The sequence below is a fragment of the Hibiscus syriacus genome, unplaced genomic scaffold (assembly GCF_006381635.1).
Source record: "Hibiscus syriacus cultivar Baekdansim isolate YM2019G1 unplaced genomic scaffold, ASM638163v2 tig00111105_pilon, whole genome shotgun sequence".
In the NCBI taxonomy this organism is placed as follows: domain Eukaryota; kingdom Viridiplantae; phylum Streptophyta; class Magnoliopsida; order Malvales; family Malvaceae; genus Hibiscus; species Hibiscus syriacus.
In genome coordinates, this window is record NW_024062987.1 from 4,711,622 (window position 1) to 4,819,390 (window position 107,769).

General features: G+C 35.0%; 9 protein-coding genes across 14 annotated transcripts; 5 read left to right on the forward strand and 4 right to left on the reverse strand.

The window, feature by feature from the left end:
* Positions 1 to 16,102: 16,102 nt before the first annotated feature.
* On the forward strand, positions 16,103 to 24,884 carry LOC120154128 (dynamin-related protein 1E-like). Its single transcript, XM_039165946.1, has 15 exons — positions 16,103 to 16,294; positions 21,214 to 21,277; positions 21,360 to 21,467; positions 21,707 to 21,808; positions 21,896 to 21,946; positions 22,021 to 22,082; positions 22,286 to 22,376; positions 22,486 to 22,550; positions 22,681 to 22,875; positions 22,960 to 23,079; positions 23,154 to 23,224; positions 23,542 to 23,767; positions 23,890 to 23,940; positions 24,028 to 24,414; positions 24,522 to 24,884. The coding sequence occupies exons 1-15, from the start codon at positions 16,154 to 16,156 to the stop codon at positions 24,648 to 24,650; spliced, it is 1,863 nt and encodes a 620-aa protein (XP_039021877.1). The 5' UTR covers positions 16,103 to 16,153; the 3' UTR covers positions 24,651 to 24,884.
* Positions 16,325 to 18,098, forward strand: LOC120154131. The gene is made up of 2 exons (XM_039165950.1): positions 16,325 to 17,814; positions 17,984 to 18,098. The coding sequence occupies exons 1-2, from the start codon at positions 16,653 to 16,655 to the stop codon at positions 18,016 to 18,018; spliced, it is 1,197 nt and encodes a 398-aa protein (XP_039021881.1). The 5' UTR covers positions 16,325 to 16,652; the 3' UTR covers positions 18,019 to 18,098.
* A 1,757-nt stretch (positions 24,885 to 26,641) lies between the features above and the next one.
* LOC120154132 (UMP-CMP kinase 3-like) lies at positions 26,642 to 29,425 on the forward strand. 2 transcript variants are annotated; one of them, XM_039165951.1, is made up of 10 exons: positions 26,642 to 26,745; positions 27,112 to 27,175; positions 27,277 to 27,328; positions 27,450 to 27,567; positions 28,133 to 28,289; positions 28,414 to 28,494; positions 28,631 to 28,738; positions 28,824 to 28,895; positions 29,108 to 29,168; positions 29,264 to 29,425. In XM_039165951.1, exons 2-9 carry the CDS (start codon positions 27,149 to 27,151, stop codon positions 29,117 to 29,119), a joined length of 627 nt encoding a protein of 208 aa, XP_039021882.1. In that variant the 5' UTR covers positions 26,642 to 26,745; positions 27,112 to 27,148; the 3' UTR covers positions 29,120 to 29,168; positions 29,264 to 29,425. The 2 variants fall into 2 exon arrangements, with proteins under 2 accessions (XP_039021882.1, XP_039021883.1); XM_039165952.1 differs by lacking the exon at positions 26,642 to 26,745 and adding an exon at positions 26,797 to 26,875 and having other exon boundaries at positions 27,111 to 27,175.
* Positions 29,426 to 33,244: 3,819 nt separating this feature from the next.
* LOC120154130 (WD-40 repeat-containing protein MSI1) lies at positions 33,245 to 36,757 on the reverse strand. Its single transcript, XM_039165949.1, has 4 exons — positions 35,756 to 36,757; positions 35,199 to 35,323; positions 33,880 to 33,975; positions 33,245 to 33,659 (listed from the first exon to the last, which is right to left on the reverse strand). Exons 1-4 carry the CDS (start codon positions 36,578 to 36,580, stop codon positions 33,431 to 33,433), a joined length of 1,275 nt encoding a protein of 424 aa, XP_039021880.1. The 5' UTR covers positions 36,581 to 36,757; the 3' UTR covers positions 33,245 to 33,430.
* Positions 36,758 to 37,415: 658 nt separating this feature from the next.
* On the reverse strand, positions 37,416 to 41,531 carry LOC120154129 (protein NRT1/ PTR FAMILY 7.2-like). The gene is made up of 4 exons (XM_039165948.1): positions 41,425 to 41,531; positions 40,981 to 41,107; positions 39,171 to 39,388; positions 37,416 to 39,085 (listed from the first exon to the last, which is right to left on the reverse strand). Exons 1-4 carry the CDS (start codon positions 41,452 to 41,454, stop codon positions 37,622 to 37,624), a joined length of 1,839 nt encoding a protein of 612 aa, XP_039021879.1. The 5' UTR covers positions 41,455 to 41,531; the 3' UTR covers positions 37,416 to 37,621.
* Positions 41,532 to 57,103: 15,572 nt separating this feature from the next.
* On the reverse strand, positions 57,104 to 58,878 carry LOC120153902. 2 transcript variants are annotated; one of them, XM_039165765.1, is made up of 2 exons: positions 57,575 to 58,878; positions 57,104 to 57,260 (listed from the first exon to the last, which is right to left on the reverse strand). In XM_039165765.1, exons 1-2 carry the CDS (start codon positions 58,590 to 58,592, stop codon positions 57,226 to 57,228), a joined length of 1,053 nt encoding a protein of 350 aa, XP_039021696.1. In that variant the 5' UTR covers positions 58,593 to 58,878; the 3' UTR covers positions 57,104 to 57,225. The 2 variants fall into 2 exon arrangements, with proteins under 2 accessions (XP_039021696.1, XP_039021695.1); XM_039165764.1 differs by having other exon boundaries at positions 57,431 to 58,878.
* A 25,243-nt stretch (positions 58,879 to 84,121) lies between these two features.
* LOC120154041 (ent-kaurenoic acid oxidase 1-like) lies at positions 84,122 to 87,688 on the forward strand. Of its 2 annotated transcripts, none has more exons than XM_039165897.1 (8): positions 84,122 to 84,373; positions 85,432 to 85,909; positions 86,007 to 86,270; positions 86,778 to 86,867; positions 86,948 to 87,026; positions 87,106 to 87,212; positions 87,301 to 87,422; positions 87,514 to 87,688. In XM_039165897.1, the coding sequence occupies exons 1-8, from the start codon at positions 84,147 to 84,149 to the stop codon at positions 87,617 to 87,619; spliced, it is 1,473 nt and encodes a 490-aa protein (XP_039021828.1). In that variant the 5' UTR covers positions 84,122 to 84,146; the 3' UTR covers positions 87,620 to 87,688. The 2 variants fall into 2 exon arrangements, with proteins under 2 accessions (XP_039021828.1, XP_039021829.1); XM_039165898.1 differs by having other exon boundaries at positions 87,498 to 87,620.
* Positions 87,689 to 89,222: 1,534 nt separating this feature from the next.
* On the forward strand, positions 89,223 to 90,449 carry LOC120153750 (E3 ubiquitin-protein ligase PUB23-like). Its single transcript, XM_039165644.1, has one exon. The coding sequence runs from the start codon at positions 89,223 to 89,225 to the stop codon at positions 90,447 to 90,449; it is 1,227 nt and encodes a 408-aa protein (XP_039021575.1).
* A 2,138-nt stretch (positions 90,450 to 92,587) lies between these two features.
* LOC120154042 (3-hydroxyisobutyryl-CoA hydrolase 1-like) lies at positions 92,588 to 97,062 on the reverse strand. Of its 3 annotated transcripts, none has more exons than XM_039165900.1 (14): positions 96,998 to 97,062; positions 96,744 to 96,824; positions 96,145 to 96,213; positions 95,411 to 95,474; positions 95,082 to 95,161; positions 94,718 to 94,801; positions 94,442 to 94,526; positions 94,098 to 94,183; positions 93,698 to 93,819; positions 93,534 to 93,594; positions 93,294 to 93,392; positions 93,080 to 93,181; positions 92,950 to 92,991; positions 92,588 to 92,842 (listed from the first exon to the last, which is right to left on the reverse strand). In XM_039165900.1, the coding sequence occupies exons 1-14, from the start codon at positions 97,028 to 97,030 to the stop codon at positions 92,699 to 92,701; spliced, it is 1,152 nt and encodes a 383-aa protein (XP_039021831.1). In that variant the 5' UTR covers positions 97,031 to 97,062; the 3' UTR covers positions 92,588 to 92,698. The 3 variants fall into 3 exon arrangements, with proteins under 3 accessions (XP_039021831.1, XP_039021830.1, XP_039021832.1); XM_039165899.1 differs by having other exon boundaries at positions 93,534 to 93,597; XM_039165901.1 differs by lacking the exon at positions 94,718 to 94,801 and having other exon boundaries at positions 93,534 to 93,597.
* Between the last annotated feature and the right edge of the window lie 10,707 nt (positions 97,063 to 107,769).

A 107,769-nucleotide genomic window follows, 5' to 3' on the forward strand; every position in this document is an offset into this window, starting at 1 on the left:
ATTTGGGAGTCGCCATCGGCCTTTTAGGTCAGGTAGGTCGAATACCTAAAAATCATCCTTTAAAAGAGTTTTTAAGAAAACATCGATTAAAAGATAAACTGATCTGCGTTTTAACCAAAAATTCGTTCTTTTTAATAATAAAAAGGGATTCGTGGTCGGTTACGTTTAGGGAATGATTAGCACCCCTACAACGCCCAAAATTTGTACTTTTTAATTATAAATTGTCTCTATTATTAGAAATTTAAAAATTCAAAGTATATTTAATTTATAATCATGTTATTTCAAAATTATAATTATGAAAAAAAAAATATTAATTTATATATATTTATAAATAAAATATTTATTTATTTAGAAATATCAGAAAATGACTTATAGGTGCCTTAAGACAGCTATTTTCTTCGATATTAAAAAATAAATAAATAATTAAAACAATTAATATATAATTTATAAAATAGGATATTTATTTATTTAAAAATATCAGAAAATAGACATCCAGTTATTTTAAGACTGTCATTTCTTAATATTAAAAAATAAATAAATATTAAAACAAGATTAAAATAAGTTAAAAGTAATTAAATAAGATTTTAATAAATAAAATAGATATTATAAATATATATATATATTTATGGCTAAATAATAATAATAATAATAATAATAGTAATAATAATTAAAAGTAAACATATAAAATTAACATATAATGAACAAAATTAAAACTATATATTTAAAATAAATAAAACTTGTAAAAATAAATAAAAATAAAAATTAGTGACTAAATTATAACCTAATAGAATTAAATACCTAATTCATAATTAATTATTTAAAAATATAGTGGCTAAACATACTATATTACCTATTTATTAATGTAGTGACTAAAATAAATATATATTGAATTCAAATATTAAATTAAAACAAATTAAAACTTGATGTTTGTGATTAAAATAATAATTACTAAACTATAAGGGACTAAATTCAGTATTCATCCTAAATATATAATTATACTGGACATGACTGAAATAAAATAAAATAAACTTCGAAGACTAAATTATAATAGGCAAAAATTTCTTTCAGTGACTAAATTGCAAGGTATACAAACTTGGAGCACTGCGGACGGGGTTTACCCTTTATGAAATTACAAAAACACCCTTCTCCAAAACGCCATCGTTTGGGAGAGGGTATTTAAATACCCTAAACGGCTGGCCCTTCGAGCCAGCATCCTCATTTCTTCTTTCTCTCTTCTCTCGCCTCTCTCTAAAACTGAGAGAGAGACCACCGGCCGGCAGCCGTGCTCCGACGTCGACAACAACTGCCGGTGGCTGGAAAATTTCAAAATTCCCAAAATAAAGATCAGAACGTCCTAAAGACGAATCCAGTGTCTTTTTTCTCTAAAAAGCCTTGTAGTTACCTAGATATACAGAAATACTCTCGGTATTTCAATTTCTTTTGCGGCGTGTGGAGGTTCTGACGACGGAGTGGCTTCCTCGGTAGTAAGTTTTCTCACTCTATTCTCTCTTTACTTTTTGATTTGTTGCTATGGGTTTTGTTTGGCTTGCTGTTGTTTCTGTTATCTCCGGTTCTTCCTCTCTGTTTTTTTTTTATTTTGCAGGTGTGGTGGCTTTTATAGCCACCACCGAGGCTTTCGTCAGACCGATCCCTTAGGAAGCTTTCGGTGAGTCACCATAACTATGGTGGTGACTCACCCTAGGCAACAACGTGGACGATCAGAGTCGTGGCAGCAGAGCTTCTAGAGGCATCGGCGGCGAGGTGGCGTGGCACTGGAGTGTCGGCAGCTGGACGTTGGACCACCTGGCAAAGGCGACGACTGGCCTTCTGGAATCTTGGAGGCGGCTGGGGTGTTCAGGAACGACGACGGCTGGAACCTTGTGATACAAACCCTAATCAATTTAGGGTTTCTGTTTGTAACTGGGCCTGGATCAAGTTGGGTCTTTTGGTTCTGGGCCAGTATGGGTTGTAATTGGGCCTTCGGTCTGGTTTGTAATTTGGGCCTGTAATATAATAAAATTAATAATAATAAAAATAATAATATTATAATATAATAATAATATTAAAACAAAATAATAATAAATAAAACAAATGAAATAAAAAACTAGTGTCTTCAACTAGAGAGGCAGTTCCGGAGGAAAACTCACCCACAGAAGAGGCAGTTCCGGAGGAAAACTCACCCACAGAAGAGGCTGAACAAGATAATACAAAGAATGAAGAGAAGGAAACCGAAAATGAAAAGTTTGGCCTATGGATGATATTCCAAAGGAGATACAGAAAAACCATGAAAATAACAAAAATCAAAGCAACCAGAAGATAAACAATCATGAGGGAAATATATTTAAGGCTCTGGTAGAAGAAGAGGAATGAAACACTACAAATGAACAAGATACATCCGAAAAAAACCCCAAAACAGTCAAATGATTTGAGTAAAATTGAGGAAAATGAATCACGAAAAGAGGACAATTCAAATTACAATGATCATAACAAAATGGGAGCCAGAGGAAGTATACAGAGAGAATCATCTTCAAATTACCCAAATTCTATCCCACGACCCACACAGAAGAAGGCTCAAACCAAGAAAGAAAGAATAGGAACCTGTACCCGACCCGGATATGAGTCCGAGGTGTCACATTGACTTTTCAAACTTTGACTCATGACAAAAACTTGAGAAAATTTAAAACTTTCATTAAAGTCACAACGGTTTATTTAACTCAATCAATTAGTACATGCCAACTATATTCAATATACAGAATCCATCTAATTCAAGACATCTTTTCTGATCTGATCTTCTGTAAGAAGTAACTGACATGTCTTGCTCCTCTTCACTTTTCTTCTAGTTTTCCGGAACCTACGTGTGAAATACTCACACGCTAAGTCGATGACTTAGTGAGGTATAAAAACATATAATTCATACTAATGCATTCATAATCTATACTTATTATATCATACACAATCATACATTCTGTCATGCAACCACTATCCACTTGTACACACACACCATTCACATATTCTTATCATATATCATTATAAGTAATTCAATTTAACAATTGATGTAGTACCTATTATATTAGTTTTGTCATATAACACACATATCATTTCTCAAGGAAGGACACATCACATCATACAATTCTTATAACAGGTTTCATAGCACAAAACATATAAATCATATGTAAGGTATTTATTATTATCTCTTTATTAGTCTTATTTTCGTTCTTTATCTTTTTGTCATATGTTCTTGCATCTATTCCTCTTAACCAAGCTATATACACATCATCATATCACATATATCACTTCACACCATAAAGATTACAAACCAATCACATACTATCATGCAAGGTTCCTTTATATTATTTCCTTTATTAGCCCATGTACACATGTGAGAACCATAGATATGTGAGTCTATAGAGGTTGTGCACTAATGCTGTCACCACAGCTCATATAAATTGCACCGAAGTGCCACGTAGAATTGCACTGTAGTGCCGCATAGAAATACACCGAAGTTCCATATAAGGTTATCCCTAAGGACCACATATCATTTCTTAAGAATCATATACATATGCCAAGGATCAAGTATGTGTCTCAAAAGACCTCACACATGTTCCAAGGAATACATATATGTCCCTAAGGACCACGTAAACCTTCGACTCTTGGCATGCCAACTATACCCCTAGCTCTCAAGACACATAACATGGACATCTTCTTTTATACTTATCATTTCATATAACACATAGTTCACTTTCACATATCACGTAGCTTATATAACTTTTCGTGTCATTTTACATTTCTTGACACCTTGCTTACATTCTATTATTATGACTTCTCATAATTACATATACACATAATCTTATAGTTCATTCACATAGCTCATCATAAATTTTCATAAGATCACACCCATTCACGTAGTTCATTTCCATATAATTCACCTGTACCTATTTTGTTTCTCATATAATCGCATAGTCTTATAATATTTCATACTACCTCATACATCACATCACCTAGATACATACTCAAATATTCATATTTATATAGTATTTAAATTATTCATATTCACATCATTCATGGTCATATAGCTTCCATCACAAAGTCACTTATTTTATCTCTTATTCTCATGTATTCATATTTATCATATAACACATAACCTATGTCATATTTATAAACATGTATTTTATATTCTATATGCATATCATCACTTTATATCTAAATCTCCTAAGTGATATATTATTCTCAGTTCCTTTTATAATTCAGTCTTATCTAGTTTTCCTCCATTCTCCATAAATCTTATAACTCTAATGCATAATTCCCCATAATTGATCATATTATTACTTACTTGTCTCATTTATGTTTATATTATTTATATAACCTTTACACATATTTACCTAATTCAGTTTCACATACTTATCACATATGTAAGTCTTCTAATAAATTATCATCAAAAACTCTTATAACATCTTCCTATAGCTTCATAGATCTTTACCATATAATTGATCTTACATATCCCTATAACCAGTTCTATCAATATCTCCTAATATACATATATCTATTAATCTCATATTGTTCTATAGGTCAATGTTATTTAACTTATCTCACATTTTATTTAATCCCTTAAGTTGATTCCACCAATTCCCTTATATCTGAATCAGGTAATTTATATCTTGTTCCATATTTTATGTCACTTTCTCTTGTTCACATAAGTCGTGGTTACTTTACATAATTTGTGATCCTATAACTTATATCCCATGTTCATATAGCTCATATAACAATTTTCCTATAATACATAAATCATTGTCATATAACACATATCATATAAATTCATACCACATAACATATAATACGAACAAAACATATTCACACAATATCAAACATAATCATACCTCTACTCCTACAATCATATTGGAAACAGACTTGTCGCAAGTCCAATTTCCATATACAATACATATATTATAATAATACGCACTCACCTAGCCTCACTAGTCAATACCGATCTCTTATATTTTCCTTGATCGATCTTACTTGCCAAATATTCCGGAATTGCTTTACGCTTAGAATATACATAAATGTACATTTTAAGGCAATTATTAGATACCTACACCTTGTAATTGGATATTAACAACTTAAACAAACCTATTAAACCAATATTCACAACTTTCCTTTAGAGGGGGAATCGGTTTTCCTACTGTGGGGGAATCGGTTCCCCTATGACATTCTGGAATTTCTGGTTTGGTTGAGGGGGTACTGATTCCCCTTGAATGGGTACCGATTCCCATTGAATGGGTACCGATTCCCCTAGACCAGAAATCATGTTTTGAGCTCGAAAATCACTTCATTTTCAGCTCCACACTTCCTATTTCAATTCCTTTAATATTCTTAACTCATATATACATACTTAAACTAATTTATACCCATTTATTTCATCTTAAACCTCAAAATTCTATTCTCCATATAGAAATCAATAATCACACCAAATTTTCCATGTTACTCAAACTTAATTCTAACACTTCTAGCTTCTCATTCTCATAGATGACAAGTCAAATTCATCCTCTAAATTCATTTAAACCTTCTTATTCAAAATTTCACTTAAAAACTCCAATCTTTGATCCATATTATCTTTTTCATCTTATAGTTTTAAGATAACTTAAGCTTTTCTTAAGCTTAAGTATCATCTTATGATTAAAACCCAAGCTTAATTTCAACTAAAAACCAACTAATAAGAAATCTCACCTTTGCTCTTGGCTTCCACACGTGAAGAAGAAAGGAGAAGAAAAGAACTCTGGAAACTGGAACCTTGCTCCCTTCATTTCCACGTGTTATATCCTATATGAAGGAGGAAGAAAAAAAATCTTTCTTGTGAAATTACTATTATACCCTTCAACTAATCCAATAAGGAATTATTCATATCTAAATCATTGAACTTTCATCTATCATACTTTTATCCTAAAATTCTAAAATTTTACCATTTAATCACTAACCCGGTATTGAGGATATTACAAATCTCCCCTCCTTTTAAGAAAATTCGACCCCAAATTTTCATTGCACACTTATTGATAAGAACATTTCTCCTAATGTTCTTATGTTGTCTCATTTACTTACTATATCATTCCTTTGGTTCTTCAACTAACTTTTCGTATATTCATTCATTTACTGTCGCTTATCATATAACCAGTAGCATCAATTTTTATCGCTCAAAATTCATAACTCAATCAAATTCTTGAGCAATCTTTAATTGTCTTGCAGTAATAACCAACTTTTATTCCAACATCATTTAACTACTTCTTAAACTTCCTTAATACATATAAATCATTCTTTATTCCTCTGATTAAATCTGCTTGACCAAGAACCATAACCTTTATCACATCTGCTTCTTTAAACTTTATCCTTTCATTTCCTTATTCCATTATTCCTTTATCCAATAACAATCAAAATCTTCTTATACAAATCATATATTTTCTTTCATGCTCACATACTCTTTCCTCTCACTTATGCTCATCTCAGATTACTGATCTTTATCATTCCTTTAAACATAATAAGCTTTTACTCTTTCACCACATCACCCTTACATAATCAAATCCATAACCATTTACAAATTTACGCCATACTCTGTTAGCTTATCTTGTCATCATCTTTAATCTTTTAACTACATTCTTCATCACTTAACTTTGTCAGTAACAGTTATTCCAATCATATGCATTCTTTCCGGTCGAAACTAACTCGGTATTTATTTGTTTAACTTATTCAACTCACATTCTTACTCATTCACAACACAATTTTTCCTGGGTTCAAACTCAGACATTACCCTTTCCTTTCTAAACTTAATTTCATATTCATTCTTAACTCCTTATTTAATCTTCCAGTATCAAACTCTACTATTCAAACGTATATGTCTTTCCTCATATTTGATCATTTGATATGGAATACAACTAATTCCAACCAAGATTGTATTTGAAACCCAAACCACCAGTTCTTTTAATCCTTCTGAACTCTCTCCTTAGAACTTTAACACTATAACACTCCTTCCATTGGAGCACAATCCATTCACAACCACTTGCATATCTCATTTCCTTTACTTTAGCCTAATAGTAATTCCTTCAGTTTATCAAATTGCACTCTTATCCATACACGTTGCAATTCCCTTTGTTTCAAATTCATAACCTCTATCTCCATATATTTTATACACTTGTTACTGATGCACTTATTCTTGAGCTCTTCTGTAAATACTCATCACATCATTTGATCTTTTAACTTTCTTATGATGACACTTGTTCACCATATTCTATCGTATCCATGAAATAATAAGAATACTTCATATCACATTTCCGATTCGAACATGTGAAAACTTTCTATCATTATTCTAATATGATTTCAACTTTCTGAAATCAATCTTTGATCTTATGAGGCACTTCCTGAGGTGTCCGCTCTTCCTCATGCCTGGCCAGGGCATGTGAATTGTTACTACTATCAGGTTCACCCCTCAATATCTTTAAAATTCTCCTAATTAGATTTCTACTATATTAAACTAATCTTATTCTATTAGCAAGACAACATACTCCTTACAATGTCAGATCAGAAAATTTTTCACTCTGTGTTGGCATGTACACATTTTATGACACTTTGGACTTCAGTTTACACCGAAAATCGGCTAAACCTTAGCTCTGATACCATTAAATGTAAAACTCCCAACCCGTACCCGACCCGGATACGAGTCCGAGGTGTCACATTGACTTTTCAAACTTTGACTCATGACAAAAACTCGAGAAAATTTAAAACTTTCATTAAAGTCACAACGGTTTATTTAACTCAATCAATTAGTACATGCCAACTATATTCAATATACAGAATCCATCTAATTCAAGACATCTTTTCTGATCTGATCTTCGGTAAGAAGTAACTGACATGTCTTGCTCCTCTTCACTTTTCTTCTAGTTTTCCAGAACCTACGTGTGAAATACTCACACGCTAAGTCGATGACTTAATGAGGCATAAAAACATATAATTCCTACTAATGCATTCATAATCTATACTTATTATATCATACACAATCATACATTCTGTCATGCAACCACTATCCACTTGTACACACACACCATTCACATATTCGTATCATATATCATTATAAGTAATTCAATTTAACAATTGATGTAGTACCTATTATATTAGTTTTGTCATATAACACGCATATCATTTCTCAAGGAATGACACATCACATCATATATTCTTATAACAGGTTTCATAGCACAAAACATGTAAATCATATGTAAGGTATTTATTATTATCTCTTTATTAGTCTTATTTTCGTTCTTTATCTTTTTGTCATATGTTCTTGCATCTATTCCTCTTAACCAAGCTATATACACATCATCATATCACATATATCACTTCACACCATAAAGATTACAAACCAATCACATACTATCATGCAAGGTTCTTTTATATTATTTCCTTTATTAGCCCATGTACACATGTGAAAACCATATATATGTGAGTCTATAGAGGTTGTGCACTAATGCTGTCACCACAACTCATATAAATTGCACCGAAGTGCCACGTAGAATTGCACCGTAGTGCCGCGTAGAAATGCACCGAAGTACCATATAAGGTTATCCCTAAGGACCACATATCATTCCTTAAGAATCATATACATATGGCAAGGATCAAGTATGTGTCTCAAAAGACCTTACACATGTTCCAAGGAATACATATATGTCCCTAAGGACCGCGTAGACCCTCGACTCTTGGCATGCCAACTATACCCCTAGCTCTCAAGACACATAACATGGGCATCTTCTTTTATACTTATCATTTCACATAACACATAGTTTACTTTCACATATCACGTAGCTTATATAACTTTTCGTGTCATTTTACATTTCTTGACACCTTGCTTACATTCTATTATTATGACTTCTCATAATTACATATACACATAATCTTATAGTTCATTCACATAGCTCATCATAAATTTTCATAAGATCAAACTCATTCACGTAGTTCATTTCCATATAATTCACCTATACGTATTTTGTTTCTCATATAATCGCATAGTCTTATAATATTTCATACTACCTCATACATCACATCACCTAGATATATACTCAAATACTCATAGTTATATAGTATTTAAATTATTCTTATTCACATCATTCATGGTCATATAGCTTCCATCACAAAGTCACTTATTTTATCTCTTATTCTCATGTATTCATATTTATCATATAACACATAACCTATGTCATATTTATAAACATGCATTTTATATTCTATGTGTATATCATCACTTTATATCTAAATCTCCTAAGTGATATATTATTCTCAGTTCCTTTTATAGTTCAGTCTTATCTAGTTTTCCTCCATTCTCCATAAATCTTATAACTCTAATGCACAATTTCCCATAATTGATCATATCATTACTTACTTGTCTCATTTATGTTTCTATTATTTATATAACCTTTACACATATTTACCTAATTCAGTTTCACATACTTATCAAATATGTAAGTCTTCTAATAAATTATTATCAAAAACTCTTATAACATCTTCCTATAGCTTCATAGATCTTTACCATAGAATTGATCTTACATATCCCTATAACCAGTTCTATCAATATCTCCTAATATACATATATCTATTAATCTCATATTGTTCTATAGGTCAATGTTATTTAACTTATCTCACATTTTATTTAATCCCTTAAGTTGATTCCACCAATTCCCTTATATCTAAATCAGGTAATTTATATCTTGTTCCATATTTTATGTCACTTTCTCTTGTTCACATAAGTCGTGGTTACTTTACATAATTTGTGATCCTATAACTTATATCCCATGTTCATATAGCTCATATAACAATTTTCCTATAATACATAAATCATTGTCATATAACACATATCATATAAATTCATACCACATAACATATAATACGAACAAAACATATTCAAACAATATCAAACATAATCATACTTCTACTCCTACAATCATATTGGAAACAGACTTGTCGCAAGTCCAATTTTCATATACAATACATATATTATAATAATACGCACTTATCTGGCCTCACTAGTCAATATCGATCTCTTATCTTTTCCTTGATCGATCTTACTTGCCAAATATTCCGGAATTGCTTTACGCTTAGAATCTACATAAATGTACATTTTAAGGCAATTATTAGATACCTACACCTTGTAATTGGATATTAGCAACTTAAACGAACCTATTAAACCAATATTCACAACTTTCCTTTAGAGGGGGAATCAGTTCCCTACTGTGGGGGAATCGGTTCCCCTATGACATTATGGAATTTCTGGTTCGGTTGAGGGGGTACCGATTCCCCTTGAATGAGTACTGATTCCCCTTGAATGGGTACCGATTCCCCTAGCCCAGAAATCATGTTTTGAGCTCGAAAATCACTTCATTTTCAGCTCCACACTTCCTATTTCAATTCCTTTAATATTCTTAACTCATATATACATACTTAAACTAATTTATACTCATTTATTTCATCTTAAACCTCAAAATTCTATTCTCCATATAGAAATCAATAATCACACCAAATTTTCCATGTTACTCAAACTTAATTCTAACACTTCTAGCTTCTCATTCTCATAGATGACAAGTCAAATTCATCATCTAAATTCATTTAAACCTTCTTATTCAAAATTTCACTTAAAAACTCCAATCTTTGATCCATATTATCTTTTTCATCTTATAGTTTTAAGATAACTTAAGCTTTCCTTAAGCTTAAGTATCATCTTATGATTAAAACTCAAGCTTAATTTCAACTAAAACCCAACTAATAAGAAATCTCACCTTTGCTCTTGGCTTCCACACGTGAAGAAGAAAGGAGAAGAAGAGAACTCTGGAAACTGGAACCTTGCTCCCTTCATTTCCACGTGTTATATCCTATATGAAGGAGGAAGAAAAATATATTTCTTGTGAAATTACTATTATACCCTTCATCTAATCCAATAAGGAATTATTCATATCTAAATCATTGAACTTTCAACTATCATACTTTTATCCCCAAATTCTGAAATTTTACCATTTAATCACTAACCCGATATTGAAGATGTTACATAGGAAATACCATTATTAGTAAAGGAAAACTTACAACCCCTAACTCCATCAAAGTGGGTTCGTCAAAGTATTTTGATAAAAATGAAGTTGCAGAGATTGATGGAGTGGACATTCAAGGCCAAGAATCAGAATTTTAAACAATCGAAGAATCGGAATAGATCTGCCATAGTTTAGAGAAGTTTACTCAAAATATAGAAGAAACGAATAGAACAGCTCCTGTTTCACTAGGAGTTTTACATATAGACAGTTCGTTACAATGAAGATTATTTTGTGTAATTGTAGAGGAATTGGAAACAAAATTTTCATGAGGAATTGCTTAGATTTGACTAAAAACGAAAACACCTCAGTTTTATGCCTTCTTGAAACTAAAGCCGAGTCTAGTAATGGTCAGAAATTACAGGAAAAAAAATTGAAGTTTGACGAATTATTTGAAAATCCTGCTGATGGGTTTCGAGGTGGCCTAATTATCCTTTGGCATTCGAAAGATTTAGATATAGAAATCAAGTACAATACTGATCAAGTTATCCATTGTATTTTCAATGAGAGAGGAAAACATTGGTGTATGAGCTTTGCTTATGTTCAACTACACCAGAGAAAAAAAGAGGAATTTTGGGAAGACTTTTTCAACTATTAAAATCTCTAAACCAACCTTAGATTATAATGGGAGATTTCAACGATATTGTCTCTTTGGAAGAACGTGAGGAAAACGATTATGACCGTTTAGAACACATCATCAAATTTAGAGAAAGATAGGATAATTGCAACTTAAATGACGCTAGTTGGACTGGAAAGAAATATATGTGGGTTAGAAGTCATCATGGGACTATTACCCTTCAGGAACGTCTATATATAATTCTTCATAACACCACGACCATTGATATTTTCCCCTTTATCAGAGCTATGACGTTAATAAGAAGATATTCATCGATGCTTTAGGTCTGAAAATAAACCTTCAAAAATTGAGAATCTTTATTTCCCCAAATATTCCAGAAGAGACGACAAAATATCTTGCCTCTTTGGAAGAAATTCCTCGAACGATAGATTTAGGAACTTACTTGGGAGTCCTGATTATACATAAGAAGATTAACTCCAACACTTATAACCATCTGATAGAACGAGTAATGAAGAAATTAGATGGTTGGAAAGGAAAAAATTTATCTTTAGCTGGAAGAAGAATGATGATCCAAGCCATTACTACTGCAATACCCGTACATACAATGCAATCAATATGGCTATAAATGAGACGAGACAGATCGCGAGCTATTCGAGATCGACTCGATTAAAGCTCGATAAATACTCGGATCGAATAGACTTGACTCGAGCTCGAGCTCGACTCGAGTTCTTAACGAGCTGAAACGAGCTACTCGATATTCGACTCGAAAAGTTCGTTAAGAGCTCGAAAATATAATATATTAAGATTTTATTTTAAAAAAAAATAAATTAATAATAATATTAATATTTATGTATTGATTTTTTTTTAAAAATACAGTAAGATTTCATGTATTTAAGGTTTATGTTCGAGTTTGAGTTTGAGGTTTTAATTGAGTTAAGTTTAAGAATTTTTTTTTATTTCGAGCCTTTTCGAGCTACTCACGAGCTTCAGTTCAGGATTTCGAGTTCGAGTCGAGTTTGAAAATTTTAAGCTCGCGAGTTTTCGAGTCGAACTCCATTTCAGAGTTTTTGAGTCGAGTCGAGCTCAACAATACTCGAGCTCGACTCGACTCGTTTACACCCCTAGCAATCAACACTTCTTCCGATCTCGACTTGGAGTAAATTGGATAAATTGAACAAGAACTTTTTATGGAGTGGGGAGACAAAGTAAAGACAACCACCTAGTAAATTGGAAGATTGTCTGCACAGCAGAAACATACGGCGAACTGGGTTTAAGAACAACGAGACACATAAATTTAGCACTGTTAGATATGACTTATAAATATATCGAGAAAGTCTCGTAGTGGAGGTTACGATTATGTGAGTTGCGGATGCGGGGCGTAGGCCCTGCGATACGGTACAAGATTATTTTTGTAAATATGTATCATAGTTTATTTATTATAAATAGAGATGTAACCTAAACCTATGAGATATTGACATTGAATAAAACTTCTAGCGCCGCCTAGGCACCGAGGACGTAAGCACATTGTTGAACCTCATTAAATTTTTTATGTTCTTTCGTTTTCTTTACCGATTCTTCAACACTTGGTATTAGATGTCAGGAGCAAAATTCGAAGTTGCAAAATTCGATGGTCAGTGTAACTTCGAATTAAGGCAAACAAGGGTGAAAGATCTGTTGGCATAATAAGGGATCCTGAAAGTTTTGTGTTCTACAAAGCTGGCGTCGATAGAGGAGGAAGATTGGAAAGAATTACAACAGTGAATGGCATGAACCATACGATTATATTTGGCAGACGAGGTCATGTATCACGTCATGCATTTATCGTCTTCAGATGAAATTTGGAAGAAGTTGAAAAGTCAGTTTATGTTCAAATCCTTAACGACTAAACTATATCTAAATGAAAAATAAATTAAGGGGAAAAGTGAAATTTTGGCATGATTGGTGGATAGATAAAAACCCCTCAAAGACCTCTACCCAGAGATTGATACGATTCATAGAATGGGAAATGTGGCGAACTACATAAGTGTTGTACAAGAATGAAATTTCCAGGAGCTGAATCAATTACTTCCTCAAAATGTGTTAGACAAGATGAGTGGGGAAATCAAGTTAGATGGCAATACTAGTAATATCTCGGACGAACCAATATGGGGTCACTCAAAAGATGGGTCTTTCTCAGTAAAGTCGGCCTTCAAAGATGTTTTAAATTGTACCAGAGAAGATGTCACAAGTAGAAGCTACAAGTGGATTTGGAAGTTGAAAACAACAGAGAATCTGAACTTTCATTTGGCTTTGTGTTTTAAATAGACTGAATACAAATGAAATTCGCAACAAGAAAAAAATAACAATGAAAGTAGCTTGTCATGTCTGTCAAGGTGGGCTTGAATCAATAAAACATATTTTGAAGCACTGTAGAACGACAAAGAAAAAAATGACTGTTCCGGGTAAGGGGGAGGTAAGATAGTAGGCTATCCCCAACACCAAGTTGAGAGCAGCTTCCGTAAGAGACCTCCGAATTATGAAATGCCCTCCGTGAGACACGATCCCACGACCTCAAGGTTAAGAACCTTGTACTCTACCAACTGAGCTAAGCCAGGTAGAGGCGAATGATTTTGAAGTATGGTTACAAAAGAACAGTATATCCGAGAGAAAAACTTTTGAAGGTTTATCGTGGGGCACAATTTTCTCAGCCATGATTTGGGGAACATGGAAAGAAAGACATAAAACGATCTTCAAGGGTGAAGACAGGAACCCAAACCATATATTTCAATATGGCCACAATTTTTCAAAATAAATCAACAGAGCAAGTGAGAGTAAATTTAATTGATTTGAAATCAGGTTTTTATGAAATGTAAATATTTTAATTTATATTTTTACAATTTAAGGTATTTAAAATTTAATAGTATTTAATTTGATTTAAATGTTAATACTTAAATAATTTAAGGAAAAAATCGAATGTGAATATGTATTTTTATAGAAGCAATTAATTTTCTTCACAATAGGAAATATCCTAAATTATAATAAAGATTTACAATTCTTAAATTAAACATATAATTAGAAAATTTTCCTATAACCATTTAAACAAAACTACCAACTTAAGATCACAAAAGAACCATACAAAGAAAGATTAAATCTAATCAAGAAACTCGAACAAAGATAGATATAAACAAATTTGATCGCATTAGCACGCGAACCATAAAAGTGGATTAAAATATTTAGATGTCAACGACAAACCGCAAATCAATCTCGAACAACGTGAAAAACTATCTTAAATGCAAATTAGATATCTAAATCCAATCTGAGGGCCCAAAGCAGGAAGATTAACAATATATCAAATAAGCGTCGTCTTGATTAATCATAGCAATGTGAAATTAATTCTTAGAAAAACGGTAAATTAAAATACTATCAAAGAACAAAAAAAATATGCCAAAATACAAAAGAAAATATGTCATAAAGACATATTAAAACGTGCAACACATAAAAACGTGCAATACATATAAATTTATTAAAAAAATAAAGATATGATATAGTAAAGAAAAATACAACAAAAATTACTAATGGTCAGCAACTAAATTTTAGCAACTGATCAACAAACGAGCGTAGAAAAAATTAGGAATTTTTTCTAAAAGAGGTTTTTGACTTTAAACCAAGTTGTCGTTTACGAATTTTAATATATAAAACTAATTATTCTATTTATTATTGTTCCAACCGAGCAAACAACAGAACAAAGACAAAAGAGAACAAAAAGGTCGAGTTTCTACGTACCATACGGATGTTTTTTACTTGAATTTGAAACACATTTGAATATTAAGATAGAAAAAACACCAAAATGGTAATTTCAGTAAACGGTCCTTCCAGGCCTTTCGTTGGGCCATCTTTCTGAAATTTCAAACGCGTAAAACGGATAGTACCGTAGCACTTCCTTTATACTTAAGAAAATGAGAACAACAAATACAAAACGGTGCGGAGCGTGCACTATATTATCTTGGGTAAATACCTAGACAAATCCTTTGACTATATTATATCTTCTTAGTTACATCTTATGATTATTAAAAATGATAAAATAATCATTTAAATTAATAAAAAATTAAAAATCAATCATAATCCATTAAAAAAAGAATTAAAATGAATTAAGAAATAATAATTTTTTACATTAACAAATTTATTATTTTTCATTAACTCGTCTGATTATTTTATAATTTTTTCAGGATTTAAACAAAAGTACACTATATAGTAAGGGACTATCGGGGAATTTTCACCCTAATATCTTTAGCACACTCATGACGATTGTCCGAACGTAACGACGATTATTCTACTTTTAATATTTTAATTTTTAAAAATTTCTGAAGTTTCCATTTTTTTTCTCCACCTCTATCTGCTAGTTCATCGCAACCTGCGAAACCCATCAGCTAATTTATTTTCCTCGTTCAATTTCAACTTCAACCTGTCATTTTTTTTCTAGGGTTTGCCATCGAAGATGACCACTATGGAGAGCTTGATCGGCTTGGTTAACAGGATTCAGCGAGCATGTACGGCTCTCGGTGATTATGGTGGCGGCGATAATACTTTCTCTTCCCTTTGGGAGGCTCTTCCTTCTGTCGCCGTCGTTGGTGGACAGGTTTCTCTTTTAAATTTCTTCTATCTTTCTGTGAACAACAAACGTGACCCATCTTCTAATTGTAGAAAGTATTAACTGTTGCAATACAGTTATGTAATCTGTTAGTTTGTTGAGTTTGTTAGATTTCTGTTACTGAGTTAGTTATAGGAAGCTATTGTGTATATAAGGACCAATTTGCTGTAATTGAAAATAAGAGGAATAAAATGATATACTGCCCAAATGTTCATTGTTAACATGGTATCAGTTTAGCCCAGGTTATTTGTTTTTGGGCCGTTTTCCTCTACTCTTTGCCCGTGGCTTTCTTCTTTTTTTCTCTCGTCTAAATTAGGTCTGGTTTTGGGCGATTTCTTTCGAAGAAATGGACACTCCTGACGCTGCTGCTACCACCGCCGTGCTCGACTTCAATCATCCTCTATTTTTGCATCCGTCTGATACGCCGGGCGGTGTTCTGGTCTCGCATCGTCTGGTTGGCATCGACAATTATACCGTCTGGAGCAGATCTATGAGAATCGCGTTGCTGGCCAAAAATAAGTTAGGTCTCGTTGATGGCACCTGCTGCAAAGAAGATTATGATGAGATCCTGCACTCTCAATGGGAACGTTGTAATGCGGTTGTTTTGTCCTGGATTCTTAACACTGTAAGCAGCGATCTCTCGGCTGGAATTGTATTCGCTTCAAGCGCTGTTCAAGTTTGGAGTGATTTGAAGGAGCGCTTCGATAAGGTAGATGGATCTCGAATATTTTTTTTACATCGTGAAATTGCTACCCTAAATCAAGGTGACTCAACAGTTTCGACCTATTTTACGAGATTGAAATTGTTGTGGGACGAATACCATGCTCTAGTTCCTCTTTCAGCCTGTAATTGCGAGGTATCTCAGCAGAATTCCAAACACATCGCACAACAGAGGTTATTGCAATTTCTTATGGGCCTAAATGATACTTACTCAGCCATTCGTAGCCAAGTTCTGCTTATGCAACCTCTACCGAATGTAAATCAAGCATATTCCATGATTGTACAAGAAGAAGCACAACGAGCTCAGTTATCTGGTGTTTCGGGTGCCACTGCCATGTACTCCAATGCATCTGGAAATTCAGATCGTAGGCGATTCAATGGTGTTTGTGATTACTGTAAAATCAAAGGTCATAAGCGAGACAACTGCTATCGTTTGATTGGTTTTCCTCCAGACTTCAAATTTACCAAGAAGAAGAATTCTCAGGCAGCTTTTGCTACTAATCCCTCCCTGGTTGACTCCAATCATGATTCACATGATTCCAGCATAGTTAATACTTCTCCAGTTTTCACAGCAGCTCAATATCATCAGATTCTAGAGCTCTTGAACAAAACTCCCTCGGTGGATGCAGCAGTCAACCTAGCAGGTATTGCTTCCTTGTGCTCACCTGACTCTTCTAATTCGTTTCGTTGGATACTTGATACAGGGGCCACTGACCATATGGTGTCTGAAATCCATTGTTTGCAATCTCTAACTTCATGTCAGCCTAGTTCTGTCCATCTGCCCACTGGTAAAACTGTTCCAATCACCCATACTGGTAGCTTTCATTTTAACTCAGTTGATATTATTCCAAACGTGTTGTATGTTCCTAATTTTCATCATAACTTACTGTCAGTGTCAAAACTCACTAAAGATCTCAACTGCAGTATCAGTTTTACCCTCATTTTTGTATTTTGCAGGATCTCTTCACTGGGAAGATGAGGGGGATTGGTAGGGAAGCTCGTGGTCTCTATTTGTTCGACTCTAAAGACCTTGTTTCTGGTTTGTCCTTTACAAATATTACTTCTGTTTTGTCATCATCCAAATGTAAAGTTGATTCTGGTTGTATGTCTGTTTCCTGTGACAATAATACAATGCTTTGGCATGCACGTTTAGGGCATGCTACTTCTGTTAAAATGCATAAAACTCCATTTTTGTGTTCTGTCCCATTAAATGAAAATTCTGTTAAGCAATGTTCTGTTTGTCCTCTTGCAAAACAGTCTAGGTTACCCTTTCCAATTAGTTCTTCTAGGTCACTTACACCTTTTGATTTAATTCATATTGACTTATGGGGTCCATATAGAATATCAACACACAGTGGTCATAGGTCTTTTTTGACTATTGTAGATGATCATACTAGGTTCACTTGGGTTTACCTGTTGAGACTTAAGAGTGATGCAATTATCTTCCTTAAACAATTTTTTAATCTTGTTCGAAATCATCATTCTACTTTAGTTAAGTATGTTCGTAGTGATAATGGTGGTGAATTTTTTAGTGATAACTGTTCTGAGCTTTTTTCATCCCTTGGTATCATTCACCAAAGCTCTTGTGTTCATACACCCCAACAAAATGGTGTTGCTGAACGAAAACATAAACATCTTTTAGAGGTAGCACGTGCTCTTAGATTCCATTCTCATGTTCCTATCAAATTTTGGGGTGAGTGTGTCTTAACAGCTTGTTATATCATTAACAGACTTCCTACTGCTGTTCTAAACTGGAAAAGCCCATTTGAAGTTTTCTATAAAAAATCACCTAATCTTTCTCATATGAGAGTTTTTGGTTGCCTTTGTTATGCAACTAAAGTCAATTGTAAGGACAAATTTTCTCCAAAAGCCTTACCTTCTGTTTTTATGGGTTATTCCTCAACTCAAAAGGGATATCTACTTTTTGATCTTCATACAAAGTCTTTTTTTGTTAATCGTGATGTAGTCTTTCATGAGACTATTTTTCCTTTCTCAATTCCATTAAATAAGCCTTCTCCATTTTTTCCTACTCAGTCCTTCATTGATGATTCTGATTTTCTTACTCTCGAAATTTCTGCACCTTCTCATCCTGTTGATTCTGTTTCACCTAATTTGTCTTCTCCTTCTTCCTCTTCTTCTTCTTCTGCATCACCTCAAGTCTCAACTAGTTTGCCTACTCCATCTTCAATTCCATGTTCTGGTCAACTTTCTTTACCACAAACTCAGGGTCTGGCTCAGAGAAGGTCCACTAGGATTATCAAACCCCCTAATTGGCTACATGACTATGTTCAATCCTACCAATCTTCATCTCTTCCAAGTAAGTATCCTATCTCCAATTTCATTTCTTATTCTCACTTACCTTCTAAAACTCAAAGTTTCTTATCTTCCACTTCTCATATAAGTGAACCAAAAACCTATATTGAAGCCATCACCAACCCTATGTGGATTAAAGCCATGAAGGAAGAGATTGAAGCTTTGGAGTCAAACAACACTTGGTCAATAGTTACTCTGCCATCAGGGAAAGTTCCAATAGGCTGTAAATGGGTATACCGAATCAAGTACAAGGCTAATGGAGATATTGAACGGTTCAAAGCTCGCCTTGTTGCTAAAGGATTCAATCAAAGAGAAGGGGTTGACTTTGTGGATACCTTCTCTCCAGTTGCTAAACTAGTCACTGTTCGAACTGTCCTTGCCATTGCCTCCATTTTTTCTTGGCCTCTTTATCAAATGGATGTGTACAATGCATTCTTACAAGGTGACTTAGTTGAGGAAGTCTATATGGCACTTCCTGATGGTTTTTGCAGCCAGGGGGAGTCTAAGGTTTGTAGGCTGCATAAATCACTTTATGGACTAAAACAAGCCTCTAGGCAATGGAATTTGAAGCTAACAGAAGCCTTACTTGTAGCTGGTTATATACAGAGCAAGTATGATTATTCAATGTTTACAAAGCAACAAGGGAGTGATATAGTTGTTTTGTTGATATATGTTGATGATCTTTTAATCACTGGGAGTAGTGAGAGATTGATAGCAGAATTGAAACACATTTTGAATGAGAATTTCAAAATGAAAGATCTTGGGGAGTTGAAGTACTTTCTAGGATTAGAGGTTCTAAGATCAAGGGAAGGGATTGTGCTGAATCAAAGAAAGTATGCTTTAGAGTTGATTGAAGAGATTGGAGTAGGGGGAGCTAAACCAGCTTTGACTCCTCTTGAGCAAAATAAAAAGTTTACTTCAGCAGAGTATGATGAAGCAGTTTGTAGCAATGAAGAACTGTTGCAGGATAAGTCTGTTTTTCAGAGACTTATAGGTAGATTAATATATCTGACTCACACAAGGCCAGATATTGTCTATGCTGTACATTTCCTCAGTCAATTTATGCATAAACCAAAAAGGTCGCATCTTGAAGCTGCTCTAAGAGTGGTAAAATACATCAAGAAAAATCCTGGACAAGGGATTTTGCTAAGTGCGAAGAGTGAGTGCAGGTTAATTGCTTACTGTGACTCTGACTGGGCTGCCTGTCCTATGACTAGAAGGTCTGTAACAGGTTTCTGTATTAAGCTTGGAATGTCTCTAATCTCTTGGAAGTCTAAGAAGCAGAACACGGTTGCGCGTTCTTCTGCAGAAGCAGAATATAGAAGCATGGCAGGAACCGCGGCAGAAATTATATGGTTGAAGGGTTTGTTAGCAGAGTTAGGCTTGAAAAACTTAGCACCAGCACAATTAATGTGTGATAATAAAGCAGCTTTGCAAATAGCAGCTAATCCAGTTTTTCATGAGAGAACCAAACACATTGAGATAGACTGTCATTTTGTCAGAGAGAAGATTCAAGAAGGCTTGATACAAACTAAACATGTCAAGACAGGGGAGCAACAAGCAGATTTGATGACAAAAGCCTTGGGTGTGCATCAACATGAATATCTAGTTTCCAAGTTGGGGTTTAAAGACATCTTTGCAACCACCAACTTGAGGGGGAGTGTAGAAAGTATTAACTGTTGCAATACAGTTATGTAATCTGTTAGTTTGTTGAGTTTGTTAGATTTCTGTTACTGAGTTAGTTATAGGAAGCTATTGTGTATATAAGGACCAATTTGCTGTAATTGAAAATAAGAGGAATAAAATGATATACTGCCCAAATGTTCATTGTTAACACTAATATGAGTTAGGCTTCGTTTTTGGATTGAGAACAGAGTTCAGGGAAGTCTTCGGTGCTCGAGAGCATAGTTGGCCGTGACTTCCTTCCCAGAGGATCGGGTTTGTTAGTTTCCCCTCTTCTTCTTCTTTAGAAATTTTAGTCTCTTTAGTCGGACTAATAGCTATGTGTAATTCTGTGCAGGAATCGTGACTAGACGTCCTTTGGTGTTGCAACTTCATAAGACGGACGAAGGGTCGCAGGAATATGCTGAGTTTCTTCACCTGCCCAAGAGAAGATTCACTGATTTTGGTAATTATTTTTTCTTTTTTACTTTGCCTTTGGATTCGTCAGATTACGAATTAGCTGGACTTGGCATGCTTTTAGCTTTCCTTCGTTTCAATTATGGAGAATCTAGTAAATAAGAAAACCTTCTTGGAAGTTTTTTTTATTTATTCGTACACGCTAGTTGCAAATTCTGGTTGTATGGATTATTCCTCTTCTGTTAATTTGAAATTGAAGCTTATTTTGCTCATCCTTTCTTGGTGCAGGGGCGGTCCGCCATGAAATTCAGGAGGAAACTGATAGAATTACTGGGAAGACTAAACAAATATCTCCTGTTCCCATCCATCTCAGTATCTACTCTCCAAATGGTTTGTCGTCAAAATCAAGATTATGTTTCCCTTTTAGAAGTAAGGGTCAGAGTCATTTAGCTAACACCATTTATTATCTTTACACAGTTGTCAACTTAACCCTGATTGATTTACCGGGCTTAACAAAAGTTGCCGTTGGTAAGTGTTATTTTTTTTAATATTCATTGTTTTTCTCGTGTTCAATTGTTGAATGGGACCATTGTTCTTTTTAGAGGGACAACCGGAAAGTATAGTTGAAGACATCGAAACCATGGTTCGGTCTTATGTTGATAAGGTAAGCATCTCATCCTTTAAATGTGCTTTTCATTAAGCGAGAATAGTATTTTACCCCTTCCCCCTGCAAACTCTCTCTCTTCGCTGGGATATAAGTGTCTGCTTGAATGAATTCAATCTTTGTACGCTTAAACAATCTTTTCTCATCTGAAGCTTCTTATTTCTGTGCTGTTGCATTCTGAATCATCATTATACTTTTTGTAGCCTAATTGTATCATACTAGCTATATCTCCAGCTAATCAAGATATAGCAACTTCTGATGCTATCAAACTGTCCAGGGAGGTAGACCCCTCTGGTATGTATTAATTATCATTTTACTATAGCATTAGTATAGATGCAAATCTTTGCGAAGTATATTTTACTCTTTCCTTTCCATTGAAAGAATTGTGTCTTTCTCATACCAGGTGAACGGACGTTTGGTGTGATAACTAAGCTTGACCTTATGGACAAAGGGACTAATGCTTTGGATGTGAGTTTGCTTTCTTTCTCTTTCATATGAAATTTTATATTTACTGTATCTGACCATGTCTATTCTTTGTTTATTCTATTGTTTCTGACTTGGTCTACTAACATGTTTTATTTCCTTTTCCATTCTTAAGGTTCTTGAAGGAAGATCTTACCGGCTACAGCATCCTTGGGTTGGAATTGTGAACCGTTCACAGGCTGATATAAACAAAAATGTGGACATGATTGTGGCAAGACGCAAGGAGCGTGAATATTTTGCCACTAGTCCAGACTATGGACACTTAGCAAGTAAAATGGGTTCAGAGTACCTTGCAAAACTTCTGTCACAGGTTTGATATTGAGTACATTTTACTAAGTATTGGCTTTTTGCAATCTTAAAGGGAATATTTCTAACAATGTTGCCTTGTTTTCAGCACTTGGAATCTGTAATTAGGGCTCGGATACCCAGCATCACTTCTTTGATAAACAAAAGTATTGATGAACTTGAATCAGAGATGGATCATCTTGGCAGGCCTATTGCTCTAGATGCTGGAGTGAGTTGCATGCCTTTTCTACTTCTATGTAAGTTACTTCATGTGCTGTGTATAATTGTGATGTTTTATCTTAGGCTCAACTATACTCCGTATTGGAAGTTTGTCGTGCGTTTGAACGGATATTCAAGGAGCACCTAGATGGAGGGTAAAGTTTCTTCTACTTCTGTTGTTTTCCCCCTTTCTTTGTCGTGGTTATTAGTCTGAGCATAGAAATCAAATCATTCATCCTTGAGTTAGATTCATGCTCTTAAGATATGGACTAATTCTTTGCTTTAGAAACCCAAATATCCTTTTGTAAAGGTTGGAAACATAATCTAATTCAATTTTCTTCTCATGATTCAACTATGGGTAACCTTAATGTAATTGAACAAAATTGGATCATGTGATTTTAGTGAATTGAGTTCCGTGCTTCCAATTTTAGGGTTATTTGTCATTTCCATTTTCACCACTTTGATATATTAGGCGACCTGGAGGTGATCGAATTTATGGAGTCTTTGACAACCAGCTACCTGCTGCTTTGAGGAAGCTTCCCTTTGATCGCCATCTTTCTCTGCAAAATGTAAAGAGAGTAGTGTCCGAGGCAGATGGTTATCAACCGCACTTGATAGCACCTGAGCAAGGTTACCGCAGGCTTATTGAAGGGGCTTTAAATTACTTCAGGGGACCAGCTGAAGCTTCTGTGGATGCTGTAAGTATCATCCTTTATTCTTTAATAATTATTCTAGATTTATTCTGAATTCTTCAAGTAGTTAAAAGCATTTTTCTGATTTTGTGATATTACTTTTAGCTTATGTACTTTACACTATGTAGGTTCACTTCGTCTTGAAGGAACTTGTGAGGAAATCTATGGAAGAAACACAGGTTAAAATTTGAGAAAATTTATCTTATGCAATTTAAGTTTATCTAGCGTCCCATAGATGAAAGCCTATTGATGTTTTCTATTAACAGGAATTGAAACGCTTTCCCACACTGCGAGCTGATATAGCAGCAGCTGCTAACGAGGCCTTGGAGAGGTTTCGAGATGAAGGTAAGAAGACAGTTGTTCGGTTGGTAGATATGGAATCATCTTATTTAACAGTAGAGTTCTTCCGGAAGCTTCCCCAAGAAGTAGAAAATAAAGGAGGAAATCCTGGAGGGAACCCTCAAGCTACTGCAGCTGTGGACCGGTATGGTGAGGGCCATTTTCGGAGGATAGGGTCAAATGTTTCCTCATATATCGGTATGGTGTCAGATACACTTAAGAACGTAATCCCGAAGGCCGTGGTTTACTGTCAAGTTAGGGAGGCAAAACAGTCACTGCTAAGCCGGTTTTACACGCAGCTAGGGAAGAAAGAGGTAATGTGTGACGACTCACGAGCACTCTTATGTGTAGTGAATAATCTTTCCCTTAAACAAGGGTGAGGGACATGGTTAATGAGTTTTTGCATGTGCTTGTGTTTCAGGGGAAGCAGCTGTCACAAATGTTAGATGAGGATCCAACTTTGATGGAGAGGAGACAACAGTGTGCTAAAAGGCTTGAACTATACAAGGCTGCAAGGGACGAGATCGATTCTGTATCATGGACTCGATGATATTAACTCCGATATGATTCTTCTTCGACTCGTTTCCGTATTCAACTAATGTGAGACTAGTAAGTAATGCAGAATTCGATTATGTTAAGTATTTGACAGCTTGAGATTCTTTGTTAGATCCATTCTTAGTGATGTAGTGTTGTGCCATATGTGTAATTTCCATGACCACATGGGATTGTTGTGTTATTGTGCTGTGTGACTTTATGTTTATATTATTATTGTATTACGGCTTACCTCCTCTAAATGGGTAAATTTCAACATTTGTCCTTCTAAAATTTGAAAATTTAAAGTTAAGAGACTGATATAATTTTATTTCGACTCCCTAAAGTTTTAATTTAATATCTTTAATAATTATAAAAGTTATATAATGATAAACTACAGTAACAAATTTTGATCTTTTAAAAATTTATTTTAATTCAATCTTGACCTCTATTTTCTTAACTTCGTCCTTGCTATGAATTGCTTCTATGGAGACTAGACTAAACACACACGAACAGAGGTATGTTCATGTTCGTTCATTTAATAAATAAACGAACATAAATAAATTTCTCACTGCACAGTCTATGAACGATTCGTTGATCGTTCAATTCATTTACAGGCTTAATGGAGACGGGGCACAACTGCTTGGAACTCTCTCCGTTGCTTTGCTTTATGTTTCATATATGGTTGAAAATGAAAATAAAGGTAATTCCATTTAATTTTTGTTTTTTTTTTTTGCTTTGGTGTAAAGGACGGGAAATTATGCCTTTTTTATTTTTATTAAAAGACCGGAACATGGTTATTGAGTTATCAAGTAAATTAGAATGGAAAAAGGTTGGACATTCGTAATTAATATTCCCATTTAATAAAGCTTATTCAAGCTTTAGAAAATAAATCAACAAAAATAAATTATACAAAAGAAACTAACATTTTGAAAACACCATATGTATGTATTTCTCTCTTTCAGCGGATAATCAACGCAAGTCGGCATGGACGCCTTCCGTTTTTAGGTAAAATTGGACGACCAATAATCTAAATGGATTAATTATTTGATCTAATAGATCAACTTAAACATTAATTTGTAATATACGGCATTTGTTACGGTATAAGACAAACTCGACACGTCCACGAGACTGAAGAAATTCGTTACGGAAGTTTCAAATCTAAATCTATTAAAAAGTAGTATCAGAATAAATTCATATATATATAGGCATGACATGATTATCTTACAACCTAATAAAAATCATAGATTGCACATTAGTATTTAGATTAACCTATTAAATCTTTTAGATTATTTACTTAATTTTAATCCATTTTTATTTTATATTCCCTTGATGCGAACATAATTTTTCTTTTGTGGTAAGAGAAAGAAATTTATTAATTTACATTATTTTGTAAGAGAAAAAAAATGAAAAAAGGTGTAAATTTTATAGTTCTATTTTTAGAATCAGATGTTTTATATATTTTTGTGTTCAATATATTTTTCTCTCGCCACAAAATTAAAATAATTTTATTTTTAATAATTCAAAAAACTGATTAAGTGTAAACATTGAATAAAAAATTCATGTTATGTACATTGTTTTTAAGTTTTACTATTTTTTGTCCCTCATGTTCCTAAAGTTTCTTCTTTACTAATTCAGATCGACTTAAGTCATATATTAGGCGAAAATTTTCTACATACATAAAGATTCGAATTTGAGTTTTACTTAAATAATATCAAATTACTTACCACTTAAACTGAGATTTACTTAAACAATATCAAATTATTTATCACTTTAACTGAATTAGGTGTACAATTTTATCTCTTTCGGAGTTTTTTTTTAATATAACATTTTTAATTATTTGATTAAAGGTGTCAGCAATAAATATGGCATTGATTGATTAAATGGGGTCAGCATAACGTGTAATATTGACTTGTACCCGAATTTCCTAGATCTAGAATTCAAGATCCACACAGGGAAGCAGGCAGGCTCATTCAAAAGTATTTAAAAGCCTTTTGAATGGTCGTCCCAAGGCCAAAACCAAAGGCAAACCTCCATATTTAATTGCCTCCACACCTCCATTCCCTCCTTCCCTTCCTTCTCATTTTTTTAAAAAAAAATTAATAACAATTCAGGTAAATTTCTTACTTTCCCTGCATTTTAATCTTCTCTTATGACTGGATCTGATTGGATCCGGTCTGATCTGTTTCTTCTTCTCTTTGTTTTCCGTCTTCAATGCCAATCCGACGCCATTTTGATCTGTGTATAATCCAGTTCTTTACAACGTTTTTCATTTCGTCTTCTTCATTCTGTACGTGGAATTCGGAATTCGAATCTGATTCCAATGTGCAACTGTGCATGTTTTGTGTTCCTCCGCATGGCATCAACTTGCTATACAGAAGATCCCTTTTTCGATGCCCTCGTGTTTTTCTTTATTCAGATCTCTTGTCTTGCCTTTCTTAATTTCGTATACCTTTTGTTTTCGTTTTTGATTTATGCAGGTTAAACGCTCTCCAGACCTAAGCTAGCTTTTGAATCATGGGAACAGTTGATATTGCGGACATGGTAATGGGGGGCGTTAAAATTTTATTATGTTGTTCGAACATCCTTTATCATGCATTTGCAGTTTTTTATCCAAATCAGCTTATTTTTGCATGTATATTCAGGATATCACTGCTAGATTGGCCGAAAAGAAGCCTAAAGTTGTTTTTGTTTTGGGTAAGAGACTTCTTCCCATGTATTTTGTCTTTTGGTAGTTTGACATTTACATTTTCATCTTGTTTGCAAATGCTTACTACTATTGGTGGGTTTTTTTTCCCATGTCATGTTTATTGATCAGGTGGCCCTGGCAGTGGAAAAGGTACCCAATGTGCAAATATAGTGGAACACTTCCATTACACTCATCTCAGTGCTGGAGATCTCCTCCGAGCAGAAATTAAGTCTGGTTCTGAAAATGGGTATGATATATGTGTCTGAACACTGAAAAGATTAGACATGCATTGTTTCTAGCTAATTCTATAGATTTTATTCATATTTTGTCTTTACACATGATTGAAATCTGGAATCAGCATCCATTTAGAAATAGAATACAAAACTTTTAGATATATTGACTCAAGAAGAAAAAAATCTTGTTTCTAATGATTGAATATCTATGTTATTGCTTGGTGTAGGCTGTTCCTGTAGAGATCTGTTCAAATTCTAAATGGGATATTTTCATTGAACATAATTGCTATTTTTACACTAAGCTCTTGAAATTAGACAAATAAATATTTTCAGATCTTTTTGAGTTTCTAATATTGGCCTTTCTCTTTCAATTACTGAATCTGATCTGCCTTTGTTGCATATTTATGTTTAAGGGTAGAAGTAGAGCTGATTCTCATGTGCTAATCTAGTTGTCTGTATTCTCTCTCAGTTGTTTGCATTTGAACCTTTTTGCATGCTGAGTATTAGTTATTCATTTGAACCATTTTCCATGCCACATTTTTCTGATCGATCTAAGGAATGTTCTCTTCTGATCTACAGAACCATGATTCAGAACATGATCAAAGAGGGAAAGATTGTTCCTTCTGAGGTCACAATTAAGCTTCTCCAAAAAGCAATGCTGGAAAGTGTTAATGACAAGTTCCTTATTGATGGTTTTCCTCGTAATGAGGAAAACCGTGCAGCATTTGAAGCTGTTGTAAGTCTATCACTCGGTTCTGATAATTTTTTTCTTTCGTTTTACGTGTCTGTGACCCTGTTTACCTTGTCTTCTCCGTATTCAGTTATGTATTTATCATGGCTAAAATTTGGTGGTTCTGCAGACAAAAATCAAGCCTGAATTTGTACTGGTTTTCAATTGCCCTGAAGAAGAGATGGAGAGGCGTCTTCTGAGTAGGAACCAGGTTATTCAATCTCTCTCTCTCTATAGGTTTATCCATATGATTTACGTTAGATTTCTTTGTTTCCTTTTCCTCTTGTGCCATTTTCTGTTGTTTACACTATTTGTTTACACTATTTGTCCATATCTCCATAATGAAGGGAAGAGAAGATGATAACATTGAAACAGTAAGAAAGCGATTCAAGGTGTTTCTCGAGTCCAGCCTTCCTGTCATTGAGTACTATAAGGCCAAGGGGAAAGTCCGAGAGGTAATAATCTTTCAGAAGCATTTGGTTATTTAGTGGATGATCGGCGTAGTTGCATCAACTTTAGAATTGTTGCTTTGACGTTTAGATTGATGCTGCAAAGCCCGTTGGGGAGGTGTTTGAGGCAGTTAAAGTCATCTTCACCCCAGAAGCTGAAAAGGTAAAAGAGACATGGTTTACCCTTTCTATGATCGAAAGCTAAAGTAAGAAAGCGGATAAGAATTTGAATCACCCTAACTACATTTATCTTGAGCCATTAACTAGATTTTGCATGATACACTCTTAAAGCACCAAAGTATCATTTGATCATCGGTTTAACATATATCTTCCCTCTCACGTTCCAATCACGATCGGTACACGTTGCATATGCAGGTTGCTGCCTAGGCAGACTTTGCAACTCTACCAGTGATAAATTAGCATATTCATTTGAGGTGACGTTTTTATCTGCAAATCATGCAGTTCTACAATTATAATCTTTTATCAAGCGATTTTTTTCGCAACTAACATAATTTTGTTCGGTGCAGGTTATATATATGTCACAGTCTGCCGCACATTACTGTATTCTTATAATTTGGAATGTTTTTGTATCAGATAGTATTTGGTTTTATAACTACTGAGAAGAGATGATGAAGTTCATTTATATTCTTCTTGTGTTTGTGAACAATAAATCTGAAAGTCTGTAGTTGTTTACATGATAATCTTATTCTTCGTGTAACCAAGTTGCCTTGCCTAATTTGTGGTATATAATTATTAGTCAGAGCTGCCAAACACCAGAAATTTTTACATGGTATTGTGATAGATTAAACCAACAGGTGACGCTTCAAGTAAAATTAAATTGCCTATTTAGTCTTGTTTTAAGTCCACATGGTGATCCGTACATTCATTTCCCTCAAGAAAAGTATAACGAACTTCTTTAACCCAATCCTCCTTAATAATCATCTCAGAGTCTCTTATCAAAATGTTCGTTGGCTGATCCTCTACTACGGCTTCGTTCAAGATATTGACCACTCATTTGACATCAAATTCTATGATCAAATATGAAATGTCTAATTCTTTTGTTAAGAGCTATCTTTGTGTCCCGATAACTTTGCTATGGGCTATTTGTTTCGATCCTCGTCCTCATAAGCTATTTGCCTAAATATATGTATGAGAATGCATGCAATCAGGGGTGGATGCATATTTTTCATAAGGGTCCATCATTTTTAGATTAGAATTCAATATAGTAAGGGAAGAAGAAAAAATAAAATAAAAATTTGCATACCCACGTCTATAAATTTCTGGATCCGCCAGTTGCACATTCATCATCACTATTATTTTTTAAATTGAATTTTTTATTGATTAAAAGAGTCGAATATAAGCGATATATCAAATAGAACACGGGAAGCGCAATTAGGAGTACGGTAGCTCGAATCCTTTTAATGTTGAGCATATGCTGTTTTCTAAGTAGTTGATATCTTTTGAACACTCTGTTCGGATACGGTAGCTCGAATCCTTTTACATTTGATGACTTCAGTTCAGCTCAATACATAAAGCTTTAGTTTTCCTTTCTTTTCCAATTAGATCTTTGGGATTGTCTCCAACATTAAACTTATGCTTTCATCTAAACTCGATCCCTGATACATACGAGTTATGTTATCCGGACTATTTAATGTGCTTGGAGTACAGTGTCTTTTGATGAGTGATTTATTTTGTTAGTATTTGTTGGTTAATTACTCGTTGTTGTCTCTTTGATATTGTTGATTTGGGTTGTTTTGATTCGTTTTCTATGGTACTTTAATATTCATAAAACAATGTTTTAAGAGTAAATTCCGCAGTTTTTTTTTTCTAGAATCGATGATGGATTAATAGGGATAACGCGATCCGAAGTGACAGTTTCTAAAAAATCTAATCGGTAACAATTTCTAAAGGCGATCCAGTCAGAATCATCTAGAAGGATGAATGAAAATTTCTTAGGATATTAGTTTGAATTTAAATTTAGGATATATCATTTGTTTATCTTTAGGATTTTATTATTTGAATATTTTTAAATTTTATCCTTAGTTATTTTCATTTTAGTTTTTTTAGGGATTTAGAAAGCTATAAATATCTATTAGGGTAAAGCTTGAAACATACATTGGATTAGCTTTATTCTTTGCTTTCTCATTTTATAAAGTTTTTCTTTTCTCTTTCATTTTAATTTTTAAGTTTTTATATTTTTTTCTATCATGCTCAGCTAATTTTCCAATAAGCCAAAGGTTTAAACAATGACTCAATTATGACGTGAGAATTGAAGAGCACCTAATATCTTTGAATATAATTCTCAATTTTTTCCAAACTTAGATTGACAATCGGTATTTCCATTAAAAATCAAAACACTTTCATTTCAAAAAGTTGACGTTGGTCTGCATGTTATTATGATGATTTAAAGTTGGGAGGAAGAATCGGCTTGTAGCAAGTTTGACTTCCTGAAAACACACTTAGTGACGGTATGCTAAGTAAAATTGAGATAGAATTTGATTCTCATTAAGACAACATAATCCGAGTTAGGCTTTTCCCAAACTTAAACTCTATTGGCGCTGTCAACAATAGTCGTGGTTAGTCCAAATAAAGATTGAATTCCAAATATTGATTTTGGAAAAATCCTCTATGATGATCAATTGAAATTGAGGCAAAACGAGACCTGAGGCTGTTGACTAAAATTGAATTTATTTTACATTTTACTTTCGTTAATTTTGTAGATTTACTTTTTCACAGTTATTTTATTTTTATTTTTTTGGGTAATTCAATTTTACTATCCAAGTAAGCAAAATTTGCTACAAAAAAAATATCGTTCACATAAACCTTATGTACAACCTACTTACAAAACAAAAGATTGGTTACTCTATACTCCAAGAATTACATAAAAAGTGTTAATACTATTAGACATATTAATATTTTTCCGTCTCATTTTGATTCCTACATATTCTTTGATGCAAAAGAAGAGGTCTTCGGCAGTTCTTGTACACCTGCGGAAAATTCTTCGGTTACGCTCCTCCCATAAAACATAGATTTTAGTACACCAAGCAAGCTTTAGAATAGTTGAAATAAGAGACTTGCCTTTCCAAGTATTACTTGCCCAAACGATCATGTCATCCCAGGAAGAAATAGATTTCTTTAATCCATTATGGAGTAAAATTGATTCCCATAGAGTAGCAGCCATGGAGCATTCAAAAAACAGGTGAGAATGAGTTTCCATCTTTGCATTGCAAAGAACACAGTCCCCTAAAGTGATAATCCCCATACTTTGAAGTCGATCCCGTGTTGGGAGACGATCAAGGAGAGCCATCCATGCTATTATACTATGTTTCGGAATATGATGCGGGAACCAAATCAAGGATTGCCATATGACTTTTTCCCCATTCATTCTAATTTCCTGCCAGATTTGTTTTATAGTCAGTGTGCAATTCATGATGAATGGAAAAGCTTCAGACCGTAGCTTTAAGATTCTGTTGAACCCTAGCTGAAATTGGGGCCTCCTTCGATGAGCCAAAAAATTCTCCTTTAAAATTAGAATAAAAAACCTTCCTACATCATAATCTCCAAAGTCCCTACTGATCGACTCTTTCTTCTCTATACTATGTTTCTAGCTTATTTATTCGAGAAAAAAATGCTATTTATCTGACAGCACATGGCGCTCGTCATCTTCACTTGTGTTAAACACGTATATGGGGATTAGTACGATGTACGAATCCTCTAATACCTAATTTGACATATATATGTATTCAACATACATTATGAGATCTCAATGTCAAATAATTGAGAGTTATGTTAGAACAAACATTGTCTTGTACTTACCTCATATTAATAAAATAAAAAAACATACATTATGAGTAAGGATAACATAGCATCATGTGCTTATGTTGACTATGAATTATTAAATTTTTAACTTGAAAGTGAGTTTCCCTCGTAGGAATGAAATTACTGAAAATGAGCAGGCTGGTATTCTATGTTTTATTCCCTGACCTGATTGGCTACAGTGTTGCTGATACGATCATGATGGAATCTACCTAACGATCTAACATAACCTTAACCTAAACCAAGCTACTTTAATTCAATTCCTCCAGGGTTGAAAGGATAGGGATTGAAAGCATCCCTCATTGTGATAAGGAATATTTTGTTGCCCGCCTGTTGTAAAAGCAGAGCAGGCATGGTGGAGTCGGACACTTCACTCTTCTCCTGCAGTATGCCAATCCCCGAGCAATGAACATAACTACAAATTCATACAATATGTACGTGTGTGGTGATATAGCAAATGGTTAAAGATAGTTTATTGTCAAGGCTCCATTAGCCAGATGTTGGGAACAGGAAAGGGCGGTTTTATGCTTTGGAATTATGTAGTGGCACCCTTCTCTCTCACGCTGTCACTTGTTAATTAAACAAGCTTTCATCTCTCTTCTTGAGGGCACTTCAATCTTCCAAGTCCTTTTGTTTTTTTATAACCGCATATCCAGGTGGGGAGATTAGCGAAATACTGATGCTATTAAATAGTAAAATACAAGACATGTATTAAATATCAGTAACACATGAGATCAAACATCAATTCAGTCGGAGTTAAGAAAGAGTTGAGAACAGAACTGTAAAACATATGAAAACAAGCTAAATTTACTCCTAAAGTTGTCAACCTCCCAGGCTATCCCGGTTGGTTCTCCGACCCACTAACAGGGGAGAAAAATACATTTATGAACCTTTGGCAGATTCATCTCCCGGTACATCATCCTCATCGTGGTAAATATTCTCTGCCATCTGCCATATTTGAAGGATGTTATCTTCCGCTACACTAGCAATAACCCAATCTTCACATGGGTTCCATGAAAAATCCGATATTTTACTGGTGTGACCACCATGAATGAAGAGCAACTCAGGTGGACCATCTTCGGCATCCTCTGGTGTCTGTTCTTCATCAATCCTGAATAAGATTCAAATAACATATTATCAATGTGAACGAGGTTTTAGAATGTAGATGCATCAAAAGAAGATTAGCTACGTGATCCAATCGATCTTTTTGAGCAAAAGTTGACATCAATGTATTGTCATACAAATCCTTTCCTTTTTATCACTTTTCTTAAAACTTAGAAAAGATCAACAGACTTGGAAAACCAAACATCACTTGGCAAAGAGTTACTCACCTGCTAAGATCCCAAACCATGAGCCTTCTACCAAGACAGCAGGATGCTAAGATTGTTTCATTTTTAGGATTCCACCCAACTTGGAAAACTTCTTCTCTGTTTCAAATCGTTACAAACTTTAACTTCATGACTAGTTATTTAAAACATCTTCAAGAGTTCCACAATAATAATCCCATTAAAGACGGTTGATCCATATATTCACCACTCAGACTAGCTTTATAGCTATATGTAATGTAGCCGACATTCATGAATACTAGCTTCAACATTTGGACATCTAGTTTTAAACATAATAATAATTTCATTACGTATCCAAAAAGAATAAATAGGAATATTTCATGAATCCACAAAAGTAATTAGGGGTGTTCACTGTTATGTTAAAATCGAACCGACCGAACCGAAATTTCGGTCTGTTAAAAGTTAATGGTTTTTTTAAAATTTCGGTTTTGGTTAATTCAGTTCAAAATCAATTAATTAACCGAAATTATTAAATATTTAATATATTATATATATTATTTAGCTTTAGGGGTGTTTGAACTCTGTTTTTACCGAATTAACCGAGCTTAGTTCAATTCGGTTAAATTTTTTAGAAAAAATTTGGTTCGGTTAACCATTAACACGGAAAAAAATTCGGTTACTGGAATTTGGGTAATTCGGTTCAGTTGGTTAACCGAATTACCTGTTTAAACACTCCTAAGAGTGCGTTTGGTTTACGGAATGTAAGATTACCACTGGTAATAAAAGATTACCAGGGAATAAAATTACTGAGAATATTGTATTTTGTGTTTGGTTGGTTTAACAGGAATGTAAGATTATCGTATTTGGTTAAAGGAATAAAAAATTATTGGAACGTATATTTGACCAAATTGTCTTTATATTATATATTTGTTGTTTTAACAAGTTAAATTCTACTATAATATTACTATAATTAATTTATATATTTTCTTTAAAAAAATTAAATTCATAAAATTTATATAATTTAATAAGTTTAATGAAATGACAAAATTTTATTTTAACCCCTGAACTTAATATAAAATTTTAATTATAGATTTTTTTTTGTAAATCTAAAATAGTTTAAGGATAAATTTAAGGGCATTTTAATCCAAAACGCCGGTAATCCAACAATACCTAAGGGAAAGGGATAATCACATTCCCAATAATATACCCAAAAAATCCAATGTTGGTAATAAAAGATTATCGAGAATGGGATTACCGGCCAATCAAACGGGGAATGAGAATTCCATTCTCCCTATAATACAACATTCCTTTAACCAAACGGGGCCTAAAAGTAATCAAAGTATGCCTCAAGAAGAATTTCTTACTTGTGGCTATCAAAGGTGTGGAGTGCAGTACTGATCTTGCGAAGATCAAATAACTTAACCGTTTTATCAGTAGAACCAGTTGCCACAACCCACTCATTGAAGGGATTGAAAGCTAAGCAATTAACCTGATGACATGAAAATAACAACATCAAACAAAAGAGTGTGCCAAACTTGCAATTTAGTATTGAAATTGTCAACTTACAAGCATTTCCAATCAGAGCAGACATAAACTAAAGTTCGACTCTATTCATCAGAGTATTATGCCTAAAGATTCAGCACAAAAATTGAAGGCACGGAAAAATGATAGTAAACTAAGAGATATAAATGAAACAAGAAAATACTATTTTAGTCCAATCCATATGTTGTTTTGGTCACTTTCCATCTCTTCATTGAGTGAGTTTCCTAAATCCCAAGTAATATTCAGCCTAACTAAGATAGAAATAAATGAAATCAGCGAATTCTCCCACTCGTTTATCAGAAGAGCTTGATATTTTTTGTCATAAATACACAAATTAAGGCATAGGATAAAACAAATGAGAAAATCGATTGATAAGCACCTCACTCTGATGAGCAACTACGGACTGGATGGGTTTGGTGACTGATGGGGTTCGCAGGTCCCAGATAAGCAGGTATTGGTCATCCCCAACGGAACCAAACAAATACTCGTGCCTGAGATGCCAAGCAACATCTTCGACAACACCCTCGTGAACCTTGAAGATCTGAATAGCATCGAGAGCCTTGTTCTTGGGAGTGGCATTGATATCCCATAGACAAATCTGAGCATCATCCGAGCCACTAAGCAAATGGCCTTGCTTGAACTTACTCCAAGACAGCCCATACCCCTCCGTGCTGTGACCCCTAAGCCTCAAATCGGGACTGCAAGCACCATCCAAAGGCGGCTTCGAAGGATGCTTACTGTAATCAAATACAAAAACCTCAGCGCTGACCGTCTTAGTGGCTATAATGAAAGGATTCTGCGGCATATAACGAGCCCTATTGACCTCCCCCTCGTGATTAATCTGCTGAATAATCTGGACCTTGCCGCTGGCGCATCCAAAACCGCCTAGGTCAGACCGGTCGTGGTCGTATTGGCGAGCATCGTTCTCCGAATCCTGGAGGGGAAGCTGGACCTGAGCCAGCATGAGGTAATTGGGCTCGTTCTCGGAGGTGTGAGTTCCCAGGATCATCTTCTGAACGGAATAATCCTTGCCGGGAGGCTCGTCGCGGTCGGGGAGCCATTCGACGGTGAGAGAGGGCCACTCGAGGGCGTGGGTAATGACGAGATCGTAGAGGAAAGGAGTGTTCTTTTTCCAAATTTTGTACTCTTCGTTGATCAGCCTCTCCTCGATCTCGCCACGCATCTCCTCTTCGTCTTTCCCCATCTCTCAATTTTTGGAATTGCTGTTTGCTGGTTTTAGATTTAGGGGTTTTAATTTTTATTTCCCCCCTTCTTTTTATCTTCCTTTTCCCAGTTCCCGCAAAGGGTTAGTCTGGGGACCCAAATCTTACTACAAAGGTCTCCAATGGAGCGAATGGATTTCACTTATCCAGACCCTAAACCGGCAGGCAGTGGAACTGCTTTATATAGGGATGGCAATAGGCGGGTCGATTTTCCTTGCGTCAACCCAATTCGTTCTCTCTTTCAACCCAGTTTTATTTAAAATTTAAATATTTGAATTTGTTTTCAACTCGAATTTAATTTATCTTGAATGTTAAATAATATTCTTTACTATAATAATTAATTAATATAATATTAAAAATACATATATAAAAGTAAAAAATGCTAATTAGAAAACTACGTAAAAAGTTATCAATAGGGCTTTTGGCAAGAACTGACAGAGTAGAAGATAACAGCTTTCGGCAATATCTATTAGGGCCGTCTTTGAGAAGCCCACAAATGTGTGGGGAGCTTTTTCGGTTTAATTTTTTTTCCAATAGACCCCTAAGGGTCCAATGGAAAAACTCAATTCCAGTGTTTCTTCCAATATTACCCTCAAGGCCACGGTATCAGGGGCAAAATATCCTTCCTTCATAAAGTCTTATTAGTTCGTATTTGTCAAATTTTTTATTTACAGTGATATATATAATATATGAATAATGGATGTTCATATCTTGCTTAACCCATGATTTTGATTTATAAATTGCGGGAAGGCTGTGTTTATTGATCAATATAAATTTTATTTAAATACTCCTTAAAATTACAATATGAATACAGTAAATAAAATGTACGGGCAGGTGGGTGCCGAAGATAATGAAATTGATCAAAGCAATGAAGTTTACTTAATTTGTAAGATTAACACTCAAATGCTTAGCTCGACATGGACAAAAGAGAAATGCCATCCCAATCAGATGGCATCTATATCTCCTCCTAGTTTCATCGCAGAACCCACTTGAGCTTATTTATTTACTCACTGTATAAAATCTTATACTCTAAGCTCTGCTTCGGATGCCTGCAAGTTCTTGTTGTTACTATCATCTTCCCCACTACTCCGTCCATCGAACTTCATGTACCTATACCACTTGGCACACATGATGTAGATCACGAGGTCGGCGGTCGTCAAAGCGGCTAACAGGAAAAAGAAGAGGTCCAGATGACCTTTGTTGAGGTTTCCTGGGATCCATCCAGGCATGTTGTCTCTTGTGGATATTTTCATCACCATCGTCACAAGCAAACTACTCACGTAATTTCCCAGTGATATCGATGTCATACACAGTGCACTGCCGAAGCTCTTCAAACCATCCGGTGCCTGCGCGTTGAAGAACTCTAATTGGCCGACGTACATGAACACCTCCGAGGCTCCTATAAGCATGTACTGAGGGATTTGCCAGAATATGCTCAAAGAGCTCGCGTGGTCGCAGTTCGGGCAATCTTTGTTTACGTATTTTAATCGGAAAACCTCCACGACTCCAGCTGCTACCATTGCTAGTACAGCTATAACGAGCCCGATCCCCATTCTTTGAAGCTCGGTGAGTCCCTTCGGGTCCGTCTTTATTTTCGCGACAATGGGGTCTAGAATTCGCCTGTAAATGAATATGAATGTCGCCACGCTGAGTATGTCGAAGCTCGAAATGCTGGCTGCCGGGATGTCGAAGTTTGAAATCTTGGTATTCATGGCGTCTCCTTGTTCGACAAAGAGCGACGCCATTTGAGTGAAGACCACAGAGTAAAGGATGGTGCACAGCCAAATCGGGAGTAGTCTAAGTATGCACTTTACTTCCTCAACTTGTGTTATTGTGCAGAGACGCCATGGATTGCGACCCTCGACGTTTTTCTCTTTGTTTGCATAATCCTTGGGTGTCATGATTGCTGCTCTATCCAAAAACCTGAAACCTTCTGTGTGGAGTATCCTTCTGTCACCATTAATGGCGGATTCATTCTTGTCCATTTCAAACAAATGATCTTCCCCGAGAGTAATCTGAGCCTTCCATTTCCTCGTCGCAGCAACCACAACTTGGCAAAACCTTGAGAGAGGGTTTCCCTTGGGCTTGAAATGCCTATACCTGGGTGTCCCGATCAGAAACAAGACCAATGCCAAAAACGCAGAACCGGCAGACGCCCAGAATCCGAGTGTCCACATGCCTTGATCCTCGAAATAGCCCAGTACGGTGTTGGAAAAGAGTGAGCCGAGGTTCAAAGCCAAATAGAAGAAACTAAAGAAGGCGATCTTCGAGTGACCTTCTTTAGGGTCTTCCTCGTCGAACTGATCGGCTCCAAAGGTGGCGATGGTAGGCTGGTAACCACCATTCCCGAGAGCCACGAGGTATATAGCAAGGTAGAAGAAAATTATGTGGAAAGTGGAGTGAGATCCACATGGAGTTTCTTCATCACCGCACCCACTGGGCTTCAGTAGGAATGCAGAGGATGAAACCGATAACAACACCAAACCCTGTATCATAATCAACAAACTTGCATTGATATCGATTGAAAACAAAGTTTCCATGAGAAAGAAGATGATCTTGTTTGTAACTTACAACAACGAAGATGGCTTGGAAAATGGCACAAGTTTTGTACCTTCCCCAGTAAGAGTCACTGAGGAAGGCTCCGAGCAAAGAGAAAATGTAGACGGTTCCGGTCCATTTGCTGACGTTGTTTGCAGCATCTGCGTTGTCTTGGCCTAGCACCCTGGTTAAGAATAACACCAGGTTGACCCCGACTCCAAAGAATGCCAGTGTTGCCAGCCCTTGATTAACTGATTAAACATCGTATAGTTTGAATTAATTGAAAGAATCATATATGTTTTTTAAAAAAAGAATCTTGGATAAACTTGCACAAAGTAACCCAAGTTGCAAATTGGAGGGGGGAAAAAGGTCAACATTAATTAACTTTTGCTCAGAAAAAGTGGTAACACCACACAAGAAACAAGTGCAACTTTCTTGTTCAATTTTACTTTGTTCACTACACAAAACGAAAACATTCTGCATTCTAACATAAGAAACCTGAGTTCGAGTTTAGCTTAATTAATTTATACAATAATTTACCTTTTTAAGAAAAAAAATATTGGACAATAATTTCGCTTAATTATTATTCTTTGGTGAAAATATACAGAAGTCCCCATATTTCATAAAAAAATTAATATTTAATTATTATAATTTAAAACTCGGTTTTGAATTTCTTAGTTAAAAATCATAGTTCAATTATTAATATCATTTGTATCTTCTAAATGTTTTTCAACTTAAAAATGTAAACGGTTGAACCATAATTTGTAAATCGAAAAATATAAGAATTTATTATAGCTTTTTAAGTATATGACCAAATCTCGAACTATATCAAAGTATACGGACCAGTAGTACATTTTAACCTTATTATTATCATCTATGCGACTATTTTACGTGTAAGTACAAAATATGTACAATTTGTGAACGCTAATTAATGTCTAATGAATCTAGTTTGATAAATGAAAACAATGTAATTAAGGTTCCGTTTCTTTCACTTAAAATAATTTTTGGAAAATGTTTTCCGTAAAATATATTACATTTTCTGAAAGAAAAAAAAGTTTTACGATGGTTGGAAGAGGTTATATAAATCGATTTCCACTGGTTAACTTTTTTAAAATTATTTATTATAAATATTAAATATAATAAAAATATTATTTTTCATAAAATTATTATTATTTTTTAAAATATTATAAAATTTATTTATTATTAATAAAATATTATTTTTATAATTTTATTAATAAAATTTTAATATTAGTATATTTTATTGAAATACAAATTTTATAAATTATATTGATTAATTATTAAAATAAAAGTATTATATTATATTTAAAAAGTATTAATTAATATATTTTAAATATATTTATTAAAATATTATTAGATTATTTTATTAAGATTAAATACATAAATAATATTATTCATTATTAATAATTTAATGATATATTATTAAAATGTAATATAATATTTATTAAAAATATAATATTATATTATTATAAATATTAATAAATGTATTTTAAATATTTTAATAATTAATATTTTGATAAAATGATATTAAATTTATAAAATAAAATTATTTTGGATATTTATTCTTTGAGTTGAAAAGTTTAGAAAATGACTTGTGTAAAATCAGACTGTAAGTCATTTTTCATAAAACACAAAGGAAATTTTATTGATCAAAAAAATATTTTACGTTGACCAATCAGTTTTCCGTCAACCAAACACTAAAAAATAAGGAAAAATATTTTCCCGAAAATATTTTAAGTTAAGCAAACATACCTTAAGTGATTTAATTAGAATTATGGAATTTCAAAAGGAAAAAAAATATAATTGAGTACGGAGATATATATACCAAGTAGTAGGATTCCGGCAACCCAACTTCCAGTTTTGCTTCCAATAGCAGGTTTACCATGTCGGTCCACAGCTCCGTCTAAGGTGTAAACCTCTTCCTTCTTTGTGTTCCCTTTTTCATCACTCACCTGATCATATCATACACAGGTTCAGCTTAATTAACTCTATTTCAAATTTTAAGAATATTATTATAAAAATAAAACCACTGTTGGGGAAAATAACACAAAATCTCGTGAAAATATTACATTTAACAGTTAACAGCTTCACCAGTGTTCTCAGAGCATTACTGTACAAGTAGTAGACTATCCATTTCATGCTATGACATTATCAGAAGAAGCTGGAGCTCTCACGTGAAATGGGTTAATGTTAATAAAAGCTCGTCTGGTTCTACATTAACGTGAACTTTCTTTTCAAAAAATAATAATAGAAATATAAAATCACCAACCTCTTTGCAAATACTATTTAGACAAGCCATTGATAAGTTTGCAAGCTCACAAGATGAAAATGGTGAAGAAGAAGAGAATAAGGGGGAAGTGTGTGTGTGTGATTGTGTGTGTTTTTTTATTTTTTGCAGGGAGCAGAAGGGAGAAAGTGTTTGAAGCAGTGGGTGTTGCAGGCTTGGATCGCAGGGTATATATAGAGGATATCTGCATTTAATGGACGGCTCAAATTTCATGGGGTGAACAACATGGATGGCCCACGTGTATATGGGGAAAATGGCAAAAGAGTTGAGCCATGAAAAAGGAAAGCTGAAAGCGTAAGAAGCAACGAGGGCTTGATAAGTTGAAAGAAGATCTTATATCCAATGAGGAAAAAATGAGTACGATCCCATTTAAAAATATTTACATTTGATTTAATTCTTTTTTAAGAAAAACTTTAACTTAATTTGAATTTGAATAATTATATATGTAAAATATAGTAGTGGGTATTATCAATAAACAAAGTAAAAGAGCCTCGGCAAAATTGTAAAAGTCAAAAAGAGGCGTCATAGTGTTGGATACAGAGGATGAGGTTCGATGAGGTTCAGCATCCAACAAAGACCAGAAAGGCGTCAGCCATTCACGAATATAGTGCCGAAGGGACTTAGCTGTCATGACGTTGACGTGTTAGAAACATGGAGTTTCGCACTTCCCATGAATCATATACTGTCTGTAGGGACACTGTGATGGCTTACGATGGTGTTTGCGGACTCATCAGTCAATGAACCACCAAACAAATCATTAGTTGGGTTCAACTTCTTTTCCTCTCAGACAATTGGCAGCAGCCCTTCGTTCAAGTTCGCGGCCAGATTATCTGGGAAATTATTGAGCAAAGGCAAAGCCACATTAGTTGGGAATTTGGACCAATATTAACATTCTAAACCTATATAAAATTATATTGGCTTAATATCAAAATATGTGTCCAAATTATCTATTTTTCCAAATAGGTGTCTAAACTATTTTTTAACTTATCCGGTGCCTAATATTATAAACATTACCCATTTAGATGTTCGGACCGTCAACGGTGTTAATTTCTCCGTTAAGTAACACGTGTCACAACTTGATAATTTTAAAAAATTTATTTAAAAATTATATATATATATATATATATAAGAAAACATAAAACTTTGAAAACTTTCATTTCAACCCCTAAACTTACATCGACCACCACCTTTTGCTGTCGATGAAGCTCCACCTGACCTCCTCTCTCCCCAGCGACCGAAACCCCCCATGAAATGGTTCGATCGATGGTTGATCTATGACGAATCAATGTTTTATATCACGCGAACCCTAAGATGAAAATCTCGATTCCACATGATTCTGACAACTAATTGACGGAAACTACGACAACGTATGAGTAGGAGAATAGTAGGGACTATGTCGGTGGTGGTGGTCGTGGCGAGAAAGGGCGGCGACGACAGATTAAGGTTAGGATTTAGAATTTTGAGGGTGTTTTATAATATAAGAAAAGTTAGTTTTTTTAGGTAAATATCATAATATTTTTAATATTTTCTAAAAAATCAAAATCAAAAATCACCATATTGTGATAGACTTCACTTAAAGGGAAAATTAACGTCGTAGACAGCCTCGACACCTAAATAGGTAACATTTGTAATAATATTCATCCTCAATTTTTGCAAGAAAACTGGAAACTCCTCAAAACACAGCTGAGCTACTGTTCAAGGCAGATTCACACTAAAGATGTTAATAATAATCAACAATTGTTTCTGGTGCAGGCTGAACTGGCGGAGGCATTGTTGTTATTTAATAGTTTCTGCCTAATAGAGGAGATGACGCATGTAACTAACCTATATACCAGTATCTCCGATTTATATTATTACACAATCTTTCTTTGATCAAGACGTAATATGTCAATTTCGTATCAACTTAATTTAAATAATAATTAGTTTCATTATAAAACCATTTGTATGTTATTTTTATATAATATTTAACTAAAATAATTTAAAATCGTTATTTAAGAATCAAATACAAAATCCAAATATTTTATTATTTCACATGTGATTATTTATTGAATTAATTATTATAAATATATATTTTCAGTTAAGATGTTTCGTTCCCCTAGGCCTAGCTAATTGCTGATGTTAATTTTAAAATAAAGGAAAGGAATTATAAAAACCTACCTAATTAATGATTTTAGTTTCGAATTACATAATGTTGAAATTCCAAAGTCCAAATTGACTGCACAATTTCACCGAAAGTGCAAATAATTAAATGCACCAAAAATGGGTTGTTTTTTGTTTATTTTTTGACAATGGTAAAAGCTCAATTTTAGTTATTTTACTTTAGGATATTTATAAATTAGTCCTTAAAGCTTCAACTATAAATACCCTAGCTCATTTAGCTTCAAAATCATCCCAAAGCATTCTAACTTTCTTCCAATACTAGAGAGAATTTAGAGAGTTTCTTGAGAGTTGTTTTCTCCTTTTTATCAAGAGAGAATTATCATTGTTTTCTCCTTGGTAGAAAGAGAGAGGTTGTAATTCCTATTTTTCTCGTAGTGAAATTCTTCTACTGTTGCCCGTGGTTTTTACCCTATTTTATTTAGGGGTTTTCATTTAAATTTTATATCTTCTTTATCTTCATTTTTATTTTCTCAAATTATCAGTTGCATTTTTGATCTATCCGATAGTCGTCTTCCGCAACAATTGGTATCAGAGCTAGATTAGAGTGTGTAATATCTGCTTATTGTCTTTGTGGTTGCCACCAAAAGGTGGATCCTCCAACATAAGAAAGTAAGAAGTTATTACCCATTCTTTGAAGGTTCCAGAGAATTATTCACGATAGTGAAATAGTGAGAGCTATCCGTAAACGAAGCAATGGCAATGAAATTTGATATTGAAAAGTTCAATGGGAGAAATTTCTCATTGTGGAAATTGAAGATGAAGGCCATCCTGAGGAAAGACGGTTGTCTAGCAACTATCAGCGAAAGGCCAGTAGATTTCACAGACGACAACAAATGGATCGAAATGGACGGAAATGCTATAGAAAACTTTCATCTAGCATTAGCAGATGAAGTATTGTCAAGTATCGAGGAGAAGAAGACAGCTAAGGAGTTATGGGATCATCTCACCAAACTGTACGAGGCCACATCGTTGCACAATAAAATTTTCCTTAAGAGAAAATTGTACACTCTCCGTATGCCAGAATCTACTTCAGTGACGGAGCACTTAAATACACTGAACACTTTATTTTCTCAGCTTACATCCTTAAGCTGTAAAATAGGAGAACAAGAACGTGCTGAACTTCTACTTCAAAGTCTATCGGATTCATATGATCAACTCATCATCAACTTGACAAATAGTAATGTCACCAGTCTAGTCTTCGATAACGTTGCAGCTGCTATTCTACAAGAAGAAAATCGGCGCAAGAACAAGGAAGACAGACAAGTAAATCTGCAACAAGCAGAAGCGTTGACAACGATGACAACGATGAGAGGGAGATCAACAGAACGTGGCCAAAGCATCAGTCACAAACATGGTAGATCAAAGTTGAGAAGCAAGAAGAATTTAAAGTGTTACAACTGTGGAAAGAAGGGTCACTTGAAGAAGGATTGTTGGAGTCTAAATAAAAACTCCAATCCACAAGGCAATACCGCAAACACTTCAGATGATGGAGATGCTCTATGTTGTGAAGCGTCAACCACCGTGGAAGGAAGAAAACGATTTTCAGATATATGGCTCATTGATTTGGGAGCAACATATCACATGACCTCAAGAAGAGAATGGTTCAATCATTATGAACCTGTCTCAGGAGGATCTGTGTATAGTTGCAATGATCATGCCTTAGAGATCGTTGGCGTGGGAACCATCAAATTGAAGATGTATGATGGAACAATTAAAGTTGTTCGAGATGTGCGACACGTGAAAGGTCTGAAGAAAAATTTATTATCCTACGGATTGTTGGATAATAATGCTAGCAAGATTGAAACACGAAAAGGAATCATGAAGGTATTCCGTGGAGCGCTTGTGGTGCTGAAAGATGAAAAGATAGCTGCAAACTTGTACATACTGAAGGGAGAGACATTGCTAGCAGCAGAAGCCTTTGTTGCCTCATGTAGTTCAGATTCTGCAATGCTATGGCATAAGAAACTTGGACACATGTCAGAACAGGGAATGAAAGTCATTGTGGAGCAAAAGCTACTTCCAAGCTTAACAAAGGTATCACTTACTTTGTGTGAGCATTTCATAACAAGTAAGCAGCACCGGTTGAAATTCAACACCTCAAATTCTAGAGGCAAAAGTGTTCTAGAATTGGTTCACTCTGACGTATGGCAAGCACCAGTAACGTCCCTAGGTGGAGCAAAATACTTTGTCTCATTTATTGATGACTACTCCAGGAGATGTTGGGTGCACCCTATTAAGAAGAAGTCAGATGTGTTTTCAACTTTCAAAAACTTCAAAGCGCGGGTGGAACTTGATTCTGGAAATAAGATCAAGTGTTTCAGAACAGATAATGGAGGAGAATACACAAGCGAAGAATTTGATGACTTTTGCAAGAAAGAAGGCATCAAAAGACGGTTCACAATGGCGAACACTCCTCAACAAAATGGAGTGGCAGAGCGGATGAACAAAACCTTGTTAGAAAGAACAAGAGCAATGTTGAGGGATGCAGGCCTAGAAAAATCATTCTGGACAGAAGCAGTCAATACCGCCTATTATTTGGTGAATCGAGCTCCATCAACTGCAATAGAACTGATGACACCAATGGAGATGTGGACTGGTAAACCAGCTGATTATTCAAACCTCCATATATTTGGAAGTATTGTGTACGTGATGTACAACTCCCAATAAATCTCAAAGCTGGATCCAAAATCCAGGAAATGCAAATTCTTAGGGTATGCTGATGGAGTAAAGGGGTATTGCTTGTGGGATCCCACTGCCCGTAAAGTGATCATCAGCAGGAATGTTATCTTTGTAGAAGATAAACTACAAAGAAAAGAAGACGATGATAGTGCTGAAAAGTCAGAGACTACACAGATACATGAGGAAAAAGAGTTTGAACAAGGAGATTCTTCTGAAGCAGAACCAGCACATGATGAACAAGAACCAGTGAGTTCTGAAGCTCCAACAACTCGTCAATCAGATCGTGTGAGAAGATGTCCCAATTGGCACTCAGATTATGTTATAGAAGGTAATATTGCATACTGCCTTTTAACAGAGGACGATGAGCCATCAACATACCAGGAGGCAATAAACAACTCAGATGCTTCACTGTGGATGATGGCGATGCAAGAGGAAATTGAAGCCATTCATAAAAATAATACATGGGACCTTGTGCCACTACCACAAGGAAGGAAACCAATCGGTAACAAATGGTCTTCAAAATCAAACGAAATGGTGACGATCAAGTTGAGAGGTATCGTGCAAGACTGGTGGTCAAAGGATATGCTCAAAAAGAAGGTATTGATTTCAATGAAATTTTTTCTCCTATGGTTTGACTAACAACAGTTCGAGTAGTCTTGGCAATGTGTGCTACATTGAATTTACATCTAGAGCAGCTAGATGTTAAAACAACTTTTCTTCATGGAAATCTTGAAGAAGAGATTTACATGCTTCAGCCTGAAGGTTTTGAAGAAGAAGAAAATAAGAACTTGGTTTGCAGGTTGAACAAATCTCTGTACGGTCTAAAGCAGGCGCCGAGGTGTTGGTATAAGAGATTTGATTCCTTCATTATGTGCCTTGGATACAACAGACTTAATGCAGACCCTTGTGCTTATTTCAAGAGGTCTGGTGATAATGATTTTGTTATATTGATGTTGTATATGGATGACATGTTGGTTGCAGGACCCAACAAAGATCATATTGAAGAATTGAAGGCACAACTGGCTAGGGAATTTGAAATGAAGGACTTGGGATCAGCAAACAAGATTCTAGGGATACAAATTCACCGAGACATAAGTAATAGGAAGATTTGGCTTTCACAAAAGAATTACTTGAAGAAGATCTTGTCACGATTCAGCATGCAAGATTGTAAGCCAATTTCTACCCCTCTTTCTATTAACTTCAAATTATCCTCTAGTATGAGTCCTAGCAGTGAAGAAGAGAGGATGGAGATGTCTCGAGTGCCGTATGCATCAGCAGTGGGAAGTTTAATGTTCGCTATGATATGCACAAGACCAGACATTGCACAAGCAGTGGGAGTGGTTAGTCGATACATGGCGAATCCAGGAAAAGAGCATTGGAATACAGTAAAGAGGATCCTGAGATACATCAAAGGGACCTCAAATGTTGCATTATATTACGGAGGATCAAACTTACTAATCAATGGGTATGTAGATTCTGACTATGCAGGGGATTTGGATAAAAGCAAATCTACAACAGGATACGTGTTCAAAGTTGCTGATGGAGCTGTAAGCTGGGTTTCTAAGTTGCAGTCAGTTGTGGCTACATCCACAACAGAAGCAGAATATGTAGCAGCTACACAAGCCAGTAAAGAAGCAATTTGGTTGAAGATGCTATTGGAGGAGCTTGGGCACAATCAAGAGTATGTCTCTCTATTTTGTGACAGTCAAAGCGCCTTGTATCTAGCAAGGAATCCAGCATTTCATTCAAGGACAAAGCACATACGAGTTCAGTTCCATTTCATTCGTGAAAAGGTGGAAGAAGGAATGGTAGATATGCAGAAGATCCATACCAAAGACAACATAGCAGATTTTATGACGAAGGCGATCAACGCTGATAAATTTACCTGGTGTCGATCCTCCTGTGGCCTGTCAGAAACGTAAGCAACATGAAGGTAAAAGGTAGAAAGAATGGTGTGAAGATATGATTGTTCCAATCTAATCTTCAAGTGGAAGATTGTTGAAATTCCAAAGTCCAAATTGGCTGCACATTTCCACCGAAAGTGCAAATAATTAAATGCACCGAAAAATGAGTTATTTTTTTGTTGATTTTTTGGCAATGGTAAAATCTCAATTTTAGTTATTGTACTTTAGGGTATTTATAAATTAGTCCTTAAAGCTTCCACCGAAAGTGCAAATAATTAAATGCACCGTTACCCATGGTTTTTACCCTATTTTATTTAGGGGTTTTCCATGTAAATTTTGTGTCTTCTTTATCTTCATTTTTATTTTCTCAAATTATCAATTGCATTTTTGCTCTATCCGATAGTCTTCTTCCGCAATACATAAAAGGTTGAATACATATTTTAATCCTTCTATTTCAGTGAAGTTTTTATTTCGTCTTTTTTAGATTTTTCGGTGAGTTTGGCCTTCGCTCTAATATTGGACAGTTTCTTAATAAAAAAATTAATAATATTGGACAGTTTCATTTTTTAAAGAGAAAATAACCTCAGTGACCAAAAATCCCAGATAATATACGATTTTGACCAACTTTTTTTGGATTTGCGAAAATGACCAACAAAATCGCAATACGATCTCTAATTCGCATTGCGATCTCCACTATCGCAAATTCGCGTTGCATTTCGCATTGCGATAGTTGAAAATCGCGTTGCGATAGTTGAAAATCGCAACGCGATTTTCCATTTCGCGTTGCGATAGTATACAGTGTCGTTGCGATTTTCCATTTCGCGTTGCGATAGTCTACAGTAAATTAAAAAAAGATTTTGTTTCTTAAGAATTTTCTCTAAAAAGATAGTATCCGCGCGGACGTGTCGAAGACACGTATTACCACGACCACGACCACGACCACGACCCGACCCGACCCGAGACGAGACGGCGGCGGCGCGCGAGAGTCCCCCTTGTTCTCTTTCACTCAACAAGGAAATGGGAAATACAAGCCTTAAATACATTTTCATATAGTGTTTCCAATACTATGTGGGATTGAGCATTACTCAACACTTCAAAGAAAATATAGCAATTTTTGTAGCATGTTTCCCACTTAATCAATATCTAAAAATTTTATCATTTTATCAAGAGAATTAAAAGAGTTGTAGATATCTACATTTCAATTCAAACTTATACATATAGTTTTAATATGATAAAATGTTTTAATATTTTTAGATATGTATTAAGTAGGAAACATGCTACAAAAATTGCTATATTTTCTTTGAAGTGTTGAGTAATGCTCAATCCCACATAGTATTGGAAACACTATATGGAAGTGTATTTAAGGCTTGTATTTCTTATTTCCTTGTTGAGTGAAAGAGAACAAGGGGGACTCTCGCGCGCCGCCGCCGCCGCCGTCTCGTCTCGGGTCGGGTCGGGTCGGGTCGGGTCGTGGTCGTGGTCGTGGTAATACGTGTCTTCGATACGTCCGCGCGGATACTATCTTTTTAGAGAAAATTCGACACGTCCGCGCGGATACTATCTTTTTAGAGAAAATTCTTAAGAAACAAAATCTTTTTTTAATTTACTGTAGACTATCGCAACGACACTGTAGACTATCGCAACGCGAAATGGAAAATCGCAACGACACTGTAGACTATCGCAACGCGAGATGGAAAATCGCAACGACACTGTACACTATCGCAACGCGAAATGGAAAATCGCAACGCGATTTTCAACTATCGCAACGCGAAATGAAAAATCGCACGACACTGTAGACTATCGCAACACGAAATGGAAAATAGCAACGACACTGTAGACTATCGCAACGCGATTTTCAACTATCGCAACGCGAATTTGTAATACTGAAAATCGCGTTGCGAATTAGAGATCGCATTGCGATTTTATTGGTCATTTTGGCAAATCCAAAAAAAGTTGGTTAAAATCGTATATTATAAGACATTTTTTATCACTAAGGCGATTTTCTCTTTTTTTAAAAAGTGACGTCTTCACTTAATTAAGCTCTGTCACGTGTAAAAAAAGTTTTTTTCCCTGAAATACGCATAAAAAAGTTAAAAATATTACATGTGATAAAATTTAATTAGGTTACGTGATATATTTTATTAAAAATAAAAAAAACAAAAGTGATAATACTTGAAAGTTAGAATAAAAATTAAAGTCAGTATTTCATTAAAGTAAAAAAATTATTTTAAATATCAAACTCTGTTTTCAATAAACAAAAAAATAAGTTAAAATAATATAACATCAACATGAAAATTTAAACCACGTGGACAAATATAAAATTAAAATATTTGAATAAATGTTTCATCTTCTATAAAATCCTGACAAGTATCAATAATTTTTAAGTCTATTCGAGCTTAGATACAATATTGATAAAAGCGTAAGGATTGAGACAATTAATTTGACAAATTATTCAGTAAATAAGTTATCAATCTTTTCTGATTAAGATATGTATCATGATCAATACAACCTGAAATATAGAACTATCATAATTGTTGGAGCTATTAACTGAAGGTTAACTGATCCACGTGGCAGTCTTCACCTGACTGGGTGGTTGCAAGCTGGTAGAATGCTCTTAGGGTTGTTAGGCAATTACGTTGTTAGTCTACATGTATTAGCTATATAATAGTACCTTGGAAACTGTGTAATATACCTTCGATATTCAATAAACTACTATTTTCGTAATTCATTTCTTATATCTCAACATGGTATCTTTCGCATTCGATCTTGGGTTTATCTTCTAGCTTTCGTTGTCTCGTGCTGTCATATTTCTTTCATACCGACAATCATGGATATTTCCTCCGGTAGTGCGAAAGGCTTTACAAACAAGAAGGTTAATGTCATTCTCGATGAAATAAAATTTCTGTTATGAAAGCAGTAGATCTTGCTCATGATTTGAAGCCATCGACTTGAGCAATTGTTGATTGGTGCCATGCTTTCTTCGCCGGAAACTTTGGTTGATGACAATAGTGAAGTGAGGTCAAATAAAGCTTATGAGGATTTTATCATAAAAGATAATGCACTCGTGTCGTGCTTACTATCAACGATCAGCCCACATCTTCTTCCTCAATTTGTGGGGGCTAAAACTATCATATCGATCTAGAATATGATCTTCAGTTCTTCGCCAATCGTTCAACAACGGTTGTGATGAGTTTACACTATAAGCTCTGATCACTGAAGAAGGGAAATGATAGCATGCACATTTATCTTACTCGTGTCAAGGATGTTCACAACGCTCCTGCGGCTTGTGAGAGTGTCATTCCTCACATCGAACATATTGTAAGCATCTTGAAGGGTTTATCGCACGAATACCAACCTTTTATGCATGTCATAACCACCATGAAAGAAATTATTTCTTTAGATATCATCAATACAATGTTGATAGATGCATAAACTCAATTATCTGGGTTCAATTAGCATCTTGATTCTCTACCAATTAGTGCCAATTTTGCTCAAGGTGAGGTGTCACATGGAGTGAAACACCCAAGTCCGAAAAAAATTGAACCCGAAGGGTTTAGGAATTACACGGGACCAACATAGTGGCTAACCCATTTTTTCCAAATAAAACATTTCATTTTCCAAAATAAAATTCATCATGTTTAAGTTAAAACAAAATATTAGTAGTTAGGTTTACAAATCGGGAAAACTCCCAAAATAATTTATCAAATACAATAATCCAAGAGTTATGACTCGAAATACAAAAAGGTTTATGATAATACATGCCCACTATAATAATCAAGACATACTTTGTTGTTACTGATATTTGGAATTCGAAGCCTGGCGATGCGCTCCCGAGTCCAGCATCTACTAACCTGCGAACGGAAACAATTCTGAACGCTGAGCTACTAGCTCAGTGCCACAAAAATGACTCCACTATGCTATATACATCCATTAACTATGAATACTTAACAAGTTAAGTCATGATGCAACATAATGCAATAAGCATAAATCATAACATGAGGATATGTATCATAAGAATCATAATATAATTACCATTACATAACGAAAGTTCCTTAGCATTAATACTAAAGTGCAACAACACTGATACAGAAGTGCATTCACACTGAATCAAACGTACATTCGCACTGATACTAAATTGCCATTGCAATGGGGAAGAGAATCTAAATATATATGCTCACATATTTGAATAGTACATGCATATACTGAGGTAACCCGGGTGTCCTCGTTGTTTCCTGAGCATCAAATAGCGACTAGTTTTATGCCACACAATTTAGTGTTATTATTCATAAGGGTTTCAAAAGTTATTATCACTTGTGGTCTAATTTAAGAACCCTCGATGCCCTCATAATCCCCTCAACAAACTTACAAATTTTGTTAAGTTCTATGCCCTATACAGGATGTCAGTATCGATACCGACCTTAGGGTATCGATACTAGCCTTAGTATCGATACCAGTTTGAGCTTCGATGTTTCAATTTTAATCTCAGTATCGATACCTTGATGTAGAGTATCGATAATCTCCCAATGGTATAGATATTTCCATGAGTATCGGTACCAATTTGGCATTATGGAATCTTGGTATCGATACCACACCCTTGGGTATCGAGACCGGACCCTGAGTAATGATACTCCTTAAAGGGGTATCAATACTTACCCTAAAAAATTACCTCATTTTGCCTTATACGAAGAATAATATCGGTATTGTTCTTACAATACTAATACTAACGGTTCATAGTGCTCTGTTTAAGTACGAAAATGGCTCCTTAAAGCTCTCATAAGCCTCCTTAAGGCTACCAAAGGTTTGTTAGTTTTTATGGGGATATTTAACATCAAAATGAGTTATTTAACACAACAAAAGCATCAATTAAGCATGCTACCATTCACACCCATTTTGCACCCAAAGAACACAACAAGCAAGCAAACATAGAATCATGGCTTACATAAGGTAAAAAGGAAAGTCACTTATGTGTTACCTCACTAAGGCTGGAGAAATGAGGCTTCAAGGGTCACCAAGCACCAACTTCTCCTTTCTCTTATCTTGAGAGCACTCACCATATTCTTTCATTAACTAAAGCAAAAAAAATGATCAAAAATCTCCTTTTTAAGCTTCTAAATGTTTAGAAACATGTTTTTAAATGGCGATATGCAATAGGTTGTTTACATGCAGTAACCATTGGGGTTCGAGAAGCTTGTTGAAGATGGATCTCCTCTGCTATGTAAGTTGTAAAAAGCGTTGTATGGCTTGAGACATGCACCTTAAAATTAGCATACGAAGTTGAAAGAAGCTCTCTTACAAATGGGGTTTCAAGTTTCTAGGGCAAATTTGTCATTTTTCTTTACTAGAAAAAAAAGAAGATTGTGTATACTTGTTGGTATACATGGATGATATAGTCATTTCAAAGAAGTCTCTATGTGATGTTGAAAATGTGGTGTGCATGCTGCAAGAAAAGTTTTTACTTAAAGATCTAGGAGAGTTGAGTAATTTCCTAGGAATTGAGGTAAAACGATGTAATAACTCCATGGTGTTTAGTCAATGAAAGTTTGCCTTGGAACTTCTAGATCATGAATGTATGAAAAATGTTGATGCGTGTGCAACTCCTATGTTTCCAGCGTGTAAATTTTCTCAAGAGAAGGGAGATTTGTTGCAAGATGCTAGTGTGTACAGGAGCATTATGGGCTTGTTTCTCTACTTGTGTCATACATGGACAGATCTTTCGTTTATTGTAGGAAAAGTTTCACAGTATATGTATGCTCCTCGAGTATGTCATTTTACAGCAGCCAAGAGGATACTTAGGTACCTTACAGGGACAATAAACTTTGGTCTGATGTTCTTACTGACCGAAAGTGAGATGGGTGTATCAATCGCTACGTTTTCTGATGTTGATTGTGTTAACAATGAACATTTGGGCAGTATATCATTTTATTCCTCTTATTTTCAATTACAGCAAATTGGTCCTTATATACACAATAGCTTCCTATAACTAACTCAGTAACAGAAATCTAACAAACTCAACAAACTAACAGATTACATAACTGTATTGCAACAGTTAATACTTTCTACACTCCCCCTCAAGTTGGTGGTTGCAAAGATGTCTTTAAACCCCAACTTGGAAACTAGATATTCATGTTGATGCACACCCAAGGCTTTTGTCATCAAATCTGCTTGTTGCTCCCCTGTCTTGACATGTTTAGTTTGTATCAAGCCTTCTTGAATCTTCTCTCTGACAAAATGACAGTCTATCTCAATGTGTTTGGTTCTCTCATGAAAAACTGGATTAGCTGCTATTTGCAAAGCTGCTTTATTATCACACATTAATTGTGCTGGTGCTAAGTTTTTCAAGCCTAACTCTGCTAACAAACCCTTCAACCATATAATTTCTGCCGCGGTTCCTGCCATGCTTCTATATTCTGCTTCTGCAGAAGAACGCGCAACCGTGTTCTGCTTCTTAGACTTCCAAGAGATTAGAGACATTCCAAGCTTAATACAGAAACCTGTTACAGACCTTCTAGTCATAGGACAGGCAGCCCAGTCAGAGTCACAGTAAGCAATTAACCTGCACTCACTCTTCGCACTTAGCAAAATCCCTTGTCCAGGATTTTTCTTGATGTATTTTACCACTCTTAGAGCAGCTTCAAGATGCGACCTTTTTGGTTTATGCATAAATTGACTGAGGAAATGTACAGCATAGACAATATCTGGCCTTGTGTGAGTCAGATATATTAATCTACCTATAAGTCTCTGAAAAACAGACTTATCCTGCAACAGTTCTTCATTGCTACAAACTGCTTCATCATACTCTGCTGAAGTAAACTTTTTATTTTGCTCAAGAGGAGTCAAAGCTGGTTTAGCTCCCCCTACTCCAATCTCTTCAATCAACTCTAAAGCATACTTTCTTTGATTCAGCACAATCCCTTCCCTTGATCTTAGAACCTCTAATCCTAGAAAGTACTTCAACTCCCCAAGATCTTTCATTTTGAAATTCTCATTCAAAATGTGTTTCAATTCTGCTATCAATCTCTCACTACTCCCAGTGATTAAAAGATCATCAACATATATCAACAAAACAACTATATCACTCCCTTGTTGCTTTGTAAACATTGAATAATCATACTTGCTCTGTATATAACCAGCTACAAGTAAGGCTTCTGTTAGCTTCAAATTCCATTGCCTAGAGGCTTGTTTTAGTCCATAAAGTGATTTATGCAGCCTACAAACCTTAGACTCCCCCTGGCTGCAAAAACCATCAGGAAGTGCCATATAGACTTCCTCAACTAAGTCACCTTGTAAGAATGCATTGTACACATCCATTTGATAAAGAGGCCAAGAAAAAATGGAGGCAATGGCAAGGACAGTTCGAACAGTGACTAGTTTAGCAACTGGAGAGAAGGTATCCACAAAGTCAACCCCTTCTCTTTGATTGAATCCTTTAGCAACAAGGCGAGCTTTGAACCGTTCAATATCTCCATTAGCCTTGTACTTGATTCGGTATACCCATTTACAGCCTATTGGAACTTTCCCTGATGGCAGAGTAACTATTGACCAAGTGTTGTTTGACTCCAAAGCTTCAATCTCTTCCTTCATGGCTTTAATCCACATAGGGTTGGTGATGGCTTCAATATAGGTTTTTGGTTCACTTATATGAGAAGTGGAAGATAAGAAACTTTGAGTTTTAGAAGGTAAGTGAGAATAAGAAATGAAATTGGAGATAGGATACTTACTTGGAAGAGATGAAGATTGGTAGGATTGAACATAGTCATGTAGCCAATTAGGGGGTTTGATAATCCTAGTGGACCTTCTCTGAGCCAGACCCTGAGTTTGTGGTAAAGAAAGTTGACCAGAACATGGAATTGAAGATGGAGTAGGCAAACTAGTTGAGACTTGAGGTGATGTAGAAGAAGAAGAAGAGGAAGAAGGAGAAGACAAATTAGGTGAAACAGAATCAACAGGATGAGAAGGTGCAGAAATTTCGAGAGTAAGAAAATCAGAATCATCAATGAAGGACTGAGTAGGAAAAAATGGAGAAGGCTTATTTAATGGAATTGAGAAAGGAAAAATAGTCTCATGAAAGACTACATCACGATTAACAAAAAAGACTTTGTATGAAGATCAAAAAGTAGATATCCCTTTTGAGTTGAGGAATAACCCATAAAAACAGAAGGTAAGGCTTTTGGAGAAAATTTGTCCTTACAATTGACTTTAGTTGCATAACAAAGGCAACCAAAAACTCTCATATGAGAAAGATTAGGTGATTTTTTATAGAAAACTTCAAATGGGCTTTTCCAGTTTAGAACAGCAGTAGGAAGTCTGTTAATGATATAACAAGCTGTTAAGACACACTCACCCCAAAATTTGATAGGAACATGAGAATGGAATCTAAGAGCACGTGCTACCTCTAAAAGATGTTTATGTTTTCGTTCAGCAACACCATTTTGTTGGGGTGTATGAACACAAGAGCTTTGGTGAATGATACCAAGGGATGAAAAAAGCTCAGAACAGTTATCACTAAAAATTCACCACCATTATCACTACGAACATACTTAACTAAAGTAGAATGATGATTTCGAACAAGATTAAAAAATTGTTTAAGGAAGATAATTGCATCACTCTTAAGTCTCAACAGGTAAACCCAAGTGAACCTAGTATGATCATCTACAATAGTCAAAAAAGACCTATGACCACTGTGTGTTGATATTCTATATGGACCCCATAAGTCAATATGAATTAAATCAAAAGGTGTAAGTGACCTAGAAGAACTAATTGGAAAGGGTAACCTAGACTGTTTTGCAAGAGGACAAACAGAACATTGCTTAACAGAATTTTCATTTAATGGGACAGAACACAAAATGGAGTTTTATGCATTTTAACAGAAGTAGCATGCCCTAAACGTGCATGCCAAAGCATTGTATTATTGTCACAGGAAACAGACATACAACCAGAATCAACTTTACATTTGGATGATGACAAAACAGAAGTAATATTTGTAAAGGACAAACCAGAAACAAGGTCTTTAGAGTCGAACAAATAGAGACCACGAGCTTCCCTACCAATCCCCCTCATCTTCCCAGTGAAGAGATCCTGCAAAATACAAAAATGAGGGTAAAAACTGATACTGCAGTTGAGATCTTTAGTGAGTTTTGACACTGACAGTAAGTTATGATGAAAATTAGGAACATACAACACGTTTGGAATAATATCAACTGAGTTAAAATGAAAGCTACCAGTATGGGTGATTGGAACAGTTTTACCAGTGGGCAGATGGACAGAACTAGGCTGACATGAAGTTAGAGATTGCAAACAATGGATTTCAGACACCATATGGTCAGTGGCCCCTGTATCAAGTATCCAACGAAACGAATTAGAAGAGTCAGGTGAGCACAAGGAAGCAATACCTGCTAGGTTGACTGCTGCATCCACCGAGGGAGTTTTGTTCAAGAGCTCTAGAATCTGATGATATTGAGCTGCTGTGAAAACTGGAGAAGTATTAACTATGCTGGAATCATGTGAATCATGATTGGAGTCAACCAGGGAGGGATTAGTAGCAAAAGCTGCCTGAGAATTCTTCTTCTTGGTAAATTTGAAGTCTGGAGGAAAACCAATCAAACGATAGCAGTTGTCTCGCTTATGACCTTTGATTTTACAGTAATCACAAACACCATTGAATCGCCTACGATCTGAATTTCCAGATGCATTGGAGTACATGGCAGTGGCACCCGAAACACCAGATAACTGAGCTCGTTGTGCTTCTTCTTGTACAATCATGGAATATGCTTGATTTACATTCGGTAGAGGTTGCATAAGCAGAACTTGGCTACGAATGGCTGAGTAAGTATCATTTAGGCCCATAAGAAATTGCAATAACCTCTGTTGTGCGATGTGTTTGGAATTCTGCTGAGATACCTCGCAATTACAGGCTGAAAGAGGAACTAGGGCATGGTATTCGTCCCACAACAATTTCAATCTCGTAAAATAGGTCGAAACTGTTGAGTCACCTTGATTTAGGGTAGCAATTTCACGATGTAAAAAAAATATTCGAGATCCATCTACCTTATCGAAGCGCTCCTTCAAATCACTCCAAACTTGAACAGCGCTTGAAGCGAATACAATTCCAGCCGAGAGATCGCTGCTTACAGTGTTAAGAATCCAGGACAAAACAACCGCATTACAACGTTCCCATTGAGAGTGCAGGATCTCATCATAATCTTCTTTGCAGCAGGTGCCATCAACGAGACCTAACTTATTTTTGGCCAGCAACGCGATTCTCATAGATCTGCTCCAGACGGTATAATTGTCGATGCCAACCAGACGATGCGAGACCAGAACACCGCCCGGCGTATCAGACGGATGCAAAAATAGAGGATGATTGAAGTCGAGCACGGCGGTGGTAGCAGCAGCGTCAGGAGTGTCCATTTCTTCGAAAGAAATCGCCCAAAACCAGACCTAATTTAGACGAGAGAAAAAAAGAAGAAAGCCACGGGCAAAGAGTAGAGGAAAACGGCCCAAAAACAAATAACCTGGGCTAAACTGATACCATGTTAACAATGAACATTTGGGCAGTATATCATTTTATTCCTCTTATTTTCAATTACAGCAAATTGGTCCTTATATACACAATAGCTTCCTATAACTAACTCAGTAACAGAAATCTAACAAACTCAACAAACTAACAGATTACATAACTGTATTGCAACAGTTAATACTTTCTACAGATTGGGGGTCTAGTGTTGACGGTTTTCGGTTAGTGTCAGGGTATGGAGTTTTTGTTGGCAAGTGTCTTGTGGCATAGAGTTCAAAGAAGCAAATGACAGTCTCGAGGTTGACCACGAAAGCCGAATATAAAAGTGATACTGATGTAGCTGCAGAGATTACCTGGATACTCTTCTGAATGAACTAGGGTTGCAGCTGCATAGAAAACCAGTTGCCTAATGTGACAACACAAGTGTTGTGGCAATGAGCGCAAACCTCGTTTTTCATGCACAATCCAAACACGTAAATTTGAACGTGCACTTCGTCCGGGAGAAAGTGGCAACTGGTCATTTGTGTGTTAACTACGTTCCGGATGCTCATTAAGTGGCTGATGACCTAACCAAGTCTCTGCCCAAAGCAGCGTTTGAAGACTTTTGCCACAAAGTTTGTATTATACTATTATGTCAAGCTGAAGAAAGTAAGGTTGAAGGAGCAAGGGGAATGTTAGAGCTATTAACTGAGGGTTAACTGACCCACGTGGCAGTCTTCATGTGACTGGGTGGTCACAAGCTGGTAGAAAGCTGTTAGGGTTGTTAGGCAGTTACGTTGTTAATTTGCATGTATTAGCTATATAATAGCAGCTTTGGAAATTGTGCAATATACCTTCGATATTCAATAAACTACTATTTTCAGAGTTCCTTTCTTATATCTCAACAATAATAATATATAAAATCGTGTTATAAAAGCATAACAGACATATAATAAAATCTAACGCTTCGATAATATGAAAATAAGGAAAAATAAAACATGAATATATTTGTTTAGATCAAAATCAAAAAAGAAATAAAAACAAATGAGATGATGATAATTACTTTAAAAACAGTAGTAGTATTTTGATGGTAAAAAAATTTATGATTTCAAAAACTAAACTTAAATAAATATATATAAAAATTACATGTTTAGTACTTAAATTATCAGTTTTAGTTTGTTTTAGTAGTTAGACTTTTATTTTTTTTTCAAAATCATACATAAAGTTTAATTTTTATTTCATTTTAGTATCATGCCATTATAAACGATAGTTTTTTGTTTCATTTTAGTATTGTCGTTCAAAAATTAACTTTAATTTTTGAAGGAAAAAAAATAAAAATTTAGGTACTAAAACGGATCAAAATTAATAGTTTAGGTACTAAATGTATTAAATTTTTAATGGTTGGATATTAAAATGAAATGAAAACTAAACCTTATGTGTGATCTTGAAAAAATTAAAAATTTAGATATTAAAACGAACAAAAAATAATAATTTAAGTATTAAACACATAATTTATCCTAAAAAATTACTTGTGTGCACATTATTAGCAAACACGGTATGATCTACCTCCCATATTTGAATAACAGTTATATTTTTCTCTGACTTTAATTGTTCAAGAAAAAGGTAAATTATTAAATAATAAAGTTTAATATAAAATAAATAGATAAATGGAGGATATCCATAATTCACATTGAAAGAGTCCGCAGTTTTTGTTGAACTTAATTTTGTGTGTGTTTTAGTGCTTGAAATTACTATTTTCATTTTTATTTTTTATTCATATTTTTAAGATATTTTAATAATCTAATTAATCGAGTTTAATATCACAAACTTTTATATTATTAGAATAAACTACATATTTATTTACTCAACTGTTACTTTTTTAAATAACATTACTAATATTATATTTTGAATTTATTTTTATCTCCCGTCATTAAAAAAATTAACGTTAATGCTGATCTATCATATCACATAATCATTGTACAAAAACCCATCATGCCAGTAATTTTTTAATTTATTAATATCTAGTGACTAAAATATAACGTTAGTGATGCTTTTAAAAAAATAATTAGATGACCAAATAATCAAAATGATAATAATTAAGTGACTAAATATATAATTTAATAGAAAATAATTTATATATCAAATAATCTTTCAATAAAATATAATAGTTCTCTCGTATTAAACCATAAAAATAAGTTACGTGAAACGCTGATTAATTTGCTATGTTTAAGAGAAAATACCTAACACCTCCCAATTTATACAGTGTTTTCCTTCACAAAATTATTGGATTACAATGTCCTTTTTAGGTACATATAAGAATTAACTTCAACATGTGCTTGTGCAAAGGTATGTGACTTTTTTTTTATTAACCCTTCCCTTTCATCCATTATGCAATCCTAAATATTTATTAATTAAATAAAAATAAATTTAAAAATCTTTAATTTGAAATCTAGAATTCCAAGGCTTAAGTATCCCATCAAAAGCAACATTTAGTATATAAAAGTCTCAAATAATGACAAAAAAATATGACCATACACAACAATAAAATATATTATCAATTCCTAATTTTTCAAAATAAAAATGATTTTTAGAGAAGAAACGTTTCAATAAAATATACAAACTATACCAACAATACGTTGATCTAGTGAAGTGAGATATTAGATTCTTTAAGTAAGGTTAGGGGTTTAAAATATGACGATTGTGAATAAAATAAATTAGATTGAGGGATTATTATTTGCCTCTGCAATATCTAATTTAAATTAATTAAATTAATAGATCGAATATCAACGCATATACCGATAAAATATACAAACGGTAAAACTTTCACTTTTCTTGTAAATTTCAAGTAATGAAAATGGGCCTGCATGAAACACATGGATTAGAAATTTTTTGAGAGAATATTTATTATAATCTATCAAATAATGAGTTAATGATCTTATCCATTTATTCAAAGATATATAAAATTAAATATTACTGATAATCACAACCAGAACCCCTCTTATCCTATTAAAAATTTGTGATTGGATATCGCCCAATAGTTTGACATTTATCGATCAATAAAATTACAAGTAATTTACCGACGTTTATTTATTAAAGTAAATGTTTGATTATTCGGTCAAAAATAATTTTATTTCAAAACTTTAAATTTCTTTCTAGAGTAGTTAAATATTATCGTCTTTTTTTGTTCTTATTTTTTATTTAATTTTTTTATTCAAAATTAAACAAATATCATTTTATTTTGATTTTTTTTCTATATTTTTGAAGGATTGGTTTTTATCTAACACGTTATTCTTTTATTTTGTATGGTATGATTGTCTATTATTATAATAGTTTAGCCTTTTAACTTAAACTTTTTAACTTTTGTTATACATATGATGAATTAGTTTTATTTCTATATACACTTTTAATTCAAATTGATCATCTCATGTGAGTAAAAGATAACTTATTTAAGTATAAAAAGTTAAAAATATGAAATATATATTTTTTTATTACATAAATTTTAACACAAAAAATTAATTAGTATATGATTTTTAAAATATTTTGTGAAAGTATAAATTAAAATAGTAAGAATTTAAAAGTAAAATTAGAAAAATAAATAAAAACTTATTAAAAAAATATTCAACACAAATAATATATTTATTCTTTTAATTAAATTATATGAGCGATTAAAAATTATAAAAAAAAGTGTTTTATTAGTAATTTATATACTATTTGTTTTATCAAAATTAACTAATAAATCAAAAGACGAAAGAAACCTAGTTTTTTTTTTTTGGTCGTAAAAATGTGAGAAGTTGGTCCATCAAAGCCAAGTCCAAGTCAGGCACACGCAAGAGCAAAACCAAACGCACTGACTGCAACAGACTGAGAAAGTTGAATACACAAATTCTTCCTGAACTTACAAAACTACCCATACGAGCTTCAAAACAAAAGTGACTTCAGATTCATGAATTCAATTGTTAAAAAGTCATTTCCCATAGTCAAACAAAAGTGGCGACAACTAATACAAATAATTAAAATGTGACTTGAAACCGACAGCTAGTTGTGTCTAATATATATATATATATATATATATTAAATTAACAGATTTCCTTTTATTTTAATTTTTACATGCTAATCAGGTTAACCAAACTCAACATCAAGCTGAAGGCGATGGTCTAGCTTTTCAAGGCGGAAACCTCCAAAAGGGGTAGGTTTGGACTTTCGGCTGCAGCAGTCCAACTTGCCTGATGGATCAATAGGATGACAGCTAAATCACGTTATCATATTACGATATTTATCACACATGAAAAGTAAGTGCACGTATTCAATTGCAGCAAGCCTTAAAAGAATCTGCCGTGCTTGAATAAGCACACTCGAGTATCTCCAAAGCTGCTTATCACATTCTAAATTTACCACCTGCCCACTCAGCAAGTGATAATTTCTATTTATATATAATATACAATATTATCAAATTGTACAAAGAATTATGATTGAAAGTGTTGACATTTTGTCTCTTGCAGTCTGGAATTGTATTGATTTCCAGCTCCTTATCACTTTCCTTGTGTGAGTAACAATTGAAAATATATGGGAAGGTTCAAATTAAATGGTCACTTTCACCTCCCAATAAGGAATTCCAAACCGCATTGGCAGGATAACACCACTTTACTCGGTGATGCAGCAAAATGATCTTTATGAAAGCAACCTTTTGAGCTTTAACAACTGGGATCACCCTTCGAAAAGGTCATGTAGTCTGACATGCCAAGACCTTAGACCTATGTGGGATTTCTGGTTAAGTCAATTTTGTTTGGCAATTGGCACATCCGATTACTATATGCCATACTGAAATCTTCAAACCGACCTAAATCGACCATTACCCACCGTCTACATCCAATTACAAGGTCACACAATATGACTCGACAGATAGTATTAGGCTGTCTCATATGACTACCGACTTGGATATCCGAAGTTACAATAAAAATCTCTCTTACCTCCTTTAACCTTCTCTTTATCTTACAAGATCTTGATTTTGATCGAAATCAATAAATGATTTCTTTTATTAGTTTATATAAAGTAATATATGTTTAAAATATTTTACTCAGATGATAATAAACATATATGTATTCTTTAGCCATAACTATTTGAACATGAAATCTTTTAAAAATCAAAACTCATTTTGACATTGTTTAATGAATTCAATAAATGAGTCTTTTATGTAAAACAAAAATACCCTATTGACATGTTAATCATGTGATGGAAAATGTCAGTGTTTCTATCTAAAAATCACCCAAACAATCAATTATTATCTGTTAATTACCTATTGATCAAACTTTACCGATCTAAAACCCATTTGCTAACATAGACGAAAAGTTTAGAATGTTAATATTGGTCCAAATTCCCAACTAATGTGGCTTTGCCTTTATTCAATAATTTCCCAGATGATCTGGCCGCGAACTTGAACGAAGGGCTGCTGCCAATTGTCTGAGAGGAAAAGAAGTTGAACCCAACTAATGATTTGTTTGGTGGTTCATTGACTGATGAGTCCGCAAACACCATCGTAAGCCATCAGTGTCCCTACAGACAAAGTATATGGTTCATGGGAAGTGCGAAACAATATTTTTTCTAACACGTCAACGTCATGACAGCTAAGTCCCTTCGGCACTATATTCGTGAATGGCTGACGCCTTTCTGGTCTTTGTTGGATGCTGAACCTCATCGAACCTCATCCTCTGTGTCCAACGCTATCACGCCTCTTTTTGACTTTTACCTTTTTGCCGAAGCTCTTTTACTTTGTTTATTGATATAGCGTTTTTTTCGAAAAAAATAGAGGTGATCAATATATTTATCGATCTAACACCCATAATAGTAAAGTGTGTTCTTTGTCCCGCATTATATGTAGATTTTGCGTTACGTGGGGTATAGTGCGCCTCCTGTACTGCGCTATACGCTGACATGACTTACACGTAGGTATAACACGCCCCCTGTTCCGCGCTATACGCAATGTAGGAGTTTAGCGCCGCCCCTGCTCAGCGTTATACCTGGTAAGAATTATATGTTCGCGCTATACCTTTTATATGAATAATTACATATAGCACGGTGCAGGTACCGCGCCTTATAGGGTTATAAATACCCTTCCTTCCCACTTAAGTTTCTCACATATCTCCTCACATCTCTCCTCTAAACTTATAAATTAATACAACAATTCCGTCAACGAATAATAATTCTGGTAATTTTCTCATATTTGATTTAGAAGTTCGTGCGATTTTTCATTATAAATTTTGTTATAATTTTTTTATTATACTTATTGTTTATTATGATTATTTGAAAAAATATTATACTAATTATTTTCAATTAATTTTTGAAAAGCAGGAGTATACGTCAAAATAGTTTTGCAGTGCATGTAATAATATAAAATTATATTATTTAAATTATTTACGTTGATGTGTAAAAAATTTATTGTGTTATAATTTCGTTCATATATAATTTATTTAATCAGGTTTGTTTCAGTTATTTTTTTTCAAATATAATATTGTCGCACTTTTAAACTCAAAGAATGACGCGACTTTTAGCTATTGTTTATTATGATGGTGAAATTCGAGAAGATGAAACCGGCGTTGTTTTCGTATCAAATGAGCGTGTTAAAATATCATTCAAGAGAAACATAACTCTTGAGGAGCTGATAACGAAAATTTCGAGGAAGATTCATGTTGGAAGTAGTAGAAGAATGTCGTCGTTGCAGTACATATTTCCAACATCATTGTTGTCATTAACTTATACAACGTTCGAACTTTCGAACAATGATGATGTTCAAATGATGATTGAAGCTCAAAGTAATTATTCAGACGCCGCTATTAAGATGTATGCATATTTTGTTCAAGTGCGTGCTGTTCGGGGTCAATCATTAAGCTCCCACTATGGGCTGGCTGAACAAGTTGATCAAGTTGACAGCCCGACTACAGTAATGTGTAATGATTTTAATGCCATAATGGGGAGACATTCATCCGTAACTCCTTACAAAATGTACCGAGGTGGGTCCACGAATAATCCGTATGGCAACACCGCGCCCAGTTCAAGGGGAAGGCATTCATCTGCAAATTTCTTTGACCATATGGAGATGACATCGACGCAACCATCTGAGCAGTTTTTATTTGACACGATGGCTTCAAGCTCCAGTGGGAGGCATTCGACTGCGAGCATTTTCGACGTCAATGTCGATATGCCTTCCAGTTCAAGGGGAAGGCATACAAGTAGTAGGTTCTTCAACCTAAATGTGGAGAGGATGAAGGAACCATCATCTCCACCAGAAGAACCGCTTCGTGAGCCTGGTGCGGATGGTGCTGAGACTGGACTATTCATTCACCCAGAATCACCACAATTCAACTCCGATTATGATGAAGTTTCAGGAAATGTGGCACAAACTGACCCTCCTGCACATATGAATGAAGCTGATTATGGTGCAATGTACGGTCCAGAATTTGCGGATATGGCTAATCTCGGTGACTATGGATATTACACATCAATAAATAACGGTGAGTTGTATTTAGGCATGGAGTTTTCAAGCAAAGAAGAAGCGATAATGGCTATCAAAAATTACAATATATGTAATTCTGTTCAGTCCAGAGTCAACCGATCGATGACCAAAAAATATGTATGTTATTGTGCCCAATGCGAAAACGGATGCAATTGGATGGTTTGCGTATCGAAAATGAAGAGGAAAAACAACATATGTGAACTAACAATATACAACGGTCCTCACACATGTTGTGCTGGATGGGTCAACCAAGATCATCCCAACTTGGACTCTGAAATGATATGTCAAGCCATCATGCCGATGGTAAAAGCAAGCTCTCATATAGCTGTTGCTGTGTTGATTTCAGCTATACAATCGCAGTATGGGTACACTGTCTCCTATAAAAAAGTTTGGTTGGCAAAACAAAATGCCATTATCAAACTTCATGGCGAATGAGATGCATCTTACAATGAACTTCCAGGTCGGTTTAGGCTGGTGCAGACTGTTGAATCCTGGGACAATTGTGGACTTCGAAGCCTCCTATGCATACCATAATGATCGAGTTCTTCGCGATCGAAGCCAATTCTACCAGGTTTTTTGGAGTTACCCACAATGCGTTAATGATGTCAAATACTGCAAGCCTGTGGTCCAGATCGACGGGACTTTCTTGTATGGAAAATACAAGCAAGTTTTATTATTGGCAGTTGTCCAAGATGGCAATCGCAACATTCTTCTAGTTGCTTTTTCTTTTGGCGAATGAGAAGATACAGATTCTTGGGCTTTTTTCCTCCGAAATTTACGTGCACATGTTATCACGAGGGAAAACATCTTTGTCATTTCAGATCACGGAGCTGGGATCAAAGCAACAATGAAGTCTTTGGGTCTAATGTGGTAACCACTCTTTGTCCAACATAGGTATTGTCTCCGACACATTGTTGCGAACTATCATGGAAGGTACAAGAAGAATGATGAGTGTCAATTAATTGTGCGCATGGATAAGTGAAACTGATGTAGTTTGTTTTCTTTCAATCGTTTTAATTTTGCAAAGAAAGCAAGTTAGTAAGTTATACATTTTTTGATCAGGTTACGAACTACTTCCTCGAACGTTTGAATCAATGCTTCAAGATTTGCGGGCGAAGAACGAGGAAGGATACGATTACATCAGCCTCATCGATAAAGAAATGTGGACGAATGCATATGATGGTTGATATCGATATGGACACATGACGACCAACTTGGCTGAGGCAATCAATTCAACCTTAAAGGGTGCACGTCACTTACCTGTAGCGGATTTGGTAAAAATTACATATTTTTGTTTGGGGGTGCTTTTTACGAAGCTCGAGGGAAAAGCTCAAACCTGGATGCAAGGTGGTCATGTCTATCACCCTAGATTAGTTGCAGATCTACAGAAAAAAATTGTTGCATCAAATGGAATGTCTGTAACAAGCTTCTCTAGAAGGCATGAAATGTTTCGTGTCACAGAGTTGTTGCGACCTCTTCAAGGGATTAAAGTTGTGCCGTTAAGAGTAAATCTAAGGGACAGAACGTGCGACTGCGGGTTTTTTCAAGCTCTGAAGTATCCATGCTCTCATGTGATAGCAGCTTGCTCGCATACACGTCAAGACTATAACCATTTTGTGGATCCCGTATACCTACTATCTGAAGTTTTTAAGGTATACGAATTTGAGTTTCCCCCATAGGTAATAACAAAGACCCTGATGAGGTTCAAGATTGGCTTCTGATTGTACCAAATCCGAGTTTATTGAGGGAGTGTGGTCATCCAAAATCCAATCGAATTCATTGTGATATGGATATTCAAGAAAGATCTAGACAAGACAGAAGATGTGGCCATTGTAGAAACCCATGACACACTAGAAAAACATGTCCACTTCTATTGTCATCAAGTAACAATTGATGAGGAAATGATGTATTTGTTTATCAAATAATAATTCTTGTACTTTAATTTATATTTACTTCAAGTTAACGTCATTCGACAATCGCTGATGAAGATTAAAAAAATGAGCACAATCATTAAATTTTATCAAACTAATAACAATTTGGTATTTAAATACAACAAACTTACAACAATAATTAAATGGTAAATGATAATCAAATTACAATAACTAATATTAAATGGTAATAAACAAAATTAACTGAAATACATTAAAAAAAAGTCCAACAAATTTAACAAAATAAAGTAAGTATTAAATGAGAAATAATAAAAAATTACAATTTCACAAAATAAAGTAAATACAAATATAATAAAAAAAATCTATCGATGCCTGCGTCGTGAATGTGTTCCGCAAGGCGATAGTTGTCGGTCTCGAGGAGGATTTCTTCGTATCACTGGTTCTGACTCCTCGCTGTCATCGTCGTCGTCCTGAGCAGGTACATTAGGTTGATGAGGAGCTGATGACGATGAAGCACCTCCATAGAATAAGGACCCTGGAGGTGTATGACTGACTATCCCACCGGCCTGCGAAAACTGGGAAAACTCATAAAACCCAGGCATCGCTGAGTGTGAAAACTGTACAGGAGGTGTATGTGTTGCGCCATTGTTAATGAGGTTGAACCCGCCAGATATCTAGCATATGAACCCCAAGTCGGATCTACAAACATAGACCCATAATAGCCTCCAGGATGGGTCATTTGTGACGGTGGCGGCGGCGGAGTCATAAAACCAGGTGAAGGCGGCGGCGGTGACATCTGGTAATGGAAAGGCTACGACATCATAAATGGCTGCGGTGGCTGCTGTGAAGGTCCTGCTGGTGCAGCTGAGGATGAACCGGAAGCACCTGTTCTCCGTCCACGAGTCGGGGGACGATGGTGTTGTGTCGGTGAACGTCTCTGTCGACGTCACAGAAAGGTCTGCCCTCGTGCATCCTCGGGAAGCATAAACGGTTTTCGTTACTGTTGAACCACTCATAATAACCTTCAGCAACACTCAAGAGGTCAAGTAAAATGGGCTCTCTACGGGGAAGGCGCCGATGTCGATCCTCCCACAACACGACCCACCCATGATGCCTCACCAGCCAATCTGTATCTGTCTTGTCCCGTCTATCTAAGCTATGCAACTCGTCCATATTGCGAGGTGCTTCCGAAATTGGTTGAAAATAACCAAACTGTCGGAGCATGCGATCAGTAGAGTACCACTCGACGGTCGCATAATAGATCAGAGGGACCATCGTCATCCAAACATCTTATGGGCCCCTCAACTCATGTGGGATCACCGCCCTCACATCATCAGTAGAATATGACACCCATTCAAACTAAAACAAATATATATAATTTTTTATCAAAATAATAATCTAATTATATAACTATAATCTAAAATCGATTTTTAAACATTAAAATTCATATATGTGTGTCAGCCTGCTGATCAATGAACACCCTAAGTTTTTCTAAATCATCAGGTAGCTCCTGATGATTTTTCCTATCAGTAGACAACCTATTCAAGGAAAAACAATTATTATACGCTGTATAAAATTATTAATATACAAAATCAGTTTTATAACTACCTCAGAAGTAGTGGAAATACGAATGGGTTCTTCATAACGGGACACAAAAAGGGTAATCGATATCATGCCCAAGACTGCAGCAGCAGGAGACATCCGCTGATAGCATTACGCCTGTAGTCAGTGGCTTCACACATCTCCCTGTACAGCAAAGCCAAAACTGCCGAGCCCCAACTGAATGATCCGGCCAGACGAAAGTCGCTAAGATGTCGCAACTACATGCAGTGAACTAGGTTACGCGATTTATCCGGCATCAGCAACCCTCATATCAACTGCAGTATGCATGCCCGTGCATATATATTAACTTCATCCTCAGAGGCATCCGTGCTTAACTCCCTAAAATTGGCATCTAACCAATATAACGGTATCATACCTCCGATAAAACTTTCCGGGACAAGTTATAGATTATCCCAGCACAAAGTAGTCCAGGAACCCTACGAGATCCCTGATATCTCATCTCCATCCACAATAAGCCCTAGGTGCATAGCAACATCCTCAACTGTAATCGTGCACTCTCCGCACGGAAGATGGAATATGTGGGTCTCCGGCCTCCACCGCTCTACTAAGGCAGAAATAAGGTATGGTTCTATCTTACAGTGACCTTGATATCTATCTATGTAACCAAATCCAGCCTCTACTAAATACGAAAAGACACGGCTAGGTATCACTAACTTAAGATTCCTAATAAAAGGATCTAATACACGGTCATTCTCCTAAAAAATAATAATTACACAAATTAATTCTTAATCTAATAATCATGCATTAAATAAATCAACAAATTATTACAAATTAATTTTTAGTCTAATAATCATGCATTAAACAAATTATTACAAATAATTCTTAAAATGTTATCGTATCAGCAAAGTGTCGAGATATATGATTTCCATCCGAGCGAAGTAAGCCACCTTCCATTATATATCTGCAAAAAAATTATATTAGTAAAATAATAAATAAAGTAAAATGCTTAATTAAATTAAATACATAATATTAAAAATATTATAAAATATACCTTAAACAGATAGAGAATTTGAGAGAATTTGAGAAAATATGGTATGATGAAAGTAATGGACGAGGGGTATTTATAGGGACGGTGTGGGGTAATTAAAGGTATAGCGCGCCCCCTGTACCGCGCTATACTCCACGTGTCAGATAAACAGCTATAGCGCGGAACAGGGGTTGCGCTATACCCACGAGTAAACCATGTCAGCGTATAGCGCATTACAGGGGGAGCGCTATACCCCACATGGCGCCAAATCAACATATAGCGCGGGGCAGGGAGCGCGTTTTACTGCTACGGGTATTAGATCGGGAAATATAATATGACCGTTGTTAGATCGGTAAATATACCGGTCACCGGTGATTTTTCGGTAAAAACGCCATTGATAATACCCACTACTATATTTTACATATATTAATTGCATGAACTAAATAACTTTAGTAATGTAATAAATAGTTGTTATTTTTAAAAGTTTTAAGTTCGAACACAGAGATTACATGATATTTGATTGTTTATTGTCAAATGGTTGAGTCTTTACAACAAACACTATCACTTATAAGCACACTAGATTAATAAAAAAAATACGTTACTCATAATTATGATCGTATCTTATATTTATAACTAAAAAAGTTAGTTCTTAGAATTTATTGAGTGACATTCGTGATAAAAAAATATTAATTTTTCTAGAGTATTCAAATTCGAACAACTGCGTGTACAAGATGTGTGTTTTTAACGACTAAAAAGGGTTTTGAAAATATATTCAAGATGACAAATAGAAGGTGTAGGGTCAGCGATTGTTTAAGGTCCTATTTTTTTATTGGACTCTTGAATTTTCAATCATATTTTTTATTTTTATAATTGAGTCTCTTAATTTTTTAATTTTATTTTTCTTTATAATTAAAGCTCTTAATTTTGTAATTTCTAATTTTTTTCAATCATATTTTTTACATTTATAATTGATGTCTTAATTTTTTTCATCTCGCTTTCTGCCTTTATAATTAAAACCTCTATTTTCTTAATATCACTTTTTAAATTTATAATTGAGGCCCCCTAATTTTTTTCAATCCCCCTAATTTTTTTCAATCCCAATTTTTGGTGTATTTCCCAAAAAATCACCGGTGATCGGTATATTTACCGATCTAACACCGGTCAGATTATATTTCTCGATCTAACACCCGTCGCAGTAAAGTGCACCCCCTGAATCGCGCTATATGCTGATTTGGCGCCACGTGGGGTATAACGCGCCCCTTGTACCGCGCTATACGCTGACATGGGTTACACGTGTATATAGTGTGCCCCCTGATCCACGCTATACGCCATGTAGGGGTATAGCGCAGATCAGGGGTCGCGCTATACGCCACGTAGGGGTGAATTATATTTAATGCGGTTCCTGGTCCACGCTATATCTTTTATCTAAATAATTACATATAGTGCGGTGCAGGTACCGCGCCTTATATGGTTATAAATACCCTCCTCCGCCGGTTAAGTTTCTCACATCTCCTCGCATCTCTCCTCTCAACTTATAAATTAATACAACAATTCCGTCAACGAGTAATAATTCTGGCAATCTTCTCATATTTGATTTAGAAGTTCGTGCGATTTTTCGTTATAAGGTAATTTTTTTATAATTTTTTAATTATACATATTGTTTATTATCATTATTTGAAAAAATATTATACTAATTATTTTCAATTAATTTTTATGTTTGTAAAATTGAAAAGCGGGAGCATACGTCGAAATAGTTTTGCGGTGCAAGTAATAATATAAAATTATATTATTTAAATCATTTACGTTGATGTGTAAAAAATTTATTGTGTTATATTTTCGTTCATATATAATTTATTTAATCATGTTTGTTTCAGTTATTTTTTTTGCATATATAATATTGGCGCACTTTTAAACTCAAAGAATGACGCGACTTTCAGCTATTGTTTATTATGATGGTGAAATTCGAGAAGATGAAACCGACGTTGTTTTCGTATCAAATGAGCATGCTAAAATATCATTCAAGAGAAACATAACTCTTGAGGAGCTGATAACGAAGATTTCGATGAAGATTCATGTTGAAAGTAGTAGAAGAATGTCGTCGTTGCAGTACAGATTTCCAACATCATTGTTGCCATTAACTTATACAGCGTTCAAACTTTCGAAAAATGATGATGTTCAAATGATGGTTGAAGCTCAAAGTAATTATTCAGACGCCGCTATTGAGATGTATGCACATTTTGTTCAAGTGCGTACTGTTCGGGGTCAATCATTAAGCTCCCACTATGGGCTGACTGAACAAGTTGATCAAGTTGACAGCCCGACTATAGTAATGTGTAATGATTTTAATGCCATAATAGGTAGACATTCATCCGCAACTCCTTACGATATGTACCGAGGTGGGTCCACAAACAATCCGTATGGCAACACCGTGTCCAGTTCAAGGGGAAGACATTCATCTGCAAATTTCTTTGACCTTAATATGGAGATGTCATCGACGCAACAATCTATGCAGTTTCCATTTGACACGATGGCTTCAAGCTCCAGGGAGAGGCATTCGACTACGAGCTTTTTTGATCTCAATATCGATATGGCTTCTAGTTCAAGGGGAAGACATGCACGTAGTAGGTTCTTCGACCTAAATGTGGAGGCATGGAGGAACCATCATCTCCACCAGAAGAACCGCTTCGTGAGCCTGGTGCGGATGATGTTGAGACCATACTATTCATTCACCCATAATCACCGCAATTCAACTCCGATGATGATGATGTAGATGAAGTTCCAGGAAATGTGACACAAACTGACCCTCCTGCACACATGTATGAAGCTGATTATGGTGCAATGTACGGGCCAGAATTTGCTGATATGCCTCATCTCGGTGACTATGGAAATTACTCACCAATAAATAATGGTGAGTTATCTTTAGGCATGGAGTTTTCAAGCAAAGAAGAAGCGATAATGGCTATCAAAAATTACAATATATGTAATTCTGTTCAGTCCAGAGTCAACCGATCGATGACCAAAAAATATGTATGCTACTGTGTCTGACGCGAAAACGGATGCAATTGGATGGTTTGCGTATCGAAAATGAAGAGGAAAAACAAAATATGTGAACTAACAATATACAACGGTCCTCACACATGTTGTGCTGGATGGGTCAACCAAGATCATCCCAACTTGAACTTTGAAATGATATGTCAAGCCATCATGCCGATGGTAAAAGCAAGCTCTCATATAGCTGTTGCTGTGTTGATTTCAGCTATACAATCGCAGTATGGGTACACTGTCTCCTATAAAAAAGTTTGGTTGGCAAAACAAAATGCCATTATCAAACTTCATGGCGAATGAGATGCATCTTACAATGAACTTCCAGGTCGGTTTAGGCTGGTGCAGACTGTTGAATCCTGGGACAATTGTGGACTTCGAAGCCTCTTATGCATACCATAATGATCGAGTTCTTCGCGATCGAAGCCAATTCTACCAGGTTTTTTGGAGTTACCCACAATGCGTTAATGATGTCAAATACTGCAAGCCTGTGGTCCAGATCGACGGGACTTTCTTGTATGGAAAATACAAGCAAGTTTTATTATTGGCAGTTGTCCAAGATGGCAATCGCAACATTCTTCTAGTTGCTTTTTCTTTTGGCGAATGAGAAGATACAGATTCTTGGGCTTTTTTCCTCCGAAATTTACGTGCACATGTTATCACGAGGGAAAACATCTTTGTCATTTCAGATCACGGAGCTGGGATCAAAGCAACAATGAAGTCTTTGGGTCTAATGTGGTAACCACTCTTTGTCCAACATAGGTATTGTCTCCGACACATTGTTGCGAACTATCATGGAAGGTACAAGAAGAATGATGAGTGTCAATTAATTGTGCGCATGGATAAGTGAAACTGATGTAGTTTGTTTTCTTTCAATCGTTTTAATTTTGCAAAGAAAGCAAGTTAGTAAGTTATACATTTTTTGATCAGGTTACGAACTACTTCCTCGAACGTTTGAATCAATGCTTCAAGATTTGCGGGCGAAGAACGAGGAAGGATACGATTACATCAGCCTCATCGATAAAGAAATGTGGACGAACGCATATGATGGTGGATATCGATATGGACACATGACGACCAACTTGGCTGAGGCAATCAATTCAACCTTAAAGGGTGCACGTCGCTTACCTGTAGCGGCTTTGGTAAAAACTACATATTTTCGTTTGGGGGCGCTTTTTGCGAAGCTCGGGGGATAAGCTCAAACCTAGATGCAAGGCGGTCATGTCTATCACCCTAGATTAGTTGCAGATCTACAGAAAAAATTGTTGCATCAAATGGAATGTCTGTAACAAGCTTCTCTAGAAGGCATGAAATGTTTCGTGTCACAGAGTTGCCGCGACCTCTTCAAGGGATTGAAGCTGTGTCGTTAAGAGTAAATCTAAGGGACAGAACATGCGACTGCGAGTTTTTTCAAGCTCTGAAGTATCTATGCTCTCATGTGATAGAAGCTTACTCGCATATACGTCAAGACTATAACCATTTTGTGGATCCCGTATACCTACTATCTGAAGTTTTTAAGGTATATGAATTTGAGTTTCCCCTATAGGTAATGACAAAGACCCTGATGAGGTTCAAGATTGGATTCCGATTATACCAAATCTGAGTTTATTAAAGGAGTGTGGTCGTCCAAAATCCAATCGAATTCATTGCGATATGGATATTCGAGAAAGATCTAGACAAGACAGAAGTTGTGGCCATTTTAGAAACCCATGACACACTAGAAAAATATGTCCATTTTGTTGTCATCAAGTAACAATTGATGAGGAAATGATGTATTTGTTTATCAAATAATAATTCTTGTATTTTAATTTGCATTTACTTCAAGTTAATATCATTCGATAATCGCTGATGAAGATTAAAAAAATGAACACAATCATTAAATTTTATCAAACTAATAACAATTTGGTATTTAAATACAACAAACTTACAATAAGAATTAAATGGTAAATGATAACCAAATTACAATAACTGATATTAAATGGTAATAAACAAAATTAACTGAAATATATTAAAAAAAGTCCAACAAATTTAACAAAATAAAGTAAGTATTAAATGAGAAATAATAAAAAATTACAATTAAACAAAATAAAGTAAATACAAATATAATAAAAAAAATCTATCGATGCATGCGTCGAGAATGTGTTCCGCAGGGCGGTGGCTGTCGGTCTCGAGGAAGATTTCTTACTATCACTGGTTCTGACTCCTCGCTGTCATCATCGTCGTCGTCGTCGTTGTTCTGAGCATGTACATTAGGTTGATGAGGAGCTGATGACGATGAAGCACCTCCATAGAATAAGGACCCTAGAGGTGTATGACTGACTATCCCACCGGCCTGGGAAAACTAGGAAAATCCATACATCGCTAAGTGTGAAAACTGTACATGAGGTGCCTGTGCTGCGGCCATGGGTGATGAGGCTGAACCCGCCAAATATCTAGCATATGAACCCCAAGTCGGATCTGCAAACATAGACCCATAATAGCCTCCAGGAGGGGTTATCTGTGACGGTGGCGGCGGCGAGGTCATAAAACCAGGTGAAGGCGGCGGCGGCATCTGGTAATGGAAAGGCGATGGTTGCATCATATATGGTTGCGGCATCATAAATGGCTACGGTGGCTGCTGTGAAGGTCCTGCTGATGTAGTTGAGGATGAACCGGAAGCACCTACTCTCCGTCCACGAGCCGGGGGACGATGGTGTTGTGTCGGTTAACGTCTCTGTCGACGTCGTGGAAAGGTCTGCCCTCGTGCATCCTCGGGAAGTAGAAACGGTTTCCCGTTACTGTTGAACCACTCATAATAATCCTCAGCATACATCAAGAAGTCAGTAAAAATGGGCTCTCTACGTGGAAGGCGCCGATGTCGATCCTCCCACAACACGACCCACTCATGATGCCTCACCAGCCAATATGTATCTGTCTTGCCGCGTTTATCTAAGCTATGCAACTCGTCCATATTGCGAAGTGCTTCCGGAATTGGTTGAAAACAACCAAACTGCCAGAGCACGCGATCAGTGGAGTGTCACTCGATGGTCGCATAACATATTAGAGGGACCATCCACATCCAAACATCTGATGGACCCCTCAACTCAGGTGGGATCACCGCCCTCACATCATCAGTAGAATATGACACTCATTCAAACTAAAACAAATAATATATAATTTTTATCAAAATACTAATCTAATTATATAAATATAATCTAAAATCGATTTTTAAACATTAAAATTCATAATTGTGTACCAGCCTTCTGATCGATTAGCACCCTAATTTTTTCTAAATCATCAGGTAGCTCTTGATGATTTTTCCTATCAGTAGACCACCTATTCAAGGAAAAAAATTTATTATACGCTGTATAAAATTATTAATATACAAAATCAGTTTTATAATTACCTCAGAAGTTGTGGAAATACGAATGGGTTCTTCACAACAGAACATAAAAAGGGCAATCGATACCATGCCCAAGACTGCAACAGTAGGAGACATCCGCTGATAGCATTACGCCTGTAGTCAGTGGCTCCACACATCCCCCTATACAACAAAGCCAAAACTGCCGAGTCCCAACTGAATGATCCGGCGAGACAAAAGTCACTAAAATGTCGCAACCACATACAGTGAACTAGGTTGCGCGATTTGTCCAGCATCAGCAACCCGCCTATCAACTGCAATATGCATGCACGTGAATACATCTTAACCTCATCCTCAGAGGCGTCTGCGCTCAACTCCCGAAAATTGGCATCTAACCAATTTAACGGTATCCTACCTCCGATAAAACTTTTTGGGACACGTCCTAGATTATCCCGACACAAAGTAGTCCAAGAACCGGAAGCTATCCCTGATATCACATCTCCATCCACCGGAAGCCCCAGGTGCATAGAAACATCCTCAAGCGTGATCGTGCACTCTCCGCACGGAAGATGGAATGTGTGAGTCTCCGACCTCCACCGCTCTACTAAGGCAGAAATAAGGTTTGGTTCTATCTTACAGTGACCCTGATATCTACCTATGTAACCAAATCCAGCCTCTACTAAATACGACAAGACACGGCTAGGTATCACTAACTTAAGATTCCTAATAAAAGGATCTAATACACGGTCCTTCTCCTAAAAATAAATAATTACAAAAATTAATTCTTAATCTAATAATCATGCATTAAATAAATCAACTAATTATTACTAATAATTTAAATTAAATTAAAACGTTAAAATGTTACTGTATCATCAAAGTGTCGAGATATATGATTTCTATCCAAGCGAAGTAGACTGCCTTCCATTATATATCTGCAAAAGAATTATATTAGTAAAATATTAAATAAAGTAAAATACTTATATAAATTAAATACATAATATTAAAAATATTATAAAATATACCTTAAACAAATAGAGTATTTTAGAGAAATTGAGAGAATTTGGTGTGATGAAAGTGATTGAGGATGAGGGTATTTATAGGGAGGATTGGGGTGTGGACGGGTGGGTAATTAAAGGTATAGCGCCCCCTGTATTGCGCTATACCTCACGTGTCAGATAACCAGGTATAGCGTGGCCCCTGATCAGCGCTATACCCCTACGTGGCGTATAGCGCTGATCAGGGGCCGCGCTATACCCACGTGTAACCCATGTCAGCGTATAGCGCGGGGCAGGGGGTGCGCTATACCCCACGTGGCGCCAAATCAGCATATAGCACGGGGCATGGGACGCGCTTTACTGCTACAGGTGTTAGATCGGGAAATATAATCTGACCGGTGTTAGATCGATAAATATACTGATCACCGGTGATTTTTCGAGAATTTCACCTCAATTTTTACCATTGTAATTGAGGCCCCTAATTTTTTTCGATCTCACTTTCTACCTTTATAATTAAATTATCTCACTTTTTACCTTTATAATCGAGACTTATAAATTTTTCAATCCCACTTTTTACCTTTACAATTAAATCACTAAATTTTGTTCACTAAAAATACAAATTATCAAAGATAGATCAAGGTGAGGTGAATGCTGATGCTGAAAGACTGGCGATCTGCTTTGGGTAAATTTACTTTTATAGGTGGGTAGTCTTGTTACATGAAATGTTGTTTGCCCAAGGTAACCAACATGTGATATTGATTATTGCCAAATTCAGTTCATATGATCATATAATTTGCTAGCTAATATATACCATTAAATATAATCCATAAAGTCAATGTTAATCTAAACGTAATTGCTTGCAGTGTTAAGTACATTTAATTAGGCTTTTATCAAAGAAAAAATAAAGCTAATTAGGTAGGGGAATAGTGACAGATCTAGAAAAAATTTTGAGAGTGGATATATATATTAATAATGTAAAGTTTTTGATACGATCGAATTTCATGATAGATACACATGTATTAATAAAAAAACTTAAATTTAAAAAAAAATCTAAAAAAAATCAAGATAAACACTACCTCAACGTAGATTGAATGGATTTTCCTCTCTAGAATAAAATCTAGAAATGGGATAGGTTTAGACTTTTCGTGCTGATCCAATACAGAGGAAGGCAGATCAACAATATCGGCAGGATTACGATTTACGATAGGATAAATTTACACTAACGACACGTATTCAATTGCGTCACGGCATATAATTATTTTTAATAGTTTTTTATGGTTATCGAGTATGGTCGGAGAAGAGAGATTGGAGTGATAACACCTTAAAATTTTCAATTTTTTAATATGATTTAATTATTTTTATTAATGATTTAATTTTATTCTGAAATTTTCTAATTTTGTATTTTAAATTTATAATAAAAATTATTAAATATAATTAGTCTATTTAATATAAAATCATGCTTACCTCCAGGACAATTATCCATGCTTTTTCTTTGCTTACAAACGAAAGGAACGTGGCATGTGTATGTGTTGAGAACAATCATATACCTAACTTATACTGCTTATCGCATTTTAAAATAGACCTGCCTAATCAGCACGTTGTCAAATGCATATCTTATGGGTAGATCTTGTGTCGATTGGGACATGGGTCTTGAGTAGTTAAATTAATGCATGAGGTATGAGAAATGTTCCCTTGGGCTAACCTTACCGAGTTAATAGGCCTAACCTCTATATAGCTACGGCTTAGGGTTTATTTGGACCTACATCCCATAGGCTTCGGTTAATGGAGAGCTACAAGAAATACCATGGATTGATCACATGAGTATACACTATCTATATTCATTTTAACATGTTCAAATGCTAATGGAACACATATAGTAAGGTGATTCATAATTTTTTTAAAATGTAAATAAATAATTAAAAATTTTAACTGCCGAAATTCTTTTATGTTGACTGTTAAGTTGAACATTGTTAAGTAGGAGTTTGATTGCCAACCAACCCTCAGTCGTTTATCGGAGATATGATAAAGAGAATACTTAAATTCAAAATAATTAGAATAATTAATTTGAACTGCGGCAAGTGGTGAGAACACGATTAAAACCGAGCAAATATAAGAAAGAAACAGGAAAACTGGAGAAAAACTGAAAAAGACTTCCATTTCCATCAAGCAAACCTCTTATCATCTTCGCGTCTGCAAAGTTCCAGTGCCCGCCCTTCCATTCGCCTATCAATTGGTACTTTCTTTTTAGTCCTTGCTTTCCTCTGTTGTTAGTTTCCTTTGCTCCTCGATTCCCTATTTCCAGCACTAGCTTTGTTTAGGGTTTCTTTGTTTCTGTTTGAAGAATCATAGTATTTGTGGCTTAAGAAACTGGGTTTTTAGGCATATACGGAATTCGATTTACAGATCTATATATTTGTTTCGATTTTAGTTTCTTCCATATATCCACAGCTTCTCCTTGTTTCCTGTTTCATTTGAATGTTTTATTTTTGGTCATAACCTTGCTGATGCATGCGGGGCAAATCAAAATTGATTTTGACATTATTGTTTTAACTTTTCTTCTAAGGAATGAGAACAAAAGAATCGAAGCGAAAAGAGTAATAGCTTCACAATGAAATTACGGATAGAAGCAAGCTTCTCAGTTTTCAATTTGAAAAAGTCAACAATTTGACCAAATAAATCCTTATTGACTCGAACCCAAATTGATATGAATCTGAAACAATTCGAAGCCAAAATTCACATTAATCTTATCCAGATTGACTCATCCTAGAATCAAATCCTAGTTGTTCAATTGACAAGTCTAGATAGTTGCAAATTAGGGTATTTTTCGGCGTCTTTTTCCTCATACCGTATTCTTCTTCCCCAAGTTCATGATATTTGTCTCCATTCGTTAGGATATACAAAAGATCTTAAACACGTTATGTTTATTCCTTGTGCACTTTATATAAAGTCCTTTAGTGTTGCTCCTATCTAATTTGTCTTTCTTTTTCATTGTTGCTGTTGAAATTGAGTGTGTGCCAAATAGAGAGCTCTTTTTCTGCTTCATCTAGAGCTAGCAGATCTTCGTTATATGGATAAAAGGACACCCGGAAATGAGGGAAGCGAAGAAGTGACTCGGGAATCACTCATCGCAATCTCTTACTCATTACCTGATAAGGTTGTTGCTTCCAAACTATCATCAGGTAATTTGATTGGTGAAAAGCAGTTTGAAAGAACAGGTTCTGATGAAGCCGAAAAATACAGGTCTGAATTGATCTCGATATCCTATTCCCAGTCACCTGATGATAAGGGCTTACCATCGCCATTGAAGGGACTGGAGAATTAGCATTGCTGTCTCTTCTTCTCCGTTACGCTTCTCTCGAGGGTTTGGGAAAGGGCTTTTCTTGACCTTGGGATTGGGTGCATGGTCTGGTATGAGCCAGAAATGTTTCTGTTTTCTATGTTTGTTATGTCTATGGAACTGCCAGTTTCGCAGCTGATCATTTGTTTTGTTATATACAGTGTTTTGAAAACCGGATCGAATCAGTCAGTTCAACCGGTTTAACCGGGAACCGCTACCTAGTCCGGTTCAATCTACACCGGTTGAACCACTACTAGTGAATCGGCCGGAACCGCTGAACCGTTTGAATCGGACCGGCTGAAAACCAGAAAAAACCGCCAATTTTTGTTTTTTTTTTAAAAAAAATTAAACCAAACGATGTCATTTGTTAAACGAGCTAAGTCGAACTCGAGTATTACTGAGCTCGACTCGAACTTGAAAACTTTAAAAGTAAGTTCAACTCGACTTAAACTCACGAGCTAAAAATTATTAAGTTCAACTCAAATTCGAAATATAATATTGAAACTTTAACTCGAAAAGGCTTGAACTCAAAAAAAAATTTGAAGCTCGATTGAAGCCTAAAATTCGAGCTTGATTGAAGTGAAAGAATAGTTCACTTAATGCTCAACAAAAGGCTCCATGATTTTGAATGTCAAATTACCTCTATTATTTATAGAAATTAGTTGAGATGTTCTTCTATGTTTCTTAGTCATGTGAGATTGTTTTGTTCTCATATTTTTACTCTTTAGACTTTTGGGATGTTCTTCTATGTTTCTTAGTCATGTAAGATTATTTTTTAAAAAACAATTAAACCAAACAATATCATTTTGTTATGATTTTTTTAACCTCAAATTTATTTTTTTAATTATAGTTATATAATTATATTTATTATTTAATATGTTTTACCTTAAATATTATGTTGTATTTAATTTGAATCATTTTGTTTCACTTGATTTTATGGTTTTTAACTTATATATGTTATGACTTGCTTTGAATATGACTTGTGATATAAAAAATTATTTTTTATTAAATATTTTTGGTATTTTTATTTAATGTTTTAAATAATTATAACGTCGTCCGGTTCTTCCGATCGGTCGAATCGGTTCGACCGGTTAAACCAGTAAACTGATAGCATGACGATTCGTTAATCGGTCCGATTCTGAAAACCATGGTTATATAAAACCTGTAGTCTTGTACGTGTCCTTTACTGTCAATGCATGCTTTGCAATTTCTTATTCTCACTTTATGTGAAATTTGTCCTGGATACAAGCTTCTTGGATGCACCACGAAATCATTTCATGAGTTTTCAAGAAATCATCTCAATCAATAAAAATTATTTCATGAGTTATTGTCGAGAAATCATTTAATGAGTTTTCAACATGCTATTTATGGTCTCATCTCAATCAATAAAAATTATTCATCTTATTCTTTTTATTTCACGATGTTTAAACATGAAATCTCTAAAAACAACAATCATTCATTTAATTATTTGATTAAATTCTAATTAATAACACGCTTCTATGTTTACATGAATAAAGTGAAGATAAAATAACATGGAGAAGAAAATATATAGTGGATAATTGTTATTGGTTGACGCTGTGGATAAGTAATAAGAAAAGTTTATAAAATAATTTGAAAACGTAAATATTTTCGTATTTAAACTCATTTATGGTATAACTTATTACAATTATTAAACTTTAATTACAGCAATAAATTAAATTATATATTATCAAAAAAGAAAAATAAAAATAAAATAGACTAATTGTTCTTTTAATAACATATAATCAGATGGATAAAATTCTACGACATATTAAATGTAAATCCAAATCAGGTTATGCAAAATGCTGATATCATTGTTCACAAGGCAACAATACATAATATAGGGTGTGGCAGCCGAGTGGGTCTTAACTTTGGTGCCATCGTTCCACTAACATAAGGGACAAACAACGTAATATCAAAGAATTACGAATATTCTACATGTGAAGGAACTTTAAAAAATGTCAATTAAACATAAGCATACAAATTAAACTTTTAATAAATTGATTTGTGATGATGACAGGATTAAGCCAGAAACTGTATATGTTAATGGATAAGCCAAAAGGCGAACTACTGTATATGGTTCGCAAATTTGGAAAGTTTTATAGAAAAAATAACAAAATCAGTAGAAATAATAATATTTTTAATAATTTTTTAATAGTTTTTTTATTTAAATAATAATAAAATTAATAATAATTTTTTTTAATCGTATATTAACACTGTCGCACGTAATAATTTCGGTACAAATTTAACATTTAATAGCAATTAGCAAATAGAATCACATAAACGACAAAAGGGCCAACATAGGCGGCAAGCTCACCCCGTTTGTCCTATATGTTTAATTTATGATAGATATACCAAGGCATCATGATAGATATAAATTTGAGTGGCCGAGAGATTTATTATTATTTTTGAGTTTAAAGCACGGTAAATATTATAAGTGTGAAAGTTTATTATTAATTAACTGAGAGTTTTTGAATTAATATTATATTGTATTTACATCAGATTTATAAAAAAATATATATTTTATTAATTTAGTGTTTATTTTTTTAATTACAGTTTATTCTATATCTGATAATAATTCATTATTTAATTAGTTTTACCAGTAACTTTGGTAATGGAATAGTTTTTTAACTGCCGATTGCTTTCGTTTCTGTTACTAAGTAATTGCTTATATATACCGCGGTTCTAACAGCGATAGAGAGGGTGAATTGGTGGGCGTTTATGAGACCAAATACGGGAGCAGTGCCGGCAATGTGGAAGTGGATGGTGGTCCTCTCAGTGTTTTTGGGTTGCTTTGTCTCTGTAAAATGGGTGCTGAAGAGAGTGAATGGGTGGGTGTACAAGACCAACTTGGGGGATAAGCGGTACTCTTTGCCGCCGGGAGATTTGGGGTGGCCTTTTATTGGCAACATGTGGTCGTTTCTCCGAGCTTTCTGGTCCAATGATCCCGATTCCTTCATCCATTCCTTCGTTTCCAGGTACTTTAACTCGCCACTCACTCGCTCTCTTGCTCCATATGCTCTACTTTATCCAACTGATCTAACTCGTTAGATGGTATCATGGTTACCTAACTCGTTCATGTTTTCTTTGTGTATTTTGTATATGAGAAAATTAGTTTGAAATACAACTCGACCAAATTTTATCAAGTTATGTTTTGCAATATACAAAATCTATGGGTATATATGTACATCCAGGAAGATCCATCTCTAGCAATACCCTCATCTATATTTTTTTTTTTGGTGATATAGATTTTGTTATATTCATATTAAAAGGTTTACATTTCTGTCACAACTTTTGCTGGGATAGATTGTTTTTATTCATGGCTTTAGCTTTGGCATTGGTATTTTTTTTATAATTAAGAAGGGATAGAATTAATGTCTTAGATAAATGAATATGTTCATATCCATTTAACTATTAGAATGAATTTCAGTTGGATCAATGCACGTGGGGCTTTAAAAATGTCAAGGATAGTTTAAAAAATGTAATTTAAGTTTCAAATTATTTAAGGAAAATAACTTTAATTTTTTTAAATCATACAAGATCATGGTTAAAATTTTAATCAAACAACCTAAACAAATTATAAAAATAAATAAATATAATTGTCAACGGTGGATGATAACACTATCAACACTAATATATAAATGATGACTTGCTGATAAACTGACAACCTATCTTTCGTAATTGTTTATATATCTAGAACATGTTTCAAAGCATGAATAGATCAACATAAAAATTAAATAAATATAATCTAGAATGGAGAGTCGACATCAAATTTGATCTTAAAAAGAAAAAAAAAAGGAAAAACGTATTACAAAAACATAAAAATAGCATATTATAAAAAATCATTTATAGTTTCATATGAAAACAAGACTAATTAAACAAAAACAACATAACTCAAATTATGAGAAAGAAGAAACAAAAATAAAAAAAAATAGTTTTTCTATTTTATAGTGAAACTATGGTAAGATAAAGAAAATTTAAAAAAAAATCATTTTCTTTGGTGGAATTGTAAGGTATTTGATCCATTATAATGCAGATTTGGACACACTGGAATCTACAAGGCATTCATGTTCGGTAACCAAAGTGTGATCGTTACAATGCCCGAAACGTGTAAAAGAGTGTTAAATGACGATGACGCATTTAAGCCAGGATGGCCTACTTCAGCTGTGGAGCTCATCGGGAAGAAATCATTCATCGGAATTTCATACAAAGAACACAAGCGTCTCCGCCGCTTAACGGCGGCTTCCATCAACGGCCACGAAGCACTGTCCTTTCACATCCCATACATGGAAGAGAAGGTTATATCCGCGTTGCAGAAATGGACAGAAATGGGAGAAATCGAATTCTTGACTCATCTCCGGATGCTCACTTTCAGGATAATAATGCATATTTTTCTCAGCTCCGAAAGCGCAGAGGTGATGGAAGCCTTGGAGAAGGAATACACCGCTCTCAACTTTGGAGTTAGATCCATGGCGATCAATGCCCCTGGATTTGCTTACTATAAGGCCCTCAAGGCGATTCAGATTTGTTTCGATTTATGAATATCTCTAAACCTGTTCCTTTTTTTTTTCCTTTAACTTGATGTCGGAATATTTTGTTTGGATGGATCAGGCTCGGAGAAGGCTTGTGGCTGTATTCCAATCCGCGGTGAACGAGCGAAGAAAGGAGCGGAGAGCAAATGGGTCATTGAAGAAGAAAGACATGTTGGATGCGTTGATGGAGGTTAAAGACGAGAAAGGTGAACCGTTGGATGACGAGGAAATCATTGACGTTATGTTGATGTATCTGAATGCAGGCCATGAATCTTCTGTCCATACAACCATGTGGGCTACTATTTTCCTCCAACAACACCCTGAATTCCTGGCAAAAGCAAAGGTTATCTCCCATATTTTACATGTTATAAATATTTATGGTCTAATTGAGGGATTTAAATAAAGGGGGGGGGGGGTCTAATTGAGGTTTTAACCATTCGACTATATTGAATTTCGAGATTTTATTTTTGTCTATTTTAATTTAATATAATATATTTTTTATTTTTAAATTAAAACGTTAAACATTCGAGCAATTTGTAGTTTATTACTAGTTAATATCATAAAATGAGTTTTCGTGTGACCCCGATTATGTGATTCAATAACAACAACAAAAAACTAATATCATCGTTTTAACGATAATGACGGTGCTATAAATTTAAATTCATTAATGATATTATAAAAATCATAAAATTCGAGTCTTGTCAATTAAAGTAGATGAATTAATTTTTAATAAAGAAAAAAAAAATAAGATCATATTTAATTATCTATTCGCTTTGTAGAACTCGAAATATGTAAGATTTGTAAACGTTTGACAGTTTGAACTTGACAACAATGGTATCATTGGTTACAGGCAGAGCAAGAAAGGACCGTGAAAGAAAGATCCCCTACCAAAGAGGGGCTAAGCCTTGTGGAATTTAGAGAAATGACGTGTCTTTCAAAGGTACTTGAATGTTTTCAGACGAGTAGGGGTGTAATTTAGAACCATCGACTTAAGTGGCCAATTAATTTTGATTTATGTAGGTGATTGATGAAACACTTCGGTTGATAACGTTTTCAGTAACAGTCTTTGGTGAAGCATTAACGGATGTTCATATAAAAGGTCTGCTGATACGGTAAAATTTCATAATTTAAAAAGATGGGTGAGCGTGGCCGATAGCTGAGATGGTGGAATTTTTCAGGTTATGTGATTCCCAAGGGATGGAAAATTCTAGTATGGTTCAGAAGCATTCACTTGGATCCTGACATTTACCCAAATCCAAAAGAATTCAATCCTTCTCGTTGGGATGTAAATTTCATAATTAAAATTTCTTATATTTCTCTAAATATTTATTTATTTTATATATATATAAAGCGTGAATAATTATGCGGTGCAGGATTATACGGGCAGGGCAAATACATTTCTTCCCTTTGGAGCGGGAAGCAGACTGTGCCCTGGAAATGATCTTGCCAAACTTGAAATCGCTATTTTCCTTCATCATTTTCTCCTTAACTATCGGTAAGCTGTTTTACGATATTAATTTTAAATTATTAAAGTAATCATAACATCAATTGAATTTACGATTACATTTAGTGGGGGGTGTTTTCAGGCTGGAGCGGGTTAACCCTGAAAGTCGGGTTCGGTATCTACCACATACAAGACCCGCTGATAATTGCTTGGCAAGAATCAAAAGACTCACGCCCAATCAATATTAGATGTAGTGTGTGATTTACTATGTATTTTTATCGAAACTACGGTCCTCTTTAAATTTTTTGTAAAAGAAAGCAAGTATTTATAGTTTTTTAATGTAAATTTAAAAAAGTGGAATAAATTGGAGAGTAGGTCTTATTGTTCCATTTGTCAACTTTGGGTTCACATTCATCCTTAGAATTTGTTTAGATAATCTATGGATTAGTTTGTTTTGTAAACAAACAGCCAACTCTTTTCTTTTATTTTTAATGAAGAAAACAATCACAAAATGTTAAAAGGGAGTAAATCTACAGCATAAATTAAATGTCTGATATTAACGTTAACAGTGAATAAATTTAGGGTAAGGTCTCTTGTAAGATATTGCTTTATTAAGTTCCTTAACTATTACAAGTTACAAAATGATCATCTGAATATAGAATGTTGTTTTACCAAGTCCCTAGACTATTAAAAGTTACACACGATTATTTATTAAATCAGGAATGGACGATTACTTTAAGGCATATTAACCGGGATGCGAATATGGTGGCTGATAAATTAACAAGTTAGTAACAGAAAGAGTCGATGATCATACGGTTTTCTACTCTCCACCGCCGGAAGTACTTAGTTTAATACAACAAGATTCATTTTATTGTAATTTGGCAGTAGCACAATAGGTGCTAGCTTACATCTTTATTTCATCAAAAAAAATTGATGGTTGTCTAAGTTGGAGGTTAACATGATGATTGGGATATGATATTTATTTTGAGATTTTGGAATTAGACTTTATCATATCACAGTCAGCAGATTAACATTTAGCTTAGAATACCGTCTAATTTTTAACAGAAAATGACGAGTTTGGAACATATTAAATAGTCATGTGACAATTTTGTAACTTTTAATAGTTAATGGTCTCAACAAAGTAATACTCAATAATTAGATGACCATTTTATAACTTTTAATAATCGATGAACTTGATAAAATAGTATCTTATTGTATACTTTACCCATTAATTTATATAAAAAAGTCAGATTGCAAAAATTCAAACTCGAAAAGGAACGTGAAATTACTTATTTATTAGGGTCCCAATTTCCATGTTCTTGCAATTGCATATTGTTCAATACCTTTGACTTTGATTATTTCTTGGGTAAACTATAAGTTTAGTACCTAACTATCACTCTTTTTATATTTTGGTCTTTCAACTATTATTTTTTCAAAAGCATACTTAACATTACGTTTTGATTTCATTTTGATCACCTATCGTCGATGTGGAATTCTTTTTTAAATTTTTTCAATGATAACTTGATATTATCTTATGGCGACACGTTAGTATCACCGTTAAGCTTTTAATGACGGGTGACCAAAATGAAACCAAAATATAACGTTAGATATGATTTTGAAATAAAATGTAGTTGAATTGCCAGAACAAAATAGAGTTGATAGTTGGGGTATAGTTTACCCTTATTTCTTTAGTTTAGTGTGGAAGATTTGGACGACATTACTACACCACATCTTCCCCATTTACTTTTCCGCTATATCGTTAGCGCCCATCCATATTTGTTTCTCTGTGTGTATATATCTACGGCTTTTTCTTGATCTATTGTTTCGCTTTTAATCAAAGCACGTATTGCTATGGAGAAAATAGATTGTCCAGAAGATTTCAGATGCCCCATTTCCAGGGAAATCATGAAGGATCCGGTCACCATCGTCACCGGAGTCTCCTACGAGCGCAAGAACATTGACAAATGGTTCAACGTCTACAACAAAAGAAGCTGTCCCGCCACCATGCAACCCCTCCACAGTTTCGATACGACCCCAAATCACACCCTCAAGCGTCTCATTCTAGCGTGGCGGGAAACACTCGTGGATGCTCCGTCCTCGTCGTCCTCGTCTCCGGCTCAGCCGTCTATCAAGCATGACGAGATGGTCTCCCTCTTCAGCACCCTTGATTCTTCTCCTTTCAAAGTAAGTTCCTTGAAGGAAATTCGGGCAATAGTTGAATCAGGTGATGATATGAGGTCCGAATTCATTCGATCCGGTGGCGTCGAGGCTGTTGTTCGAATGCTTGTTAGTCAGTCCACCGTCGACAACTGTGATCTCGTTAGCTTTCAAGCCTGCGAGGAAGCTTTAAGTCTCTTACATGTGCTACCGTTATCGAAGCAAGAAGAAGCATTCGAATTGTTATCTAAACCAGAACCGATGAGATCGACAGCGGTGGTGCTTCAACGTGGGAGTGCCGAAGCCAGGTTTCATGCCATAATTATCTTCAGAAAGATTGCCAAAGCAGGCTTTGATTGGAACCCTTTGCTTGAAGATCGAGGCATAGGTTTGTTGAAGTCATTGTTAGAACTAGTCTACGATGAGATATGCAGCAAGGCGAGTTCATATGCTCTCGAGGTTCTATTCGAAGTAGTATCATTGTCAAAGAAAAGTAGATTGAAGGCTATCGAAGCCGGCGCCGTCTGCGTCCTCATCGAGCTCTTACCTGACTCGAACCGATCCAAATGCGAGAAAATGTTGCTTGTGATGAAGCTGTTGTGTGAATGTCCGGAGGGAAGGGCGGCCTTAGTGGATCATGGTTTAGGAATCGCTGTTGTTTCCAACAAGTTGCTGGGAATCTCGAATGCAGCCACTAAGCTCGGGGTGAAGATCTTATATTTGGTGTCTAATCATCACCCGACGGAAAGGGTTTCGGAGGAAATGCTCATGTACGGAGCAGTGAAGAAGCTGGTGACATTGCTGCATTTGGAGGGACGATGTTCCACCCAGAAAAAGGTGCTGGACATGTTGAAGGTGCATGGTAATTCCTGGAGGCGTCATCAATGTTTCCCTTGTGATTTGAAGGATTATTTGAGCTGAATCTCCTTATCTGTCTCTTTGAATCTGAATGTATTTTCCTTATACTTTTTGAAATGATTACGCTGCAACTTTGTATCATTATATATAGTAAACAAGAACTTCTCTTAATCATGAGATGCAGGATATCATCTGCCGAGCATTGTTTGTTCTATAAAACCTGGCTGATAAAGAAGTAAAATTTTATGTCAAGAGTACGGATTTTAAAAAATTTATAAAAGATTTATTTAAAATAAAGTATTAATAAAAAATAGTTGAACTATGTGACAAAATTTTTTAAAGAGGATTCTTCTTGTCCTTTAACTAAGGCAAGGTTTTGGGTTCCTTCTTATCTAACCCTTTGAATGTTTGATGACGTTGGTCCCCTCATTTTAAACGAATGAAAATTCCAATTTACCCCTCCATCTTCTTATTATTATTAGTATTAGTACATAGTTTTTAATATTATATATATTACTAAAAAAATGTGAATTTCAAGGATTTAATCCTTCTTTTGTTTAAATTAAAAAGAAACTGTCTAAGGATACTATCCTTACTTTTCTTTCATCCCTTGTTCTAATACAATCCAAACATAAGATTAGCAGTATGAGACTTTTGACTATTTTTCCACACACTTCAATGACTTTGCTTTATTTTTCTTAAATTAAATTAAAATAATAATAAAATCTAATTTATTAAATTCAACACTTCTTTGAATAGCATTTCTAACTATAATTTTATTCATTATTATAATGAGAGAAAATTAATATTTTGTTTATTGTAATTTCATATTAGTGTTTAAATCCAAATAAATATCTCAATTAATTTTATTTTCATTGCCATAAAGTTAATTTTAATAATATTTTATTTTTTTACAAATTATTCATTAGTCTAGTAACGAGAGGATAGATTCTTTGAGCAAGATTATAATTTTGAATCTTAGGATTGTAAATAGAATAAATTGGGTCCATAATAAACCTTTGTTGTACTCTACTTAAATTAATCAAAAAGTATATATTTTTTTTACAAATTCTAAATCTAATCCTAATCTTACCTAGGGGGAGTGGAAGTGAAGACTCTAGCGGAAGGAATTAAAGTGCTCTTAGTAGGTTTAGAACTCTTGATCTAAGAAAATATGACAGAACAAAAATGAACAGTTTGACCAACCGACCAAACATACTTGCTTAATCAAAAAATATATTAAATACTGATGAGCAACAAGATTAATAAACTAGGTTAAAAGAGTCGCACTATATTAAATAATTGTAATATTTAATCTAAATTAATAGATTAGTATATTAAATACGGATGTATATACCAAAAGTACTGCCTTGTTTTTTTTTATATAATATCTATACTATAATATCCATTAAAGGCCATGTGTTACCCTGTTTTTAATGGAAAGGAAACTAATACCATATTATCTCAATTCCAAAATAGTAATGAAAGTGCTAAATCCTGTTTACAAGATGGAGGTTAACCAAAATGGAAAGAAAATGATTAGATAAATTCACAACCCCCCACCGGCCCCGACGCGAGCGAGTGATATTCAAGTTTGCATAGGAACGGATGGAAATGATGCCTGGATGGGGCAGTCGACATCTGCTGTACGCATTTCATGGGGAATTGGGATGGGTTAAAGTGAAGTTCATTCGGTAGACCAATCAACGAGTTGTTCATATTCTGAATTTGTCAAATTCAATGGGTATAAGCTTCCTGTATTGCACGGTGCAACCAGTAAGCATCCATTTACGCTAATAAAAATTTAATGACAAATGTGAGTATGACAAAGACAGCCTTGTGTTCTAAGTTGACCATTGACTTTTAACGCCTTGAATTAGTCGTATAATTTTGTATTTAGAATTAATATACTTATTTCATTTTAAATAATCAAAATTTATGTTTTATATTTAAATTTTCATTTTAATATCTTTATTATAAAAACTATTTTAACTTTTTTATGTTTGTAAAAAAATTATGTTATTTAAATTTATTATAAAAACTATTTTAAATTTTAGTTTATCCATATCAACTGTGCTTGGTGAGTAGATTGAGAGAAACCTAAAAGAAAATATGTTGGTTTAATGGAAAAAGAAGACGAGTCAAATTGATTACTCCTTTTTTCTTCCCTCTCATTTTCCTTAATTAACATAATAAAGACGTGTCAGAAACCCGGGTTTTATTTCTTTTTTGTTTATTCAAATCAAACAAATTTCAGTTTTATTATTACTGATGCAAGGAGTAGTGTAGCTACAAATCTCTACCTTCTATGCTTAAAGCTTTGCAATGACATAAGGCGGCAGCTCGAACTTGACTCTAATGGGAAGCTTTAGATCTTCCCACTCTTCATGCTTCACTTTAGAGAAGTAGCACTCAACTCTACCTTCATCAATCATCTCCAATTTTGATGGCTCCCACTGACAAAAACCAAAATGGAATCACATTGATTTACTCGTTAAACTTCATATCTAAAATGGAAACAGGTTATTGAGGATTAAGTGGGGTGCAAAAAGAGATTATCAACATTTGGGTTCTTGTCTTTATCCAGTAGTATAGCTCTGCAACCCTGCATTTAGAAAGAAAAGTATGATATTACTCCGTTGACGAAACAGTGGGACCTCAAAACCGTGTTGTATTGAACCAGTTGAAAACACCTCAAAGAAGTCTTTGCTGAGTTCTCCCTTCAAGACATGAGAAACCATTCTGTACTCGCGAACGAGGCATTGACCCACACCTTGGAGCCTTCCTTCTCTAATCTGATAAAGCCGATTCATCAAGCTTCCAACATTCTCATAATTTACTTGAAGATGCCTCAAAAAGATAATGGCATCATTGGCATGCTCAGTCGGAATGAATACGTCAACTTACTGATCTAAGAAAAATTTTAAGACTTGTTGGTGAAGACTTTTTCAGTTTCTGAATTGTAGCAGAGATCCAACTATCCATATGGTGAACGTCCTCCCTCTCCTGGTAAGCATGTTTATCGAATCGTTGTCTTAGGCGGCATATACTGATGAAATAATAAATTGCAGGAAACTTTGAAAACACTAGCAAAGATCCACTAAAACAGATGAATGTGTCCAGAACAAACAAGATAAAGCAGCTTACGAGGGCAGATATAATTTCTTCTACTGTTCTTTGAGAGAAGCATCCATCGATTACATCTAATCTGCAGCATGGAACCAATAATAACAAGGATTTAGGAACATTTTGTCACTATGACATCTAATCTGCAGCTATGCATGAAAATGGATTATTAATCTAAAACTTACCGGTTGTACACGCTCTGCTCTTTGAGTGAAGGTTTCTCAGAGTATTGATCAATAATTGATGAAATGATTACTGGATCACTTGAATCTGCATTACACAATGCAGCTTCCAACATTGGTAATTTCTGTTGATTAAGTGAAAAGATATAAACAAACAAGTACTCAAATTAAATATTAAAAGTTAAAAAATAAAACTAAACTTTCCAAGGTACAAAACAAGAGACGTTCATACTGCCTATTTTGGATTATAAATTCAGCTGAAATTTAAGGACTCGATGAAATAGAGTAGGATTGAGTACTGTCTTATTGAAGGAAGAATAATGTTTTCTTGATCAACTGGTATGAAACTACTTTCCAGCAAATATATTAGAACTCAACTATATAGTCAGGTGGGGAAGCATACTGCTGAAGGGACAAAGTGAGTTGCAAGGCCACATGCAAGCATTTCAGCACCGTCCAACCTCGAACCAGTAAGACCGACGTATTCTCCTGCCAGAAGAAGGTCATGAAGCATGAAGACAATATAAAGAAATTTAAAGTAAATAATTTTTTGGCCAGCTAGAATTATTGATACAGCAAGAAACGGATCTATGAACCAAATTCGACCCAACAAATGGCATTAGCCTAAACCCTGGATGTTAATGGGTGAAACAGAGGTTTGCCTTATTTGTGAAAGGTATAAAAGTTTACAAATATAGTAATTAAGGGAATGTATATAAAGATATTCAAAGATATAAATGGGATTACCAAAAAATCCTGGGAGTCTTGACAAGAAATAAGAGGCTGCTACATCTGGGAAGAGTCCCAAATCTACTTCAGGCATTGCAAAAGTCTGCACAACATCCAATAAATAAACACATATAGAAAACCTTAATGTTGAAGACATCAAATATGTTAAATGGAGGTTTAGCATGGTTGAAAATAGACAAAATTTTAGCTTGGACGCTAATTTATCCAAATTTTCTTCTAATAAATGCAAGAACATACACAAGTATTTCAAAGAAGATACAAAGAGAGAAATACCGTGTTTTCAGTTGCAACACGGAATCTACCATGCACTGAAATACCAGCTCCACCTCCCATTACGATTCCATTAAGGATTGAAACCTTCAATGATAGTTTACATTCCCACATTTAGAACAAACATAGATATAGATGATATGGGTTAAAGCCAGAAGAAGACTAAATGGGCCTTTTAAGACAATTTATTTAATTTGTGTTGTTCTGCTGAAATAGACCTCTAGAGATTGGCTTATGCAATGCCCGAAGTTTGATTGACAGATAATAATGTAATAGCATTTGAAATAAATATTGCTGAGAAAAAAGTTATGACTCATGGGAGAACATCTTAGCAAAACAAACGGAGCCTTAAAGCCAATTGGATTACCTGTGGTTTGCTGTAGGTTGCTATCAAATATATTAACTTGAACACTTGTGAAAAAAAGTTGGCACCTACTCTCCAATCATCTAAAGCATATAAAAGCAAAAGAAAAGATCGTTGATTTTAAGTTCATCAAACAAAAGAGGACAAAGAAGGCACTTTTCACTCAGCACTTCGAGCGTATGTTCACTGTGCTAGCAAAAGAGCAATCATAAATAAGGCAAATGTGAGGCAGACAAAAATGATAGCAAACTAATTATGTAATTCACTAGCTTTTTAGACCTAAAGGGTTATTAGAGGTATCTGGTATACATAAGAAATTAATGAATCTATACCTGCCCTCATATCACGTACAAGTGCTGCAACATCTCCACCAACAGAAAATGCTCTTCCTTTTCCCTAATGACAAATGGCCAATTATCAGCAACATTCTCTTCAATAGTAAAACATTGTGAAGCATAACCATTGAAGGGAATTAATCCTATGCATGGGATTAATCAAATATGATTACTTCTTTCCAAGAAAATCTTCCAAATTATACCAAAACACCTAATCCATTCAAATTAATTGCGTCTTTCAAAAATTGGAGAAAAAACTAAGCCCTTCAGCAATTTCATTACAATAAGGAACTAAAATGGTCAAAACTCGGCATACAATTCCCCTTTCAACTGTATTCCGCCAATTAAGTAGCGGTGTGACCTAATTATACTCCCAAAATGATTCATGATGTACATGATAAATTAAGACAGAACATAGTCATCAGTCGTGACTGTTGACTATCTAGGACCACACTGATGAGCTAAGATGTTAATGCAAAATATAGATAGCCTTTCAATTGGACATTCTAGAAATAAATAAGTAGAATGGAAAAAACCAAATCTGCAGTCAAACAATCTAATTGGCCAACTTCAAATATGATAAGAGCAGAGACCAGGTATGCTTCTATGCAACCCAAAGATGTCATTATACTCAATTGTTTACAGTTTCATATTCCTCACATTTCTTTGGGTCATGTTGTTTAAAGTAAAAGAAAATGGGTAGTAAAGATGACTCTTTCTTAGGTGTGTACCTTCAATATTACCAGCTTGACAATCGGATCCTCCTCATAGACAAGAAAAAGTTCCAATAACCGATAAATCTGCCGTCAAGAGAGAAAATATTATTGCACTACTTACTATGTTTTAACAAATTTGTGATTGTGAATAGACAATATATAACAGTCAGCCAGATAGTATACAAATAGGGAAGAGCACGACGATAAAGTGCATGCTACATATCCATAGGGAATACGTGATTCTATTGGATGGGAGACAGTTACAATACTTTGCTGACATAGTAGACATGCAAAAGAAACCATATGAACAAGAATAATTACAGCAAAAAGGGTTGTTTGACCTGCCTACAATTTGGAAATTGTAGTCTTACTACTGGAGATCGATGAACTCTTAACCGAAAAAAAAACCGTAGCATGCGCAGAAACAACCACAAATAGAATTTCATTTCATACCAAGGCCCGCTAGAACATTAGTTGAGGTTGAAGCATACGCAGGAAGATGTTGATTGCACAAAGGGATATCACAGCATAAAACATTTTATTCTAATACTTAAATACTCGTTCTATAAGTATAATGAATGATTTGAAGCACTTGATTGAGAAACGGATCATACCATCTGAAATGACTGGGCATTGAGCTGCTTAGGCCTGTTTAAGGTTATTATCCTTGCAGAAGAGTTTGCTTCTACTAGAACCTGCAGAGTTAATGAAGAAACATGAGTGATCCCCAAAATCGACCAAACTTAGTTTAAGAGGAACAGGGGGAACCCTAAATTAAGCAAGACATATTCGCATATTTGTAATTGCTAAAATAACACATGACTCATTGAGGGAAAAAGGAAACGGATAAATGAAAATGAAAAAGCACCTTGTCCTGTTGGGAAGAAACGGATGAAGCCATGGGTATTTGCTTCTTTTTTTTTCCTTTGGGAAAAGGGGTATTCGCTATTATTTGAATGGCTGGGGGAAGAGTATTTATTGGCTTCTTTCAACTCTCACGGCTAGTGATAGACACGTGTGTGGCGGAAATCAAGCTATGTCGAATTTTTTGGTGTTTGACTCTTGGCTCATATTTGACCATATGAGGTTTTCAATCAAGCGGAAAGTTCTACCGTACGGTAACTTTAGGCAGCGTTTGGTCATATTTAATCCTTAAAATTTGGGAGAATTGAAATTCAATTTCACTATTTTTTTTTATGTTTGGTTCAAGTTTTTTCAAGGGAATTAGAATCTCTCATGGCTTCAACTTTCCATCAAATGAGGGAAAGTGAATTCTATCCAAAAATTGATAGAATTCAATTCCTTTGTTAGAGGGAATTGAAATTTGACCATACTACCCTCATCAATCTTTTGATAACTTATTCATATATTGAATAAAAATATTTTTTTATTATTTTGGGTCGGGTCGGGTTTCTAATTCATATATTCGGGTCGGGTCGGGTGAAACTTTATTTTGGTCGGGTCGGGTCGGTTTTTTTTAAGGGTGATGTTCGGGTCGAGTTCGGTTTTAGGGTGAAAAATACCTGACCCGAAAATATATATAATTTTATTTTATATATTTAGGAATAATTATAATAATACCCCTCTATATATATAATTTTACCTTATATATTTAGGAATAATTACAATAATACCCCTCTATATATATATTTTTTCAATTAAGTCATTGTTTTTATTGAATAAAAATAATTTTTTATTATTTCGGGCCGGGTCGGTGAAACTTTATTTTGTTCGGGTCGGGTTGGGTTTTTTAAGTGTGATATTCGGGTCGGGTTTTTTAAGTGTGCTATTCGGGTCAGGTCGGGTTTTGGTTTAGGGTGACAAAAATCGGACCGACCTGAAAAAAAAATATAATTTTACCTTATATATTTAGGAATAATTACAATAATACCCCTCTATATATATATTTTTTCAATTAAGTCAATGTTTTTATTGAATAAATTTTTTTTTTATTATTTTGTGTCGTGTCGGGTCGGGTTTCTAATTCATATATTGAATAAAAATAGTTTTTGGTAACTAATTAACATACTCCGATTGGAATGTATCGAAATATTGTTCTATCTTTTAGTAACTTATTAACATATTTTGATTGCGATGATTTTAACTTATGATGTTTATTAGTATGATTTTTATAATTTATTGAAATGAGTAATCAATCAATAAAATGAAAATTTAATATTTTTTAATTTTTATAATATATTACTACATGTAAGTTGTAAAACAAACTAAAATAAAACAAAAAAGCAAGAAGGGCGATTCTATCATTTTACATTACTGTAATCAAATTCATTTGATATGTCTGCGAACCAAACATGATATGAAATTGGATTCCAATTTCATTTCCTGCCAACCAAACAGAATATGAAATTAGATTCAAATTCCTTCACAGATTCTAATTCCCTCATAAACATTCCATCGAACCAAACGCCACCTTAATATACGATTAAATATACTATTGATTTTGTTATTATTTTTTAACAAAATCGGTAAGAAATTATCTAAAATATTATTATTTTTACCTAAAACATTAATATTTTTAACATTTCCTATAAAATGTCCAATAATAATAAAACCTGTAGAAAAAAAATAATGTTTTAGGTAACGTTTTACTAGATATGTTAACAAAACCGGTAAAGTGTCCAATAATAATAATATCGGTAGAAATAATAATGTTTCGATAACTTTTTACCGATTTTATTAAAGAAATAATAAAAAAATCAATAATATCTTTCCTTAATTGTATATTAAAATTGTCGCATGTCAACTTTATTAAATATCTTCCTAACCTTACATTCCTTTAGCTTATGCAGGCTTGCACCATAATCTTGTTACCCTTAATTTTAGTAGCTGCCACTTTTACCTCAAGAACCGCCTCCCATTTTACATTTTAATAAATTTGAGTAAATACAAAGTAAAATTTTTTTAAAAATTATTTGATAATGAATATTCATATTAAGACGGATGTACTAAGCCACATAAGTGGCCAAATGTATCCTTGTTAATCTGAAAAAATGGTAAGTTTTAGTTTAATATGTTAAAGAAAAAAAATTGCATACCCATTATTTTTTAAGAAAAAAATATTAAAATTTAGACCCCATCCTTAAATTCTGGATGTATCACTGACTCATATCCTTAATATTTACAGTGCTCGAGCTCATGATTTCAAGAGTTAACAATAAATCTATTAACCACTAAAATCGTTTGATTCGCGCAATTAAATAGGTATCTTTTTATAAACTTTACCATTAATTTCAATTTAGAAATTAAAAACATGTTATAATCAATTACATACAAAAAAATATTAAAAAAATAATATCTCACGTTATGCATAACTGGACATTAATAGCATCTACACTATTTATCCTTCTCTTATTAGTTTTGTTTGACATTTCTTTCAATAAAACAAGCAAACACATTTTATCGGTTAGTCAAGTCGTTTATTTTTATTATTTCATATTTCATTAAATCATGGTTCTAAGTTAACAGTAACATATTTTTAATATATGTCTCTGCTTTCAAATAAAGTATGCGTATACATTTCATACAAGCTCCGATATAAAAGATAAAAAAGAGATTTATCTTTGAGTCTTATAATAGTGTCGCAACCGCCTTCCGGTTCGACTTGGGTTAAATGAATTGGAGTCGTCACCGACCATTTTAAAACGAATTTAGGCGGGCCGGGCACCATCTTACCTGATTTGCGTTTTACCAGAAACGTGTCGGGCTCGGGAGTCGGTTACGGTCAAGGAAGGATTAGCACCCTTGAACCGCCCTTTCGGTACCAATTAATTTATCGGTTGTCTTTAATTGCGAGAAATTAAAAACTTAAATTAAAATTTAAAAACCGATTCAGATTACTTACCTTTGATCAGTTGAAAAAGACCCTTAAAAAATGAAAGTGTTAGATTTGTAAAGAAGCGCAAAACCAACTTAAGATAAAAAATGCATAAACACGAAATAAATAAACAACATAAAAAATGATAAAGTCAAATAGAAGGGAACAAAATAAATAGAATGATAAAATAAACAAAAAATAAAATAAAATATATAAAAAAGGACCGAATTGAAATAACCAGAAATCAGAGGGTTAATTTGCGAAATGCAAAAAAGCATAAACGGTGACCAAATTGAATAACTTGAAAATCCAAAGGCCAAATTGCATGTAGTGACCGGATTGTAAAGCGATTAAAACTCTTAGGGATGGCGGAGAGAGTTTAACAATCATATAATTGCACAATGGTCCCCCGTATATAAAAGGTCCAAAAGACCAATGCTCAGTTCATTTCTCCCATTCTCAGAACTCTCATCTCTCCAAACGAGAGAAACACTCTCAGGCTCTTCCTCAGCCAATGGCCGGCCGCAACCCGACACCCCGGCCACTGCGAGCGGCGGCCGGACAAACTGAACCTCAGCAAAATACTCCCTTTAACCCCGTACACCCAAATCCGAGACCTAAAACACCAAAACTTATCCCTACCAGCGTGGATCTAGGTGTAAAGTTTCGATTTTTACCCTTAAACCGTCGGTGTCCCTTCGTTTACCCAAGTTCTTCGGCTTTGTGGTTGGTTCTTTGATATTTTATGTGTGGTTGGGTCTTTTGCGTTTGTGTTGACGTGATATTTTTGGGGTTTTGCTTGCTTGTGTTGATGGCTTTTGTTTACTGTTGGTATCTTGGTTTGATGATGTTTCGTTCCAGAAAATGGTTCTTGGTTTTGTTGTTCTTGCGTTTGTGGTTCTGTCTCGTGTTTGATGTGTTGGTACTGTGGATTCGTTCGTAGTTGGCTGGTAACCCTCCCCCGTACTGCGTTGGTCGTGGGTTTTTTATAACCCCCACCGGCCGTTGGGAGTCCCGACGATCTCGGGATTGTGGTTGGTTGGCCGGGGATTTCGGGATGGGTCAGTCCCGATCCCCTCGGCCGGAAATCTCGGCGACCGGTGTGTGGTGGCGTTCAGGCTTCTGGTAACCTTGATTTGATCTTGACCGTTGGATTGGGTCAGATCCAACGGTCCAAGATCGGCCGCGGCTGATAGCTCTTTGTGGGTTAAACAAACCCTGATTCCCTTGCTATGTTGGTCGTTGATCTCTTTGTTGATCCAACGGTCCCCTGTTGTGTGGCGCTGACATATACTGGAACCCTAATTTGACCTCTGGGCTGGATCAGGCCCGTCTGACTTATTGGACTGTTTGGACCCTGAAAAAAACATAAAAAGAAAATAATAAGAAGAAAATAAATAATAATAATACTGATATAATATAAATTATATAATACATATATTTCAAAAATATTTTTTAAACTATATATTATATTTAAAAAAAGTTTTCAAAACTATATTATATAGTTTTCAAAATGTTTTAAAAAATATTATATAAGTTTTAAAAAACGTTTTTAAAACTATATATATATTTATTCAAAAATGTTTTTAAAACTATATATTATATAATTTATTCAAAAATGTTTTTAAAACTATATATTATATAAGTTTTTAAAATGATTTTAAAACTATATGTTATCCATATTTTCAAAATGTTTTCTTTTTAAAAACTATATATTATATATATATTTTCAAAAACCATTTGCAAACCATATAATATATATAGGTATATATGTATAAAATAATAATAAAAAATATGGACGAAAATTAGTGTCTACAGCTGCCCCTCTTTATCCTTTTTCGTGGAACGAAAAATAGGACAAAGACAAAAAAGACACAAATTTTTCGTTCGGTGGAGTTGAAGAATAACTCCCTGTCGAACTGAGTTGTAGATGGTTCCTCCGTCGTGAAGTCGAGTCCATATTGAAATGATATGGAATTGAAGCTGTAATTCGGAATTTGAATCTGGATGTGGCTTTCTCATTTCCAAATTATAGTCAACTTCGGTCTTCTTCTCGGTTTAAAGATCTGGGTTGGAAAATTCGACTTGAATGTAGTCTCTTGACTCCACCCTGTGGTTGATAGGCCCTCGAGCTGAATAAAATCGAATTCCGAAGGTCTTCGTTGACAAATAGCTTTTCTCGTCTTAAGTTATGCTGCCGAAAAACAGTTTCTTGTCACTAAGGCACGGTTAACCAGGTCTTCTTCTCGACTTGAAAACCTTGATTGCAGCCGGACAGTAGTGTGATTGAGGTATCATCGAGCTGAATAGAGTCGAACTCGATAATTTTATTGACAAATAGCCCTTCTTTCCTTGAGCTATGTTGTAAATGATATGACCCCGAAGTTGAGTGTAATCGAACTCGAAGGTCTTTGGCAGATAGCCCTTCTCGACTTAAGCTATTCTGCAAATGATGTGCCTTGGAGCTGTGCGTAGTCGAACTCAAAGGTATTTGCTAACAGATAACCCTTCTAGCCTTGAGTTATGCTGTAAATGTTATGCCCTTGAAGTGAAGTGTAATCGAACTTAAGGGTCTTTGGCAGATAGCCCTTCTCGACTTAAGCTATTCTGCAAATGATGTGCCTAGGAGCTGAGCGTAGTCGAACTCAAAGGTCTTTGCTAGCAGATAACCCTTCTAGCCTTGAGTTATGCTGTAAATGTTATGCCCTTGAAGCTGAGTGTAATCGAACTTGAGGGTCTTTGGCAGATAGCCCTTCTCGACTTAAGCTATTCTGCAAATGATGTGCCTAGGAGCTGAGCGTAGTCGAACTCAAAGGTCTTTGCTAGCAGATAACCCTTCTAGCCTTGAGTTATGCTGTAAATGTTATGCCCTTGAAGCTGAGTGTAATCGAACTTGAGGGGCTTTGGCAGATAGCCCTTCTCGACTTAAGCTATTCTGCAAATGATGTGCCTTGGAGCTGAGCGTAGTCGAACTCGAAGGTCTTGGTGGCAGGTAGCCCTTCTGGCCTTGAGCTAAGCTGCAAATAGTTTGTTTAAAATGGCTTCCCTTTACGGGTCGAAAACGGTCATGATTCTTCCGGTGGTTCCTCTAAGCTGGTCTGGGAAAACCTACTGATAAATTCTGACAGCCGGATATCTTCCGTCGTGGAATTGAAATCTGGCTTGAAAGTGTTAACTGAAAACATGTTGCTCCTGGTGGGTTTGAACCGAACTAGATTTGATCTGAACTGGTTCTCGAACCCATCTGAAATTGGTTCTGAGATCTGTAGTTATGTAAAGTCGGTTGAGGTGTAGCTTTTTGCTGCTGAGTTACACCATCATTCTTTAAAGGTGCTTGCAAGTCGAGTAACCTTCATCCTGAAGTCGAAGCTTGCCTCTGAAAGCTGCAAAATTATGTACGCTAAAATGATGAATGTGATGCACCTAAGTATGTCTAAGATGCATGCAACATGAGTAAATTATGTGTTATTTCTTGGACGGAGTCTCGTGCTTTGCCTGCCAATCTGGTCCATGGAATCGATCGTGCCCCTCGAGCTTGGGCTTTACAGACATTTCATATCTGAGATTGTTCTGTTTGAAAACGTTTTTCTCCTTTTTCTTGTTTCAGGAGAGAGAAATGATAAAAATGTTGTAAAGTATTGTTCGCAATTGAATCAAATTGTAAATGTGAGTTCAAAAAATATCAAAGGAATCAAGAGCTCTTTTAATGCTTTCAGAGTTACAAATCTTTGACAAATGTTCAAAGGGACGAGTCAGCTTTAGGTTGGCCTCCTTTCTAAGGTTTTTTGCAAAAATGTCATTTTTTAAATATCACAACATGCTTTGGCACTTTAATTGGGTGCGGACAAAATGACGCAACTAGCATGATCAATTACTAGACCTTTTATCTCAGTCCTCTGAAATCTTTCATTTGTTCAAGCTTTGTAGGCTCTTCTAACAAAGGCAGTGCAAAAAATATCGGTCTAAAAATGAAATTCTTGAGTTCTTGTGTGTAGTTAACTATAACAGGTGTTCCTTAACTCCCTTAGTCCAACATTACCGAAAATTTCTATTTTAGATAAATTTCATTTACTTTGCCATTGTCTGGCTAGCAAAATCCATAAAGCCGGGGCGTTCAACCAATTGCTTTAGAGGGACAGCTTAGTATTATAATCACTTTTATCAGGTTTAACTGAAGGGTTCGTCTCATCATAAAGTCTTCAGCCTGACAAAAGCAGTGGAGCAAACACCGAATTGCCAAGTTTTCGAGCAATGTCATGGTTTGAAAGTAATCTACTCATAAGGCCAGGGCTTTCAAGTTTCCTCTATAACCAATTGCCTTAGTGGAATAGCTCAGTTTTACGGATTTAATTTCTTAAGATTGTCAAGAAGAACCTGTTATAGTCTACGTGTTTGTTGAAAGTAAAAAATTTCATCTTTAGAGTTCAATTTTCAAGCAACTGACCTAAACTAGATTCACATACTCGACTCTTTCATTTGTAAAGATCATCATCGTCATTGAACATCTTAAATAAAAAACATAGTAATTGTCATATGCAAATGATGCCCCATGTTGTCCGTACCTTATGAAAGGAAAATTGGTTAATTCCAAGAACGGGGTATGGTGTTTGAGGGTATATTCTGGATAAGGTCAAAGTCCTTGTTTTAAATCATGTTACTTCGTCAAAGATTCGTAACTTTGAACCGTTTACAGAGTTTCTTAATTCAAATGATATGCAAAGAATTGCAAATTTGCAAATATGATCCATTGCTTAACATCTTTTAAAGTAACATAAATTTGATTAAATGTCTTTACAAAATTTGAGAAAAAATGGAAGAAAAACAAAATCAAATAGAATGCCTCAAATGATGAAATGAAATTCCTCACTTGGATGCCCCCAAGTTGTTGAAGTCGATCCAGTTCTGGTTACGCATCTTTTGTACAACCCTCTTGAATGCGTAACAGTTCTCAATTGTGTGCCCTGGGACTCCGCCGTGATATTCACAATACGCATTCTCATTATACCACTTGGGGTATGGGGGCTTCATGGGTTCTACTGGATATGGTGACACCACATGGGTGTCAAGAAGTTGCTGGTAAAGCTCTTTGTAGGTCATGGGAATTGGGTCGAAATGTTCCCTTTCCCTCCTGGAATCTTGTTTAGAAGTACCTAACGGTACAGCTGCAGTTGATTTTGGGCTGGAGATTGTAACACCTTTGCTGGAGTGTTTGATGTTATTAACCTCTCCATCCCTCTCCCTCATAGGAGGCTTCTTACTGGCTTCCCCATCCTTAATCTTGCCTTGCTTTATGGCCGACTCAATCATTTCTCCGGCCATAACCAAGTTTGAAAAGCTTCCTGATGTGATCGCCACCAGATGCCCGAAGTATGGAGTCTTCAGAGTCTGCACGAAAAGTTTCCGGGTTTCCTTTTCATCTAACGGTGGATGAACTTGCACAGCCAAATCCCTCCATTTTTGTGCGTACTGCCTGAAACTCTCGTTATGCTTCTTTTCCATGTTTTGTAGCATAACTCGATCTGGCCTTATGTCATTGTTATGCTTGTATTGTTCCAGGAATGACTTGGCCAGGTCCTTCCAGGTCTTGATATTTGATCGGCTTAGCTGGTTGTACCACCGAATGGCTGAGCCCGACAGACTATCCTGAAAGCAGTGGATCAGGAGTTGGTCGTTTCCTCCATATCCTGTCATCTTTCGGCAGAACATGGTGATGTGAGCGGATGGGCAACTATTCCCGTCAAACTTCTCGAACTCCGGGGACTTAAATTTCGGGGGAAGAACCAAGTCCGGGACTAGACTAAGTTCTGTTGCATCGATTTCATGGTAGTCACGGTCTCCTTTGACTATATTCATTTGGTCCTCCAATTGTTTGATTTTTTCCTCCATCTTCCTCGCTTTTTCCTCTTCGTCCAAATCCGGTATATGGTAATAACCCGGATTGTTCTTAGGGTTAAATACAGAGGACGAGGGCTTTGCTTTTGCAGCAGATGAGTCCCCTCGAAGTTCTGGTAAGATTTCAGGTGAGATGACCACTTGTGGGATAGGTTGTATAGTTACCCCTTCCGATGAACCTGCCCCAGGCACACTGGTCTGTTGTAGGCCAATTAACTTGGCAACGATCTGATCAACCAAGGACTCTTGGTTCTTTGTGATTGTTTCCAGAGTATTTCGACTGTTCTGGTTTATCTTGTCTTCTAGCTCCTTCTGTAGTTTTAACATATTCTCCTCGATTTGTGTAATTCTGGCTTCCATCCTCTTCTTCTTCAAACGAGTGTTATGTGGATGGGGTGTGTCCAATGCTTGAGGCGGTGTATCCAGTATTTGTTCCCTTTGATGAGACATGTTTATGTTAGTTAATGTGAATGCAAAGAAAATAACAAAATGCAAAGAAAATAAGAAATGCAAAATGTCTAAATATATGATGCATGAAATGTTCGAGGCATTGATCCAAAAAAATGTGCCTGTTATTCTGAATAACCCTTATTGGTGACAAAAGTGTTACGTCTGAAGAGACAAAAAACTCTTTTTGATGGTACGAATCTTGTACAGCTTCTGACAAGTTGATTCGTCTTTTTCACTAGTTGAATATCCTGTCGAACCATTCCGGCTCCTTTGGCTAAAATGTGCAAATAATGAGATGGTTGCCCCAAAAAAGATCTCGAAGGACTGCATCTTCGACTTTCACTTTCTACCGAGCTTGTTTCTAACGAAAGTGTCATTGGAGCCCTCCATCGAGAGAAACTATCCAAAGCTTGCTTCTTGAATTCGTCAGTAATGGCATCTAGCTCAGCTAGTGTTTCACTATCTTGTTCTTGTATTTTCGAAAGGAGCGATCGAGTCAGTGACCTTTTCCTCGTATTGCCCCTGCAACTTTGCCTTTGAGTATTCTTTGATCACGGTTGGACTTCTGAGCTTTTTATCTCTTTGTATTATAACCCCTTTGCCCATTAATGCAGATTATTTACGTTTAACAGACACATTTTTGGTGGATCAACACCCCGTTTTAAATGATGCGAATGATAAAAACATAATAAAAGAAGACAAAAAATAAAAGAGTTAGTGAGGTAAATCAAAACAATAATAAAAAAAAATGAAAAATCCTACCCCACATGATATCTACCCCACATGCTTTAATTCCTACCCGGACATGATCTATATCCCGCATGCTAATTTCAAACAAATCCTAACCGCATATTTGTCTAGTTCGCATGCTTTTGAGCCGAAAATAAAGTAGGAAGTAAAACATCCTAGGGTTTGGAATGAGGTTTCGGGGTGGGCTCTAATTCCCTGTACTCTCCCGGTTTAGGTTCTAAAAAGGTACTCGAGTTCTCCTTGCCGGTGCCCCCTTGGGCTTGCCAGACCTTTAGTCCTAAGCCTATTACAAGCTTATATGAACTAAGTTAAACTCGAGAGGAAACATTCCCTTATGCCCATACGGAGAATAAATTCACACGAAGGCATAAGGTATATGAATCCCGAAGGTTACTTGCTAGGCCCATACGGTGAATAAATTCACACGAAGGCGTCGCTTTCGCCCCCACTTAAAAGGGTTCAGAGCTCGGGTACAGAGCCTGAGATAGAAACTTTTCAAAAATCTGAAATCATTGAAAAAATGTTAGTACAACTATTTATTTGAAAAATAATCAAAGGTAAATAATTGGAACCGAATAAATAAATTAAAATTTAAACTTACAATTTTCGCATAAAAAGACAACCGGAAATTAATTCTGGCCTGACTCACTTACCTGTCCCCAGCGGAGTCGCCAAGCTGTCGGAACCGTCTTTCGGTAGGGCCCGGAATTGGG

Coding starts and splice junctions, on each gene's coding strand:
- LOC120154132 (XM_039165951.1), top strand. CDS start 27,149: ATGGGAACAGTTGATATTGCGGACATG. Junction 28,290..28,413: donor GTGCAGCATTTGAAGCTGTT/GTAAGTCTATCA, acceptor GTGGTTCTGCAG/ACAAAAATCAAGCCTGAATT. Junction 28,739..28,823: donor CCAAGGGGAAAGTCCGAGAG/GTAATAATCTTT, acceptor TTTGACGTTTAG/ATTGATGCTGCAAAGCCCGT.
- LOC120154131 (XM_039165950.1), top strand. CDS start 16,653: ATGGACACTCCTGACGCTGCTGCTACCACCGCCGTGCTCGACTTCAAT. Junction 17,815..17,983: donor TTCTGTCCATCTGCCCACTG/GTAAAACTGTTC, acceptor TGTATTTTGCAG/GATCTCTTCACTGGGAAGAT.
- LOC120154130 (XM_039165949.1), bottom strand. CDS start 36,580: ATGGGGAAAGACGAAGAGGAGATGCGTGGCGAGATCGAGGAGAGGCTG. Junction 35,324..35,755: donor TAGTTGCTCATCAGAGTGAG/GTGCTTATCAAT, acceptor TCATGTCATCAG/GTTAATTGCTTAGCTTTCAA. Junction 33,660..33,879: donor ATGGTTTGGGATCTTAGCAG/GTGAGTAACTCT, acceptor AATCTTATTCAG/GATTGATGAAGAACAGACAC.
- LOC120154129 (XM_039165948.1), bottom strand. CDS start 41,454: ATGGCTTGTCTAAATAGTATTTGCAAAGAG. Junction 41,108..41,424: donor TAAATAGTATTTGCAAAGAG/GTTGGTGATTTT, acceptor TGATATGATCAG/GTGAGTGATGAAAAAGGGAA. Junction 39,389..40,980: donor TGCCGGAATCCTACTACTTG/GTATATATATCT, acceptor ATGTTTAATCAG/TTAATCAAGGGCTGGCAACA.
- LOC120154041 (XM_039165897.1), top strand. CDS start 84,147: ATGTGGAAGTGGATGGTGGTCCTCTCAGTGTTTTTGGGTTGCTTTGTC. Junction 87,213..87,300: donor TCAATCCTTCTCGTTGGGAT/GTAAATTTCATA, acceptor TATGCGGTGCAG/GATTATACGGGCAGGGCAAA. Junction 87,423..87,513: donor CATTTTCTCCTTAACTATCG/GTAAGCTGTTTT, acceptor GGGTGTTTTCAG/GCTGGAGCGGGTTAACCCTG.
- LOC120154128 (XM_039165946.1), top strand. CDS start 16,154: ATGACCACTATGGAGAGCTTGATCGGCTTGGTTAACAGGATTCAGCGA. Junction 21,947..22,020: donor CTTAACAAAAGTTGCCGTTG/GTAAGTGTTATT, acceptor TGTTCTTTTTAG/AGGGACAACCGGAAAGTATA. Junction 24,415..24,521: donor CGCAGCTAGGGAAGAAAGAG/GTAATGTGTGAC, acceptor CTTGTGTTTCAG/GGGAAGCAGCTGTCACAAAT.
- LOC120153902 (XM_039165764.1), bottom strand. CDS start 58,592: ATGGACACTCCTGACGCTGCTGCTACCACCGCCGTGCTCGACTTCAAT. Junction 57,261..57,430: donor TTCTGTCCATCTGCCCACTG/GTAAAACTGTTC, acceptor TGTATTTTGCAG/GATCTCTTCACTGGGAAGAT.
- LOC120154042 (XM_039165899.1), bottom strand. CDS start 97,030: ATGGCTTCATCCGTTTCTTCCCAACAGGACAAG. Junction 95,475..96,144: donor TCAAGCTGGTAATATTGAAG/GTACACACCTAA, acceptor ATTTGTCATTAG/GGAAAAGGAAGAGCATTTTC. Junction 93,182..93,293: donor TTAAAATTTTTCTTAGATCA/GTAAGTTGACGT, acceptor CGGCTTTATCAG/ATTAGAGAAGGAAGGCTCCA.
- LOC120153750 (XM_039165644.1), top strand. CDS start 89,223: ATGGAGAAAATAGATTGTCCAGAAGATTTCAGATGCCCCATTTCCAGG.